We start from the raw sequence: 113,634 nt of genomic DNA, 5'->3' as shown, positions 1-113,634 counted from the left end.
AGCTCAGAACAAGATTCAGCTTTATTTTTAAATAATAGATCTGATGACTCATCTGCTCAGAACAAGTTTCAGCTTTATTTCCATGAGAGATCTAGACAGAGTCTATAGAGTCTAGTCTAGACTCTATACTTTTTGACTACACAACTTACTCTTGATGGGGAATTGGGCCAGTCGGGTGCAATGTTAAACCCTCATTTCATTTGCTATTTCATTTCATTTTGTGTACAGTGTGCTTTACTGTGATTTGCATTCTGTGATTGCCAAAGGCAAATTTAAATATAAGTAGATTAGTTGTTTAAAATGAGTAACGATAACGATAATAATAACCATAACAATAGAACACGGGATTAAAAATTAAACAAAAGTAAAACAAAACAAACCAAAAAATAAGGTAGATCTATTACAGTTAGATTTCTAGTCTAGGCCAGGGCCCGCCCAGTCCCCAGTATCCGTTAAGTCGAGAATCACCTTTCTTGTACGTTACACAACTTCGGATTATCACTCATCGTGCTTATAACGTGTAGCAAGTGCCAAGTGTCCAATTAGACAATGATACCATCATCATCATCATCATCATCATCATCATCATGCCAGAAGTAAGAATCTTCAAGGAACAAGGTTGAATGAAGGAAGCAGACAGACTGACAATTACGGACACTTACCAACCATGCCGCGCACCGACTTCCACCTCCAAACAAACCAAGGGAAAGACTTCCTTTTGAGACAGCCACCCCAATCACACTAGCAGTAGCACTAAATACAATGTAAGTGCAGATGCCGACTATACAACTCTACCTAGCCTAACCTTGCTTGCGATACACATGGATGCATGCACTCACTCTTGGGTGGCTGTCTCAAAAGGAACTCTTGCCAAACCAAGTCCAAAAAGAAGATGAAAAACACTACATCACTACAAATTGTTGACCGAAAGATCGGTCTGTATCTGTCCGTCGGGGAATGTTCCGCAGAGACCATGTCTGGCTTCACGGATCCCCTCCGTATACAGCGTCAATGGCAAAATATAAAAGAGTCCTCCGGACAGACGGATCTTTCTGTCTATACAAATTGTAGCTCCACTACTACTAGTACGTAAGAGTATGGATAGGTTTAGTATTGCAATGAATGGCCAGTGCAGGTTTGTTTACATTAAACCAATTCTGTTTAGTTTCTACTTCTAACCGTTTAAAGCTCTAGAGCTAGGTCTAGATTCTAATGTTAGATCTAGGACCTAACCCATTAAATCTAACGACGGTTAGACCGACCGGTCGTCGACTTTATTAATATGGCCAGGAATACTAGATTATAGGGCCTATTTAAAATTGTTGTTCCTATTTAAAACTGTTGTTCCTATTTAAAATATGGATGAAATAAATCTATGTACACATAAAAATGTCCAATGTCGGTATTATTTACCTGACGAGTTTAATTCAGAATTTTCTAGCGATGAACATTTTCTCAGTATATTACACGTTAATGCTCGCAGTCTTCAAAGAAATTTCGAAAATATGCAATTATTGTTGTCTGCGATAAATATGAAATTTTCAGTTATCGGTGTCACAGAAACATGGCTTAACGACAAATCTCCCCCTTTATATAACATTGATGGATATTCTGTTGTCCGGTCTGATAGAAAATGCGGACGAGGGGGCGGAGTTGCTTTGTTCTTATCACACTCGTTATCGTTTAAAGTAAGACCTGATTTGATATATAACGGAAATGAATTTGATTGCATGTGTGTTGAAATCAATATATGTAATAGAAGAAATATAATACTTTGTGTTGTATACAGGCCCCCTCATACAGACAGTAATTTATTTTTGGAAAATTTGGATGTTTTATTAGAGCTGATCAATCAAGAAAACAAAGATGTTTACTTGATGGGTGATTTCAATATTGATCTTTTGAATCAAGGAAGTAATGCTAAGAATAAGTTTTGCAATATTTTGCAAGCAAATTTCTGTAATGTCACTATAGATAAGCCCTCGAGAATGACGGTTAAGTCATCAACATTGATTGATAATATTGTCACTAATATTGACACAGATCATTCGAAATCTGGTCTTTTGTATAGTGATATATCTGATCATTTACCTATATTTTTTATCTGTGACGAGATACAACATTCCCATGTCAAGCAAACAGAAAGTAAGAAGAAGCGCAAATTCACATCAGAAAATATATCATTACTCAACGACGATTTAATCTCGGAGACATGGGATGATGTATTGCTTTGCGCAGACCCAAATATTGCCTATGATACGTTTTGGAATATATTTCTTTCTTACTTTAACAAACATATCCCCGCAATTGAAAGGAAAAGAAATAGAAAAATTAAAAATCCATGGATAACAAAAGGAATTTTCCGATCAATAAAGAAAAGAAATATGTTATATAAATGCAGTTTACGGTATCCTAATAATGATAACGTTAATCGATATAAATTATATAGAAATAAATTGACACAAATTATAAGGCTTTCCCGTAGGATGTTTTATACAGAAGCCTTTCAAAATGCTACTGGAAATATGTCAGCCACTTGGAAAGTTATTAATGATGTGATTGGTAAGCAAAAGAATATGTCAACATTTCAAATTATGCGTGACGGTCAAACACTCTGTAACCCAAGGGATGTAGCATGTTGTTTCAATGAGTATTTTGTTGCTATAGGTCCTAGTCAAGCTTCAAAAATAGATCCCACACAAACTGATTTTTCGCAGTATTTAGGTGCGTCAAATGATAAATCATTATTTTTTAAACCAACAGATTATGGTGAGATTCTTGACATTGTTCACTCATTAAAATCAAGTTATGCAACTGGTCATGATGAAATGAGTACGTATTTTTTAAAACAGATTATTGGTAGTATACTGACACCCTTAGTGTACATTTGTAATTTGTCACTCTCAACTGGTATATTTCCGAATGCATGTAAAATTGCTAAAGTTATTCCAGTATATAAAAAAGATGACTCTTCTTTTGTATCAAATTACCGTCCTATTTCTATTCTTCCTAGTATTTCTAAGGTAATAGAAAGGCTTGTATATAACAGATTGTATGATTTTTTGACACAATATGATATATTTAACCAAAACCAGTATGGCTTCAGGAAATTTCATTCAACAGATATGGCACTAGCCCAATTATACGATAGAGTGTCGACTGCCTTAGCTGAACAAAAACATGTCATCGGTGTTTTCATGGACCTAAGCAAGGCATTCGACACTCTTGACCACACTATCCTCATACGTAAATTGCAGTCCTATGGTGTTCGTGGTATTCCACTTGAATGGTTTAAAGATTACTTGTTAAATAGAAAGCAATATGTGTACTATGAATCTGTTAACTCTGAAGTATTACCTATACAATGTGGAGTCCCACAAGGATCCATATTGGGACCGTTATTGTTTCTAGTGTATGTAAATGATATTTCAAACTCATCTAAGTCACTGCAATATATTATGTTTGCTGATGACACCAATGTATTTTGTTCCAATTCTGATTTTTATTCGCTCCTAAGAACTCTTAACACTGAATTACCGAAATTATCTATGTGGTTTAAGAGTAATAGATTATCACTTAATCTGAAAAAGACAAATTTTATGTATTTCTATAACAAGAAGCACAACATTGAAATGCAACATTTAAATATTATGGTGGATGGTGTATTATTGGAACAAAAAGAGAGTATTAAATTCCTCGGAATATATATAAATGAAAATATGAAATGGAATGTTCATGTACAATATATTTCTGATAAAGTATCTCGTAATGTTGGTATACTTCAAAAGTTAAAGTATTATGTCCCTCAGAATATCTTATTTATGTTATATAATTCATTGATATTATCGCACATTTCTTATTGCAACATTGTATGGGCAACATCAAAGAGCCACATTGATAGTATATTACTTTTGCAAAAGAAAGCAATACGTATATGCACCAACTCAGGTTATCGAGACCATTCAGATCCTTTATTCGCAGAATTAAGAACACTTAAGGTAAATGACATTAATATTTTGCAAAACTCACTCTTTATGTTTCGCTTACATAATGGTCAGTTGCCATCTTCTTTTTACTCATTATGTCAATTAAATAAGGAAATACATTCTTATCCAACAAGACAATCTGATAAGTTTCACTTGTATAATCCCAAAACAGTGATGGCTCTGAAATCTGTCAGACACACCGGACCTGATGTTTGGAATTCTCTTCCTTCTGAAATTCGAAGTTTAAAGTCCACGTATTCTTTAAGGAAGGCTGTAAAAACGATGTTGTTATCTGAATATCAGTAATTCCATTGTCATTGTTATATACACGAAATTCTTTTGTACAAATATCGACACAATTAGTCTATTATGTAATAATGATTATGTAACCGACCATGACCTGTATCAACTGTCCACCTGTACCTCGTTGAAGAAATATTTTGTCATGTCTTGCTAATCAGTGATACAGGTGATTTTATTTTGTATAAACCTTTAGTGAAAGCAGACAAACCTCTCCCTTCCCCTTCTCCTTTCAACTATCCTATCTCTATGCAAGTCATCCCTCCCTCCTATTCTCCTTCCGATGTACATTATAATACTATGTTATGCTACGGGGGCTGCACGCAAATCAAGCTACGCTTATGCTGTAGCCCCTCTGTATTATTCATTGTAGTATGTTTTGTTGTACTTTTGCTGTACATTGTACACAGGCAATGAACAAGAAAATACTTATATATATTATCATATTTATGTTTGTACATGAATGTGTATATGTACAATGATGATACAGAAACCAATAAATCAAATCAAATCAAATTAACCGCAGAGCGCCCCGCGCCGGGGTTAGGGCCTAATTAATTAGAAACAAAATCAAATCTGAGTATTGTCATGATTGTAACAATGTTAATCAATTCAGATTAGGCCTAGATCTACCTAAGTCAAGTATATTGCCTTAGCTCTAGGCCTATATAAATTAGATACACATAGCAACATAGCAGTGACTGTACAATTGATACATATTTCTATTTTCATATTAGGGGCCGTACTTGATAAAATAAGCTCATTCGGAGTGAGTGCGATGTCTAACGTTAAATTGGTCATGTCACACACACGTAATCAAACGTCAGGGACTATTATGTTAGACTAGGACAGTGCAGAAGTGATGAGTACAATACCGGTACCACATCCCTGCATGTGTCTGCAGCCCACTTTGTAAATCATACGAATTCGACTAACCTTGTTATTGTGAGAGCTTGCATTAACCCTTTTATTTGCATCATCTGGTTGTAACTCCCTCAAAATGCTTGCCATTGCGTTGAAAGATCTTCTACAAAACACATAGAGATGGTAGGCCTACGTGGATAAATCCTTGATTGTAAACGAGTTTGAATTTCGCTCTTTGATCCGTGACGTTTCTTTTCATTCGGCGAAACGAGATCGATCGATCGTCAATATACTGTACTGAGTAATGCCCACAGAGGGCGCCACAGCTACTAGAAACACAGAACTCTTACACAAGAGTTCTGTGACTAGAAACCGTACCGTCGCTGGGGCGACAAGACCTCGTATCTCAAAAATGTCAAATGTTCAGGATAGCCAAAAAACATGGCGGCCAAAGCACTATACTGAATGGGATAGCCGTTCCTTTGACATGCCGTGGTGGCTTCATTTTTGGGGTAAGACAGCTGGGATTTGGACAGGACATCACTTAACCGATTATTTGACCACTAATGCAAAAAAGTCATTTTCACCAAAATTTGAGATACAAGGTCTTGTCACCCCAGCGACGCGTACAGAGTAACCGCAGAGCCGTTTGTACTACTAGTACTAGTAGTGTTGGAAAAACATTTTACCCATTTTAACTATAGTAGGCACCTACAGAGATAACACTGTTATTGATATGAGCACCGCCGGCGGAACGTTTTCAGAAGTGGGGGGGGGGGGGGGGGCGATGACAAGCAAAAAAAAAAAAAAAGAAAGAAACAGAAAAAAGTGGGGACCCAAAATGGTTCCGCCGGCAATTATGAGTAATAGCTGAATACTTTTCAATTTAATTTGATTTAATTGGAGATGATTTGAATATGAAAGCATGAATCATTTTCATTAAATCCATGATTGTTCCTGATTTTGGTCAAATTTGAACCCTCTGTACAAAATTGAACTTTACACAGGAACCAATGATGTTTATGTGAGTGTGTGCTACAATGACCCAGAAGAATAGACATGAATACCACGAATACCACCTTTTCATATAGCTCTGCTGACTACTGTATATAGGCTTCTGGTCTCTTGCTCCAAGGCACATGAATGCTTTATTAATAATTCGTGATGGACTGCCCTGGGCACTGCTAGTCTGAATTCATGGTAAAGGGTAAAATGCATGCACATAAAAAGAAGATAAGCACCTGGCGTTTTTCGTGCTTGCATACACTACATTTTAGGATGAATAAAGACTTGCTGGGATAGTAGCATTTCTCATGAATATACAATAGAGCATTAAAACCCTGGCCATTGTTCAGGACTATATATAGGCCTATAGTTGTCTGGGTGTTTCTAACCACACACTCCCATCATGGATCTAATATACATGGACTGTTGAAGGAGGTTTGAGAAATGGAGTTCCCAACTAGCTGTAAACATTCAAACAGCTGTTTTGACGTACAAAAGAATTCCACAGGTGCATTTGTGACTTTGATGATCGGGGTTCGATGCCGCCGTCTTTCAGAGCAAAGAGACGATTCATTTGGAACACTAACATCATGAACATAAAGTCGGCTATATTTTGTTTGATTTTGCATTTAAGGATATTAAATTCTGATGGTAAGGCATACATAAAAGAAAGTACGCAGTAACCCCTGTCTAGGATTATGTCAAAAAGTGTAAATCCGAGACGTACATTGTGAAAATATTTGAACTGCACCCTATACTGGAAAATCGATTATCATCTTTCCGATCATTTCGACAAATGAAACTGATATGGTATAATCTTCAAGTGTAGTTCTTTATTCATTTATATGTTAGATTAGTGTAAAAACATGTAAAGTTGGGTAATTTCAATTCTTATTTCATCAATTTTTGTGGATTTTTTATTCGCACATCCCTGTGTCTGTACCTTTACGTACCGCTCATGTTTCATAAGCAAGGGACAGCGAAAAGTAATTACCATCATAAAGACATATCTTCCATTGAGAGTGATGAGTCATGATGCAATGCCACATGAATCAATTGTCTTCCTATATCTGTGAGGCAGCTCTAGTTTAGCACATACTTCAAATATTTCTTAGTGGCGGCATCAAACATGGGATCAAAGATAGTGACACTGTTGTCACTCCATCTCTTGAATCTCCTTGGACTGTTCACGGCAGTCTTTCTTTGATGTAATCGTCGTCGCCGACACAATGTAGTGCATCTTAATGAGTACAGTCAGGTGTCTGGACAATAACGACTGTGTGATCATATCGTCACTAACAAAAAAAAAAATCGTTTCCCTCATTTCAGTCTTGTTTCGCTGATGTGCCTTTTTTTTTTAGACGGAATAATACAGATGATGAGGAGCAGCAAAACCTGATATCATGACAAATATTGTGTCAAAAGATGGGTAATTGCTGATTCGCACATTTTCGCACACGCATAAGACCTTGTCTAATGGCAAGACATGTCCTGTTCTCTACCATTATCGTCCCTTTTTGCTCTGGAATAAGCAGCGGAAAAGTGAAATATTGAGATCACAAATGACAATCACTCTGCCAAAATGTTAGCTTTCTTTTAAAATCTGCCTGCTTCTCCCAAGCAAATTTTTTTGACATTGTTTGAGGCATGATTTCCTAACATACACCACAACTGCACATTCACTTTACTTGATTTTTGTGAGTTATTTTCTTCTGCGCATTATACTTTAGATTATTTTCTCGAATCTCCGTCTTGTTCTTCTCCCAGCTTGCTGGCGGCGGTAACGATCATGGGATCAAAGCAGTGAAGCATGCTATGTCTTTGTGGCGCTTTTGAGATGTAAAGGTGCATGAATTAATTAACGATACGATGAATGTCCTTGTATTGTATACATCAGGTACATGATCCCATACACATCAATTGACCCCTGTGAAAAGTTAAAGTTTTGTACAGAGAGGGTTGAAAATGGAGCAAAATCTGAACCCTAACTTCAAAATATACCTTGAATCTAATGAAACTGGATTAAGCTTTTATTTTGAAATTACCTTCAACAAAATTGTACACTATTCGGCTATTGCTCACACTATTGCTCACATCAATTTCAGAGTTGTCTGATATATAGCTTTTTAAGGATCAAAAGTGGGAAATGTTTTTTGTAACACTTGCTCGACGTGAAAAAAAAAAAAAGCTGAAGCCTGACGCTGGAGGGGGGGGGGGCCTCGGGGGGATCTTATTAACTTCTTCTGGTGGAATCGAGGGAAACCCCTTCTCTCTTTAACAATATTATGCCAAAGAATAACGGGTTTTATGAGTTTACATTCTTTGAATACATCATAATTATTGTAGGTAATGTGGGTGTTTTGTTTTGTTTTGTTCTCTCTTTGTCAACTCTTTTTTTTTCACTAGAGTAGCATCTTTATAGGCCTATCAATTAAAGTTACAATAACCTTAAAAGTAATGATATATTCTTCTTTCTCAAGGGAATAGTCTCTTCAGTGTTGTCACATGCAGTTCAACCAGTGCACAGTATATGGCGGATACAGCTACTTAATTAATCTGTCTCTTACGCACATTTTGACAGTGACTTTTATTAACTATAGCTCCAATAATTCTAGTTGGTGTATTGGGCGTAAAACGGCCATGACGACAAAAGTCAGTCGTTAGAATCATGATACATTTTCTTTTGATCTCTTGTCAATTTCCACCAAAAAAAAAAAAAAAAAAAAAAAAAAAATATATATATATATATATATATATATATATATTTAACGAAGTGATTTCATGGATCAGTTACCATCACAGTGTAATTCTTTGTTAGTACCCAATCACTCATAACGAGTATAGGCCTAGTATGTCTGTCCCTGGCTATAGAATCGGGACATGCGGACGCCACGTAATATGCTGACGTCACCTGGCAACCCATCTCATTCTCCCCTCATCAGACAGAGCGTCTGCCAACTTCTGCACAGCAGTATAAGGAGGAATGACAATTTCACACTGGGATGGCTCGTCCTGAGGCATCCATAATGGGTGATAATAATCGTATAGTTCATGTATCAAGCCTGCAGAGGCTGGTCATGGCAACTGTTTCATCACACCATAGTCTGAAGAAGTTTTGTTTAGAACTAAAGGTTTGCGACTGTGAGATATTCTCTTGTTCAAAGGTCTCTCTCCCGCCCCTCGTAAGTCTGTGGTGAATGGCGTCGCTTTTCATGAAAGTCATTGTCAAGTGTTCAGTATCGTTAATGTTCTTATCTTTCATCACTACGAGCATGTCGCTTCAATTCCTGGACGTAGATATTGCTTGTTGTCGTGCATACTGTCTTTCGTGTGACAGAAGGACCTATACATGGGTGTTTTTGTTCATCATTATAAAGGGGGAGAAAAAAAAAGAAAAATTACAGACAAGAAAATGAATTAATACAAGGAAACGTGTAATCAGTATGCGGTTTGCTTTTAAATCAGCACTAAACATGTATTAATTGCCATCACAATTTAAATCATGCTGTCCTCTGATAGCTGAACATTGACACCACTCATCATTAGAGAAAAGCGCCTTAGCAAGCACATCACACTGCGCCAGCCGAGTGGCTTGGAGACAAGCGTCTACTACAAATAGCGTAGACAAGTAGAAAGCAAAAAATAAAAAATAAAATAAAAAATGAAATATATATATATATACATTATGATATGTAATATATATATATATATAATATATATAATAAAAACAAAAATGATGATTATATACCTCTTAATACTGCAATTAGGAAAAACGACGCGAAATTACGACACAAAAATAATCTGAATATATTACACTAGAACGACTGTATTTCAACATGAAGAGGGAAATGTTGAAGTAATACCAAAAAAAGAGGGTCTGAACCAAAAAGATAATACAGATAAAAGATAGAAATTAAATGACAAGCATGTAACAAACGGTACAGCGCGATTGAAGCCCTAACACACATAAAAGCACATGGGAAAATCATTCACACGCACATCGTGACACGAGATTTCATAGAACATGCGGGCAAAAATTCACCTCTAACCTGCAGAAAAATGACGTAATCACCCCCCCCCCCCAAAAAAAAAAAAAAAAAAATATGAGTAAACAAAGTGATATACATTTCGGTTCATTTCTGAACTTCTCATTATGAAAAGTCATGTGTAACCGAACGCCGTGATTGATGGATAGAGATCGGTGAATGTGATGGCTGATACCAGTGACATCCCCCATCAAATAATGTTATTGAAATCATGGACCCTAATGTTGAAATCAACAACTTGCCAAAAATATTGTATCTATAGTAGCTATATACTCATTGTTCCACTCTCTTGTCGACATGGAAAGTGTCGTCTTCAACAGATTAAGTTGCGCAGGCTACGAATGTTCTTTTCCCTACCGTCTATAATCCTTGTCAAACAAAAATAATGTCACCTCAGGGACGTTTTCTACGCGGATTCTCTGCGTCATTACACTGTTCGCACGGTCGATTGCGCTGGTCTATCGCCGCCTTGTATTATGCGTCCAAAAAGTAGATGAAGAACGAATTACCTATCTTAGGTTTTCTCAAAATCTCCCGGTCTCCCGTTTGACTTTGATTTTCCCCTCTCCAACTACGTGTTTCCGGCTTATATGCTCTTTTGATATCCCACAATAACATTAGGGGAAAATTCCAGATTGTAGGGGCATAGTCATGTTGATCGCCACGATCGTTCAAATTGAACATAACCTAGATTGGGAAGGCGAAGTATGATATGAAAAGCAAAAATGTCAGTCTCGAACGGTCGGAATTTGATACTTTGTACCCGCCGCCGTACACTCATGAACTCTCATGAACACACAGGGGACCTCGTACCAAGGAGGTACTAGGCTCGCCTAGTACCTCCTTGCTCGTACAATGTGTGGGCACGAGTTGCACCCACATTTATACACATAAGAATTTTAACCTGACGCCACTGGCACTCACGCAGCTGCGCATACGGCTCGTAGTACACAGGTTGACAAGTGCTCTGAAGCTGAAAGGAAAGAATTGGGGTAAGAGAGATAAGGGTTTCTTGTCCGTGAGTAGACCGTCTCTGACTGAATTTGTAACCTATAGACGCCAAACAATATAGACCTACTCGTTAATTCACATTCAAAGTTATAATGATCTATGGGTTATTCCGACTTGAAGTAGCTATAGTGCTGAGATTATGTGTGACTGGCTGGATTCTTGTACATCTTTTCCCTGAGGCATGTATATTCAACTGCTTAATTTTACTTCTAGGTCCATACACAGGAGAAATTACTGTTAACCAAGTAAATAAGGGTATACACAAGAGTGGATTGATGCACTGCTCAGTTCGAGGAATGGGGGAGGGGAGGCGTTATGTCAACAAAATGTTGATTGCAGTGTAGATGTTTCTGAAGCAGCTATCTTACTGATACCTGGCCACTCTGTTTATTCTCTTTCCTACGTTCAATTGATGATACATGGTGTTCAGCCAGAGATTCCATAGCATTTCTAGAAGGCCTTCCGCTATTGATGGCTGGCGTCGACAATCGTTTTGATTGTACATAGCACAATGGTGGTTATCATGATTATGTCCCACTGTGACCGTTATAGATAAACAACATAACAATCAAAGTGAAAATAGCTCTCATCTTTGCCAACTGGCAACACCATTATAAACCCAGATTGGCTGCCATTCGTTAATGTTCGACATTTTAGATATCGTTGTAATCTTACGCTTAGTAATTTTGTTTATGTTGTCATTTTTCATTTTGATATATTATAGACATGAAGATACATTGGATTTGGTACTTATCTGTAAGAGGAAGCAACTTAGATATTCTTTATAGTGTGTATACATTTGTACTTTACTTTGTGCTTGAATACCTTGTACTTTGATTGCCTTTTCTTTGATGATGGGAATAAAGAATTTGAATTTGAAGAATATGAATTCTTAATAATAATGGTAAAGTAAATTGGTTTAGAAGGGGCTGCAGGTTTCCAGCTGTAAGTGTGTGTGTGTGCGTGTGTGTGTGTGTGTGTGTTTGTGTGTGTGTGTGTAAGTGTGTGTGTGTGTGTGTGTGTGTGTGTGTTTGTGAGTGATATATTGCTATATGCTTTGAATATTGGTAGATGCTGTGAATGAGGCTTTTGATATATTATGGGAGAGTTATCAAGTTCACAGAAGCAAGGGGTAATAACACTTATGAAAAGGAAGGTAAAGATAATTTTCAGATAAAGAATTATAGACCAATAATACTTTTAAATGTAGATTATAAGATTTTGTCTAAAGTGTTAGGTATGAGGATTAAAGAAGTTCTCGAAAAAAAAAATGATCAAGTAGGATATATTCAAAATATAAATATTTAGGAGGCAGTACGCCTGAAATGAATAAATGTAGACATTTTGAAGATAATAAAAATAGCAATATTCTTTTTAATAGTAGACATATTTGTATTAGAAATAGAATGATAATTTGATTTGGATTTATTAAAGAAGGGGGTTGTTCAAATAGGGCTACATTTATTGCAATGGGAAGAGTTAAATATTTAGGGATTTATTTGTAGTACTTTGTTTTTATTGAACTTTTTTATTATTCTGTCAGGCAGGCTGTAGGATGTAGTTGTTTGGGTTTTTGTTGTTGTTTGTATGGTTTTTTTTTCTACTTTCTTACACCCATAGTTAATGCTTCCCTGGCAGTATCAGCACTGTAATTTTGTAATTTAAGCATTTGAGTATAAGTAAGATTGTGAACGGGTTCACCTTATATGAGGTTGGGTGTGTGTGTGGGGGGATGTCTTGCTCCCTTCTGTTTCATGTGGTTGTTTCTTTTCCTTTTTACATGCGAAATTCTTTCTTTTTCATTCGTAATACTGACAATGTGGAATTTATGTAATAACAATGAAATTTGTGTTATCCTGTCCAGAATTTATTTGTATATTGTTTATATGAAAAAAGGAAAATAAAAAAAATGACAAAAACAAAATCAAAAATCTTATGAAATATGAAAGAACATGTAATTCTTCGAGGAATTCAATTTATTTGATGAAAATTGGAAAATTTTACTCCTTTTATTGGATATCTCAGTCATTTCAAAACCAATTTTCATCAAATGAACTTTAAATTCCCATTAGAATTGTATGCTCTTTAACTGCATTTCACAGAGTGGCTTCTAGATATCTCGCAAAACGTTAAAGCTGATTCCTCACCTCAACCAATACTATACCATCCCTTCAATCGGCCCCTCCCCTTTCGGCTAAACTCCCTTGATTCTTTCCTCCCATGCTGTCGATAGGTGATGCTCATCACTGAAAGGGGACAGCTAATGACGCATTATACAGCGTCTATGGCACTCCGTCAACCCAAGGGGGTGGAGGAGCCCTTCCACCGGCCTGGTTGAATAATATTATAAAAAGGCCTTTGCCAACAACGATGAATTGAGAATGTTTCCATCGTTGTAGAATTCCTGAAGTACAATTACTGTAGAATTTGGGGAAAATCAACAATGACGAAGAAGACAGAAATGATAACAAGAAATACAGAAGCTAAAGGAGGGAGGGAATAAAAAGGAACACTAGATATAAACACGGATCGAGCTTAAATGTGTACACCATTCCAACAACATTCTTTGATAATCCCCAGTTTATCCTCAATGCCTTGTCCTTCTCACAGTCTCAGCTCCGTTTCATTCCTCCAAAATAAAGGTACATTGTATGTCTCCGAGAAAACACAAAAAGCTTTTGTGGCCTCCCTGCACATCATTCCACATCACAGTCCAATGCTCAGAAGCCATTCTGGGAACGGTACTTATGGCAGACAATCGCTCAGCAGGACAATGATGAAAGAATCAAAATAATGGCAAAATTGAGAATGATAATGGTGTGCTCAAGCAGGCGAGAATTTCGTGCAACACAGCGTGCCTCTTTTCAGCGAGACCTGCACCTCATTAAAGGCACACATTGGGTATGCGTAGCTTAAAATTCTGGTAATTCTTTAATAGACCACGTCCATGTTTACAAAGCTATAATGTTTCGGGAGTTGGTTTTTTTTTCTTAAGTACACTCAGCCATTAACTTCCTATTAAAAAAAAAAAATGACCAGTAACATTACAGCCCTTCTATGATAAAGGGCCCTGGCACATGATTATAGCGGGCAGTAAAAATCGAAATTTCAAGTTAAATTCAAACTTTCTTTTTCACTTCTTTCAACAGAATGTACCAAAAAATACGTAAATTTGGCATGCATTTTAAGGAATGATACACAGGTAGCAAGGAATAACATGTTCTTGTCTGTGGACATTACAAAATGAGGTATTATTTATACAAACATATTATACGTTCTGTGAAAAAAAAAATCGTCCAAGGGAAGATCTCTCGATCTCTTACTATATTTTTGAAATTCGCATTCTTATAATTTCTCTCTTTTCTCCTTTCTGTCTGTCTGTTTGTCTGTCTGTCTGTCTGTCTCTCTCTCTCTCTCTCTCTCTGTTTCAACATATCCCAAAATGGTCGTCTATCCCATGATATTTTACACCAGAACTTTTTTAAACTAATCTCAGAATTGTCCCATACATCAATCAGTTATATTGATAATAGTAAGCAAGAAGTCACAATGCGTCGTGACGGGTGCACGTCAAGAGACCGACACCTACGAGTCATACAGCTCACGAGTCATACAGCCCACGAGTCATACAGCTCTCAAGTCATACAGCCCATGAGTTATACAGCTCACGAGTCATACAGCCCATTAGTTCGACACTATAAGCTAACAATTAAGGCCCACAACCACTCGTGTTATATCTTTCGAACTCGTGGGCTCTTTGTATCTAGTGTCGAACTCATGGGCTTCATTTGCCTAGTGTGGAACTCATGGGCTCTATGACTCGTGAGCTGTATGACTCGTGGACCTGTTTTCAATGTCGAACTCGTGGGCTGTATGACTCATGGGTGTATGACTCATGGGTGTCGGTCTAATGGGATGACCCCGTCGTGATTTGTGAAAAGAAAATGAAATAACGACTTTAAAAAAAAATGTGATATGAAATCATAATATACCATTAGACGAGATACTAATGAAGTATTTAATGATTCAGATAAATGAATGAATCTGTATCTTCTCCAAAGAGGTTCTATATGTAGAGTAAGCGCTCACCATTCAGTGCGTACAAATGAAAACGGGGGCAATTGAACAGTGGCGCGCGCGCACGAAAGAGGTCGACTACCAGAAGCCCGAACCCGGAAGTGCCTACAGTAATACACGTAAAGTACAGCTTCGAAGATGGGGTTGGGTTGGAAAAATCATTCTAATTTTAAAGGCATAATTTACCATTTGCAGATGAAAGCATTAATGCTTTAAAATAGTTCTAAAATGTGAGTTAGGGATAGAAACAACCACTGTCAAAATTTGAATCCGTATAATCGATGTTAAGTCTTGTTAAATACACAAAATGTGAACAATAGTTATAATAAAAATGTTTCCAGACTATACCGTATACAGTTACGGTTTACTGAGAAAAACCCTGATATCTCCTTACATTTTAGGTTTTATTGCAAATATTTCATATGGTAGGATGTTTTATGATACAACAGACCTACACATATGCATCAAATGTGATATCTTGAACATTTTTGAAATCACTGCTCCCAAAGGTAAACTGGACCTTTAAGGACAATTAATATTTGTCCATATGCCTCCGGATTTTATAAGTGAGTTACATTCTCAACACAGTATACGTGTTTTGATGAAAAAAGGACTTGCTCTAATGTGTCAAATATGTGCCTTAACATGAAGCCAAAATTGCCAAACAGGCATTCATGCATTCACACCATTATAACGACTGCAGAAAGGTACAGTGTATACTCTTTGGTATGGGAGTACTGATTTCACATAATATACGTCACTTAGAAACATCAGACACACATACAACACACACTCCCACACGCATACAGCACACACTCCCACACACACACACACCCACAACAAACACACACACACTCACAACAAACACACACATACGCACACACACGTACACACCAAACCACATTTTTTTTCAAATTCCAACACACACACACACACACAACACACAGTGTGTTTTGTGTGTGTGTGTGTAGAAATTTGAAAAAAAAATGTGGTTTGGTGTGTACATGTGTGTGCGTATGTGTGTGGGTGTGTGAGTATGTGTTTGCTGTGGGTGTGTGGGTGTGTGTGGAAATGTGTGTTGTATGTGTGTGGGAGTGTGTGTTGTATGTGTGTCTGATGTTTCTAAGTGACATATATTATGTGAAATCAGTACTCCCATACCAAAGAGCATACACTGTACCTTTCTGCAATCTTTATGTAGTATGAATGCATGAATGCCTGTTCGGCAATTTTGGCTTCATGTTAAGGCACATGTTTGACACATTAGAGCAAGTCCTTTTTTCATCAAAACACGTATACTGTGTTGAGAATATATCTCTCTTTTAAAATCCGGAGGCATATGGACAAATATTGATTTTCCTTAAAATTATAATGATTTTTCCAACTCAACCCCATCTTCGAAACTGTACTTTACGTGTACAGTCAAACCTGCCTTAGCGGCCACCTCTCTATAGCGGCCACCTGTCTATAGCGGCCACTGAAAAATCCCCCCGAGAGAAAAACCATGTTAAAGACCCTGTGTATAGCGGCCACCTGTCTAACGCGGCCAGCGGCCACAAATTTTGTTTCCCGCGGTAGATTTTAACCTGTCTATAGCGGCCAAAAACCCGATGGAGCCGTAGCCGAGCCGATAATTCAGCGTGTTTTTCTGCTTTTTAGCCGTGCCAGTCATTCCTGAGCAACGTTCAGTGATCGCCACCGCTGCATTCATCACTACTGCATTCAGTCACAATAATGCATTAGTGTTAAGCTTTCTTTATGACTGTGCCCATGCTACATGGACTGTGCAACAATTTCATAAACACCGGCATTGTGTTATGCATGATACACACGTGTGCATACGTACACACATAATACATGTAAGTATTGTATACAATGATGATACATGTATACATGTAGGCAATGCACACAAAGTTGGATTACCTGTCTATAGCGGCCACCTGTCTATAACGGCCACTTTTTACGTATCCCTTGGGTGGCCGCTATAGACAGGTTTGACTGTATTACTATAGGCACTTCCGGGTTCAGTCTTCTGGTAGTCGACCTCTTTGAAAATGGCGGCGGGTCGTTCAATTGGCCCCGCTTCTGTATGCGAGCGCGCGCTCTATTACATATATAGAACCTCTTTGATCTCCTCATTGATGATTTTATAGTCGCAATGACCTCATAATCATCGTCATGATAGGGAGATGGCGCGAAGACGCGGGATCTCACAACACGAATTCTGTATAACAGGGTTAGATACACAAATACACTAAAAACAAACCTTATGCCTAATCGTTAAATTAACAAAATTGTATTTCACGCCATGCACAGCAATAGCACATCACAGTATTATATAAAGAAAGCTATTTAAACATATATAAAATAGAACGATAACTATGTTTCAGTTTTCCCCTTTATTATTTCTTATCTTACAAATTACAACGATATTTTGGAGTTGATTACTGATTTTATTTTGTAGACACGGCCGCTATACACTTATGTAAGTCGAATTTAAGTTTCAAATTTTGCCCCGAGGCCTCGATCCATGTCAGGCTGCTGCTTATTATCGCTGTCCCCTGCTTTTCTGATATCACAACGTCTAGAAATGCACAATTCTAGAATCAATTCCTTTAAATCCCCTTTTTTTTCTTTTTTCTAAATTTCGCTAATCGTAACGACATGACATATTCTGAATGAACAATCAATCATCATTTAGATAATTTGCAACTGTTATTTTCACGATTTCCTTCTGAACCTTATTGTTTTTATATTATGCTATACGTCTTATACATCGAATACTGTAATGTCTGAATGTATGTACTTTGAATCAATTTGTAAGACACACAGTATGCTTAGCTTATGCGTCGTGTAATGTTATTTTAATGTATGCATTATTTTGTTATGTGTGATTTGAAAAATGATAGAAATAAAACCAACCCCCCCCCCCCCCAAAAAAAAAAAAAAGATGCGTTTTCTTCCACGATAAGGGAAAGCCTTATCAGCTGCTTATAGTGATGTTAAAATATTCTTCGTTTCTCGGTTATACTCGTTTCATCTGTGCCGATTTATGCTGTGATTTTAAGTAGCTAAATCTGCTAAGAAACTTCAGGCTGCTTTATCAGTTGTTTATCAATATTTTGATACATGTATGTGGAAACTCTTTGTTAATACAAACAAAACCTAAGTGGTTTCTAGTGGTCGATTTCGCAAAGGTACCTTTAGGTTTTTTGGTGGTTTTTTTTTTTTTATTTCGATGGTCTTTTTTTTTTTTAGATTTGAGCAAAGAGATTTATCAAGCCGGCGGAGTTTCGAGTTCGCAGGTAGGGCCTACCCAATAGAGTTATTTATGATTACAGTTACCTTGGAGTATTTGCTTTTATTCTTATGTTCTTTTCGTTTTCAAAGTTTTTGAGAGAAGAAATTAATCAATCCCACTGAGTTGTGATATTATAATTATGTTTAACTTGAAGAGCAAAGCTCGTAAGTTAACTTTACAAGTTGATGAGCAGTGTGAACTGTTAAATGTCCTTGTGGTTCCGATTGTGTTCAATGGTTGTGTGTATTGGGGCTACGAGAATTTACCTCACATTGAAATGTTTCATAAGTAAAAATTAAAGAGATCATTAGATTGAAAAGTTTATTAGCATTAAAAGATTACCTGCAGACTAGCAATAATTTTTCATTTTTGTGTATTCAAAATATGCCTTAAATGTCTCTTGTCGTGAACATCATTGGGCCTAAGCATGTATTACTAACCTTTGCGCATTTATTTGAAATAACTTCGTGTGTATCAATATTTCTTATTTCGCTAACAGTAGATGTTGAAATCAGGTTAAATGGATTGCCTTATGATATAAGTTTTGGTTGATATGGGGCTTCAGGTTTCCAACTTTTCTGTGAGATAATGAGAAACCTCTTGGGAAATAGTTATGAAAGAGCATGTAATTCTAAGAAGGATTCAATGTGTATTTGATAAGAATTGGCTTTGAAATGGCTGAGATATCCAAAACAAAGGATCCTATAATAAAAGGCGGAACCTAGCTTTTATAAGATCGATTTGTTTTACTTTCTGTGTTTTTTTTTACATCTCAGCCATTTCAAATCCGATATTCATCAAATGAACTTTGAAATCCTATTAGAATTGTATGCTCTGTAACATTTCATAATGACTTTTCAGTATCTTGCAAAAAGTTTCAAGGCTCAATCCTCATCTCAACCAATACTATACAATCCCTTTAATCTTAGAAATTAGAAACGTCGTATAACATGAACATATTTTTGTTGATAACACATCACTATTATACGTTTTGACATCAGAATCAGGGAAACATCGAGTCAAGCTAGTCTCCTCTTCAGACCGCACAACTGCATGGTCAGCATGATGAATGAGACGAAGGATAACCTTGTCTTCTTCTGCAACGGAAAGCGGGTAGGAATATACATTCATCGTATTACCATGATTACAGTGGTTGATCGCAGCTTACAGATCAATATCTTATCTTTTAAGTGCATGATAGCATGCCAATCGCAAACTATCTGAACTTCATTTTGAGATACTCTGGCGACTGATTGTTGCTGCCTAACACCCGTGCCGGCCCTACCCATTAATTTTGTCAATGCCTGTTGTAATTGAATCATTTAAATAATATCTCCCCACTTGTTTACAGTTCGCTTGGTAGATGTGTGCTTGCAAATGTACCAGATTTGAGACTAACTATTCTCTTTCCCCACAGTGTGATTTTTAACAAAAGGTTCTGTCTGTCTGTTTGTCTGTCTCTCTGTCTCTGTCTCTCTCTCTCTCTCTCTCCCTCTCTCTTCCTCTCTCTCTCTCTCGGTATGTCTGTCTCATATTACAATAGGTCTTTTTCGTGATGAACTCGCCAACCTTTCGAATAGTGTCTCGGTTATGGCTTTGATAAGTCTTTGTCAAAGGCATCTGACTGTTTTGCACAGAGAAATGAAAAAGATTGCTACTTAATATTCGTTTGATTATTGGTATTCTCTTTGTCAAAGGCATCTGACTGTTTTGCACAGAGAAATGAAAATGATTGATACCTAATATTCGTTTGGTCATTGATACTCTCCCATTAATTAGCCCTGCTGATGAAGCCACTTTAGGTCGTAGTTTACATGACAATTATACATAACATGAGGATGTAAATCTGATTATCCTGTGATGTTCTCCACAGCTAACACAGTAATATTTTAGTAGACCTGTGTAAAACGACGTTGTGTCTGTCTTAACGTGTTTCATCGGCAGCTACTAAAAACTGACTAAAGGGTTAATTACGAAATCGAAGCACGTTACAACTCTTCCTCCTATACAGGTGGTTGAAAGTGATCCGGATCCAGAAATGAACCTCCTTTACTACCTGCGGAAACACTGTATCCTTTTCCATGTTCTCAAGATTCCATTTACAACAGCACTAAAACTAAATGGGAAAAAAAAACCGTTTAAAATAAACCGTGATGATAAATTGTCTTTATATTCAAATTGGGGAAAACAATGGAGACGTTAACACGAAATTCATGTCTATAAAAGATATATCAATGTCCAGCACTGCATGCATGTTTTAATTTACAGGGTCTATATAGGTACAATGAGTATACAGTTATTGAGAGAAAACAGAAGTAACAAAGTACTAACGAACCATCGGAATAACTGTAAATAACTATAACCATCTATAGATCACCACTCAAGAAAAGAGTAGCAGAGAAGATTAAAACTCTCGATCCTTGACGGCGATATGTATATACCATCAGTACGACTGACGGGAAGCAAGCTGAGCTGTTCCGAGGGAGGCTGCGGGGCGTGTACTGTGATGGTCTCCTCTTCTTCCACCACTGGACATGTCACGTAGGAAAAATTAAAGACCCTATAATTCTATATTCATCTCTAGCAGCTATAGGCCACGCGCTGCTAGTTGAAACAAGGAGGTATTCCAATAAACACTAACACACACTCAAAATTATACTCCATCCGAACCCTCTCCCCCGTCTCCCTCACTCCCTTGCTCTCTCCATCTCTCTCTCTCTCTCTCTCCTTCCCTTCAGTTTTGTTGTCAACAGCGTAAGACGCCAATCCATAATATGAAGTGAAAACTTGTTATTTAATTCAATTAAATTCCAAAGTCTATTAATTTTTCAACAAAACATAAAATCATAAAATTCACCGTGTTTTTTTGTAAGAAAGTACAATGTAATGATTTAGACGATGCATTTTTGAATTGCAGAGAGTAATCAACAATAGTGAGAAAAAATACTATTATAGAAACAGTGTAATGAAATCAAATCGGACGCTTGTGTAACATAATCACCATGTCCTTATAGTCCAACTGTGGATAAGCAATCTATGTAATTCAAATATAGATAGAAAGATAGATAGAGAAAGAGATATGATATGAGTTGTGATGTAAAAGCTTGTTGCATTTACATGCAGTCATCGAGCGGTGAACGCCTGTCTTGTCCCCGTCTGTTCGGTTCACGGGGCTGCCGTCACGACGGTGGAAGGTGTAGGGAGCGTCACAACGAAGCTACATCCTGTGCAGGTTAGCAAGAAAATATGACACCAGTAAATATTATAGCAATGGAGTCTTTTAATGCGCCAATGTCTGTCACACAGTGACACTATACTGGCGCAGAAAGGTGAGACCTCCTCTCACATTGCTCCATTCAGGAAAAGGCTAGAATATCGAAAGAAAGCACACAGTTACTGGAACAAAACAAAAAAAAAGTTTTGAGTTCTTTCTTGAACAGAGGGAAAGAGGTCTCCATTCTGAGTTTCAAAGGCGATGAGTTCCAGAGAGAAGAGCCAGACTGGGTGAAAGCTCTGTTACCCCATGAATGATGGATGGGGGAACTCGAAGAGAAAAGAGAGTTAAGAGAACAGAAATAAAGTTCTTGGTATTATGATCGTTGATGCTTATTCTGATTCGTTGTTATGTTAAGTTATCAACGTTTTGTTGTATTTTACTCCATTTTTTCATCTTTACGTGGAGTCCGACACCTGAAACAGAGCCCTGAAGGAAAAATGCTTGCCCACATTTTACTGAATCATATTGTGTTTTCTACCTACTAGCATTATGTTTGGTGGTTTTTTTAACGTTAGACTCTATGGCCCGAATTCACGAAGGTGGTACAAATGAAACCATGGTTTAAACCATGGACAAAAACCATGGAGCGCCAAGTGTCGCATGGAATATTTCATTACGAAATCAGTAATTTCGTCAATAAAATGTTTATTTTGTACAAAATGACAACATTTTGTAATTAAATGAACATTTCGTTCACGAAATGATAATTTCGTTAACGAAACGGTCATTTTGTCGACGAAATGACCAATTTCGTAACGAAATATTCCGTGCGACACTTGGCGCTCCATGGTTTTTGTCCATGGTTTAAACCATGGTTTCATTTGTACCACCTTCGTGAATTCGGGCCTGTAAGATGCATCTTCTTCATAGTCATTCATGACATAATCATGTTGAGATGTGCACCTCCTTTATGAACTTTGACCCTTTGATACCCAGGAGCGCATCGCCAAGGCGCACGGATCCCAGTGTGGCTTCTGCACCCCTGGTATGGTGATGTCCATGTACGCCCTTCTGAGAAACAACCACCAGCCGACGATGGAAGACATAAGCAGCGCATTGGAGGGAAACCTGTGCCGCTGCACGGGTTACCGACCCATACTGCAGGGTTTCAAAACATTCACTAGGGTAGGGAATTCCGTGATGGTGGTGATTGTATCTCAAGAATACCAACGTACACTGTATTACAATGGAAACACAAAGCAGACATTATAGTATACAAGTTGACGATACATTAAACCTGATACAAGGTACACATACAGTATGCTGTCAGAATCATTTTCTTTTAATGATTAAATTGTTCAAATTATGCACTCATGCTAAGGTAGATAAAACCAGAAGCAAGGAACACTTTGTAATAGCAGTTACTTTTAATAGTCTGTATAGGTTGTGGAGATACAAGAATTCTTGCAGAAATATCGGTGGTGATTGACTTATAAAGTGGTTATCCTGTCAACGTTTATATATGAAGTTGGCACAATTCAACTTAGCAGTAAATCTCAACTTGTCAGTACTCGGATACATCGTTTTCAACAGGGTTTGAATAACCTTCTTCATGAACAAAAAGAGATTATGGTTACTTTTGAGATTTACGAAAGATATGGCTACTTCCTTTGATACAAATCAGTGAAATACAAGAATAGCTGACAAGTTTTAGAATTGCATGAGTTATATTGAATATTACAGAGACCAGAATCAAATCAGAAGGTAACCTAAAAGACACAATGTTACAAGATCACGTAACGCGTAGTCACCACATACGGGTATTTATATGACTGCATAGCATCATGTACTGATATTTTGGAAAATTGCTCACATCATCAGACAAAATTTCATTTTGTTCAATATTGGTCAATAATTCTTGTGTTGTTTGCTGTTTTCGTGTTATCGTTTCAAAGGATGGCTGCTGCGGAGGAAAGTGTATGACAGATAGCAATATCCTAAACGGAGACCAGGCCAGAGAGGATGAAAATACGGTATGTCGACATAAATTCAGTGCACAAGTAAAATGAGTGTGCAAGATATGAGTCATGTTCGAGTGTAATGAGAAATGCTGCTTTTCAATGAAATATCACTGCGTTGAAGTAGACATACACTCTCATACGAGAACATACATGAAGGAAGACATGTTTCACATGTTTTTTTTTCTTCAACTGTATAATGATTAGAGTGAGTGTAAATAATCAAGATACTTTCCATACTACTCAGCGAATTCAGTGATTTATTCTGAATATCAAGACTAAAATACATTGCGTACTATAGACGTACTAAAGGCCTTAAAGTTCAGTTAACATGGTTTACATGAAAAGAATAAGCGATATCATTCTTCACTGAAGATTTCAAGGTAAAATTGAATCACTTTCACAATGACTATACCCATACCATAAAGCACGAAGATACGTTCACGCGCATTATACACCCACACACGTCATGTAGGCCTGTAGACCACAGGCACAGGGGAGTTTAACCTTTCTTAAAATTCTGGCGAGTTTGTCAATGTGCAAAGAGAGAAAAAAGTGCAAAATATTTACAGATACCTGTTAAATAATCTAAGGGTCTAGTTTTTCATTTAATTTAAGGTAATTTCTCAGGGTCGGCAGAGTGTTCTACGGCCGTGAACTATCTGGCACCACTCAGTTCACAGGAACATGGCTACCAGGAACTTGAAACTTGTTATTCTAACAGTAGACGTACTGTTTCAACTACCGCCTTTGTATGCTGACAAACTATAAAGTACCAGTTTTTGCATTTTCTGCCGCAGAAAGAACTAACATACGGATCTCCTCTACACGAAACAAACATTTTGCTTTTGGTATGGGATATAACCATTGTCCCTATCTTGAAGGTCTCCGAGGCGTCAAAACATTATAATGTGGATTATGAATAGGACATACATAGTGAGATGAATAATTGATTGCATCTGAACTCTTGCAGGGATCACATACTCTATACTAGCAACGTTTGATAACTCATCGCCATTGATAACACAGAGTGGTGGAGTCGTATTGAAATCACGCTATCCGCTAGAGGACATGAAAATAATGACCTACCTTATACGCAACGTTTCTTTGGGAATTGTATGTGTTTATTCAGTGTAAAGAGACTCTGAATGAACTTTGAGCAACCATGTTTGCCGGTTGGCGCAGTCGTTTACCCGAGACAACACACAAAACAACAACAACAATAAGCAGTAGATAAAGCTGAATAAAAATATTTGGCAAAAGAATATACACAACAAGAAGAAAAAAGAAAGAAACAACTATGAAAGCCCGTTACTTTCGTGGGTTCGGGGGGGGGGGGGGGGATTCTGCCTCCATATCTTTCAGTGTGCGTGTTTGCTAGTCTATTATTCAGACAGTCGTGGCATATCATAGATTGTATATCAATGTTGCTGTAGATATCTTTCTGGTCAGAACATGGAGCCACTACGAAATATCTCTATGATCTACAAGGTCCAGGGCCCTGTTTCACAAGGCTGTTCATAAAGTTATGCTTGACTTTACGAACGACTGGAATATAAGGTGCCAATTTGTGTCCCATTTTCTTTTCCTTACGTTTTTAGCAAAGTACGACTGTATGTCAATTTTCGTCCACATTGTGGCAAAAATACACTTTCAACTGAAAATGTGTGTTAACATGTAAAAATAATCATTATAAATTATGTACAAATTTCAACTTCAGCTATCGAAATTAACAATGACTAGGAAACCCACTTGGCTTGCCATATCTATAAGTCGTTCGTAAGGTCGTGCGTAACTTTACTAACAGCTTCATGAAACAGGGCTCGTAAGTGGGCCCTGTATACCAGTGCAAGTGTAGTGGTCTAAAAAGAATTCGTTAAAACACGATTCACCAAATCCATTCATTTATGGGTGTTACTAGAGATACACTAATTATACTATTCATCGTTCGTCTATCGTTTTATAACATGACTATCGTTGATTGTTGCTATCAATACACATGCAAACGGCCGCGATAAGAAAAGACATGATTTGGGGTCACCGTTGCGGTAAGATCATAAAAAAATAATCTCCCAGAGTTAGGAATTTCAACTGTAACCCTTGAGGCATCAAATCCTTTATGGGTGCAAAGCATGAATCCAGAGCATTTTTTTTTTTAACATGGTGGCAAAGAGTCACAAGTATAAAGGCTGTTTCAAGTGAAATGTAGATATAAGTGCACACAAAATGTTCGTTATGGAACTGCCCAGTGCTATATAGAAGGAGCTGCAATAGCTTTGAAAGTATATTTAACCCGCGACTGTAAAAACAAAATGAAACCTGTACCGGGGTAGCTTTTTTCATCCCTTTTTCATCCTATTTTTCGGGGGGGGGGGGGGGGACAAGAGACAACTGAGCAATTACTGTACGAAGAATTCAGTGATATCTGATAGGCGTTTGTCTTTTTTATGCCATCCTTCTGAACAGGCAGCTGTGCTCTTTGATGCGAGTGAGTTTGTGGAGTATGAACCAACCCAAGATATCATCTTCCCGCCAGAACTAATGGTAAGGACCGTTCTATGGCGATAAAGATATATATATATATATATATATATATATATATATATATATATATATATATATATAATATTTTTTATGTTACAGTTCGTTATGGCGATAAAGATATATATATATATATATATATATATATATATATATATATATATATATATATATAATATTTTTTATGTTACAGTTCGTTATTTCGAAGTTTGCTATTCCAAAGGTGCCTACTTCCTAAAATGAAAAAAGGTTTGTTAATCCGAAAAGAAAATAAGGTTCGTAATTCTGAAGGTTCATTAGAACGCAACTTCTCTTCATTTTCGGATTAAAGAATCTGATTTATTTTTCGGATTTACAAACCTTCGGAATAATGAACCCTCGGTATAACAAACCTGTCTTCATTTCCGGATTAACGAAACTTCGGAATAACGAACTTTATATCGTTTTCGGAATTGCGAGCCTTGGAAATAATGCCACAAATCCGTTGACAATTGTTTGGATTAACGTACCCCTTTTCAATTTCGAATTAACGAAAATCTATGGGTGTTATACGGAATTTGTGTGTTCCTGATTTCATTTCGGGTTAATGAACCTTCGGAATAACGAACATAACCCCTTTTGTAATCGCTATGCTATCATGGAACCCAGCATGCCGTCACTTGGATGGGAAGCTGAATCACTATCTCTTTGTAGAAATACTCTATTCCATATAATTATGTAGACATTAAACTGAACCACATCAGCAAGAATGTTTTTGGGGTTTGTATTAAAATCGTTTAAGCTTGAATTCCCACAGCTCTTGTAAAAAAAAAAAAAAGAAGTAATGTAAAAAATGTTACATGGCAATATCATTTTTTCCTGACGTACGACCAAGATGATTTTACATACGAAAGCTGATAAGTGAACACTATAATGACACCTTAAGTTGCATCACTGTAGCTCAACATCGAAGGGAACATCGGAAGCCTCTATATACTTAAGAGCATGAATCAGTTGATACGAAATTATTCCCATTGAAGAGGTTAGATTGTGTTGCAGAAGATACATCGGAGTGCCCTAGTATATTCATTACATAATCTTGATAGTGTGGACCCCTGTCGTGCCTGTCGCGCTTTGAATTGTTGTTCGGAAACGATGAAGTTAGTGTTTTGGCTGGCATATTTGAATTGAGTATTTTGAATCCATCAATTTTAACAGAAGGGAACACGTTTAAGGGAAAGCTGTGGTACTGTTGACATGATTACCCATTGAATATTACTAGGTGCTTCCCAAATTTAGTATAATCAATATTGGTCCGGGATGATTTTGTCTTTTCAGCTCGCTTCGAGCCAACCTCCGCAATCTCTGACGTTCCGGGGTGAGCGCGTCACGTGGTACCGACCAACCAGCCTCGCCGAAGTACTAGCCTTGAAGGCCAGGTTCCCATATGCTCGTCTTGTGGCGGGAAACACTGAGATTGGTACCCCTTCACTTTGATATAGTTACACAATTTGCATAGACCATGTTGGTAGCCTAACTACGAATACTACTGGATTAGGGCATATTCACGATTTTTACAGGCCATGTTCGTAGCAGAATTACTAAGACTACTGGATTGGAGTTACATCGTATTTGCAGAAAAAGAGATGAAGAGAAAATGCACATAGATCTGTTACATCCATCATGGAGAAACCTGGGGGGGGGGGGGGGTTCTCACTCATTTCATATCAATATGTATTTATTATGGTATGCATATATAACAGCGATTACATCTTACATTCGTGAGCACAAAACAATCTACCCATGAATCTATCAGTTTTCTGGCAGCAGACGCACATAGTGTTGCTACTGAAATCTCCTTCGACAGGTATTGAGATGAGGTTCGGCAATCAACTGTACCCAGTCCTAATCTGCGTGACCCACGTACCGGAGCTGACTGCTATGGAGGTCACCGATGACGGGATCGTGGTGGGGTCGTCGGTCATCCTTTCTAGGCTGGAGCAATTCCTCAAGACCCTCACCTCAGACCTTCCAGGTTCTTTATGCGATATAGTCATTCTCCCTACAAACAAAATGGGATTTTTTGAAAGAAAGATATTATTCAGAGGGGTGAAGGTTCAGGTGCGAGTTTCTTCACTTTGTCTCCCTCTACAAATTAAACTTGTTAAGATCGCAACTGCTGATCTGTAAATTAACAAATTTGATTTGTAGAGGGAGACAAAGTGAAGAAACTCGCACCTGAAAATGGGATTTTGTTTCGTTTTGTTTTGTTTTTTGATTTGTTTTTGTTTTGATTTGTCTTGTTTTGTTTTTTGTTTTGTTTTGTTTGTAGGGTGCAATTTTTTTCCCACTGGGATATTTATTATTCTACATCAAACATAATATGTTCACATGATACATCATAATGTTTCAAACAAAGTATTTTGAAAAACAGGAAATGAAATATCGTGATTCAGACCATCATATCACACGTATCAAGAGAAGAGGTGTCTGAACAGACATCATTGTTCAGACACCATTTTTCTGAAACACTTGCAGTTTGTAGTTCTTGCAATAAATCTGGGGGTGAATTCCTCATAGGCAAAGGTCTCCTTCACCTACACTTTCTTGCCCTTGTTCTACTTGTACGTTTCTTTATATAATCGCATCGGGAGTCTAAGGATAGGATCAGTGTGAATTCAAATGTATGATTGCATCGCAACATAAACTCGCTTTGCCTTCAATACAGCTTACACGTCATCTGCTGACAAAGAGTGGCAGAAGAAACTAAACAGCTTTACAAGTGCATAAAAAACAACTGGTACTAGTAGTTCTACTCAAAGAGGAGACAGAAAAAGGTATGAATATATAGAATACAATGTACATAAACTGTAATAGGCCCTAAGAAAGTAAGCACGGTAATGGTGTTCAAATAGCGATAGTGCATGTAGTAATGATGATAGTAGTAGTTCCTGAGAGGAGTAGTTATACAGACAGGTATTTTGTGGCGACGTGAATTGCCTAGATATGAGGGTTGGGTGAATGCAGCAATATTAGTAGAACACATCAGTGAGAGTTTGAGGAAAATCGGACAATCCGTTCAAAAGTTATGAATTTTTGAAGTTTCTGCTCACTCAAGGCTGGATGAGAAGACTACTATAGCTTGTGATGTCACATGATTGTGTGCAACGATATAAAGAAAGAATGAAGAAAATTCAACATATTTTCACTTTTCTCGCATAACAAAAGAACACTTGACTTCTCTCTTTCAGAAGGCAGGGGGAAGAATATTACCCTTAACATATGTCAGTAACAAGTCGAAGAAATGTGCACTTTATTCAAAAAGTGAAGTTTTGTGAAATTCTCTTTTTTTATTTTCTTTATATCGTTGTACGCATATAACATCATGCACTATGTAGTCTTCTCATACAGCAGTGACTGCTCAGATACTTTAAAAATTTATAACTTTTGAACGGATTGTCCGATTTTTCCCAAACTTTCACTGATGTTTTCTGCTAATATCGTTGCATTCACTCAGTCCACATGTATATGAAGGTAGACTTGTTCTTTAAAGACCCACGGACAGACGGACCCGGAATTCAATATGCGCTGTTGGATGGCGTGATAATGTCTAACATCATCAGTACGAAAATAAGACAATGTGAATCTGGTTAATTATGAATCAAATATGGGTCGCAGGCGCGTATTGCGTGAACATTCTGTTGTAAAGATTGCATATGTGCTATACGCTGTTCAAACCAGACAGAAACAACGGCCGAATCAAGAGAAGAACTGATATTGAGGTTATTGTGATCAATTTCGAATATTCAGCGTACAAAACGATTTTCTTCGGACGTTTGGAATATAGCAGATGCCTAATGCGTCCTTCAATAACGCCCTCTTGAATTCCTGGTCCCGATACCCTAAATATTTGTTACTTCAGCAATTTGAAAGTAAAGTTCTTTGCGTAGAACACAAAACCCGGGTTTTCTCAGCTATCGTGGAAATGCTCCGATGGTTTGCTGGTGCCCAGATCAGAAACATGGCGGTGAGTTTGAGTTTCATCTCGCAGTCATTATATTGACATTTTATTTCTACAGAGGATATTTTACACGTGAATACTTAATGTCATTAAAATAATTTGTCCTTGAATATTAGTGATAAAGACGCTAAATGCTGTCAGATGTCATAATCACGTTGCAGCTGATTTCGACATGAATACTATATTATTACGTGTTGTTAGTGGGGCCAACCGGTTTTTGTTTTGTTTTTTTTTTGTTTTTTTTTTTTTGGGGGGGGGTTGTTTGTTTTATGTTGTTGCTGCTGTTGCTTATGATGATGTCATTTCATGATAGTCATGTTTTGTAAATTTAGGTGCTATGGTTAATTTTAGATTAAATTGCCCTTTGATTATTCCTTCTAGACAATGACGTGTTTTCGAGGAGGAAAACAGTTCAGAATTGGACCCAAACCTGCTACAGTTTTATATCCCAATATGCTAAAAGGGATAGGTCAATGTTGAGTCAGCTCTTTCACCTATGCACGTGCCTGATACTTGCTATAGCTCTTGAAGACGCCACTTTTTTAAATTGCTCCAAAATATAATGTTGTCAGCATTTCAAAGGTTGTCACGTTCTCTATCGAAATGTTTTACTGTGTGAAAGGCTGTCGGTGGGAATATTGTGACTGGGAGTCCAGTGTCCGACCTCAATCCAATCTTCATGGCTGCAAAGTGCACTGTGGAGCTGGTATCACAGTCCAACGGTGAGAAAGATCATGTGACGTAAGAAAGATGTGAGAAAGATGTGACATGCATCGGGAGAGAAGCCAGAAAGACACGTGATGAATGAAAAAGTTCTGTTGCGTGCTTCATTCATGTAAATTATGTATTACTTGCTTTGCAAAACATTGAAAACATGAATTTATTAGCCAATAGTCACGCTCACACGTGTCTGCGCCACTCTTGTCAAGTATAAAGATAAGCGAGATACAGTAATAAACATTGTTTGCAATTTTATATACTGAGGGAAACATTCTACGAAATAACAAGTTTATTAAGTTTATTGTGTTTATGTTTTATGATGAATTACATCATGCATTTTTTTTTGGGTTGTTGTTGTTGGTAAGTACAAGTCTTATCTGTGTGTTTAAAAGGGCCCAATCCCAGGGAACCCCACATGGAATAATATAAAGGATGATGTTACATGTCAAGCTAAATTGAATCAATGGATTTTTTAAGCAACCAAATGAAACACGCGCTCCCACGACGGCGCAGACTAAACAATACAAAGAAACAAATAACTGAGCGAGAATATGTCAGACATTTAGTCGGACGAGTTTTAAGGCATATATTCTCCCAATTGCTGGTTTGAAGAGTATAGCACCTGCAATATGTGTATAGTGTGTGATGTAAGACTGCCAGATTGACGAAATGATATGGCTGTAAACGTTCTGTGTTGAAACATGAAAATGTGAGGATTGTTGAGTTATCCAGCCAAACTGCTAACCTGAAGAATTGCACAAGGAACTATCAACGGCTCTATACAGGGTGATTGTCCGTCGTCCGGACAGGTCACGTCCATGAGTTGTTAGCTCCGTTCATGTCAGGGACTTATCAAGAAAGGAATAAATACGATATTTTACTTCTTCTGACAGGTTCTCGTTTTGTGACGATGGACGAGGATTTCTTCACGGGCTACCGCAAGAACATCTTGATGCCGGACGAGATTCTCCGGAGCATTACCATCCCCTTCACTCGCCAGGTGTGACTTGGTCTCAGGTCACTTAAAACACACACACACAACAACAACTTTATTTCCACAAAATCCTGCAGCATTATAAAGCCTTTACTAACTTGGTCTATGCCCTATGCTCGAAATATGATTGTGGTTTCCTGTCAGTTTAGGAGGGGGATTCACAAATTAGATCCGAGAAAATTTTCAGAAATGTAGATAATTAGAATGTGGGGATTTCTGCCACATCATTTGGGAGTTTGGTCATCTAACATTGATATGAAAGTGTTGAAGATATGGGTAGTACAAGTGTAATATTTTCCCATCCCGACAATATTTCCAGCTTCTTGTGCCTTCTGCTGCGTCACATGGTCAGAGGTGTTTTCAAATGATGTTAATTTTGATGTGAATATTGAACATTAAATCTTATGTTCTCGCAGGTGGTGTGACTGCAAAATAGATCATACTTTAGGATCTAACGAGTGAAGTGCCCCTTCCTTCTTTCCTTCCTTCCTTCCTTCATTCATTTCTTTATTCTTTCCTTCCTCCCTTCCATTCTCAGAACGAGTACGTCTTCGCCTTCAAGCAGTCGCCTCGTCGAGAGGACGACATCGCAGTGGTCAATGCCGGGATGAGGGTTCTCTTCGGAGTGGAGGCTGACACCCCAGTCATCGAAGACGTCACCTTAGCGTTCGGTGGAATGGCCGCTACCACAGTGATGGCTCTCCAGACTATGGCTAACTTGAAAGGAAAGTGAGTTAATTCCTCGTATAGACATTCATTCCTCTTGGTCTATGACCGATGCTTCCACCCATTGTTATGGTCAAACCATGTCGAAATAGGGCGAAGCAAACGAACAAGTGACCACTTATTCTTATATTTCAGGTTTTTATATTTGAGCCCTCTTGTATACATTTAAGAACAGAAATCGTATAAGTGAGACTTTATTGTCACATTTTTTGACGTAAGTGAAGTTTAACAGAATAAAGTGTGTTAGATAAAGTCCTGTAAAATTCTTAATGTTCCAGCTGATACATTCTTCTTGTCATATCTATGGTTCTATGACATTTTGCTCTTGCGACGATTGCTCCCATGCCTCACATCTAACCCCAGGTCCTAGGAGAAAATAAGACCGGAGCAAATGTCAGGTCGTCATATAGGTATTCATTTTTTTTTTTCAGATCATGGGACAGTAGCACGCTAGAGAGCGCTCTGTCAGCTCTAGAGAGAGATCTACCTCTCCCAGCGGGCGCCCCAGGGGGAATGGAGACGTACAGAAAGTCCCTGACTCTGAGCTTTTTCTTCAAGTTTTACCTCATGGTCTTGGACCAGCTTAGCATGCGTCAGGTGGGCCCGATTGATACACAGTGAACAGCCGCTATCGCTCAGTAGGGACATCGGATTGCTTTGTCATTTGATTATTGCGTGATATGGATATAATATATTTGTATGTATAATTCAGTGTATCTTTAAAAAAATACAATTGTGTTTTCTTCATTTTGTTAGTCATTACCACATTTTTTTTGGGGGGGGGGTTAATATACGTTTTTGCAGTATGCTCTTCTTATACATTGTATATAATTCTCACTGTTTATTTGATGGAAATCAAAATAAATTTGAACTTTGAACTTTGATATCCATAGAGTGAAATATGGCGCAACGTTTCTATCTATTACTGCTAATACCATGGGGATACTATAGGCACCTAGTAGGCTACTGTAGTACCGCTTTGCTTATACTAATACACTTTTTTTTGTCACAACAGCCTGACCTCAACATTTCTGTGTCATCTCGCGAAAAGAGTGCCGCTTCCTTGTATCAACTTCTGCCTGTCCGCGGTGCCCAAGTGTATGAGGTATATTTTATATTATTGTAATAACACGACCTTAATTACCAATGGTAGCACTGTTCCTGCTTTCAGGGCTCTGCCACTTTTATCAATGTCAGCATTGCAAGTAAGATATGTTTAAATCTGAGTCGAGAGGGAGGGAGGATAAAAACTTCTGTCCCAATTTGAAGGATGAAGCGCTTGGCAGGATTCGAATTAGAGACATCCTTTTCAAAATCAAGAGTCTTATCCACTGCACCACAATCATGAAGAGTATACTATTGGCAATATAAATTATATACAACATTTCGTAGCTATACACGATTTTGCTACATGATGTTGTAAAGTGCGCATTGCCCAGATTTTGTAAATGCCGCCTCGGGCAAAAACTTTACAAACCTACATTCCGCACACAAAGTAAACAACTTGCAAAAACTGTTTCAAATGTCCATGCCTTCTGCTCATTGGACTACCTGAATTTCATATGCCTACACCTTTTTAAGTGAAAATAATCCTACTCACGTCATACATATTCGCACAAACACACACATACACAAATACAAACACATTCACACACTATCAGGCATTGAATTCCTTTATTCTTCATCGTCCTTTTTTTTTTCGTGCACGATTTCATGATCACATAACCTTGCATGATACCGAAAGCATCTAAGAAAGTATGTCTTAAAGCCTTGAAAGTCCCGATCGACCATCTCTACACTGTAAAAACGTGGGTGTTAGATTTAACACCACGGGTGTTAAATCTAACACCGATCAAACTTCAATAAAGGACCACACCCACAGGTGTTAAAAATGCACTGTGATGGTGTTGAAAAGTGTTCACCTGACACTTCGTGGTGTTAATTTGACACTGTACCTGGTGTTATTTTGACACTGTACTGGTGTTAATTAAAAAATGACACCACATGGTGTTGATTTGATACTTGTTGGTGTTAATATCAATGGTTTAACACCCGTCCAGCTTCAATAAGGGACCACACCAGCTGGTGTTACTTTGGTGTAAAATTATTTTCACATTTTTTCAAAAATCTAGTATTTTAACGTAAAATTCTTGATCGTCTTGTTTAAATTAAAAATCAACAAGAAGTGCAGTTACTAAGAAACTCTTCAAAAAACAGTTTAAAATTTGGAAATGACACCCGGGGGTGTTAATTTAACACCATAAATGAGCACCGAAAATTTAACACCAGCTCGGTGTTCACTATTTAACACCGGACTTTTTGCAGTGTACCAATATTTCAATGTTGATTTTGACCATGCCTGTTGACTGAAATGTCTTGACAGTGTTGTGTCCCATGATTCTCACACCCAGAGAGTTCCTTCCGGTCAACCGAGCCGAGACCCAGTAGGCCGACCCATACCTCACAAGGCCTCTCTCCAACACGCCACGGGAGAAGCCGTCTATGTCGACGACATGCCAAGCGTGGTCGGTAGGCTAAACAATGCGACTGACTCCATCAATAAACAAGGAAATTTCGTCTGAAATTCAAGTGCTCTTACGTTATTGAATTACATTATCTCTACGAAAGTATCATGGATACATCTGCTGAAATTGCAATGACAGAAAGACTGATGCTTAAATTGATATCAACCAGCTGCAAGGCTACTGAAGTCAGGTTGAATACGGTGGTATGACGCCTGTAGCCAATGAACTTTGTGGCCCAAACCAAGGCATGTGTATTTGCCGTACTGTACCGGAAGTCCTATTGTCGACACTGGTCTTTCTGATTAAGTTCTCAACCTGCAACTCACTTATAACATTCTCGATAACGATATTTTCTTTTACTCTTTTACCCTTTTTAGGGGAACTCTACATGTCCTTTGTCTTGAGTCAGCGAGCCCATGCGAAAATAATGTAAGTACCTATAGGTTCTTTCATTCTGATAAAGACGATATACAAATTACGGGGAGGAGCATAAAGCTAAAGCTACTTTATTTACAGAAAATCAGTTAGAAAAAAAAAAAGTATTCCTTGATTTGTTCCTGTTATTTGCCCTCTTTCATAATCTTCGTTTGGTGCTTTCCAACATAGTGGCCACCTACCCTCACCGACATGCTCTCGACTGCAGTTTGGAGCATTTTCAATGTAACACAGTGATTTTAATCTAAATACATAAACTCCACCGATGCTAGATCGTCTTTGGAAAGGTACTCTTCATTTTCGAAGGGGTAAATACGACGGGTAAAGGGACTTTAAAAACCAAGGGTAGGCCAGTCTGAACTATCTCTAAGATTTAGTCATCGTCAATAGTTCAAACGCCTTCTTAAGTGTCTGTACAAACTAAAAACAAATAACTCAATAGGTATTGTTGCGCTTTTTGTATCAATCTTATTGCTGAGAATAAAGATAACACACTAATGGAAGCTAGCGTTGTTTACTACTCAATTCATTGTCATGACAACAATTTAGAGTTTTTGAGGAATATGAGGCATACTGTTGATTCTCTCTTTGTGCACGTTTGAATGTGAATTTATAACATTCAATGTGATAATCTTTGGGTGTCATACCCACTTTATACTGATTGGGGATTTCAGGGATAGATTATCCATTATGATAATTTTGAGTTTAAATGCGCGTGACAGTACCGCGACGCCAACTGATATCCAATGACGATAGCACGCTGAGGCACGCATTGTGCAAGGTACCAGGTACGTCTTTATCGCATTCGGGATTTTGCTTGTAGTGTTCGTGTCATGATGGTTTCCTGTGCATGGAAGTATGTTAGGAGATAATGTATTCTCGTTCTCATGGGTTTGTCGTTTCAACAGCTCTGTAGATGCTTCGCCGGCCTTGGCGCTAGATGGCGTCCTTGATTTTGTGTCAGCCAATGACATTCCGGGTATCAAGAAAGTGGGCGGGCCGATAGTAGCTGATGAGGAGCTGTTTGCCACTGAAGAGGTGAAAATGCTCTATCAGATGCAAATTGCATCAGTGCATTGAGAGTCTTGCTTCGTGATGATTAATAATGCATACCATTAATTTTGAGGTTTTAATTTTAGAATGTCTGTACTCTTCTGACTGCTTCTATGGGAAATCTTTCTTATCAGTCGCAAAGTTTATGTGCGTTTTGCAGACAATCTTTAGCCACGTGTACCCTTCGACAATATCTTTGTCCAATTTCAAAGTATCTTGGTTTGCCTGGGAATAAATGATTGTTGAATTCGCTCTGAAAACTAAAAGAGACGGTTACATTTAATGCAATCTATCTTGGAACGACTGCTAGGTTTTTCACGTTGGACAGCGGATTGGAGTTGTTCTGGCTGAGACTCAGGTTCTTGCACAAAGAGCCGCTACACTTGTCAATGTGGAGTACGAAGACCTCGAATCCATCATCACAATTCAGGTAAACAGTAAACCCATTCCCTACGGGAACCTGGCGGCCTGTATATTAACTCTATGGGAATTTCAGAATTCGGCATAAAAAGAGTTAACATGTCCTCTTGAAGAATCCATTACTTATTTCAAGCACATGAAATAGACGAATTTAGTGTGATTTTGCCCCATTTGTTAGTTTTATTCTTATTTGTTTGTTTCGGTTTGATGATTATCTACTTATGCTTTCTATACACGTGACATTATGATATCACTACTCGCTATGCTTTTAATAGCCTCTTAAACACACGTTTCTTGCTTGTTTTCTTTCTTTCTGAAGTCCCCCCCCCCCCGACTCATTTCTAAATTCTTGCTCAAGTCCAACTCTCCTTCTACAAAATCTTTGGGAGATAAAGAAACAAGATTTAAGACAGAAAATTTACATTGTACACAACATCCATTCATTCATTCATTTCTCTCTATTTTTTGATTTTCATTTCCAAACAATCATACTACAGTGCACTCCCGTTATAACGAACACGGTTACGACGAAATTCCGGTAACAACAAAGTAAAAATTCAGGCCACAACACTATCCGCTCTTTGTTTTGTTTTGTTTTTATTATTGTTTATTTGTTCGGTTATAACGACATTTCGATATAACGAAAGAAAACTGCCGGTACCGAGGACTTCGTTATAAAGAGAGTCCACCGTACATCACACGATTCCATCATTACTTCATGTTTCAGGAAGCCATCGAGAAGCAGTCCTTCTTCGGCGATGCAGCCGTCCTCCAGCGGGGCGATCCTGATGAGATCCTCAGCACCTGCGATCACGTGATCGAGGGTGAACTCAGCATCGGTGGTCAAGAGCATTTCTATCTGGAGACACAGTGTGCCCTCGTCGTCCCTAAAGGGGAGGATAGCGAGCTGGAGGTCTTCGCGGCAGCCCAAGATCCCACCGCAGTGCAGGTAAATGGCCATACCCTGCTGGAAAGAACACAGTGTCGCACAGTGTGAAGCATAACATAGAACACAGTGTGAATCTCTTCGAGCGTTTTGATTATGTGAACACATTGTAAATCATAAATTCACAGTGTAAAAGTAAAACAGGACATTATACTGTGTTAACTCTCTGTTAAAAACCACACCACAGTGTGAAAACATCTTCACACTGTTAGATTCGAGCGTTTACACACAGTCGACTGTGTGAACACATTGTGAGCACACCGTGAGACACTGTGTTCTTTCCAGCAGGGTAACTACTTGATAAAATGCAACATTCCTAAATTCACCCAAGTTTTAAGGTAATCTGTGTGTTAACATCTTGTACAGATGACAGCCTGATTATATTTCTCCCTGGAAAAAAAAAACAAAACAAAACAAACAAACCATAAACACACTCGAGAACAGCAGAGAAGGTCTTTTTGCGTATCTATTGAGAGCTGGCACAGAATTTCATGATAGCAACTGAAACTTATTCAAGCAGCCAATCCTTTTTTGAGACAAAGTTACAAGGTACGTGTTATCATTTAAGCTCAAATGTTTAGTTTAAGTAGGCTGCTTTGAAAGTATGACTATGAGTATAATGAATGTGGCACAGATCGGTAAACTGTGTCACTCATCTACATACTGTATTTGATCTGGAACATACAAACACCAGTCAATATGTACATGGTTATGGGTCAGGTTCGAAAAAAAAAAATACCGTACCTGACATTTTCGCAGTCATGACAGTAGAAGATGTCTAATCAACAAATGAAAAAAGAAAAAGAGCATGACGTGAACGTATAGTGGCAGAATATGACAAGCCCTGGGTTTTGACGTCATTATGATTTGCGTTGTCTCTTCAGAAAATGGTGGCTGGTGTTCTGGACGTGCCGAGAAATCGCATCACTTGTCGAGTGAAGCGACTAGGAGGAGGCTTCGGGGGCAAAGAAATCAAGGCGTCTATCGCCGCGTCAGCCTGTGCCGTGGCAGCTAACAAGTATGGGACAGGTCCAGCTCCGTGTTTGTGAAAGTGGTTTGGCGGCACCCAGTTTATATTTATTCTGATGCCACTTCCGGGTTTCATCACCTCACAAGCAGAAAAAAAGGCCTCACCCGCATTTAGCAAAGACAAAGACAAAAACAAAAACAAAAGACGGACCTTCAGCGGAATTTTTATGGTACAACTTCCGGGGTTAGTTAAAAAAAAAAATAAATAAATAAATAAACCACATTTCTCTGGTGCCACTTCCGAGGTAAAAAAGAAAGGGGGGTTAGACCCTGTGCAGTCCTATATATTTTACAAAAAAAGTGCCCCTCCCCAGTGCGCCGGTCCTGTAGGAGAGAAGACGATAGCTGTATTCTATCGTTGATAATGTATAATCATCATCATGATAGCACTGATGCCTACAATGACTACATACATCGACATCTCGTTTTTTGTATCATCATAGCTATCATTCCATCATAAATAATGCAGTGATCATGATGATGATAGAACTTATACTTCCAATTACAGTGATTATTACAATGTCGATATCGGGTAGTAGAAACATAATCTTGGAACGTACAGTAAGGATAATGCCGTCACTGTCATCATTGACTGATACTAAAAAGTACAGTCAAAACATTTGTTATAGAAAGAGATATATAGAAGCGCCCTACACTCAAGTAAGGAAAGCCATGGAGGAAAAACTATATTAGATTCAACTTTACTGCTTTTAGCCAAATAGTGTGTCCAGTGTTTGCTTTCATAACTCTCGCCATTCAACTTGGAAAACATAGTGCCTTTTTTTCTAATTTTTACTCAAATTGACAATAAACGGCATTGAATTCTAAAGTCTCCTTATGACCTAATATGCCTACTGATTGAGTAAAGACTATTATCATCCAATCTGACGGTTACTTTATTCGTCATTTTGTTTGACTATCCAGACTGCAGAGACCAGTTCGATTCATGCTGGAGCGAGAAGACGACATTCAGACTACGGGAACTAGGCATCCTTTCCTCGGTCGCTATCGGGCTGGCTTCACCGGGGATGGCAAGCTGCAGGCTGTCGACCTCCAACTCTACCTGAATGCAGGCTTTAGCGTCGACATGTCCCCAGTGGTACATTCTTGTCTGCCATTATTTACCTTTTCCTTTTATACTCTCGCAGAGCTGAACATGACGTGAAATTTGGAGGTTCCAATCAATGTACATAATATACAACAACTACTCACTCACAGCATGGAGGTGGGCCACCTCCCTGCTCACAGTCACTCCATTTTCGTAAATTGTGTAAGCGAGTGTAATCACGTAAATAAAAGAAATAGTCACGGTAGCACAGATTGAGAGGATATCAGGATATTCCAGGACGCAATGGACAAAGTTTTATTTTTATGAACACATACACACACAAACACACGCGCGCACACGCACACACACACACACACACGCCCCCATACACGCACACATACACAAGGTTTTCTGGTCATGAGAGCTGGGAACGCTCACACGAGGGAGCTTTCAAAGAAATTTTAAAATCTCTTTGGAAGCTTTAGATTTTCGCGACGGGGACGTTCAGAGGGAAAAAAAAAAACCAATTCTGAGCATGCGCAAAAGCGCGCATAAAGTCGATCTATTTTTAGCTCGCGTCGTCTAAGTTTTTCACTACGCCTGAAGGGAGGGTGAGGGGGAGATGGGGGGGTCAGTTTATCCCAGTACTGGGCCCCGTTGCTAGAAACTTTGCGTTTAAACGCAACTTGCAACTGATTGTCACTGGCCAATCAAAATCATTGTTGCATGCATGTCTTCTTAATAGGGCAGACCCTGAGCCAATCAGAATGGTTGTTTCAAAATTAGCAATTATTTGCAATTGATTGCAACTTTCTTGCAACGGGGCCCTGGACTATTTTCACTTCCGCTCAATTCACGACGTAGAGAGCTACTTCATGCACCGATCATTTTTTTATAGGTTGCGTCCCAGCGTAATATATGGCTACTTTTCCGCACGTCGCAGAGAAGAGGAGAACCGTCCAGCTCAAGCGTCGTCTCAGAGGTCCGCGCTGCACTGAAATCTAAAGCTCCCTAATATTTCCACAAAGGAAACGGACAGGCTCATAAAGATACGTGGCTGCAGAAATTTGATCTGTCCCCAGATATCTTTGTACTCCATGTATAATGCTAATCAGTTTCTGCTTTCACACAATTGACCTACCATAACATTTTCAGGTTAAAGTAAGTTAAACACACACACACACACACACACACACACAAACTGACTGCATGAAAATGTTTACGCTATTGGATGTTGCTGTGACGAAGTCTTTAAAATTTTGGTTATCCCAGTGATCAATTTGTGATTTGTTGCAAAATAATACAATTTCTAGCGTTAAACTACCCTGAATATTTGCAATCCTTCTGAACCGAAATTTCTTTTATGTCAGGTTTGTCACATGGCGATGCACTTGTTCGACAATTGCTACTTCATGCCCGTGGTTCGCGTGGAGGGGCATGTCTGTCGCACCAACCTCGTTTCGAGCACAGCCTTCCGGGGCGTCGGGGGTCCGCAGGCCATGCTGATAACGGAGTCCATGATAACCCATGTGGCGTACACGTGCGGAATCTCGCAGGAAAAGGTTTGTCCCACGGGGGGATTTCCCACCCACACCCACACCCATACCCACCAGGGGACTACACCCCAACCGCCATCCCACGCACACCCATACACACACTTTCGTCTCTTTGGATAAGAAAAAGCAATAGGAAAACAAAAAGACAACCTTCCCCCACTCCAACGAAAATGATGACTATTTCCCGGGCGGAACTCTCTGGCCCCTCCCATTGGCGGACTCTCTGCTCCCCCACCCCCTCCCACGTGACCATTCCCCATTTGACCCAACCTTTAGGTTCCCTTTTATTTTCTCTGACAGCCTCCCCCTGCCCACCCACCCACGCATATGATATGCTCAAACATGGTAAAAACGTTTCGCAATCCCTGGCAAATATGTATTTATCGTTACACCAAATGAAAAACTATTCATAGCAAAGGTTATAATGCACATCGAACAGTGTATAATCTTGCCTGTTTGATAACCGCGGCTAATATTTCCACTGTTATTCTCTCGTTTACCGATGTTTTCAGCATGTGCAGTGTAGTTGGTGAAGTGCTATAAGAGAAGCAGATAGAGAGAAAGATTACAAGTGTATTGTGATTTTAATTGCCCTATGATGCTCTTGACATTGCTTGAAGAAAGGGTCAACGTATAGACTAAACTGTGATTACGTCTTGGCATTCAAATCGTTCCAGGTGCGCGAGTTGAACTTCTACCAAGATGGCGACATGACGCCAGCGAACCAGAAAATCGAGAAGTGCACCGTCAGACAGTGTTGGGAGCAGTGTCTTGAGAACAGCGACTTTTACGTACGGAGAGCTAATGTGGATTTATTCAACAGGTGAGATTTATGCAGTGGTCTTGTTTTCCCTTTCATGTAGACTAAATTATCATTTTCAAAGTGATTCAAAGTTCCTTTTGATGTTATGTACTCATGTAAGCGTTATGTATATTACTTTGTATTACTTTATGTGGAAATAAAATCATTTTGAATTGAATTGAATTGAATTTTGAGTATGTAATCGATGATACTGACGATTAAAGTTGAGGCATTCATGTGGTATGCCTTAATTTGCGTTGGTGTTTTATCGTCACTGATACTAAATACATAAATTATGAAGTATTGATGTTGTTTCACTCTATTCTGACTACTTTATCACCATTAATCTTATTTTACAGTAGTGAACTGCTTTTGTCATAATCATTTTATATCATTTTCGGTAGGGCTATATGAAATACAATAATATGGAGTAGAAGTGACGAATTTCATTCGGTCATTTCACGTGCAATATAATTATGCTGACATTGCTCAGTGACGATCAGCAAGGACTTGCTTGTTTATCTTTGCAAAAAAATATTTCCGATCGTTTGTCACTGCATTGCGACTGAATATTAACTGCTGTGACAAAGCACTTCGGTTTCTCACACTGTGTTGATATTACCATCGAGTGTGTCTCCTCTTCTTCTCAATAAACACAGAGAAAATCGATGGAAGAAGCGAGGATTAGCAATCATCCCAGTAAAGTTCGGTGTGGGATTCCCCCTACTACACATGAATCAGGTACGAGTAGGATATTGTGCTCTGTTTTGGAAGACCTGGGTTATTGTTCGTCTACGGTATTTTACGTTTTAGGGTATAGTTTATTTTCAAATTATGAAATGATGTGAGTGAATGTATATCTCGATAGAAATGAATGTTCCGAGCTGAAGAACGCAGATGAAAGCGTCATTGTGTAACGTTTGGCTTGTACTGTGGTCTCCTTTAAGAGCAAATATGTAAAATCTGTATTTTACAAGACATAAACAAGTCTCGAACATTAAAGATGAAGATTCATTCACTCATTTATTTATTTCATTCTCATTTTCATTTTCATTTTCTTTTCAACAAAACATAACACAAAGTAAATCACAAATTCAATCATAAGCATATATACATTACAAAGTATGACAATCAATGGTAATCAACAAACTTACAAAGATATGCACACATACTGGAATGACAAAGTTATGTTTGAAGGATAAAAAAAAAAGAGAACTGAGAGGTCCACTAAAAAGCATTGCTTGTAGATTGTGGACCACTCTAAAATATTTTCAAAAATACTTATTATAATTACAAGTACATGTACATAATACATAAAACAGAAAATAAGACAAAATGAACCAAACAAGAGAGACACAACCACATGACATGACAAAACTGAGGGGGATACGAGTGAAAGGAATAGAGCAAAAAACAAATTTAAGGGAAGAAGGGAAAGAAAGAAAGAGATAGAGAGAGTGCCTACACGCTGGACAGAGAAACGGAAAAGAGGATTGTGGAAGTATTTCGGACAGCTGGTGACTGCACGCAGCTGTGGAAAAATTGAGGATATAAAATACCGAATTTCATTACTTTGTAATGCCGTTTTTCATTGTGAAAAGATGAATTCAATAACTGATGATGAACATTACGTTTGCTGTAATCTATATAGGTAATGAACATAAATATCTCAGCCAGAATTTAACAAAAAAATATTTCAGTTTACGCTTAAAAGAATATAACGATGGCGAATTTTTCATTTCAAACTTATTGAATTCCAAAATTTTGGGCCGGTGTATATAAATGTATTCTGAGCTAATAAGGTTCTGAAAAGGGGTAGATGAAACTCATTAGACCGCCTAGTAGGATAATCATGAAAACATTGATTTCGTGGAAACATTGAATTAAATTAAAAAAAAAAAAGATCTGTAGTAAAAAACAATCTAACACAAACAAACAAAAAAAGAAAAAAGAAAACCACTTCGTTAAAACAACTTCGTTTTTCTTCAACTTTATCAGCAGTTGATCCACAGATTGAACAAGGATTGCCTGGAAAAAAAAAACTGATTTGGTGATTGATTTGTCTGGTCATGTCTTTGTTGTGTCTTGATTGTATCTTTGTTTTTCTATCTGCACGCAGATTCATCATTATTTTCATCTATGCATATGTTTAAGTCAACCGCCAAAGGAAATGATAATTTATGTAATGATAAAAAATCATAAGCCTGTTCTACAGCCATCATAACAGATTCCAACTGTGTAGTAGTAGAATCACAGAAAATATAAAATCTACCGGCGCTGAATAATTTATGAAGTATACTGTACACTACGATGACCCACATTTTGTTTGAAGGGAGCAGCCCTGGTGCATATCTACACGGACGGGTCAGTGTTGGTGACCCATGGTGGGGTGGAGATGGGACAGGGCCTGCACACCAAGATGGTCCAGGTTGCTGCCAGAACTCTGGGCGTTCCCGAGAACCGGATCCACCTGTCGGAGACCAGTACAGGGACCACACCCAATACCCTAGCGACCGCGGGCAGCTTGGGCTCCGATCTCAATGGTGGCGCCATACAGGTGAGTGTTGATAATCGGTTCTAGGGCAATTATCCCCTGGTCCTAACCCTAATCCTAATCGTGAAGCTAATCCTAACCCTAACCCAAACTCTGTAACCCTGAACTTAGCCAAAACCCTAATCTTTACTCCAAACTTTTCACTAACCAGTATTTAGCCGGGGTTATTTTCGGGGGGGGGGGGGGGGTAATTGCCCTAAGACATGGATAATCATGTAACAGCATATAAATCTATATAGAAATGCGAACTCTAACAAACATAATATAGATATATAAATATTCAAGTTGACAAACGACCAAATAAATTGAAACCGCTGATACACACAAGCCCAATCGGAACTAGAGATTGTAATTTGTCATCACTGACAAATTAAGGTGAGCCGATTTTTTTTTTAATCAATGATTCAAGTCCTGATCGCAATAGGCATGGCCATGCAGGTTTCATCTGTGTTCAGAGACATTGGCCGTGTGATGTTTGGATTCTCATTTAGAAAAGGGAGTCATATCTGCCATCTTTGGTACCAAATCTGTATACACTATAACGAAGATACAGCAACAAGTACATATGACCTTTGACCCCACTTTGCACAACCTAGATGGCATCTGAGCAAAAAGTGGTTATTTTGTGAAATGAGTCTTGTAACATGATCTTGCGTGTGCAAAATATGGGAAAGATAAGACATGTATTCACCAAGATACAGGATGAAACATTTGTGACCTTTGACCCTAATTTACATACCCAAGATGTTGTCCGATCAAGTAGTTGTTATTTTATGAAATAATGTACGTGACATGAACTAAACATGTGCAAAATATGGGGGTGATAGGGGCTGTTGTTCCTTTGTTATTGCAAAGAAAGTTGCAGAAACATAGAAATAGTTCAATACATCGAAGATAAGCTTTAATTTCAACCAAGTATTGTAACATGATCCCGACATCATATGAAAAAACAAAGGGCACATAACGATAGCGCAAAGTCTCAGTTACAACATATTAAAATCTGAGAAAAATTCACCGAAGGGTAAGTGAGCTAGTGCTCGATAAAGACAATCATGTCAATTTTCACATCTAGAAAAATTCCCTCCCATAGAGATAACACGTCATAACGAAGAAACAGAAAGAAGTACATATGACCTTTTGACCCCACTTTGCACAGACAAGATGGCATCTGAGCAAAAAGTGGTTATTTTGTGAAATGATTGTTGTAACATGATCTTTGCGTGTGCAAAATATGGGAAAGATAAGACATGTATTCACCAAGATACAGGATGAAACATTTGTGACCTTTGACCCTAATTTACATACCCAAGATGTTGTCCGATCAAGTAGTTGTTATTTTATGAAATAATGTACGTGACATGAACTAAACATGTGCAAAATATGGTGGTGATAGGGTATGTTTTTCTTGAGTTATTGCACATAAAGTTGTAAAAAGAAAGAAATATTACAATACATCGAAGATAAGCTTTAATTTCAACCAAGTTTTTTCACGTGATCCCGACAACGTATGAAAAAACGAATGGCACACTTACGATAGCCCTACGTCTCAGCTAAAACATATTAAAATCTTAGAGAAATTCACCGAAGCATAAGTGAGCTAGTGCTCGATAAAGATAGTCATGTCAATTTTCATTTCCATAAAAATTGCACTCCCATAGAGATTACACGTAAACTGGTCAAATTTGACAAGGTTACCTTCAATCCATTTTTTCGAGGTGATGTCGTCATCTAATCAAAATTGTGTAATTACATTTATGAAAGAGCATTTCATAAGCTACAACATATTGAAATCTAGGTGAAAATTGGCAAAGGATAAGTGAGATACGCTCGAGCAAACTTGAAATTTGATGACGTCATTTTGAAAATTTACTTTTTTTACTTTATTAAGAAATTTGATATCATTTAATCATTTTGTCAGCATAGCCAGCCCATGAAATGACATGTACAACTCATCAGCTTTCAGAATATGTCAAGAAAATGGGGGGTCACCGTCCATCCTGACGAGTAAAATCCGATTTAAAATTGGCGGTTTTTTGGCATAGTTGCACTGTGTATCCCCATTGACGCACGCGCGGAATTTTGAATTTGACGGGCCCGTATGACGTCATATTGAATCGGATCGACTTGAAACTTGGTATAAATATTCCTTGACATTTCGGACATCCGATCCGTGTGAAAAAATTGAAAATTTCTATTTCATATGAGCTGTGCGTGCGAATATGTGCGCGCGCGTACGCGCCCGTCCAATTTTTTCAATTTTTCAAAAAATGCTCCAAATGGTCTGAAACGTGTGCAAAAAAATTTTGAGCTCGATTTGAGCATGCAAATATTTCAACGCGCGCGTACGCGCGCGTTTTGTGATAAAAATGAATTTTGAGAATATGAGTAGAATTCGCATGACTTGAAATATATGTGACGTAAATTTCATTGAAATATTCTATTCCATTAATGAGATATGCATGAAAATGTGTTTTCATATAATGACGTCATAGTGACGTCACGGTCGACTGATCACTATGATTTTACTTGCGCTGTCGTCTTTGCGACATGATACATATATGGTATAAGTTTGACATTGAGAGGCAATGCACTTTCTGAGCTAACCTCTGCACAACTTTTGAGGAGAAATAAAGAAAGAAACAAAGAAAGAAGAAAGATTCAGTACAGATACAGAAGGTGATCCGAGAGGATACTCGGATCACCTAATAACTGACACCTGTGCGGTGATTATACACTTTGACAGGTTGCAGTGTTTTGACATAGAACTTTATGATGATGTCGCAAGTGAAACTGAAAAGTGGTGGAAGTACGAAGAGAGCGGGACAACTTTCTTACATCTGACGAAAATCCCATCCCTGGTTGATACCCTTTATCTCATCATTATCATTCTCACACAGCGTGATATATATTTCGAAATAATGTATGTTGATGCGCTTTATCAAAATGAAAAGAATAATCATCATTTGACCCATTCAACGTGTCTGAAATGTTTTCGCCCTGCGGGACATAGTAACGTGTGATGGGGTGTCAAGTTGTCTTATTGGCACTTAGTTAAACATTCCTCTCCTAACAAACTGCCTAACTTGGATGAAATACCTATCGTCACGATCGTGTTAAAACGATCGGACAGTCCATAGAGTAGTATCGTGTGATATAATATGTGTGTGCCTACATCGTCTGAAGACGGTACAATAATGATCGGGCAGTTAATTTCAGATCTTTATTTCGCTATTTTTTCAGAATGCCTGTCAGATTCTTCGACAGAGGTTGGAACCTTTCATGTATTCTAACCCAAAAGGAACATGGGACGAATGGGTGAGCGTATCATACGAGTCTTAGTCTGGGTGCGACTATAATCTCGCGAATATTCTATGAGCATACAAGCAAAATGTTTCCATATGTTCAGTTTAAACTCACTTGAAGTATAATTCTGGTGTTACCGTTAAAATATATAATAACTATTTCTCACATTGTATATGTCTTTTCTTCATTATTGCATGCAAAACGAAACGATCCTCTGGGCCACAGCTTTGAGCAATGTGTAAAACATTTAGCCCATCAAATCCCAAGACTTGGAGAATGGTCAAAATGTATCTCTGTCAATCTGGTGCGGTGCTGTTGATGATTTTGGTAATTGATCTTCATCGATGGTGTTTTATAGAATCCATGTTCATTCGAGCCCTTACGTGTTCAAATATAATTTTTGTTTATGTTCCCACGGCAAATTTGTCAATACACTCTCGATCGCTTGCTAAATTTGTTATTGGAAGATATAAGAGTCATGTTTCTCTCGTAAATGTTATGCTAGTTTGTTCTTTGTACAGATTTAGTGACCGTCACTCAAGCATCGAAGCTGTCTCCAGTATTTGAAAAAAAATGCAAAGAAATCCAAAGGTGCCAATATATTGATGACAAGAGGACAATGATAGCAGAAGAAAATTCTTCAAGACTTGATAGTTAAGCAAATGACTGTTGAGATAAGAACGCAAAGGCTGTATTGTCTATATAATCCTCAATTGCCATGATTGCTACAAGTCTTTTGTTTGTCATTAAAGGTTGCTGAGGCTTACACTAACAGAGTCAGTCTTTCTTCGACTGGCTATTACAAGTGAGTGGAACCATGCTTGATCTGAACGTTATAAACATAAAACCGTAAAGACTGTTACAGCAGTAAGCATAGACTATGATAGATATTAGACATTAATTTCATTCCATTGCAGCATGTTCCTGCCGTTTTCAAGAAGACATGCTTGTCGAAACGTCGGAACTGGGTAGGCCCTTTTTAGTGCCACATAAATACCCAAGAAAGAATACGTGGTGTATCAGTAAGCCTTCTACCACCCAACGTTCTACCGCCACGGAAGCCTTAAAAGATTTCTTCGCAATTTTCCTTGTCTAAAGCTCCTTGTCTAGTCATTGTATTGATTATTGATTATTGATGACTCTTGACTGAAGTATTGATTATCTTGTTTATCTTTGGATGGCGTCTCATTGCTTTATTTTGAACACAATGGTCATCATGATGATCATTACAGTATTTGTCTGGTTTCCGTTTTCACGGGGACATTTAGGAGACCTGATCCTCGATTCGTTTTTTTGTAGGACATTCAGGATATAATCAGGCCATTCTGATGTGTATACCAGTTTCATCTTAGTCACTTTGACCAGAGAGGTGGTGGAGAGTGACTCTCCTACCTCCCCGCTAATTGTGGAATGAAGTTTTTGATGATTATATTATTCGCTATGTATGGCAACCCTTTCTGCTTTAATTGGTCTTATCTTTGTTTGGCTCTGTCTTCTTCTTATACCATTATTGTGTGGACGATAATTGAAGTGATAATGTTTTATGAGCCTTTACTGAATATAAGAAACGGGGCAATATAAATGGATTCAGAGGCTCATTGCTTTCCTTTACCAGGACCCCCGAGGTTTCATACGACCTGTCGACACAGAAAGGAAAGAAGTGGCTCTACGTCTGCTACGGTGCCGGCGTGTCGGAAGTCGAGATCGACTGCCTGACAGGAGACCATCGCGTGCTGAAGACCGACATCGTTTTCGACGTTGGACAGAGCATCAACCCTGCCGTCGACATCGGTCAGGTAATGAAATATAAATGTTGTTTGTTATTTCCCCTGTCTTTGTAAATTGACGAATCTATTCATGTGTTTCGCATTTGTTCTCATTCAGCTTTCACTTCAAGAATCAATTCGAGAATTTATATTAGTATGAATATTCTCCTAAGCATGCCTTCATGCCTTGTTCAGGTCTGTATGTTGCAGAAAAGTATGTAAATTATTTTGGTATATTTTCTCAGATTGAAGGTGGCTTTATGCAAGGTTACGGTCTCTTCGTACTGGAGGATCTCCGCTGGACGCCTCAGGGGAAGCTGCTGACCACTGGACCTGGTTATTACAAGATTCCGGGTTTTGGGAGTATTCCTGCCGAGTTCAACGTGACACTCCTCAAGGGCGTGCCGAATCCGGCAAATATTTGCTCCTCCAAAGTAAGCATAATAATGACGTCGAACTTATAACTCCTACACTCTTGAGTTCAACCGGTCTCTCAGTTCTAATGTACATTCATAATTTGAAACTTGCCGAATATTCAGGGGCATTTAATGAAGTTACTGAAATCCTTGCATCTGATTGGCTGAGAGCAAACAATGCTTCATGAAGTGCCCCCCAGATCTGCATTTCGAACAAGCGTCAAATTAAAATGAAACTGGTCATTCAAGCGAATTTCTTACAATTCGTCTCTGACAATCCAGGGTGTGGAATCGTTAATTCCAAAAGCCATTATAGGAAATCTGCGACGGCACGATTTCGCATCAAACATTGTCAAATGACCTAATGGAAAGAGAATGTGATATGCATTTAGCATGAATCGTAGACTGATGCCTGCATGTTTCAATCTCTACATGGCATTATCATGTGGAAACTGTAAGGGTGCCCTCAGGGCATGGCTTGCAAACTTACTGTAGCATTGCTGACATTGTTTGCACATAAACTTGGTAATAAGCGAAAATCCTGAACGCTGATTTGCTGTTTTCATTGCAGTTACGTGCTTTGTTTTGGTTGTAATTTTGCAAGTCTTGTATTAATTCAATGTACCACAGAAAAGGCTGTAACTCTGGAATTTGGCGATTTTACCATAATATTCTGAAAGAATTTTTTTTTAAATGTGTTCTCTCTCAATAATTATTGAAAACATGGCGGAATATTATGTTATGTGCACGCTTCCTTTACTTCTTTATTGCATCACTATCTTGACACGTGCATACGTGAAAGAGGTAAGTAGAGAATGAGACGAGAACTGAAAATAGCCTGACAATCATTCGATTACAAGAATCATTGGATAAATCAAAAATTATCACGTAGGAACACTAAACTTTTTACCTACGCCTTCAATATAGAGAATGTAGCATAAGAAAATACCTCATTAGTCAATAAAATCTGAATTTGTACAAAATTGACATCGTAAAAAAGAGAGAAGTGGCAATTGATTGAACTAACGCGTCTTTTCTGGAAATACAAAATGAACATACAATCATGTTATTGTGATGTTATACAAACCGAATACATGTTAAATTTCTTCCAAACATTAGACATCACCAAAAAAAAAAAAGATGTTCTTGATATTGGTGCTTCTTAAAATCAAAGGAACACAGATAAACAATCAAGCTAAATTAAGTACCTGAACTCCGGCGGCCCTGTGACCTATTGTTTGGATTAAAATGATACAGACATATTTCAAAATATCGTTTGATGTTACGATTGAAAATCTCACCCAAGGCCATTGGGGAGCCGCCTCTCTTCCTGGGATCCACGGTGTTTTTCGCCATCAAAGACGCCATCAAGGCAGCCAGAGCAGAGGAAGGGCTGACGGGGAATTTCCGGCTCGACTCACCAGCCGTAGCGGAACGAATCAGGCTAGCGTGCGAGGACAAGTTCACCAAGAGGGTGAGTCCATACATGACTGTGCTTTATCCTTATTTGCATCCGCTACTCATTTGTAGAGATGACGTGAGGTATTCTTATCACATAGCAACTGATGTAAACAAACTTGTTAGATTACTGTATCGTGATTAATGAAATATGTGTTTGTGTGATGAAGAAGCAGTCTTTGCCCCTTGAATTACAGTAGCAGTATCATGAATTAACATTGTGGAAACTACATCAGCCATCAATCCACATTATGTCTCAGAACTTCAGATAAACCCTTTCCTTTCAAGAAGGTCGTCTGTATCCTTATATAATAGCAGAGAGGTGAGTCTCACCTCCCTGTTTAATAGCCTGTAGACCTACATATAGCTTTTAGGCGTCTATCAACTACTGAAAACGATTAACAATGCGCTTATGTTCTTTTATCTTCTACTTCACTAAAATTATCTCGTCGAATGCGACAAAAGATGCAAATCTGTGAGAATCCTTTAGTTATACATTTTGTACATGCTTTGCAGGACCAAAAATGTGACTGGTGTTGTCTCGTATTTCCCCATAGTTTCCTGAACCTGAACCTGCCACTTTTCAACCATTCTTTGTCCGGCCCTAAACTGGGAGGTCCATGCATCGTGGAAAGTGTTATCATTCAGCGTGTTATTAATTCGTCGTTTTGTGTTTGTCGGATTTTAGGGAAGTTTGTTGTTGGTAGTGGTGTTTCGGTTTTCTTCTTTCTTTGTCTGACCCCAAGGCGGGCGTTCTGGCCTTTAGTAGCGTGCCTTGGTGTCGGCACATTCTATTAAGTTCATGTGAAAATTAATCATCTACTACAGTATTCTGTGCACTTCTCCGCATTCGCATCAACGCTTTTCCCCCACATGGAAAAGTCCTCTGATGCGCGGAGGAAAAAAGACATCTGCGGTGATTGTGGGAAACTACACGTGGATATCACAAAGTGAATCAATCGCAAGGTGTTTGCTGCATTCAAGTATAACGAATTTGAAAGGATGTTGAATAGTTGTGCTGCAATTCTCCACCTGCTTTGTGATTTTTTTGCATTTATAAGTATTTCATTAAAAAAAACATGAATAATAGAAATTGTAAAGGATGATTTCCGAAATACAGTTGTTCGATATGACGTCATCAATATAACTTGACATGCTTGGAATTTTAGTATTCACAGGAAAGAAACGCAAGATTGTGCACCGTAAATTTCCTCCATATAGACATGACAGAAAGCTAGGCAACGGTATAAATCTTTTTTATAATTCTAATTTCGGCTTTCGCGGATGTATTATTCTTCATTTTCCTATACTGGTAGTTTGGTGTTATAAAGATATACTGTTTTCAAAAAAAAAAAAAATCTTTTGAATTATGCACAGCAGGTGTTACGTTATAATATAACAATCTTCGGCCTCGTTGAAAATTTCGACTTTATTTGAACTAACATATTAACATATTAAGTGTCGTGTTCTGAATTGAGTTTATATGACTGGAAAGATATAATAGAAATATATCACAAAGTCGATTTTTAAGGGACCAGTACTGTTATAGGAACACAAGAAGAGGAAAACATTGCTAAGTTTGTTTGTTTGTTCCATATTCCACATTTCAACAAATACATAAACCATAAACATAACAATACAAAAGCATGGATGAATTGTCAAATACAGCTTATAAGACAATTTAACATGTGAAATATGAGGAATCTACATAGAAGCATTGCTTGTAGGGTGTAGATTCCCAGATGCGGATGTGAGATCAATTCTTACTTGACATATACAATTGAAGGAATGACAATTAGTGAATTGGGGAAATAAAACGTCGAAGAATAAAAAAGACAAAAGAAAAGACAAAGAAAACAATGTCCGCGGCACAAGACTTCTTGTGAGTTGCGTGATAAGTAATATGGTCTCTAACAATTGTAAAGGCGGTTAAAGCTAGCTAGGTGGTAAGATGGTATACGAGAAAGCCTGAATAGTGTATGATGTCAAGATCTTTTGATCTCATACTTATTCACAAAATTAATGCAAAGTAGTTAATGATTTGTGTATAATCTTATTTCATCTTGACGCTTGTTATCGCTATAATTACGTAGCTGCAGTTTTCTAATCAGTAGCCCCTATTACTTTTCTCGTTTGTGTTCATTGATGCATTTAAACTCTGGCAAGTCTAGCATACTAGTCATTCGAAAATACTTTCTTTCTTCCAATACCAACATATGAAATCGAAAAAAAAAACCGCTATTCAAATAGCTGTTATTCAGTATTTTCCATCACTTTATCTATCATTCCTGCAAATGAAATCATTTTGAATGTATTATGTTTTATGAATATACTAGTATTTGATACAGGTGCACTTTCAATAAGCGTGTACAAAATAATGAAGAAATATAAGATATCGTTTTGAATTGTTTGTGTAATTCCTATCATCTAAAGTGAATAGAATTCAATACTGTTACTGCTGGGAAGAACTGAAATATTACACGAACAGATCAATCATGAAATATACATAGGAAATGTAGTCATTTAGTATGTTACTAATTTTGTTATAGTGGTATTGTAAAATGTTCCTGGGTGATTCTAGACATGCACAGTGTACTACAGTGCCGTCATTTCATGTATAGATTCCATCATCAATATTCATCTTCCATTTTTTTTCATAGATTCATATAAATATATATATATATATATATATATATATATATATATATAGATATATAATTGTTCATGTCGACCCTGAGGGAGACGTATGTATGCGTCGAAAATTTGGTCTGAATAAATAGCACTGTTGGACTGAAATGCATTACTACCCTACTTCGTCATCTTTTCTGTACTGGTACCAACACGCGGACTACAAACATCATTATAATTATATGTATGTATATATATATATATATGTATCTGATCTGGTACGTCACTGCCTGGATACTTATATCTGCATGATATATGTTGCATTAACCCTAATCAGGCTGGGGGGGGGGGGCGGAATCCGCCCCCCCCCCCCTCGACGTTTCGCGCAATATCTTCGCAACGCGATAAGCTCCCACCGCGATGTTTCATGACTTTTTTCTTTCAAGTATCGCGCAACTTTTGAGACCAAAATTGTTGCGCCCGCGTGTACCGTTTTGACGCGACGCCCGTTCGAAAAAAATTTGTCAACCCCAAAAGTGCTCCAAAACGTGATTTTGTGTACAAATCCAATGCAAATTGTGTTTTTTCAATTAATTCACATAAAAATTCATATCTTCACTTAGAATGGCTTAAATTAATTCATTTTAGCATAATAATGCTTCGAAAAATGTCTGTGACAAATTTTGGCCAAAAAACAAACAAAAACAAAACGTCAAAAAACAAAGAAATACATAAGAAATTCAAAAAACAATAAAATACATAAGAAATTAATTTCGATACAGATTCTTTTTTATCCTATGTCTCAGAAGAATGATACAAGAAACATTTTAAAAAAGAAATTAGCTTAATTGGAGCATGAATAAGTGATTTAGAGCCCCAAACTGATTTTATGCATAAATTACAATAATTAATAAATATAAAATACAAGAACAATTTTTCGGAGAAAGCAACCATACATTTTGATAGAATACGTCGCGGGCGTCGCGTGTGCCGATTTTCGGCGCAATCGCGCATTCCATAGGCGAGATCTGAAGGGGGGGGGGGGGCGGAATCCGCCCCCCCCCCCCCCCCCCCCCCCAGATATAGCATAGCCAAAAAAGCCCAGCCTGATTAGGGTTAACAGTTTAAATATTTTGAAAGAAGATATGACAATCATTAAGTATGCGGTATATAATCATGTATGCTTTACACAACCATGAACATAATTGCTACCTTTACATCCTTTCATCTTGTAAACACTTCTAAAGACTTGGGAATATACGCGTGGATCATAAAAACACGTTTGCAGTGTGTTTACAATTTATTTGCCATAGGCTTTTATTTCATTTGTATAGTTATCAAATAATCTTACCATTTACTACTGTAGATAAATCTTGCATGTATATGGTATTGCCAAGTATGCATTGTTTCTCTCATTAGAGTTATATATAACTAACTTTAACTATAACCATATTAATATCTTGTATAGTACTTTATAAATTGTGCTTCTTAAAAATATTGTTAAACAATATGAATTGTTATGTGTACTCACTTTGTATCATGTAATCCCATGTACCTTTTGTTGGATGGTAATAAAGTAGAATTGAATTTAATCGCATTGAATGCGTTTACATATCAACGCATACACGGTACGTGCACGAAAACATACATTCATTGTAACTGATATAGGCCTACACACAGTCATGTATGATAATGTAGTCGACTGCGAGCAAAATAAAATGTGTAAACGGTATTTCAATAAGCGGTATTTTCATATCAATTAGACTATACAAAGTGCGATCATGTCTTGTTGTCACCCCTTTTTGACAAACGATATAAATATATGTGTGTACGTCTGTGTGTGCGCGCTATCATATCGAAGAAAAATGGCGATTTGTATACAAATACCCCAAAAAGAAAAGTTGCAGCGAACCCTAAAAGCCAATTTACAATTAGTTCAGGTGAACGTTAGTATAAATGTCGCTTTGAAAACGAGTAAAGTGTTTAACCAACTGAGAACAAAAAGAAAGGCCATTAACTTCTACCACTGAGCACGTGAGTAGCTTAAAGGCAATTCTGAAACTTTTATTTTCGGGTGTTTGCATATGAATCTACATTACTGTATGTTCACATTCTTTATTCGATTTCAATAAATAAGTGTTAAAATGTTTGAAATTAAATTTTCTTCCAAACTCTGTTCAAAGTTTTCAATACAACATCCCATATTTCAGCTATGATCAAAAGACAATGTGGTTAATTACTTTTTGTGAGGTGTGTAAACAAGATCGTATATATAGATAGTTGAATAAATAGATAGATGTATTCATTCATAATATAGACCGTTTTAACTGTCAAACAACAACGATGGCCTAACAGTCAGTGACAGTAACCGATGTTTCTTCTCTGACACTGCGCGTATCAATACGAGGATAGTTTTTGCGACTCAAATTCGAATCTTGTGATTATATGGTTTTTCCCAGTGTTTATTTTTTTAGTTTACGAAGAATGTAAAGGGAGATTCCGGCTGTGACAAGAAAGATTGATACACCTTACTGAACTACTTCCCAGATAGATTTAAAAAGGAAACCCTCAGCCGGCCTTGTGTATCAGTTATGTATGTACACGTACGTTTTCGGACTCTTTTCTGCCATGTACATTAGGAAGTTGGACATTAAGACTTGTTAACGTGATTCACTACATGAGACTTTTATGACCATACTAATGCACTACTGTCACGTGACTTGTACTGTACACTTGTGGGCATTACATTCCCTTTTCAGCCAATCAATCAATAATTCATTGTTAACAATCACGTCAGTCGATCAGCCAAATAAGAAACGAAACCTGAATATGGGATAACGCAATTAAAGAACAACACATTTTCTTTGCAGAATATCATATAAAGGGTATATCTTCAAAACTGTTGTATAACGCATGATGACGGATTGAATTGAAACATCAGCATTTAAAAAAAAAAAAACAGTTTTTTTTTTTAATATAACTTAAAGGAAATAGACATAAGATTGATTTTTCTTAGGCCGCGGAAGTCTACTGTCGATTGCAAGTTACGTCACGAATTTCAATATAAAATATTTTATGATTTAATATACACAAAAGATAAGTTATTTCTCTTTGGTTTACAGGAGACAATCAATGTAAGTTTTGTCACTACGTTTTAGAGGTGTAAACTTATGAACATTTTTTTCTTGCGAAAAAGTTAATAATCTTTGGAATTTGCCCTGTCAAGTTTTTGTTTAACTTCAAATGCACAATTATTAAGATTGGCAATCTGTTCACATATATCAAAATACAGGATATTGGAAAAGAACAACTAATAAACCATTGGGTAATATTGATCAAATGAACGATATTTGTATTTTTGAAGAAAAAAGAACATGCCCACATACGATTGATAAGGGAAATAAAGGAAAAAATGTTGAAAAGTCGAGGAGAGGAAAGGAAATTAGCAATGAAACGACGTAGGCTGGTTTTGCTTTATATTTTTCATTGAAAGATGTGTATTACCACTGAACTATTGCTTTTTTTCTAAAGCACGGCTTTTGAGTGTGTATTTACGTTGGCAATACTTCGTTGCATCATCTTATCATCAGATAGGGCCTATCCAGTCATGATACAAATGAATATCTATGTGTGTGTGTTCACGTGTGTGTGCGTTTGTGGTGGAGGGTGAGTGAAAATCATGAACATGCGTAAAGTGATGATTGCATTCATCTTTTTATGCCTCCGCCACGAAGTGGTGCCGGAGGCATTATGTTTTCGGGTTGTCCGTCCTTCCGTCCGTCCGTCCGTCCGTCCGTCCGTCCGTCCTTCCGTCCGTCCTTCCGTCCGTAATGAATTTTGTGGACAGCGTAACTAAAAAACCTTTGGAGGTATCCTCATGAAACTGGGCATGTATATGTATGAGGGGGTGAAGTTGTGCCTATCAACTTTTGGGTGCACATGCTCAAGGTCAAAGGTCAAAAGGTCAAGGTCAAATGCTCAAAATTTCACTATTTCCCCTATATCTATGCAATGCCTGAAGATATTTTCTTGAAACTTCGTGTATACATGTATTACCCAATTAAGATTCTCTGGTGAAAGTTTAGGGTCCTGAAGTCAAAGGTGAAAGGTCAAAAGGTCAAGTAAAAATGTTAAAATTTTACTTTTTTCTCCATATCTTGGAAATGGTTCAAGGTATCTTCATGGAACATACTACATATGCATGTACTGACTGGCAGTGATTATCTAGGAAATTTTGGGTTCATGGGGTCAAAGGTCAGGGGTCAAAGGTCAAGGGAAACACTTTAAAATTTTACTATTTCTCTCATATTTATGCACTGCCTGCAGGATTATTATTTTTTTTTTTAACTTGGTGTATGCATGTATAACCCAACAGAGATTCTCTGGGATGGTGTTTTTTGTTTTTTTGTTTTGTTTTTGGTTTTTTGCCAAAAAGGTCGAAGGTCAAAGATCAAGTGAAAGTGCTGAACTTTACTTCTTCCTCCTTATCTCGGAAGTGGCTCAAGTTATCTTGAAACTTAGTACATATTAATGCATGTTCTGCCTGACAGTGATTCTCTTAAGAATTTTAGGCTCAAAGGATGAAAATAGTAACAATTTACCATTTCAATACAGAAATTGCACTTTTTCTCCGTACCTTGAAAATTGCTCAATGCATAAACTTATGAAAGGGTCAAAGTCAAGTAAAAGTCCTAAAGTCCCCAAATACATGCTCTCCCATTCATCCAATTAAGCCGAGGTCAAGGAAGGTGAACATTCAACACATTTGTGACAGACATGTCATTTTGATATTTTGCCAATTTTGTGAAAATGTAATCACACATTGTCCACATGTACTGCAGACCTATTAGGAGAATCATGCATTATGGCGGAGGCATACCAGTCGCCATAGCGACATTTCTAGTTTAAACGTTATGGTAACCTTTGTGTAAATTGCATTAAAAAAAAATTTTATTCAAATCCACATTACACCCGCCTTATTGATGCTCACTCACTTTCATATTACCCACAACGTTATAGATTATATACCTGACTAACATCTACCATAACGTCTCAACTCTGATAACTTCGGTAATATCAAAAGCCAGTGGAACAAAATCACGTACGACAATCGAGTGCGCACATGACATTGTGCAAATTTATTTCAAGGTGTTATCTTGTTTTCCTTTTACACATAGCGTAGTAGAGATTTTTTTTTTCTTCTTAAACTTTATCTGCATCACGCCGCTTAAAGGCACTATTTACCATTTGCAGATGAAACAAAAACCCAGCTTTAGTGCTTCAAAATAGTTCTAAAATATGGGTTAGGGGTAGAAACAACCAATGTAAAAATAGTAATCAGAATAATGAAAGTTAAGTATCGCCAAATATACAAAATGTGAACTATTATTGTTGAAAAAAAAAAACAGTTTTTCTAGACTGAACCGTCTACAGTTATGGTTTAGTGAGAAAAATAGTAATATCTCCTTATATTTTAGGTTTTATTGCGAAATTTTTATATGGTATGATGTTTTGTGATACAACTGACCTACACATAATCATGCATCAAATGTGATAACTTGATCATTTTTAAAATCACTGCTCCCAATGGTAAACTGTTCCTTTAAGGTTTTGTACAAATTGTTTCCGGTGATTCTTCTCAGAACAATACTCCCAGATTTGATGGACAGTAATGCTTTTCAGACCCCAGGCTTTATGGATGGTCACAGCAGGATAGGCCCTATTTTTGGAAATGTACGTTAATGAGTCCGTGTTGCATAATATTACATCACTCTTACTTTCGTATAGACAAGAGGCAATTTCGCTAAAGAAAGACTAGCCTTTGGAGTAATTATCTCCTGGCCATCATCTGTGTTGCGGATTGCAGAATATAGTCAAAGACATGGGGGGGGGGGGGGTAATTAATAGCGCTACATATGAAATGGTAAGCTTCATGTGAACAATGATGTACACCCACATCAAACGCAAAAGGTTCAGGACATACAGAATGGACACTGAGACAGAAGTTGCATTTACCACAAAAACCACAAATTATACACAATATGTATATTATAACAGCAACATTAACATTTTATTTTTATTTCTTAGCGTAAGTATCACCCGTTCCAAGTGTCTTACCTGTTGTTTTTTACATCGTTATCACTACTTTCCGAAAATCATCAGGTATCTAGTCAAAATAATTAATTGCAACAGAATGTGTAAAAAAGCTCGTTTAAGTTGATCTCGCTGATATTTTGAACAGATCTACAGGTTAACCTGTCCAAAGCGCTTTAGATCTTTTTTTCTTCTTTTTTCAATTAAATGTGCTAATTTCAAACGACCTTGCTGCATTACTTTGTTTTGCCATTTCCTGTGCAGGAATCATATCGAATTACATCTTGCTGCAGAGTTCACAATCGGTGAATTTATGTGTCACTATATATTCAGGTCTGCCAACATTCCAACATCCAAATCAGGGAGATTCCACACGGCAATCAGGGAGATATCTGTGTGTTACACGTATTACAATGGGTGAAAATAATTCCAAAGTCAGGGAGATTTTAATATTCTCTTATTTAGACATGAACAGATTTTGACATTTTCATGGAGACTCCTGCAGAATCAGGGAGACTTGGTAGCTCTGGTATATACGATCAACTGAAGAGCAGTAAAAATCAATATCCTGTTTAGAACTCAAACTTGTCCAACTAGCGATCATGAATGTCCGTGTCACATGTCGTGGTTTATACGTTAAGATAATATCCATATATTCTTCTCTCATATAGCATCATTATAAAGAACTGAACAGCTCAAGACATCTTCTTTTGATTATCCGTTTTCCTAACATTTTAATATCAGTGCCAAGGTCATAGTTTCACAATCGGTGAATTCATAGGTCACTTTATACAAATTAAATCGGATCAGTTGGGGATCAGCAAATTAAAAAAAACACGACAACAATACATGTATTAAGATTCAAACTTGTCCAAATATAGCGATCGATGAATATCCGAGTCACATATTGTGTTACATACTTGATATCCAGATATTCTTATCTCATACAACATAATGATACAGATCTGAACAGCCTAAGACATTAATCATTTGATTACCCGTTTTCTAGCATTTTGATACCAGTGCTAAAATCGTAGTCCATTATCGTTTCAGATTATTAAAAAGGTGATCAAAATGAAAGAAAACGAATATCTCATGTTTGTGCAAACTAAAAGTATGCGATTACGACAGTGGTATGATCAAAGATATAATCATAAGGTGTAAATAGAAAGAAAAGACATAACAGTATTTAGCCACAAAACTATAAATGAAATAATAAAGCTCTTATGGAATACTTTCTTTTTCTTTTTAAAAAGGTAAGCTACAGAACAGAGACAGATACAAACTAACAAATAAAGTGAAATTATCAACCTAATTAGACACTGGAAAAAGCAACTTGCAAAAAACAACCAAAAAAAATACACACACATAATATGTATATAGAAATATATATATATATATATGTATATATATATATATATATATATATATATATATATATATATCATCTTGCCAACACGTGGACAACCTACTCAATATATATAATACACATGTGTATATGTACAAATATTTGCCAGTGGTCTTACTTTCTAAATTAGATTATGTAACAATAATTGTTTGCCTGATTTAACGAGTACATGTGTGGAATTGATCATTTCATAATTGCAATACTAAAAATGCCCTTTATATCCATCCGCCACATTCAATCGTATTAAAATGTCCCAATTTTCTATTCTTATGGTCCATTCCTTTGTAATAATGTGTAGTAAGTCTTTAAATCAATTCAAGAGACTTTATTTAAAAAAAAACACAATTTTTTGATGAAATTGAAACTTAGTTTAATCTATGAAATTGATGTTAGATATTTCCTTCCTTTCCTTTTACTGCACTCTTCATATCTTGTATGTTTTTATTTGAATTTCATTGACTATTGTGTGCTTTCTGTGATTTGCCTCCACTATCATTACATTTGTGTGTTCGGCATTTCCTTTTTTATGAATAATGCTGTTGTTTCAATGCTTCATGTGGAAATAAACTCAATTCAATTCAATTCAATTTAACTCAAATAAGTTTAGTCATGACGCCATATTCATGTACATGTATGCAAATTCCAAGGGAAATAACATGAAGCTAAATTACAATGCCACACAAAAACAGACAAAAAGTCAACACCACGAATTACGCGAGGGTTCTCGGGTATATTATATATATTTCATATAAAGGGTTCATAATGATCAAAAGGTAAATTAAAGTAAGACTATGTAGCCAAATAACGTGCATTTCAAATAGAATAATATTAATAGAAACATTTCAGAGTCTGAATACCAATCATTTCCCGGACATAAAATTCTATCATTAAATGTTTCTTTTTGTACGAATGATTATTTTTACATTTATGACACACGTTTGGATGTAAAGTCTTGCAATGACATGAAATTTGAATTATTGTGGGGCCATACTTTACGAAAAGATATCTGAGGTGACTTTGCGCATGATCAAAATAATGTTTGCAATCCGAAAAAAAAAAAAAACATTTAGAACGCCAAATAAATTCAATTCGAGCAGGAGTTCGCATTGCGGAATCCTTTTCTTGATCTATATGCCAAAATTCATCATTTCCTTCACCAAATCGTAAACGTCGATCTTCCCTTCTAGCTTCAAGCGGAAGAACTGCTCTACGGATCTGGCGCTAACCCTACGGAGACTTGGGAGGCGCATGAGCAGCTTGCCGTACCTCGTGTTATCCCCGGGGAAGGCACATTGCTCATGCTTATGAAGGCATTCCAAGTAAAATTTCTGCAGCGCCCTCACGCGATCTACCTCCTTTAGGCCGTTGGCATCTGAATGAAAGAGAGATGAAAATAATAATTACATGAATAAAGAAACAAATAAGAGAATTCATAAACTTATGACAAATGAACATCAGTGTGTTGATATTCATCATTCATGAACATGTTTTTCCAAGCTTACACGGCAACGCGTTGTTGCAATTTTCAAGCGTATTTCTATAATTAAACACACACACACAATTCATTACAGTGGGAACCAAGTATTGAATCGAGGTCCCTGAAAGTGCTGCTCCTCTGGATTGTTTATGCCATCAGTTTGGACTTGCAACCCGCATGATTCGACACTGCTTTTATATGGCCCGAATTCACGAAGGTGGTACAAAATGAAACCATGGTTTAAACCAAGGACAAAAACCATGGAGCGCCAAGTATCGCATGAAATATTTCGTTACGAAATCAGTCATTTCGTCGATGAAATGATTATTTTGTAACGAAATGACAACATTTTGTAACTAAATGAACATTTCGTCCACGAAATGATAATTTCGTTGAGGAAACGGTCATTTTGTCGACGAAAATGACCAATTTCGTAACGAAATATTCCGTGCAACACTTGGCGCTCCATGGTTTTTGTCCATGGTTTAAACCATGGTTTCATTTGTACCACCTTCGTGAATTCAGGCCTATGAGTCGAGACAAGGCGAGGTCAACCAAGAATCGTGCGAACGGGGGAAGGATCATTCTACGGTTTGTGTATGGTAAGCAGCCATGGTTACATGTGAAGCTTATCTGCGGGCATCATATTTTTGACAAGGATCCGAGGCTAACATAAGCATGCCATGAAGCAAGAAGAGATCTGGACCAGTGGTAACTGAGGTTCTTGATTAATGTCATTTTCAAAGCTCACAGTATAACTTGCTTGCCTGTATTTTGCCGTTTCTCTGCATTCGCAACCTTCCATCCCTGTGAATAAACTTCTTAAATATCACATTTTTGTAGTCGAAATATTTACGTTATGAGTAGAATCATTATCTACGTTTCCCTGCCTCAAAACAGATATAATTACAGACCTGCATGTTTCTCGGTTGTCGCTGCCAAATATCATCAATAGGTAGGCCTCTTCAAGAGACACTTTGTGGCTCTGAAGTCCCTAACGGTTGCAATGCTCTAGGGTAGGTATATCACCAAACACATATACACAAACATATAATAATAATAATAATAATGGAAGTCTGTCGGGTTTGACAATGACGTCAGTGACGCCGGAGGTGGGAACGGAGCCCAAAGGCGGACGCGCAGACGCGGCCACATGTTGGGCAAGCCACGGCAGAAGTAGGGTCCGGGATCCTCTCTTTACGGGCTTTTCGCTTCTGGTCCAGGCCCTTGAGGCGCTTTTTCTCGAACAGGCTAACACCCTTTTGGACAGCTGGACGCCAGGCAGTGCGGTCGGAAGCAAGCGATTGCCAGCCACGGGCGGAGATGCCGCAGGCATCAAGGGAAGTTTTCAGGCTGTCCTTGTACCGCTTCAGAGGCCTCTCAAGGTTTCTTACTCCAGAAGCCAGCTCGGAGAAGAAGATCGTCTTTGGTAGGCGCGTATCATCCATTCGGACTACATGTCCGACCACCGGAGTTGGGTCTTCATGATGACGGCTTCGATCCCAGGCGTTTTTGGCTCTGCGAAGCACCTCGGTTTTGGAGACTCTGTCCTGCCAGGAAATTCCCATGATTCGTCGGAGGCAGCGGAGGTAGAACTGGTCAAGTGCACGGATTTGCCTCCTGTACAGCGTCCACGTCTCACAGCCACAGAGCAGAGAGGTAACGACGACTACCTTGTAGACTGCCAGCTTGGTAGAGAGTCTGATGCCTAGTTCGATCACCCCACACACGTGTCCAAAGTCTGCCAAACGAAGCTCCTGCTTTGCAAGCCTGTTGGAGACTTCCTTTTCCACGCTACAGTTTGAAGACAGGCAGCTTCCCAGGTATGTGAAGCTCTCCACGTCGTTCAGTGTTGTGCCCTCAATCTCGATCTGAGGCTCAGGAGGTGTCAGGCCAGGTACAGGCTGAAGCATCACATCTGATTTTCGCAGGCTAATGGTCAGTCCGAAGGCTTTTGCTGCTTCTGCAAAACAAGTGGCAAGTTCTTGCAGGTCTGGTTCATTCAGTGCTGCAAGCGCACAATCATCTGCAAACAGGAAGTGTCTCACAAGGGCCTTCAGGACTTTCGTTTTTGCCTTCAGACGTCGAAGGTCAAAGAATCGGCAATCTGTAGCGAATAGTGACACTAGCGTCACACCTGCACAGGGCGCAGAAGAGCATGGTAGCAAACATAAGGCTGAAGAGTGTGGGAGCCATCACACAACCGTGCTTCACGCCATTAGAGACCGGGAATGGGTCAGAGAGATCTCCGTTTTCCACAATGCGAGCCATCATGCCATCATGAAAGGATATCATGAAATGACTGGATGATCCTGACGAGCTTTGGTGGGCAGCCTACCTTGGCCAAGATAGCCCACAGGCCCTCTCGGCTGACAGTGTTAAAAAGCCTTCGTCAGATCCAAGAAGAGGATGTAGAGGCTCTGGTTTTGTTCTTGGCACTTCTCTTGTAGCTGCCATACTGCGAAGACCATCTCTATTGTCCCCTGTTGCTCCTAAATCCACATTGGCTCTCAGAGACCACGTCATCCAGCAGTTGGTGTGTAATGCGATTCAGAACAACACGGGCCATGATATTTCCTGCGATGCTCAGCAGTGAGATGCCTCTGACTGTGGTTGTCACATAAAGCTCTGTCCCCTTTGTTCTGGTACAGATGCACAATGTTGACATTCTTGAAGTGATGCGGCACTGACCCTTCTTCCCAGAACTGCTGTACCAGCTCAGTCAGCTTGATGGCAATAGCTTCACCTCTCTCTTTATTATTATTATTATTATTATTATTATTATTATTATCATTATTATCGTTATTATTATTATCATTATTATTATTATTATTATTACCAAACGCACATACACAAACAGAAATGCGAAAGAGCATACAAACAATATTGTTGCACATAGTTGATGATGAGCTGTCGCCATAGCTTTGACCTGAGCTTACGCTAAAGACGTTAGTAAAGGACCAGTAGCTACTAAACGTTGAAAAAATGCCAAGCACTGCATGAAACACTCGCATACTTTGCAAAGCCCCACACACCGGTCGACATAACATTATTAGGGAGCTTTAGATTTACGACGCGGACGTTTAAGACGTATGCCATTGCGCTGGACGTTCTCCTTTTTCCCTGGGTCGAGCTGAAAAAGTAGCTTTAGATTACGCGAGGACGCAACATTTAAAAAAATAAAATGGCGCCCTCAAATGATAAGTGCATTAATAGTAAGTAGCTCTCTGCGTCGTGATTTATGAGCGGACGTAAAAATAGCCAGACTTTTTTCTCCTCCTCCTCACGGCTCTTTGAAAAATAGCCCAAAACGCGTAGTGAAACTCAGACGACGAGAGATATAAATAGATCACTTTTGATAAGCAAATTTGCTCATGCTCAGATCAGGGGTTTGTTTATTTGCTTATTTGTTTCCTCTGAACGTCCCAGTCGCAGAAATCTTTAGCTCCATATGATGTTTTGATAATATATCTAGCTTACAACATACTAATACAAGGAATCCATCACTGTCCACACATTTCAAGAATGCCCACTTAATCTGTAATGTTGACGTACCAAACACAACCAAATCATAGTGTATCAATACTTATAATTATTTTAGAACACTGCCAATGTCGTCGCTTTCGATATGTGACGGATCGATATTGTAGGCACAAGAGACTTTATAGTATAGTTCTGATCTGTGTATATATATATATATATATATATATGTATATACACATATTCATATATATACATATTCATATATATACATATTCATATATATATATACACACACATATTCATACATATATATATATATATATATTCACATATATATATATATATATACAGTTGAACCTCTCATATCGGATGATCATGGATGATAGAGATACTTAAATCCATTTACCAGGAAAGCAGAGAACCAATGCCTGCAAAATGCTGAATTCAACAAGATCCAATTTCAGTTCCACGAGGGTGCTGCAGAATCTGATGGTTTCCTCGCAAGCCTCGCCCCACCCCAGCTCCTTGCTTTCAGCCTCTGACAGCGTGTACTTCTCAGTGTAGTGGATGAGCGGGTATGTGTCTATTGACCTTTACGAGAAATTTAGAGGGAAGGAGGCTTTTTGCGACTATGATAGCAATGTTTTATTTTCATTTTCAGGTGTTACGTAGAAAAGATATTGAAATTATCATCAGTGTTCTGATATCATATCTCGAATATCTAGTGTGCTTATTTTTCCTCTTCAAGTTTAAACTTACGTTCCATGCAATGACAGTACCGTATGTCCCCCCCCCCCCCAGAAAAAAAAAATTACAACGGTACCCTCCTCAACGATAACTTTATATATAGTGAATCAATCCAAATACAATTTCAGGGTATGAAACTATAAATCATTGCCCACATCTTACAAAAAACCCCATTCGATTTGCTTCAGTAGTCAAAGAGAAATGAGGAATTTTCTAGAGCATGTCAAGAATCTCTTCTCTCCAAGTTCTCTCTATTGTGTTCACACATTAATATGCACTTCCAAGAGCATCCAAGTGCTAAACTTGAAAGAATCAGACTTATGACATGCTTTACAACAATTCACATTACTCTGTGTCCGCTTAACCAAATTGGATAGGGTTTTCTGCAAAATAGAGCTAAGACGTTATATTTCAAGACCCTGAAGTAGCGTTTAGACAGCGTAATCATATTGGGTGTTAGCAATGTGAAAATCAGATTGTAATTTTTTTTTTTTTTTTTTTTTTGGGGGGGGGAACATACTGTAGAGTGGATCATGTGTTTACATAAGTACAGCATAATATAGAATAAGCAATATTCCCAAAAACGCATTCGAGTAAACATTCTAAGCTTGTAGTTGTCTTTTTTTCCATGAGATAATCATTGCTCAGTAATGTATAGGTGCATATGTTCACTGTTTTCTGTAGGTGCAGTAAGAAAAAAACAAACGACAAGTGCATGGCAATGCAAAGTGTGGAAACACGTAGACCTTGATCAATCAGTAATCCATACATAGTGTAGTCTTTTCCGCAACATCGTCACCATTACATTTTGCAGTCATAAGTAAAGGGATAGAGAGGCATTGATTTGGATGATTCCCCTCCAAAAAAAAAATGATGATAACAAAACAAAGAGAATAAGAAGAGGGGTGAAGATTGAGGTTTGAATTTTCTTTAATTTTCCTCCGTCTTTGGAGCGTAGTTACATGTTCCAAGTTCATCGAGTCACTGCCGGCAACCAGGGATATAGCCAGGTGGTAGTGTCGCTGCCCGGAAAGCAGTAGATGACAGGTTCGAGTTTCGTGGTTCCTTTTTTATTTCGACATGTTTGTTAAATTACAAATCAGCAGTTGCGATCTTACAAATTTCATTTGTTAGCGGGAGACAAATTAAACAAAATTCAAACCACAGCAACGATGTTATTACTAATAAGCATATGTGTACAAAACTATAACATACACATGTTCTCAAATGGTGAGTATTTGAATAATATGATATTGTAATGTTCTGCCAATGTGAATGCACAGTGTTTCAGATTGTGGTTAAGAAGAATTCGGCGTGGCATTATACGCCTGCGAATATGCATTTGTATACATGTTAAACAGTCAAAATTAGGTTAATTCAAACTGCCCATGCGTTCAATAATTTAGCTTTGACACAAGACAATGAGAAAGGATTTCATGATATAGGCTATATAATGTATTGCATTAAATGCCACTTCGTAAGTAACGTGAGTTTCAAGAATACATCAGTAAAGAAAATCGAACATATTATATCTTCACTTTTGTTGTATAATAAAAGAACATTCAACTTACCTCTTTCAGAAAGCAGAGAACGAAAATACTATGCTATTTTCTTACACTAGCAATATACTGTGTGTCAGTAAGAAGTCGAGGAAACAAAGTCATGTACTTCCCCTTTAAAAAAAAAATGAAATTTTGTTGACCTGTCCTTATAATTTATTATTTTCTTGTGCCGTTTTCCATGTGTCGTTACAAAGTGAAGTTATCTTCTCATCAAGCGATGGTGGCACCAAAACCGGAAAAAAAAAAATCCAAAAACAAACCAGAAAAAAAAACACCACCAAATCAACTGATTGTCCATTATAAAAAAACAAAAAACCAAAGCAAAACAAAGAACACACTTTTCACTAAATGTGCTCTACTTTGATTTGCTTTTATTCCATTGTGACGTAACGACCCCGGTAGTACCTGTATGCCACCCTCATGACCTGGAGGTCCATGAAGGAGGACTTTAGTAGACACATTTGGTCTTCCAGAAGGAGGCTGCGGAACCTCCCGATGCCCTTAGCCCACTCGATGATCAGTATCAGCTCATTGTATCCAACCTGAATCACGTCCTGCTGACTTAAACCGCGGATGGACTTCATCGGGCTGCCGGCGCGTTCCGTCGATGGGCCCAAGAAGTCTTCCTCCGCTCCAGCTACGGACGACGTACGGGATATCAACGCTTCGGGGTCATCTAAAGAGGTCAATTACGTGTTCACAAGCAAGCAAGTGAATAGCATAGTGCCAGCAAGTTATATCATCGTTTTAAGTTGTGTCATCGTTTGCATCCTACCTCTTTCACTGGAAGTGCGTTTTGTCACAACCAAAAATTTCCCAAACAAACATTATGACTAATGTGTAATCACGAGTTTCACGCAGGACCAACTGAAACATACAACTGTTTGTACTATGAAACATCAGAGTGACAGCCATGTATACGAATGCTGATTTTGATACTCACACAATCACATTACTATACACAGGAATCACAATTATGTAATGATAAAGAAAAAACTCAAGACACATGAAAAACAACACAAAGCAAAAGAATTCGTTCGGTTTGAAGTGTTCGGTTGGAAATAAGAGTGAGGAAAAGCGCAGTTGTAATTAGCATGACTGCTTACCTCTCGATTCTCGCTTTCAAAAAGATCTATGTAATGCTATGATGACCTCTCCTCGCTTTCCACACATCTATGTAACTAAATCTTACGTCACAATGGTTCGTATACAAATCTCCCTGTTCGTACGAATTCAGGAGTTCATAGAAGTCCGTACTAACACCACTTAATTCGTAAGAACAACTTACCTTCTTGAGAAACGAAGTGATTTTGGTTATTCATAAGGCTTAGAGTTCGTACGGGTTTTTTTTTTTCACAAGAATACCTCGAATTGTCATAACGTCAAGCTTGCGGCCATCTTACGATTTTGTCGTTGTTGTTGTTGTTGTCGCAAGATTGCGTGCTGCTCACGGCTTTCTCAGGTCATTAGAGGGAAGATCCTACGACTTTTTTTGTATATTTTCTTCGATTGAAAAAAAAGCACTGCCTTGTACTGTCGACAGTTGTATGACTGTTGAAAGTCCCATATTTCTTTCGTCCTATAACACTATGAACAGAATGAGGATTAGAAATTTGCGCGTTTGGCTTCATGCTCCCTATCTTAATAGCCAACAATTGCAATAATTGTATACGTACTCCTTACGACCAGATTACGAATCTCTTAATGAAGGCTATGAGTCCTTCGTATGAACGTCGACCAGGCTAAAAACTTACGAACGGTTTAAGAAAGGTCTACGAACGCTGGTCTCCTACAGACCCTTATTCGGAAGATCTGACGAAATAGTCTAAAAATCGTTCTCACGGCGTTCTTAGCAGTTCGGAAAGGTGTTTGTGACGGAGCCTTAAAGGTAGGGAATCCCATTTGCACGCCTTAAATGAAGAGTTGTATAAATACAGTGGTATGTTGAAGAGAGTATCATTTTAGAAACTCCCATAAAGTATTGAAAGTGGAAGGTAACATTTAGTACATTTTTTTGACCGTTAGATTTTGAATTGAATTGTTTTCGGGGCTCACCGTAAATTCCAATACATTACTAGGCTACCTTTGCAGACCCTTGTACTGCATGTGTGTCCATCATGTATATTTTGTGAAGAAAGTTCATCAACACTTACAAACATTTCTATATACATTCTTGCCACACACTCTATATGTTATTACATCAGCTCTTGTACTTTTAGATTTGTGTTTATAGATCACAAATACAGAAGAATGCAACAAAAAGGCTTAAGTGTGGCTGACACACAGAACTACTGAGTAGTTGAGTTTTGTGCATTATTCAAATTTTTGATAACTGTTGACTTCCAAATTTCTAAGCAGTGGCCTAAGCAAGTCCCCTGAGGTTCATATTTAATGTTTTGCTGCATTTTGGGAGGTCTGTAAAAGGTATCCCCTACCTTTAAGGCAAGTCACACTGAAAATGTCATAGGCCTACTTACTTTTTGAAAGTATGTGCAATATCTAAGTGAGAAATATGATCGAGTAAAGGATCAACAACAAAGAAAAAATCAACGAATGTGCCACTTGAGGATCTAGCTGTGCGTGCATGCCAGATCACAGTGGCGGATCGGGGGCGCACCGGGTGCGCCCACCTTTAAGTTTTCTGAGAAATAAAAGAAACAACAAGAAAAAAAAATGAAAGGACGCGCGTGCGCCCCTTCCTCTATAATTTAAGATTGTAGTGACACCAGAAAATATTTTGCTTGTCAGCCGATGAAACCCGAAAATGGCACGAAAAACGAAAAAAAAAAATGATAAGAATGGGAGCCTTTTTATTTATTTTTTTTTTTAATTTTGGGGTTGTCAGCTGATTAATCCCGGAAGTGGCACCAGAAATATTTCTTTTTGTGCCCCCTCCCTTTATACGGAATTCCTGAATCCGCCCCTGAGATCATAACCCTGGTCCATTCACATAAAAATATCATTGCATAAATAATTGTGCTGGTTATCAACACTGCCAGCATACTTTACCGGCAAGCAAAAAGAAGGCGTAGGGAATTTTTCGACCACTTTATGACGCCGACAGGAAAGCGAAGGTTTTGCATCAAGCCGTTTCTATTTTTAGTTCTCAGACGCTGTACAAAACATATTGCGCCATATAAAGAAGAAAATAGTGGATAACAATGCACATTGTCGACCTATGTTACATCCCCTCCACTTGTAAATCACATAAAATGCATTTACAAAAGAGCGAATGAATAGAACCTATAACACGTATAACGTGCAATACGTGTCTGATGTTCACATCAAGTGTAGTGCCTTGTCATACGCTTGCAACATTACTCTCTTTTCATCCGACATTTAAGAATTAATTATATGCGCCTAATTAGGTTCGATCATGGCGAATTGCAATTTATAAATGGCTTATTCTAACAAATATGTCATTTTGGTGACACGACATTTGCTCCTGCGACAATTGCTCCGGTCTTATTTTCTCCAAGGACTTAGGGTTAGGGTTAGGGTTGTGATAGGGTTTCCGGTTTATTTTGATGTGAGGATTAGGATTAGGGCGAGGGTTATGTGTTTGAGTAGGTTGTATGTTGGGCTTAGCCTACAGATATTTCATGGGAGCAATTGTCGCAGGAGCAAATGTCATGGAACCGTAATTTTACACGCTTGCTTCTAGTAACGAGCTTAACGTTTTTCCCGTATTTTGTTCGCCGATTGGCACACATGCTATTTTTCCCCACGTTGATTGGCACAGATTCCTGGGCCCTGTTTCATAAAGCCGTTGCGCACGACTTTACGACTTTATTAACGACTTGAATATGGCAGGCCAAGTGGGTGTACTAATTATTGTTAATTTCAATAGCTAAAGTTGAAATTTGCAGATGGTAATGATCATTCTTTACATGTTAACACACATTTTTAGTTGAAAGTGTATTTGCGCCCCAATGTAGATGAAATAATGACATACAGTCATACTTTGTTAAAACGTAAGGAAAAACGAAATGTGCACACATACTGGCACTTCATATTCCAGTTGTTCGTAAAGTCATGTGTAACTTTACGTACAGCTGTATGAAACAGGGCCCTGGACACTAGTTATCAATGAATAGAGATTACCCAGTCTCGCTAATCCATATCATTGCCTATCGTGACACCACAACTTTTTTTTTTTTTTTTTTACTGAGGTACATTGCTAACCCTGATTGGTCTTGCTAATGTACAACTGGGTCAAGTTTGGGTGGAAATATCTCGTTAAGCTGAGTAAAGCTAAAAGTTAAGCTCCATTAGCCACTGAGAGATCTAAGAGAAAACGTAATGGGCACATCACGTCTATAATGAAGAACTGAATTCCTCACAAAAGCATGTGTTTTAAGATTTCAAGAACCACCCCGAGCTTTGATGTAAATCACAAAGCAAAGTACAATGTACTACATGTTCTTTTCTTTAATATGAGAAATGAAAACAAAAACAAAAACAAAAGTCAGATGGGGCAGACAAAGACTTGTCCATGATGACAAACATATTGGAAAACAATGGAAGACATGGAGAGAAATAGAATTTATTCATAATTATAACTTGCAGTTGTAAGGAGGTCTTCATGTTTCGCTTCTCAGCTAATTAGTTTGCGATGTGTTCTGACATCGAATCACGTAGCATTATGATCATGCATATGCCAATCTTGGGGGGATTTGTTTTAGTTTAAGGGAATCCGTTTTCGATTCTTGTTTCTTCTTTCAAAGCAAATCATGAGAAAATAAAGAAACAAACAACAAACAACAGCACATACAATTAGGAAGTCTTGTGTTTTGATTTCTCTGAAAAACGAGGGATTTGTTTTATAATCGTTTGCCATTAATTCTCCCCACGCTATGCACAAGCCGTCATTAAACGTCTGTATAAAATCCCTAAAGCTCCGCTGCAAAAGAATCGAGCGAAACCATCCTGTGTATCAAAACATACCTTTACCAACTTGTGGAATGGAATCGGGTCTCGTTTGGATGAGTTCGCGGATGGCAAGCTTCCAGGGCTCGGCCGCGTCTGCATCCAGGGACTGGTAGTAAAGAACGCCCTTGGAGCCAGTATCGACTTCTGGCTGCTCCACGTCCGGTCGGGGCTGGCGCCAAGAGGAGCTTGCGGAGGGTTTTTCGGGACATGGTGTCTCCACGTGAAGCTCCTTGGTCTTTCTCTGGCCTCCGGGCCTTCTGTCTGGCCTTACAACTGTATTAAGATATATCGTAATAAGGTCAAATCCGTCTATAGCGGCCACCCCAAGAGAGGCGGGAAAAAGCGGCCATTATAGACAAGTGGCCGCTATAGACAGTTTTTGAACATGCTTTTTCTCTCGGAGGGAATTGTTTTTAGTGGTCGTATACGACAAGTGGTCGCTATAGACAGGTAGTCGCTAAGACAGGTTTGACTTTAGTTATTACATGATTATGAACTGCCCACAGGGAGAGCACATGCATTTCATACTAGAATGAGTGAGTTCTTTACCCAAGGATTTGGATCTTATAACAACATGCGAAGTCCCCATGATGTTATTTCCGATCTCAATAATAGTTGCTGGTTTCGAGAGAACTGATTTAGGTAGGCAAGTACTCCTTGCGTGTACAAAACTTACAGCATTGTCAACGAACAGTCGAAAAAAAATTTTCCTCTGTGATATTCTAGTCATACCTCGAATTGCGATTCAGACCTGGTCATCTTAATTGTCAATAATATGTTAATATTATTTAGTTTTCAACACAGAACCTACATGCAACGGAAAAAAAAAACTGTTCGAAAGTTATCTTTGATATTCCTTTCATTTTTGTCCATGATCGGGATTATCATTTTTTTTTAGAGGGAAGCATTGTGACGGTTTTTGAAAGAAGAATAATGCTGTATACGATTATGTTGTGTACCACTATTCACCTAGAATATTTCGTCATGTATATTTACGAACCCTGTTTGACCTCTTCGATGTGATTGTTAAATGCTGGCACCATCATGTTTCGAACTGTTACAGTTTCATCTAATAATGCATCCCTGATCTGATTCTCTATCCATAGAACTAGTTCGGCCCGATACCAAATAGCTGGTCCAGTTGCATACTCACTAGATCGGTCCGCCTTGATTCTAAAATTGCCCTCCTTTTACCAAGCTTGAATGTAGACCAGGCCGACTTGATCTCAGAAAGATGTCGGTCATGACCCAGTTATACATCCACGCGCCTCTGCCTTCTTTGAGAAACTGGATGACCCAGTTACACATCGTTCGCATGATAACTGGATCGCCCAGCTTTATGGCACGCGACATCCCAGATCGTATAATAAACGTCTGTTTTTGGTAATTACGAGAGGAGAAAAAGGATTCCCTTTATACGCTCTGCTTATACGAGACTGGATTAGGAGCTAGTAGATCGAGACCGCATGATAAATGTTTCGCAGTTATGTGTGATGTTGTATTGACGCTCGTCTTATCAGTACGTGATGTCTTCTTTTAATAAAATACGAATAAAGTGAACTCGATTCTTCTCTTGTAATTGATTTTCTCTCCTCTACGACGAATTCTATTAGATATGCGTGTGCGTGAAAACATAATGTGAACTCTCGCCATCCATGACATGCATCCACAACTCTCATCACGAACGCACCCAGAAAATTCGTCGCAATGGTGTCAGGAGTCAGAAAATTCGTCGCAATACGACTTCTCGGAAATACGTCGTCTACTTGGTACCTATAATAATTATTATGCAATGGCTATGTATAAGAGGCTGTCATTATGGCTTATGAGAAATTGATTGCAACTATATTCCGGAATGATTATCAGCTCACTTTCAAATTGACTTACTCCAATCCGCTTGCATACTGTTTCTTTGTGTATTTGGTGTTCGTCCCAAAATTCGTAGCTTTCATGTTCAAAGCAGATATCTTTCTAAATAACACTGCTACCACGCTTACATTACTGATATAATTATAAATAATATGCAGGCGCACTAGTATTTTGGTATATTATACAGAAGTCGAGTGCGCCTACACTGTTAACATGTTATTTCAAATCATGTATGGGTTTTAATTTTCTTCTTATCATCAACTACGTCTGGACAACATCTCAACTTCCCGACACGGGCTTTTTAAACTTTGTACTCTTGTCGCAGAGGCAAATTACTCATGACGTAGAATACATTCTTTTGAGATTTTGAGCCCATGCTCCCGCGCGCGCGCGCGTGCGTGTGTGTTTGTGTGTGTGTGTGTTGGATATGTTGGGTGTTTTGTCTTTGTCACAAATATCCTTAAACATGTTCTATGAAATTCATTAAAATCTTTGGTCCATCGGACCTTGCTCTATAGGGATTCCTCTTGAATCTGTTGTCTGTTTTGTTGAAGTGAATGCAGTATTTTGTCACCATGCTGTATGGTTTCGCTCGTTCTTCTTGTGTCCAAGGACAATATTATCTATTTGTCTATTTTTTTTTTTTTTTTGATGCGTAACTTAAGATCACGTCTCTTCGATATTGTGGGTAGCAATCAAATGGGAAATCAACACAACTCTTGAGGAGACAACCCTGATTACCTTAGCAACGTGTGTGCGTGTTATACTATAGATACTGCATATAATTATGTCAGGCCAGTCTGTATTCTACGAAGCTTTCTGAGGGCCATTTTGACAACCTAAAAAAAAAAATACTACGTTACGTACGTAAAAATACTGCGTACGTACGTAGTATTATTGCGTACGTACGCAGTATTATTGTGTACGTACGCAGTATTATTGCGTACGTACGCAGTATTATTACGTACGTACGTATTATTACGTACGTACCTAGTATTTATTGCGTACGTACGCAGTATTATTACGTACGTACGTATTATTATTATTACGTACGTACGTAGTATTTATTGCGTACGTACGCAGTATTATTACGTACGTACGTAGTACTTATTACGTACGTACGCAGTATTTATTACGTACGTACGTATTGCTCATTACGTACGTACCTATTGTTTATTACGTACGTACGCAGTATTTAAGTAATGGCGGCAGACAGAGCAGAGAGAGACAGACTCGTACGTTTGTACTTCGATATAGGTTTCAGCCAAAATGAAATATTATACAGTGAAACACCGTTATAACGAGGTCCGTGGGACCGGCGATATTACCTCGTTATAACCGGTATCTCGTTATAACCGTACGCATAAAAAACAAAGGAAAACATAAGCACGACGTCATACCCGTCAATCAAACTCAAGAACATCCTTTGCGTTGTTATGTTTATGGATCGTTATTATTGAGACAATAAAGGGAAATTGTTTGTGAATTGATATATAAAAAAGACGGAAAAAAGTAGGTGTTGAAATGCTTTAATTCTTTATTTTTCTTCCAAAAATCTCTTCGCATAATACTAGTTGCACATTATGTTCCTGAGAAGAAGGTCTACTCGGCAGGATCATATTCGTGATTCTTTCTACACCTATCTCTTCCTCTTGTATCGAACCATTCCACAAGATGAATGCTTTTTCGTTTGTGAAATACAGTGTACAGTGTAAACTGACAATGAACAAAATCAGATTGTATAATTAAAAATGCGCTTGTTAAGTTTTTCTAAACACCAGCGCAAATAGAGTAACATACATGCGTTGTTTATCGTAACTTGCGAGGTATGTTACGCTGTTGGTGCCCAGCGGGAATAGGATGATTTCATGAATCATTTCGGCTGTAATCCTATTAATACAATGTATGATCGTTGCTCCCGAAGGGATTACAAAATGCGTTCTTTATTTTCTTCCGAAAATCTCTTCGCGTTTTGTACACCCGTTCTTGAAAAATATGCGACAATGTTGAATTTGGAAGGTTGTGATCCTTTTTACGCAAGTCTGTACCTCGTGGACCATTCTGAAAGAAAGAAAAATCTTCATTGTGAAATGCAGTGGTAAATGATAATGAATAAACCCAGATCTATTCAAACTGTTAAATGCGTTTATTTCTTTCTCTGAACACCAACTCATTTAAGTCGATTAACATGCGCTAGTCAACTATTTTTATACGCTACTGTCACCCGGCGGGATCGCGATGATTTCATTAATTATTTCGGCATTAATCATGCACACTCATATTTATATTATGTTTTGTTACAATGATAATGAACAATCCCAGATCTATTCAAAGTGTTAAATGCGTTTGTTTCTTTTTCTATACACCGATTCAAGTAGATTAACATGCGTTATTCAACTATTTTTACGCTACTGTAACCGGGGAGATCGTTATGATTTCATTACTAATTTCGGCTTTAATCTTCAACACTCATAGTTACTAGCCAGCAAAGCAACTGGAAGTCGGAACTAAATATGGAAAGGATAATTATAATGATGATTTGCACACGCATTCCAATATCATTTTCCATTTTGGCCACGAGTGTCGCTACATGAAAAGTTCTTGAATGCGTTATATTTTTTTTCTCTCGTTGCACTGTGGTCTGACCTTATATCACGCACGCGTATCTCGCGAAAAACAAAATCAAATGATTTTATTCAATAACTAAATAGGAACATCGGATGGTATAGGGCCTATTTCTGTGTCTTATCGCGTGATTTAGAAGAAAACATGAACTTCTCTGCAAAACGGGAGGGACATGGATAGCGTTAATTTGGTTTTCAATGTTCCGTTTGTCGCGTGTTTGAAAGCGCCAAGTCAAATGGAACTTCGCGAAGTGATGGAATGATTATGATTATGTTATGTGGTTTAGAAGAAACATGGAAGGAACGGTACTCCCGCTATTCGTCACTGATAATGGCCGGTAAAGAAGGATAACGGAGGGACTGAAACACGTTTGTTTCCAAGTCTTCCCGCTTCAGATGGTACGATGTACATGATTATGTAGAGATCGAGACAGGACGGGCACTTGTGCAGTGTGTTACTGCGTTCTATACACAGACTAAAACGGGGATAGCGTGAATTCACTTTTCAATGTTTCGTTCGTCGCGTGTTTGAAAGCGGCAGGTCAAGAAATGGCATCTCGTTGTATCCGATCAAATTGCTTATGTTTTTCTTTATCTTGATGCATCGAAAATGTCCTCGTTATAACCGGAATCTCGTTATAACCGAACTCGTTATAACCGATTCGTTTTGCCATATATAGGTTTACACTTGTATGACTCTTTTTACACTTCAGCTATTCCTAAATAAATACAGTTTTCGCTAAAACATCGATCATTTTTTTTATATATTGTCGCCCCGAAACGGCAAAATATTTTCCATTGTATTTTCAAATTGTGAAGGGATGCATGATGATTGTGATCCCCCCTCCCAGTCATCATCTTGGGATCTAGAAACCAATGCATATTCCGGGAAACACTACCAAATACAATAATTGATAATGAGATTACTACTTACATCTTCGTAGCAGAAAATACAGGAAAGAAACTATGCAACACTTTCGCACCTAAAATAGATCTGTTACATTACAAAATGGGCATATTTATAATCATAATGAGGTGACGATTTATTCAAATAGGAACGAGAATAATAAGGAATAACAATTACAGGAACAATTAAAAATGAATTCAAATACATTATGATCAAATATAACAATTATTATTCCAACTATCGTGAGACCCTGGAGGATGATTGTACACACCACCCCCCCCCCCCCTTACACCTGAAATTCTTGGGGGATGCACCCCCTCCCCCCATCCCCCCGCTGTCTACGCCCCTGGATACCGTAATATTTTGAGAGCAGTCTCAACTTGTGATGACTTCATGAAATATGCTCTGGTGTATACATTTCATGTAATTATGAATACCCCCCCCCCCTCCCCCGGGGGTGGGAAGGAGTATGTCTCACTGAGGCCTGTATCGATAGGGCATCCGCGTTCATGAAGACGAGTAACAGGATTGTTCTAACCCGGGAATCTTGTTTATCGGGGTGTGGCTATAGAGGGGGTACCACCACCTAGCTCCCCCTCAAAATTGTCGGCAAATGCTTCAACCTCTACTCCCCCCCCCCCCCCCAAAAAAAAAAGGGGGGGGGGAAGGGATAAGAAAAAGAAAAAAAAAGGAAGGGAAGGAAAACAAAAATAGAAAAGGAAAGAAATGCATTTTGGGGGGGCGGGGGCTCACTCGCTTGGCTAGTTCACATTGAAAAGTAACTACAAATGTATTCTGGTTTAAAAAAAAAAAAAAACACAAAAACACAAAAACGCCGAATGTGAGTGTATCCATTGGGTCTTCTCCAGGAAAATAAATACTATGTACGTACGTGATAATACTGCGTACGTAGGTAATAAATACTACGTACGTACGTAATAAGTACCACGTACGTACGTAATAATACTGCGTACGTACGTAATAAATACTACGTACGTACGCAGTATTATTACGTACGTACGTGGATTTTTTTTTTTCTTTTTTAGGTTGTCAAAAATGGCCCTTAGAAAGCTTCGTAGGTATTCCTAAGATCCTAATGCATGCAGACTGCTACCGTAATGCCGTAGACGTGTACAGCCAGCGACGTGCACACAGAAGTACATACTAGTCTGCAGTGCAAATGCTCTGCAGGACAACGGGTGTCAGACGACTGTGTCAGATGACAAAGTCAATCCTTCTGCAGACTGCTTTATAGACCACAGGCTATTGCTGTGTAAATGCAGTATAGTGATTAAGTCAAGGAAGAAATATGCAAGACCCTCCTGCAAACCTGATACCCAGCTAAATAACAAAAAGAAATCTATGTTAGAAAGCTTCTTAGAGGAAAAAAATCCCTGACTGTGAATCATCCTGGAATGATTTGAAAGAATTACTACTTCAGAATGCTGCAGATAGCATCTTTGAAAAGAAAAAGAGGAAGAGTGAATACTGGTTTGATGATCAAGAGCAAGAGAATCAGAAACTCTTAAAGGAAAACGGAAAACTGGTGACATAAAAGGACTAAGAGAAGAAATTCGAAAAATGAAAAATAAGTGGTTTCAACAGAAAGCAGAGGAGCCTGAGAGATATGTTCAGGAAAAGAATCACAGAGAGTTTCACGCAACTCTTAATGCTGTGTATGGTCCCAAATCGAAGAATGTTCATCCGGTCAAGTCAAAGCAGGGTGAGCTACTGTCTGCACCTGAAGACATCAAAGATAGATGGGTTGAACACTTTGACGAGCTTCTTAATCAACCGACAAATGTCGACTGGGAGATTCTCAGTGAAGTTAGATCAACTTCCAACCATTGATGAGTTTGATGGTCCTATTTCAATGGATGAACTTGAAACAGCACTCAAGAACACAAAACTGAGAAAGAGTCCGGGCCCAGATGGAATTATTCCAGAGGTCATAGTCCATGGTAGTATACAATTTTTGTGAACTTTTTTGCCGACTCTATTCAATTTGTTCTGGCTTGTTGATGAAGAACTCAAAGCACACATTCAAGCCGCATCATGTGCAATGGGAAGATTAAGGCAGAGAGTATTTCAGTGCCGGGATTTGACTTCCGAAACAAAACTTAAAGTGTATAACCAGTGTGTGACCCCTTTACTGCTATACGGGAGTGAAACATGGACACTTTATCGGCGTCATATAAAGCAACTCAGGACCATTCAACAACGTCACATTAGGTCTATTCTCCACATCAAGTGGGATCACTTTGTCACAAAAAGTAATGATGAAGTATTGGAACAGGCAAAACACTAGACATTGAAACCACCCTCGTTAAAAATCGACTACGATGGGTTAGTCATGTTGTGCGAATGGAAGCTGCCAGACCTGTCAAGGAACTCTTTTTTGGAGAGCTTGAAGGTGGCACACGCAGTACAGGACGCCCTCATCTGAGATACTAAGATACAATCAAAGACATTCTGAGGAGAGCTGATGTCCTTCACAACTAGAGAGACCATGTTGATGACAGACATGAATGGCGGAAATTCACTCATGATGTTAGCATGAAAATTTAACATCAGAGGACGGAGGTCAATAAATTAAGGAGAGAAAAGCGTCATCAACAACTGTCAAGATAAAAAAAAAATTTAAAAAAATAAAATGGATATTTGTTTTGACGTTACTTTTTGAATTTTTGGTAATCTCATCTTGTAAATTGTTCTTTGCCCGTGTCGGGATTTAGGCATAAAATAATTAACGGCTATGCTACAAATGACCAGGATTCCGCTCCACACACATCACCAGAGAGAACCAAAGCTTGCAATCTCATAGCTACACCATGACTTAGTTGAAATATCTCATTTCCTTTCATGTGCACATCTGATTTTAAAAAAAATATATCATAATAAAACACAGAATTTCAGAACTATAAAGCAGGTATAAAACATAGGATCAATAGAGACAAAAGTACTATAACATTTTGAAAAGCGACAAAACACATCATGACAATAATAATTTTAGTATGTGGTATGTGCATGGAAGATTATCTGTTCGTCTTTCTTGAGCCGATCCCAACTTTACAACTAAAAATTTACATTACATTTTACATTAATAGAATACAAATGATAGAAAACTGCAAAATGAACAAAAGACTTATAAGAAGGGAGGAGGGTTGTCGAAGTAAGGTACATATCAGGCCTACATTGAATGGAGCTGAAAATTTATGATATACATTTCTTATGGACAAGAAAGAAGCTATAGTTCCTTTTGTATATATTGAGAGTCTTCTAGGCAATATTGTATCTAATTCAGCATGTCATTCCATAACACTGATGAGATTTAAAGTTAGGAAACATACAATTTATACATCTGTTTTGTATTGTATCATTCTTATTTTGAAAGTAGGGCATATCATGAAACTTTGGCAAAATATTATTTATATATAAATATATAAAACTAGCGAGGGAAAAAAAAAAGTGTGTCCACATCATCAAAATTAGTCAAAACGTATACGTTTGGACTTGTATGTCTGAAAGATACGTCTATTACTAATCAAACGAATTGCACGGTTTTGCAAAAGAAAAGAAAATCGATCTAAAAGAGACTTTGAACACCTCCCCCCCCCCCCCCCGATATCAAAGTAACAACATTAGTCGAATACGATACAGTATGAACATATCTGTCGAGAAAATGTATTGATTATTCAGCTGGAAACATGAAACGGTAATTTCTACCGCGATTTGGCATATAAATAAAAAAGGAAACTGTATCCTTTTCTGAACAAAGTAACGCTCTTTCGTAAGTATAACTGAGCAATGCCGACTAAATGAGGAAAACACATATAAAAGATCACTGAACATGGTCTATATCTATATTGGGATTTCAAATAGGATGAAGTTGGTGGACCACATTTTGCTCAAAATATCGACAATGTAAAAGCTTCTGAAAATCCCATTGGCTCTTAAAATTTCCCTCCTCGTTGCTAAAAGTTATTTTTTCGAGGTCAGATGCAATCACAGTATTTTCTTTCACGTCCATGTCATTCATTGGATACCTGTAAATAAGGTATATTTCAAATGCGAAGACTTTCCACATTGACCTTTGAGCTCTGTGTCATATCAAGGTTTTCCTTTCCAAATGTTTTAGCCCTCCATGGAATATTATATTTATTGTCTCAATGTTAACATAGTACAACTCAGAATTAGATCCTTCTGCACGACAAAACAGGGGCATGGCATAAAATACATCTTTCAGTTTCAGTTCCAGTAAGCTTTATTTCTCCGCTTGTACATAACAGAAAATAAGTATAACAATATCAAACATATTTTTGACTAGTCATGAAAATATAAACAAGATTTAACATTACAAGTATATTATCGTGTGAAATAATACATGAATCTCATTATACTAATCTTTAAGTGTAGAAGTGGGGGGCGAGCGTTATCTATAAGCAAATCGCTTGACTTGGACAACGGCCTCGGGACATACATGCCTTGTAGCAATTTTTTTTTTTTTTTTAATCTAAAGGAAAGGAATACACACACGCAGAACAATAGATCTTCTGACCAAAAAGGACAACACAAGGTGGAATGTATAAAGACGAAAAAAAAAAAAAAACGAGAATAAGAGACCCGAACAGGAAGAGTAGAGAGAAAAGAGAAGAGAGGAGAAGAGAAGAAAACGATGAGATACAATGTTCAGTAGTTGGGAGCTAACAAAAGCGTAATTTCTAATTCGAGTGGTACATTGCGAGAAGAACACTTTCAGCCAAGGATGGTTTAAAGCGTTGTAAAGAAGAACTGAGTTTAAGGTGATCATTCAATGAGTTCCATACATCTGGACCATGATGTCTTATGGAATTTTGAGCTATAATGAGTTTATGATTTTCCAAATGATAATCTTTTGCATGACGGGTAGGATATGAATGAATACTATAATTTGAAATATACATGTCTTTAAACAATTCAGGGAGCTGATTATTAATATATCTATACATAAATATTGCTGTTAAACATGTATGTATATCAGAAATTCTAAAAGTCTGTAAATCATATAAAACAAAGTTTCTGTGTGTGCTAAGTAGTGTGAACCGGTAATTAGTCTTACAGTACGTTTCTGTAATAACAATATCGATTTTATTTTGTTAACACCGCAATTTCCCCCCACAATATTACAGTAGGTGCAATCTTGGGGTAATATGAGTGCATTATAAAGAATTTGCAGGGTATGTTTGGTAAGATATTTTCTTACTTTCCAGAGGATCCCGATATTTGTTGATATTGTTGGATGAACTCGGTGTATATGATCGGACCATGGTAGGTGAGAATCGATAGTTACCCAAAAAAAAATTTACACAAGACTTTTGATCCAATCCACATTGCTCATCATCAATGTGTAACATATCCATTGGTGTATGGCTATTTCTAAAGAAAACAGAATTCGTTTTTTCAATATTCAGTGATAATTTGTTTGAAACATTTAATAATTCTGAATTGACAAAGTAGTCAGTGTGTGTAGGTTTTTATGAGAAAAGAAGATGCTCGTGTCATCTGCGAACAAAATAAAGTTAAAAAAAACGAAGATGAATGCACTAAATAATTTATATATACCAAAAACAACAAAGGTCCTAAAATCGATCCTTGTGGGACACCACAGAGGACGTTTTGTTTATTGGATTCAGTCGATTGATAAAACACATATTGCTGTCTTGTGTAAATAATCTTTAAACCAGTTTAGAGCTTGGCCACCTATACCGTATTTCTGCATTTTGTACAATAAAAATTAATATTATGATCTATATGGTATCAAATACCTTGCTCAGATCCATGAAAATCCCGATAGCATGCTCTTTTTTCATAAAACGATTCAATAATTTGATCATGTAATTGAATAATTGCATAATCAGTAGAATGTCTTTTTCTAAAACCAAAGTGATTAGGAACTAATAATGCATTATCATTCAGAAACCCATAAAGTCTTTATGTACAATTTTTTCTAAAACTTTTGATAGGGAAGGAAGCAAAGAATTCTTCATTTGAGATGAGTCATCTTTCTTATGAATTGGTATAACCTTGACTTAATGCCATAACCTTAATGAGTTTGGGAATTGACCAGAAGAAAGCGATGAATTAAAGATATGAGATTATGGGTCGGCTATGTGGTTTATTATCCGCTTAACATGGTTAACACTAAACCCATCATAGCCTTTAGAATGGTTAGTCTTAAGTTCCTTGATTGTTTTGGTAATTTCATAACGATTTGTAGGCGTAAGAAAGAGAGAATTTGACGGTAAGTATCGAATAAAAAGATAATTTCCCGAATCTGTGGTAGAGGCAAGAGGAGGACCCATCTCAACAAAATACGTGTTAAATTCTTCTGCGATTTTCAGTGGATCGTTTACCAGCTCATCATCAACATATAAATTACTTTTATCGTTATGATAATTTTCCCTAATAAAATATTTACTGCATTCCGAAGCGCATTTATATCAATGTGGTTCAATTTTCCGTGAGTAATAAGATTTCTGGAAAATCGTATCACTGAGGTAAGCTTATTTCAATAAAAACGATATTTTGAATATTGAGATTCTGATTTACTCTTCAAAGCTAATTTATATAATCTATTACAAGTTTTTATGGATTGTGTTATACCTTTGGTTACCCAAGGTTTTCTATTTTTCCTATTTGTTTTTGTGAGGGCTAACGGTATATTTTTCTCATATAAATCCGTTAACCTAGATATGAATATATCATAGGCCCAGTCAGAATTGGACTTCAAAAATGGATTTACAATTTCATGGGACGAAGTTGAAAAATATTAACCCCTTATTCAAATACTCAACATCTGGCATCCTAAGACCCCCCCCCCCCCCCTCGCGTGTACTAACCGGCTTGTTTCTACTAATTTTATCTGGCTTATTCTCCCATATAAACTGGAAAGAAAAACTTAGTTTATAGGATTTTCTTTACCTTAGCTGAAGAAGCTAGTATTGCTATAAAAATATGATTGAACTGTGGCAACAGTAATGATTTTACAGCTGTTACTCTTTCAAAAACCGTAATATTTCGTTTAGTCCAAGAAATCATCTGGCGTTTTTCTTTTAATATCAAAAATTCTGTCATAATCACAATCCTGTGTTTTGTCATTTACAAGATGGAAATTTGTACCAAGATAACGGAAAAAGTCATCTCGCTAAAAAAATGCACTAACATTTCTACCATCTAAAATAGTCCTTTGTCAAGGTTGTTTTCAGTTCATGTTTGGCGCCTGCATTTATCTCGATCATCTTTTTGTCGATATCTTAGTTTGTAATGCCTTTTATAATCTACTGATGAAACACTTGAGCGTTTGAGTAATCGTTGCATGATTTTCATCAGGCTCAGACCACGGACAACCTCGACGATTTATGCAATGCATTGAACTAACATTTTTGGGCAACTAAAATTTTCGTTATGTAAGCTTTATAACAGTATCCTGAGTTTGATTTTTTTTCTTATTTTAGTCTACAATATAAAAAAGTGACAATGCCCTTACCATCTGTTCTCATGCCCACGGACAGGCACTTCTGGAATCGGCAGAATTGACAGTTGTTTCTGTTCGCTTTATTGACCAGACAGGATTCGCCAGAACTTGGCGATCCTTTGCAAGTGTACGTGAGACTCTTTTGCACGGTTCTCTTGAAGAAACCTTTGCAAGCCTCGCAGGAAAATGCTTTGTAGTGAAATCCCGTGCCGTGATCGCCGCATACGAGACACGGCTGGCAATGCTGACCGCCATCAGCGGCTTGGGCTGAACTACCTGCGGATGAAACGACATTCGGCACTGGCGGCAGTGCAGCGCCAGAAAGGATCGAGACATCCTCATGATCCTTGCCTAAAATCGAGCAACCGCCAGCATCTTCATTGACTTCCCTTCCTCTCAAATCCTCATTAACATTGCCATTTCCCGATGCTTCCATTTCACCGCGACTGATGGACAGCGTAAAACTCGTAAACTTCACCGCACGGAGTCTCGAATTAAAATAAAGTACTCAGAGACGTCTAATATTCTTATTTGGCACTCACAAACCCGCATCTCCCGACAATCCTTGTAAACGCGCATGCGTCCAGCACAGGTTTATATGTAATGAGGAAACATTATAACCTTATGATATTATTAATACTAGGTCTATATTGTCGATATAACTATAATGAATAAACAAAGATAGAAACATGAATTGATATGTATACTTACAAGGCATATATATATTTAATGTATATATATATATATATATATATATATATACAATCTGTATATATTGATATATATATATATATATATATATATATATATATATATATATATGTACATAAATAATATCTTTTCTTTGCTCAAAGTTGTCAATCATGAATCATTCTTTTCTAGTCACTTTTCCCTTTTCAAAGTATATATATATATATTCATTTAAGTACATTTTCTCAATGAGAGTATACGCAAATACCCACACACACACACACACACACACACACACACACACGTTATATCTATATATATTACTAACTGTAATTATCGAATAGATTGTGTATTCTTTATTGTTACAGTAATAAAGAATAAATTATCTATTCGATGATTACAGTTAGTACTGGAGTATGGTCAGATAGTTTGTGTATGTGTGTGTGCATGTGAACGTTTAGAACGCAGGAGTTCGTGAGTATGTGTGCACAGTTATACGCGTCAGTGAAAAAAAAAAATGAGGGCTTTGCTTGTTGTTTGTTACTTTTTATACTTATTTCGTGTAATATGCAGAATTCTGGTTGACGGAGGTCAGTCTGGACTCAGGATTTTAAGGCTTTGAATGTAACTGGCATGCCAGCAGAAACGTATTATCTCCCCCTATTTGATACTAAATGCAGGTAGAAATAATGAAAAATGCTACTTTGTCCGAATTCTCTTCTTCTATAATCATGTTTGATACCTTAACGCAGTTTTCATTCTTCAATTTCAAGAAAATACTTTTTGTCACGCACTCTATATTTCAGTTCAATTAGATCCAAATCAAATTTTATTTCATCGTTCGAAAAGAACATAGACATTTCACTTTCTTTGGTAACAGAAAATAAGGTTTCATAAGTAAAACAATGTAAACTGAGAGGAGTGTAAAACAACTGTGGAATCTTGCTGTAATTATGCGTTACCACGAAAACTGAAGCAATAAAAATGAAATAACAACACGCTAATAACTTCGAAAAATGGAGGGAACCACTATCAAAAAGGCAAGGCTTGTAGAATGTGCGCCGCTCAGGTACAGAATGTTAATAGTGAAATATGTTAATGCACAAAAAAAAAAAAAAAATCTGAAGAAAAAAAAAGGTCTGAAAGCCCACTAAGACAGAGTGACAAACAGACAAACACGCACGCGCAAATGATCACTAAACGAGACTGGAACAAAAATGAAACTAATAAAGGAAAACTAAGAGACAAGACAGATTGAAACAAGACTCACATGACAGGAAGACAGCACAACGGACAAAAAGGCACAGCAGATCTAGCGATCTTCGACAGAAGTATCTCGAAAAAAATAATGGGACGCGTTTAAAGGACACGGGAATAAGAGAAACAGATGCAGAATGATATAAATAAAGTCGGTCCTAGCCCTGTAAGTGTTTTAGGACAACAGAAATGAGAAAATACGTGACAGTATATATTCCGATTCTGTAACGCATGTTCTTCGAAAGGGTAACAAAATAAGCAAAGAGGAATCATAAAATTGCAATAGAAATTAGGACTTTGATATCAGTTTAAATCATATTCTATATCATAATTCAAAGAATTCCAACAAGTTGGGCCAGTATGAATGTGTTCTTCGCAAAAATCGTTCGTAAAAGAGGAAAATGAAATCTTTTGGGAGATGAAAAATCGATAAATAGTAATAATGATAACACTAAATAAAAACGAAAACAAAAAAAGAAAATTAATAATGATGTTTTGATGAAAAAATGTATCGAATCAGACATTGTTGTGTATCTGTGCTTGAGTGAGGTCAAGGAGGTTCAAGAGAATGGAGTCACAACCGTCTTATTTCCTTTGCTAGATGATCGAACCCGCCGCTCAGGATTTGAAGCATGTGCCAAACAGGATTGGGTGGGGGGGGGGGGGTAATGTTCTATAGGTATGGCTTATGTACAGACATTGATTATGTCTAATAGACTGTATGTAAGTACTAGTATATTTTTTCTTTGTTCCGCATTCTTTGTATTTTGTATCCATGGGTATACAAAATATAATGTATTTTGCTTGACCCTTTACCAATAATTCAGTAATAATTAATTCCATTATTGAATAATATTGTTGTGACGAGTGTTGGAATGCAATTACGTGAATCATAAGTAAGTAGAAACTCGACGCAATGATAGTCTCATTATTTTTCATTTTGTAACATATTGTATCGGTATGTTATATGTTATTATAATGCTCTTTTTTACAATATTTGAAATGCCACGGATAGCAATAACTATTGCTGCGACGAGTGTATAAATGCATATCAAAGTATTATATTTTAGGGCGGAGGAGAGTTGGAAAGAAGAAAAAAGAAGATGATGATGATGATGATGGTGGTGATGATGATGATGATGATGATGATGTCTGATCAGTAAGAATGATGACATTTTTCACATGTAGAGTAAACTGCTGCAGGGCCGGGGCACACGGGGGGCCCGCCCCTCCCCCACCCCCTTCTGTAGAAAATATAGGGTCTTCCTTTTTGGGCTTCGCCCTCATTTTTTTGCAGAAAATGACTTATTTGTTTGTTTGTTTGTGTGTTTAATTTGTAATCCGATTTGGTAGAGAAGTGTATGGAACCCAAAACTGTGAAGACCCTGGTATTGCTTGTTTGTTTGGGGGCGGGGGGAGGTTGTGTGTTTTTGTATTATTGTTGTGTTGCGCCTTTTTGTTTGCTTGTTTGTTTGTCTGTTTGATTTCGTTTTTTTTTTTTTTTTTTTTTTTTTTTTTTTTTTTTGCTTGTCAGGCGAATTTGGGAGCGAAGTGGCAGCCAAAACTGTCAAGAATGTGAAGACTTTTTTGTTTTTGTTTTTTGTTTGATTGTTTTTTGCTTTTAAGCCCATTTTGGTAGAGAAATGGCAATAAAAGCCCCCCCCCCCCCCCCCCCCCCACCCATCCTGAAAATGAACCAACGTCATTGTTCCCATCACGGCGTCGGGCCTCATTTTAGAAAAAACACACACACACACATACACACAAAAACTGCAACCATTTGAGGTACATACCTGGTACACGAGGTACCAGGTACATACGTTTTCATTTGCATTGATCTCAAGACAATACATGCAGGGCAGAGCCGTAAGTAAACGGCCAGTGCCGTATATAAAGAGAGTCTGGCCAACTCGGTTTTCGGCTTATGCGTTTTGAAGCCTGTGATTGGTCAAAAGTGGTCCCGTGATCTTTGCGGAGCCATGTCGTTACCAAAGTGCGCTCATACCATAGAGCGATATGTAAATACAGCTCTATGGCTCATACGCAGTGCCCATTGTTGACTACCCCTTATTTGGTAGGGTTTCATTATTACGTATGAGCGTACACGCTAACCCTTTAACGCGTAATACGCTGGGCAACGACATGGCGTCCAATTTACGAGTTGTTGTTGTTGTTGTGGTTGTTGTTGTTGTTGTTGTTGTTGTTGTTGTTGTTGTTGTTGTTGTTGTTTTGGGTTTAATGGCAATCAGTCATAATTTTTGACTATTTTTGCCAGACTATATGATCTCTATTTTTTCCCTATGATTTAATTATCAATATTTATTAACAATTTCAAATTTTATTATAATATGTATACTTTTTATTTCCAACCATATACAAATCTTATGATTACACAAATTAATTGTTATTAATAACATTAACATAGCTCTTTCTATTATATATTTTGGGCATTCTGTTAGAAAATGTTAAACTGTTTCAGAAGTGGGGCAATAGGGGCAATTTCCTGTGGGGTGTTTTTCTATTTTCCCTAAATCCGAGTTCAGACCGAGACAGCCCATTCTCAGCCTATGTATAATTATTTCATGTTGTCTAGGCCTGAGATGGCATTATTGTGAATGGCTGAAAGTTTACGGATGGTTAGATGGTTTTTAAAAGGGAGGCTGAGTTATTCTATTTACTTTGCCATTCTGTTTTATACTTAGTTGCAATAACTGACTTTATCTCAGAAAAACTAAGATCATTGTAAATTTCTATAGATTTCTTCAAGGCTTCTTTAGCTCGGGAATCAGCGACTTCATTGCCGTGAATTCCACAGTGTGACGGAATCCATTCGAGTGAGATGTCCTTGCCTTTATATTCTAGAAGAGTGGCAATTGTCATGATTTCGGTGATGAAGTTGTCGTCGTATGATTGTGATTTGATGGCTTTAAGTGAGCTCAGCTAATCGCTGAATATGACAGCACCTGTGTGAAGGTCCAATTGCTCAAGCCAGGTTAGGGCGAGGATGATAGCAGATAGTTCTGCTCGCCATGATGATGTGTGATCATGTAATCTTTTGCATTGGGAATAGCGAAGTGATGGTACGTAGAAGGCGGCAGCTGAATTGCCTTTATTTGGCAATTTGAATCCGTCAGTAAATATGTGAAGTTGCCGTTTCCATTTGGTATTGATCAGTTCTAGGCTTCGTTGTTTTTGAGTTAAGGGGTTGTCGTCTTTATCGAGCCACTCAGTGAGCTCTAAGGAGATTTTGATTTCGCTTTTAAAGTGCCAGAAAGGGATTTCTGGGAGAGTGAGGAGTTCGAGTTTTGTTGTGATATTTGCGTTTTGAAGTCTAAGTCCAAAAGGTTTACATGATTTTTTTCTCTATCATATACTCGTATTGCCAGCAGTTCTGTGTGCTTTGGGATATCGGATGGTTTGCGATTCTCGTAAAAGACGCATTGTATTTTGTAGTCAGCATCTTTCTTCTGATGCATAAGGGGGGTTCTCCCATTTCCACTTGGAGGGATTCTAGAGATGTGGCGGGAGCTGCACCAGCACATACTCGAAGAGCCTGATATTGGATGGAATCCAATGTGTGTGTGTTTTTTGTTTGTTTTGTTTTTTGAGCTTTCTGAGGCGGACTCATAGGCTTCACAGCCATAGTCGAGAAGAGACCTAATCAGTGCTCTATACACCGTAAGACGGGTCTTAGAGGCGTTACCCCATGTTGTAGTTCATTTTCCATCTGTGAAGATGGCTGGATAGCCCATATTCAGCTGCACTAAACTGGTCTTCCATGGGGTCCAGTTGGATGTGTAGTTCCCGCCAGGCTCTTTAGGATATTCATTTGGGGTTTGCAACGGTCAACAACATCGTTTATGTGTGTGTTCCATGTTAATTTTTGATCAAATGTGAGACCTAAAAATTTACGAATTGTCCAGACTCTTTCTATACAGCACTGTAAACGGCTCTGTAAAACCGCCCTCAACGTCTCCAAACAGTTGATGGTGTGGGGATTCCCCGCTCCCAGTCGAGGGAAGTTTCCTGCATTTCAATACTGTACTAGTATGTGTCGCGCCGTGCTTCGCACGGCGTCTGGTCGGGCTTTAGCGGAGGAATATCTAATAAGCAGATCAGAGTTGAGTCTCGGTGCGGTCGCTTCGTGAGTTACAGTCTGACGTATGACATACGTGACATAGAGAATTGTCTTGGGATTCCCCATTCTCTAATCAGAGCTGCCAATAAACATGTTTTTGTGATTTAATGCACCTTTGTCTCATATAGATTATTTATTTGTATATTTTTATCAACTTAAATTTATTTTTCAGAAACATAATTTATCATGTTTGGTATAGATAGGCAATTTTCCCATTTTTGAACCAAAATGTGATTGTTGTCATAACAACATGTTTGTTGATGTGCATGCAGGGATATGTTTTTCTTCTTTGAAGTTGTTTTTCTTTGAGAAGGTTTGCAACCCCGCCAGAAGCTGAAGCTTTTTCTGTTAACGTTACTTAGAATGGTTGTGCAAATTGCGTGTGGAGAAGTGAAAATGGATCCAACTAGGAGGGGGAACTTGCATCATCATGATGGTGCGGGACGTTACGGTGCAGCAAATGAAGATGATGACTTTCACTATGGTAACTGCTCAAATATGATTTCACCTGGATGCGAAGAGGGCAACGGACCACAGCATCAAGATCCACAGACAGTACAGGACTGGATGAATAATTTGTCACAGCCAGAATCCCTGATGGATGTAGATAATGAAGAGGATCTGTGCTACAACCCAGATAACTTCACATGTAATGGACCGTCATATAATGAGGAGGTAAAACTAGAATACTCTCCGCTCTTTGAGGCATCAGACTCCCAAGAAAGGCTGGACATCTGCCACGCAGGAGCTTCAACATCACATGCTGAGGATAAGAGTAAGACTTTGCATGATTATCATGATTGTATAGCATTGCCAAGTCTGGCTCCACAGAGTAATGATTTCCCCGAGCCAGAATGTATTGTAATATCAGACAGCAGTGAGGAAGACACTTCTGTTGGAGATGCTGATAGCCCAAGCAGTAGTCATGGAGATGGCAGTTACGAATACCAGGAAATATCGGCTGACCATAATGTGCAAGATGGAGGAGTCTCAACAGTGCAAGATTGGTTAGATAACCGGCCAGATACTCAAGAAGAAAGCCAGGAAATGGGTAGCCAGCACAATAGGTACATAGAGGAATCATTCGCCATGTCCCTTCCGGATGACCAAGCTGTTCAGGATGACCAAGATGTCCAGGATGACCAAGGTGTCTGGGATGACCAAGATGTCCAGGATGACCAAGATGTCTGGGATGACCAAGATGTGCAGGATGACCAAGGTGTCTGGTATGACCAAGATGTCCTGGATGACCAAGGTGTCTGGGTTGTCCAAGATGTCCAGGATGACCAAGGTGTCTGGGATGTCCAAGATGTCCAGGATGACCAAGATGTCCAGGATGACCAGGATGACCAAGATGTCGAGGATAACCAAGATGTCCAGGATGACCACATGACCCCAGACAGGCTGGAGGAAGAGAATGTATCATTTCCACCAGATTGCTCCAACCAATCATCATCTGATTCAGCCCATGATGTGCATGGTAAGTCTTTTCAACTTGCTCTTGAATTACGGTATATTTTGTTCATCTTCAGACTAGAATACACATCTTGCTCTGTTGAAACTAAACTGGTTTAACTTAAGTTGTAAGGGCAAGTCCAAGATAACGCGCGCGTTACGTATGGGACATTCAGAGACTTTTATGACCTGAAAAATAGTGTTAATGGCCTTTGATCACATTGAACTTTATCATGGTGATTGATATCTACGAGAAGTATAATCATGTAAAAAATTGAGAAAAATGACCTTCACAATTATATTCTAGAAGAGAAAATGTGTGCCGTTATGTATGGGACCAGAAAAATTTTGTTTTTTTGAACATTTTTTTCAACCTCAAAACTCTCTGAAAGTATTTCATTCTACAACTTGTAACTCACTGTGATGAAAGTCAAAACACTCAAGATTATCAGAGGTAAGTTTCATGTCATGAGGCAAAAAGCTCTAATTACAGGTTCTAATTAAAGACAGACATGACGTGTTACGTATGGGACAGTTACGTATGGGACACTTTGTCCCCCATTCGTTTAGTGTGTGGAGAACCATGTTCATGGGTATTTTGCATAATTATTGAAGTAAAATCAGTTGAAACTACTCAATACTGATCCAGATTGTCAAGGAAACAATATTCCCCAAATATTTACCATCATAATCATATTCAATCATATCTTTATATTTTTATGACCAACCTGAGTATGCATGCCCTTTGTCCCCTTTCGTTTAGTGTGTGGAGAACCATGTTTATGGGTATTTTGCAAAGTAATTTTGCAAAATACCCATAAACAAATTTTTGCATGATTATTGAGGTAGAATCAGTTGAAATTATGCAAATACTGATCCAGATTGTCAAGGGAACAATATTCCCCAAATATTTACATTGTACCATCATAATCTTTAATCATATTCTATATTTTTATGACCAACCTGAGTATGTATGCCCTGTATTTTTATCAGGATAGTTACTACTAAAAAATATAATGGCAAAGTGTTTGCTTCCATTGATGAAGTTTGCCATTCAGTTTCAATAAAAAGACAACTTGACACAAGAAATATTAATTTTAATAAATATGTAATACCTGCTGCGTGGAACCCCAGTAATCGAGTAGATATATGATGTCTGTTGAGCAATCAGGTCATTGATTCGAGTCACACCTCGGTACGTATACCCATGATTTTTGTCATAGCTACTACTGAAAACTTAGTAAAGACAATTTGTTTATCACTTGCAATAAAAAAAAAAAATTGATACAAAAAACACTAATTTGAAGTAGTTTAACATCTTCATTATCATCACATACATGTGTTATACAATGCAGCTGGGCAATTCCATGGAAATGTGGACATGGCACTAAAATTTCAAGTTTATCTTATTGCAAAAGAATTACTCATAATGTATTACCCATATATTGAAGTTAAAGAAACTCAAAGAATTATATCAATCAGTCAAATATTTCCCGAGAAACAGCTGCAAATGTAGAAGACAATTTTTCAGTCATCCAAATTGCTAAAATGCATGCTTAACTTAATATACATTTTTTTAATAGAAAAATTCTGCTAGCACTTCAATTAATTTATTTGACAGAAGCAAATTGGTTCTACTTAATTATCCCATGAGGAAATTTTTATGCCACCTTCAAAAATTTTTCATCACCACATGAAAGTTCAGCCCTTGAGAAGTGTAACGCGAGTTACCGAAACAAGAAATATTTTTCATTCTGAAGGAAGCAGTGGAGGTAATTTGTTGGGAATCATAATTTTCTAAATTCATCACACCCTGATATTGTGCACAGGATGTTGACTTGAATAAACCCTGTTATCACATTAAAAAATGTCAATGAAAAGTGTAACGCGAGTTACCATGTAACGCGAGTTACCGGCATGTAACGCGAGTTACCGACTATAAACGCAAGTTTTCCCCAACATAAGCAAATTTTAGCACTTAATTGAGCTAGATTGTGGTAAAAACTATCAAATGCAGTGTTATACCATACTGCTGGACTGAAACAAAGGAGGGCAGCCTAATAAACTGTGATTGTATAATACTACATGCCTGTAGAATCAAGGCCACTGATCACATGCCACATTGAAGAGTCTAGCCTGGCTTTCACTGCATGTGTACATGTACATCCAGCAGTGAATGAGAACATGAAATTTATCTTCTTTAATTTCCTGCATCAGTATTACAGAATTTTTATTATAGAAAGCTATAAAGCAGCAATTAAGTGTTGGTTCTAATCCTTATTTGGTGGTTTACTGAAGATGACGCCTGTTCGGAGATCAGGAGGTTGTGGGTTCGAATCCTGCTCGAGTATGTACAATGTATGACCATGATTTTTTATCATGGCTACTACTAAAACACTGATCAATTCAGTGCTTATTTACGTTTATGTAGGGCAATTTGTCAATCAGTTGCAATGAAAACATCTCAACAGAAGAATTTCATGAATTTGAATAACTACGCAGTACCCGCTGCATGCTATACAGATTAGAACCAACACTTGCTGTCCGGCGAAAGCTCGGTGGTCTAGTGGAGATGATGCCTGCCCGGTGATCAAGAGGTCTTAGGTTTGAATACTGCTCGAGTATGTGCGCCCATTACTTTTTTATCATAGCTACTACTAAAACACTGATCAATTCAGTGTTATTTACGTCGATGCAGGGTAATAAGCCAGTTCGTAATTACACAGTAGCTCATGTACACATTGGTACAAATGACCTTTCTGTTTTTCTCAGTTGGTTCGGCACATCACTTGTTTTCAAAGCGGCATAATGCATAAGCTTGCCCGACAACAATTGATGGAATTCATGTTCAAAAAGAAATTAACTTGCATTTAGATCAGGGGATCAGAATACTCCCATCAGTTTATAATTCAGCAGGCATCCATTTCATTGTTTTGGGTTGAATGTGGTAATAGCTAATATTTCCTTTTATATTGCAAAATACCATTCTTGCTGTCGGGTGGATGTGCTGGCAAGCATCATTTAGATAAGGATCGCATGAATAATCATTGCATCACAGATGCTTAAAATCTCAATGAATTTACAAACCAAAATGCCTGTTGGTACATATGACCTTTTTCTGCTCGTGCGCAAAGTGGAATTATGAACTGGTCTATTTGTCAATCAGTTGCAAAGAAATGTACTAGTTTTCACTCCTCACAAAGACAGGATTTGAATTTTTGAAAGATTGTAGGCTTTTTTGTAAACTTGTAGATAGGTTTTGATACTTTTATGTTTTGTTTTAAAAAGACTTTCAACATTTTTCATCTTTACACTCTGAAAACTACAATGCACTTATACACCTAAACCACCTGGGTATATATTCAAACGTATTCAAGGTCTCTATGAGGAGTGAAGCTCTCATTAGTCTTAAACGCTTTCTTCTATTGGGTTTTATTAGTAAAATATTTGTTTAACATTTATTCATTTTACTATCTACAAAAATAAGCATCTTTCAAAACATTCAACACAAGATTCAGTGCCATCAGAACAGTTGTATGTCATCAATTTGTGTCACCCTGTGTTAGTGGACATAATGTAACGCGAGTTACCGTAACGCGAGTTACCGACATAAAGGCTCCCTACATTTTACCAGGTCATTGTAACTCAACTTTGATAGTGTTGATTTATGAGTCCTAACCCACTATCAATTCAAGGTAGGAAAACTTTTATCAAGATTGTCTAGTATGAGGAGACTTTCCAAAAAGAGGTCTTTATAGAATTGACCATGTCCTTTTTGCGTAACGCGAGTTACCAAAGTTTAATGATTCAAGAATCCCAACATGTTTGTCCTCTATTTTTCTTCTTAGATTCATTTATTTGGTATATGTCTACTTAACCCATGATGAAAAGAGTAACTTGTAGATCCTACCAATTACAAAGATATTGGCACATTATCCCATAAATGTACCCATTATTTGTAACGCGAGTTACCGTGGAATTGCCCAGCTACAATGTAGCTAGAGCTCTACATTGTGTGATGAACACCCAATTTACTCTTAGTTGAACTGCAATTTTTCAATCTGCTTGTGTATTCGGTTTCAGTACCCTTTAAATCAGAGGTCTCTACTTAAAGGGACTGTACAGTTCTGGTTCAGATGGGAATTCTGATTTTAACTTTTACAAGATAATTAGCACTTCTTTTATGACATATTTAAATAGCATACAATTCTAAGAGGAATTCAAAGTTAACATGACAAAAATCTGTTTTGAAATGGCTGAGATATCCAGAAACATGGTGTCATAACAAAAGGTGGGTCACATTTTTTATTAGGACCACTTCATTTTACTTTATTTGTTTGTTTGTTTTTTTGATATCTCAGCCATTTCAAATTGGATCTCCATCAAATAGACTTTGAATTCCTCTAGTCTTAGAATTGTATGCTCTTTAATGATTCATTATAATTGGTTTCCAATCATCTCGTAAAATGTTGAAAACTGAATCCCCATTTCTACAAAAACTATACCATCCCTTTAATGCTGATTTTCATTGTGTATTTTGCCATCTCCTCCTCCCCCTTTCTAAAAATTGTTCAGTCAAGTACATGTATTGTTTCAAGTGTCTATAACTCAAAAGTAGCTGCAAAGTTGGGATGCTTTCTTCAGGATGATTGACCATTTGTGTACTGAGAGACCCTCCCAGCTAGCTTCATGCATTCACATGCATTATGTATGAGGATGTCCCATACATAACGCATTTGTCCCATACGTAACATTATTCAATTGCCTCATAAAAAATATTTCTTTTACTGTTTTTTCTTTTTTCTATGGTATCTAACTTCTCTAAACAATAAAATAGAACTTTCCAAAAGGGCATTCAAATAACCTTAGGAATTTCAGAGAAAACCTAAAAAAATGACCTCAATTTGTTACATATGGGACATCCCTCATGATAGGACATGAGCTAATTTGCATAATCATTTGCATAATCCCTAAATTTTCATACCAAGTTAAACTATTTGATGAACTTCTTATGTCCACATATTAGTCAAATATCATTTGCTTTCCTTTGAATAAATACAAATTTTTATAAGTGTCCCATACGTAACGCTGTATTTTACATTTATGCAAATGAAGCCCTTGAAATTTGCATAAATTTACATAATGTTATTTTTTCCTCCATGGAAATCAAAACTTCAACTCCTAAGCTTCAAAATGATACCAAACTTGTCAATATTGAGCAAAGATGAAATTTTGCCTTCTGAGGGGACCTTATCTTGGACTTGCCCGTAACCGAAAATGAATTTTAAATGAATGGATAAAAAGATGAATAATAATTCAGCATTTTTAACATAGGCCTCAGAAGAGTTTCTCTTTTTTAATTGGGACTCTGGCTAAAGGTTGGGTGGGTCACTTGAGGGTTAACTTGCACTGCCCTTTTGGAACTTTGTGTGACAGGAAAAGATGAAGCATAATTCATCAACTAAACATGATGAATACAAATTGTATTTCAATAAGTAACTTAAATGTCAGGTGTGCTTGCCAGGGCTGGCGAAGCATTTTCAAAAGTGTGGGGGGGGGGGGGGGGGGTCACTTCCGGGGATCCCTTCCACTTCCAGGTTTCTTTGGCTGACAAGCAAAAAAAAAAAAAAAAAAAAAAAAAAAAATTGGTCCTCAGCTCATCTTTCTCCTCCCACTTCTGGGTTTCTTCAGCTGACAAGCAAAAAAAAAAAAAAAAAAAAAAGAAAGAAAAAAAAGGGGTCTTCAGCGCAAAAACATAACCTTACCGCGCTCACACTTCAAGATCTCTATTTCTTTTTAGTGCCACTTACGTACTTGCGGGTTAAAAAAAGTGTGGAGACCCAAAGTAATGACACCTTATAGATGTATTCCTTTGTATGGTGCACAAAAAAAGTATGGGGGTCCAAGCCCCTACGCCTCCCCACCCCGGTTCCACCGGCCATGTTGCTGTCCACTGTATCTGTAACAATTACTCACTACACAATTAAAGGTTTAGAAAGTAAAAAAAAAAAAAATAAAGGATTTTTTTTATCATGCTGTATCTAATCTAGTCTTATGTATTTTTTTTCCCCTGTACAATGTTTGCTTTTATTCATGTTTGAGGAAATTTCTGATGTCTGGCACATGGCTATAATAATGACATTACAAGGCCTTCAGGGTAAAGACCAAACTGAAATTGCAGCAGTATTTCCAGTGTTTCAACCGTCATGTGTTGCTCTGCATGTTTTGGATGATTACTCTTAATTAATTAAATGATTCATTTCAGTGAATCCCGCACAAGAAATGGTTACTCCACGCTCAGAGAATGATGGTCCAAGCAGAGGAATGACCTACAGTAACCCTGAAGGGGGAGGAGTCAAGAGAAAGGCATGCCCTAACCCTTGTCAGCTGACAAGAATTCTTCCCGCCTCAAAGAAAAGAAAGGTTTGCTGTGTATGATCAAACTGTACATAATAAACAAGACTGTGAGTTCTCCCCCCCCCCCCTTCCTCCCCATACATGCACATACATTATAAATGTTTCACTCTTTGACACATCTGAATTTTACCTCATCTATCTTCCAAACTAGAGGAAGATAACAAGGGACTAATCAAAATTCAGAAAAGGATTAACAAAGATGTGCCATTTTCAATTAATTGAAAGAAAAACAAGAACTTTATTTCTTTTAAAAGGGTGGCTCATTTAAAATTCAGTTAGAAATTTGTGAGTTAGGAGGCATTTTAAAATCCTGAAATCAAAACAAGCAATCATGAATATGAGCACAAGCAGTGTCTAACTAAATGAAATGAATTCAATATTATTTCTTACAAGCTCATGAAACGGTACAAATAAGTGGTAAAATCATCATAATGGTATGTTGTACAGAAGTTTGGTTCCTTGGACCTGAAGGATTAAACAGTTTTCCCCATTTCTTTTGTAATGATGATGTCTTTTTTCATTGATAGTGTTCGCGGACTGACCCTCAAGTCTTCCCGAGGCCGTATCACTCCAACCTCCACAACTTTGTGGAAGGCGTGTTGGAGGAAAGTCAGTGGCAGGATGCCCTGTCCTGCATTGCCTCCACCATCTCCACTGAGTTTTACCCTCCTCCAGAGATTCTCCACCACATCATGATGAAGGTTCTCCAGGTATGAACTCTGTGACTGTCTCTTCCCAGCCTGTACCTTGTTTTCCAGACCCTTCACCACTTAAGCTCCTTTAACAAAATACGCCCCATGCTGTGCAAAGGTGCTTGATGGGTCATGTTCTTTGCTGGAAGTGTATGCAGGACCATCCAGCTCAGAATACTATTTCTTATGTAGATAGAATTGAGGTGTTAATATTCTGGGAAGCAATTTGTACAGGCAGATGGTCTGGAAACCAGACAATTTCTTCCACAGTACAGAATGATAGATGCAGTGAAATGTGTCGGCATAGATAAGAGAGAAATGAATTCAAGCATGAGCTCAAAGGGAGTTAAGGAGTATTTTTATGCCTCCGCCACGAAGTGGTGCCGGAGGCATTATGTTTTCGGGTTGTCCGTCCGCATTCATTTACGCGATAACTTGAGAAATATTGACTGGAATTTTACCAAACTTGGTCCAAGTATAAAGTATGATGGGGCAATTATTTGTCTGTTTATGTGATAACTCAAAACTGGATGAAGCAGCTTTCACCAAACTTGGTCCAAGGTTAGGTGAAAATGTTGCAATTTCACTTTTCTCACAAATGGTTCAATGTATCTTGATGGAACTTGGTACATATGCATGTACTGACTGGCAGGGATTATCTAGGGAATTTAGGGGTCATGGGTCAATAGCAAGGGGTCAAAGGTCAAGGTCAACTCCTCAAAATTTTACTGTTTCCCTCATATAATTTATATGCAATGTTTGCATTATTAGTTTTAAAACTTAATAAATACATGTATTACCTAATGAAGATTATCTGGGAAATTTCCAGCCAGAAGGTCAAAGGTCAAAGGTTAAGGGTCTAAGGTCAGGTTTAGATTTTTTTTTAAATCTATTTTGTACTGTAATTACACTCTTTCTTCATACCTTGAAAATTACTTAATGCATAAACTTATAACAGGTCGGTCAGAAGTCAAGTAAAAATCCTCATTTCCCCAAATATGTGTACCTGCACTCTTAGACAATTAGCCAACCCAGTTTGAGGAAAGTGAACATTCAAGACATTTCTGACAAACCTGTCATATCAATATTTTGCCAGTTATGTGAAACTGTCATCACACATTGTGAAGACATTGTACTATACACCTATTGGGAGAATCATGCATTATGGCGGAGGCATCAGTCACCATAGCGACATTTCTAGTTTTCTTTTTTTTTTTCTTTTTTTTTTTTTGAAGAGTGCTGCTTTTGGTTGTTGAGAATAGTTACCTTGTCATCACATTATGTGAAGCATTTTCCCTGTGAAACAAGGAGAGGACATGTTTTTACCTTATTCCGTCAGAGGTAATGGCAATTTCTGTGAACTATTTTCATTCTAGACTGTATTTTTTGAAAGTGATCTGTTTCATGAAATGACTTTGCTGGGTGCCTGACATGAGAAATGACTGTAGGCATCTAGGTTTAATTATCATAAACACTCCTCAACCAATACTGCATCATTTTCCTATAACTTCTAATAATTCAGTGCAGTCACACTGTCACTGAAGAGTGCAGCATAGTCAGTATATGACATGGATACGCAGGTAGGCCTACAGGTGAGGTTTGAAAAAAAAAATACTTTGTAGCCAAGGATGAACCTCCATAATGAGTCTGAAGTAGAAATCTGTCAAGAGAGACAGAGCAACAGACTATCTGTTCAAAGCAGTGTGTAACTGCATGAGCTTTAGTTAACCCATTAGTAACTGAACCGCCCGAATCCACCTGTCTTATTATTCCCTAAAATGCCCAAAACCACCTGGTTGCTTTTTTTTAAATAGTTTTATGCTTTGTCATTTTTATTGTTTTCATATTGAATATATAATGACATAAGTAGAAAGATGTCAAAAGTCAACGAAAGTGTGTAAGACTAACTTCTTTGACACGTCATTCTCTTGGTATACTGAGTAGTCTTAATAGGCTTTCAGATAAGCATAACTTATAATCGACAAAAATAAACATGCATTGAGCTAATTTACATAATTTAGAAAGTTGTCAAAATAAGAGTAATGTTGCTGTACCTTTTAATGAACAATAGGCCATCACATATAGATCAAATCTTCAGTTGCTAAAGGGTTAATATCCCAAATATTTTATGTTCCTCCTCCTTCCACCCAGAGTAATGATCAAACCATCGCTGGCATGGCTGTACACACCTTGAATCAGGTCTTGTGTCTGCACAGACCTGCTAGCGACGCATCGCTGCAACAACTGTATCTCAATGCTATGGCGCCCTCTGGTGAGGGTAAACGTGGCAACCAGCCTTGGGAATTCTTGGCCAGTGTAATAAGGTGAGAGAATTAAAGAACAAGTTCACTTTGATATATTTGTGGATTGAGTGAATGCAGCAATATTAGTAGAACACATATCAGTGAAAGTTTGAGGAAAATCGGACAATCCGTTCAAAATTTTTATGAATAATTCATGTTTTCAGACCCATCATTGCTAGATTAGAAGCCTGAGGTGTGATGTCACATGCATAGAATGATTGAAAGAAAATATAAAGAAAATTATACATAATATTTTAAGTTCTTTTTCATAGTAAAAGAATACTTGACTTGCCTCTTTCAGAAGGCAGGGGGAATACTGTAACCCTTTTAATACAGGTAAAATACATATAGTAACAAGTCCAGGGAATGTGTATTTTTCAACAACAAAAAAAAAGAAGAAGAAAACTTGTGGAATTCTTTTTATAGTTGTGGATATTCTAAGATGCATCTGGCTCACAATTATAGCCCCTTTATTTTTGCTTTACCAGGAAAGCACTCGAAGGGAGCCAAATCACAGAGGAAGCCCCTGGAAACCAGAATGAAAAGTCTGTCATGGTTGCCAAGAGTACGGCCGAGCAGCTTCTCCACTTTCTGGTTGCTGTAATGGAGGACAATTTCTTGGCAATCGGCTCTAGTAGGTATGTTATGTAAGACACAGTGTGTGTGTGTGAAATATAGATTGTTGTGACTTCAAGATTGAACTATGCATATGTCTGTCCTAGCATTCTCATTCATATCAAGAAATGTTGATAATTATCGTAACATTCAGATCTAGATATACTATATACAGATGTATTTGATGGAGTTATTGCTATGAGATGTTAAATCCTGGAAATGGGTGATCCTAAAGTAAGATTGCAAGTTCAGGGCCACTAATTTGCAAAGAACAGGGGGGGGGGGAATAATGGGAAAGGTTGAAATTTGCCAAAAAGGTTAGCACATGATTTCTGTCAAACAGAAATCATGTCACAAGAGAGATAGTGCAAAAAAAAAAAAAAAAATGAAAAGAAGTCTACAACTTCTTGAGCCTTACAGAAGAATGCTCTAAAAAATGTATTAAAGATTGCAAGTGGTTAATGCGCAAAGCATATTGTGATATGTTAATCACACTCTGTGTTGCTTGAAATCTGAATCCTTCTTAGGGCTGAGAATAATGATACAGCTTGTCCAGCACCCACTGATGATCCCTGCATAAGTATCCTGACCCAGGTCCTGTGGACATCTTGTGGTTTAGAGAGGTTTTCCTCCAATGTTCCAAGCAACCTGACACAGCTTCTATGTTTCTTTGTGGATGCAGTTCAAATGGCCGCCGTGTGTCAGGACTGGGTAAGCACTAATCTTTCTTTTTTTTTGTATGTAAATTGCAATTGGCTTCTTGATTACCCCAAAACTGCCTTTATTACCTTGTCACTCTTCTAAATACCCTTTATTAGTGCATTGTACTCATCCGTGTCACAGTAAAATGTGCAGTTTGTACTTTCCTAGATGTACGAGACACAATTTAGCAGCTGCCTTGTCTAATCGCAGATCTGTTCAATGTGTAACAAAAGTACACATGTTGACTTCAAGAGTTAAATTCATTCTAGTTTAATTTCTTATTAAAAAAAGAATGTGAAAGTGTGAAATTCACATGAAATTTGAATATATTGATATAATAGATGGTTGTATTTCATTTTGCTTTGCAGAACACAATTATGAACATTTGAACAACTCTGATCTATTTCAGAGTGTCCACTGAAAGAAAATTGCCCAAAGTATCTTGCTTTCAAGTAATATTCATATATGTGAGTGGTTACCTGAACAGTCAGCACCTTAGAAGTAGTGTGATACAGTCGCCCAAGTATACTACTAAATGTGTTATTCCTCTGGATACCCATAAGTTGAATATTGCCTCAGTCAATACATTTTCCTCACTCCCGTCAAAATCCACTTATACAGAGTTGACTGTGTGCAATACTGGAAACTAGAGTTAAACACCTGAAGTATGTGAAAATGCTCAAAATGTTGCTTGTTTCTCTGTCCTGAAGCAGATGTCTGTAGCTGATTTGATAGGCACACTTGTCCAGAGGGCTGCCAAGATATTCTCGAGACTTGGAGAAATGAGATCTGCCAGTAATCCAACCAAGACGAGAGATGAAAATCAAAGGGCTTTCGTTGAGAAATTGGCATCAATTGCCAAACAGAGTGAGTTGCTGTTCATGATGTATCCTTAAAAAACAGAGGGTGTAGATTTTCTTTTCAAGTTCGAGCTCTGATAGTCACTGGTTCATTAAGAAAAGTACTGAGATCCATCAGATATACCAGTACTGTAACAGTATTCGCGTTGAAGAGCATCCTGTCTTGTGAAAAAAAAAAAGTAAACAATTAACAACAGTTGCATTTATATAAATGGTGGTTCCAGGTATCGGCTAGATGGTACCAGTCTTAACACAAGACACTATAATGAAACTCCCGATCTTTTCTTCACCACTCAGCACATCCATGTGGATGAATTCTTCACCAGTTGATAGGCTTATACTGTACATATGGCCTGAAACTACAGTCAGTGAAACAGGATCAGCCCCATGAGTAGGTGTGTGTATGATTTATAAAAGTAAATTTGTTCTTAACCTTTGTCTTGTCATCTCAAAACTGCATATAAAATGATGTTGTTGTTTTAGTGTAAAGATTTTTCATTCAAGAAAAATTAGTATGCCATGTTCAAGGCCAGTGAGTGATTTGAAGATATTTAGGGCCTATTGTATTTTGTTACACGAACATTCAGTGATTACTGAATTACTCTTTTTGCTCTTTTAAGTTTTATTTTCATATACTATATTTTCCCTTCCTTTCCTCACCTTTGTTCTCATTCCTTTCTCTTCTTATTGTATTTATCTCTATAGGATTTCAACCTACCACAAACATGTAACATATAAGTTCTCACATTAGCCTTTGGTCAAGACCTTGTGATTGATATAAAGTTTACTCTCTTTCTATGTTTTCAGATGATATTCCTAAGAGCAAGGCGTGCCTGGAGACATTCCTGTCCTTGCTGAAGCCCAGCTGGGTGTGCCAAGGTGTGGCCGAAAGTTTCCTCCAGACCTACAGTGACCAGCTGGTGGCAGAGTCAAGTGCCTTCTGGGCTGACCAGCCCCTCACCTTGAAGAAGATTGTGAGTCCTGCAGATACTTGATATAACATGACATGAAAATGCAAGACATTGATACACTTTGCTCTTAAAGACCCAAGCATGTTTTCTTTTGTTGTGTGTGTTTGTGTGTGTGTGTGTGTGTGTGTGTGTGTGTGTGTTCTGGAATATCTGTAATGTGATAATATTATGCAAAATACAGTAGATTGTGAGAACATTTGGAAATAAATTGTCTTTATTTCTTATTATTCTGAAGTTCTGAGTTTTCTCCCAATTTGCATTTTTTGAAGAATTCACACCAAAGCAATGGGTATCTTGTTTGATTTTCTACTGCTTCTTTTCAAGTGTATTCAAGCACCATATCAACAAATATCTATGCAAAATGAATCATTGAAAAGCATAAATGTCTGAATATAAATTCATAACTGACATGAAGTCCTGTGTTTAATATAGTTAAATAATTATAATTAAAGTTTGTCTTGATCATGTGAGTTTGACTCCTTATGTATAGATTTGGTTTACTCTCTACTCAGAATGTAGGTTTTGGTTTTTTTTTTTTCTTCTTCAGATTAAGAAATTCAGCTGTTACTCTTTAGATGGATGACATGGTGGCCTGCCCTCTTTCTTTGACTTGAGCTTAACAACTAAGAGTTGGACATATCTTTTATCATGCCATATTTGGGGTTTGTTTGTTTGTTGTTGTTGTTGTTTTTGATTAATATGAATTATGATATTGAATACATACTTCATACAAGTACCTGAATTAATAATCATGCCTTTTCACAGTTAACATGTCTTATTTCCAGACCCTGTTCTTTTTTTATTCAACCCTACATTGTTAACCCATATCGGGCCAACGCACCTGTGTATTCAAACACCCAAGTGGCCCAGCGCCATTCGCGCACACACACCAACAAACAGACAACTCTGCAAACAATCGCTCTTTATTAGCAAGCAGTGAAAAAAACATAGACAAGTTATTATCATCTGAAAGAAGAAAAAAAATCTCTTTAATATGGTATATAACATGCTGCCATTCAATGCATAGTACAGTCATAGTACTCAGCAGAAGTGAATGACGTCATTCATATGTCATTTTATTCACTACGGGATATTCCGTATGTGGCCCCTTCGGCGTTCAGACGAACTACGGAATATCCCGTAGTTGGCCCGATATGGGTTGAAAAAAATATTACCCCAGTTGAAAAAATGATAATAAAAGAAAGGGATTTATCATCATTAGAACAATTAAATTGTCATAGAAATAACATTGCCTTTTAAAAGTAGGACAGAGGAGGCAGTTCAAAAGAAAAAAAATAACCAATGCATTTTTTTCTGTATTCCATTCTGCACAACCCCAGGTGTCCTACTACTTCTACTTTGCACCACACCCTATTCAGTCCATCAGTGAACAGGAAATGACAGGTGCAAGTTTGGCAACCAAGGCCATCAGGTATTAATTCTTCCTCTTCCACAGCATCCATTCATTCCTTCAACTAAAAATCTTTAAAGAAGAAATCCATCTAAAAAAAATAAACTTCAAAAGAAAATGAAATGAAATGAAATGAATAGGAAATTGTGAGGGCATGACATCATCAACTTGCTGATTTGATTATTTATAAGGACGGTGTTGGTCAAGAAATGTTTTGTGAAAAAAAAAAAAATTGAAATTTTAAAATGTCGTATCTTTTTTGCTGATTTTTGTCATTTTTGTATTGTTATGTAGGGAATGTTTTTCTCTTTCATAAGGTTTATTCATTTTTGGGGTGGATTTAATATTAGAGCCAAGTTAGCCTTCACCAGGAGACCCCTGAATGCATGCTGTTGTCTGTTGAAAGACTGTTTTGTTTGCTGGAACTAGTCATCCAAACTTTTGCTCATGCTTTACTTTTCTTATGTGGATTGCATTGGCACTCAAAAGAAAAGTGTACAAAGTGGAGCACATATGGATGTAGTTGTAGCTCCAGCACTCTTCACATTTTCAACAACATCTTACCAAGTCCTGACTACTTACATTCATCTATCTTCATATCAAAGGAAACCAAAATCCAAAGAGAAATGTGGATTGAGTGAAAGCAGTAACATTTATAGTAGAACACATCAGTGAAAGTTTGAGGAAAATCGGACAGTCGATGCAAAAGTTATGCATTTTTAAAGTTTTGTTATTGGAACCACTGGATGAGGAGACTACTTAAGTTTATGGCATCATGTGTGGACAATGAAGAAAATATAAAGAAAAGATTAAACATGATTTCACTTTTTTAGCATAATGAAAGAGCACTTGACTAACCGCTTTCAGAAATCAGGGGAAATAATACTACATTTAACATAACGTCTGTGGAACTCGCTACAAGTTCAGCTTCGGAATTGCAGCAGCCTCAATACATTCAAGTCTGCACTGAAGACTCATCTTTTCCGGCAACTTTGTGGATGATGTGTGACACTTTTTGGGAGCTGGGGGCCTTTGAATGTTTCTAACAGATAAATGGCGCCATACAAATGCTGTTTCATCATCATCATCATCATATATCAGTATCAAGTTAATGGAATGTGTAATTTTCATGAAAAATTGATTTTTGTGGAATTTTCTTTATATTGTCCACACATGACGTCATGAACTCTAGTAGTCTCCTGATCCAGCGGTTCCAACACCAAAACTTTAAAAATTCATAACTTTTGCATCAATTGTCCAATTTTCCTCAAGCTTTCACTGATGTGTTCTACTAATGTTGCTGCTTTCTCTCAATCCACATTTTAACTTGGGAATGATTATTCATCACCTATTTTACACAGCACAAAGATATGGATATACAGATATAGTCTAACTTAGCCTTATCATGTAGAAATTAGTAACATATCCTTAAAAAAAAAGTCAATGGAAATGACAGCAATTGACATCATACAAAATCTAGTGGTAAATGACTTTATTGAATGCCAAAAGATCTGAATATTCTAATTCATCTTATATTCTAATGAGCTCAAAACTTGAAAGAGCATATTTCCAAATTACTCAGATGTGATAAATGAATCAGATTTTCATATCACATGCTATTCCAAAGAGGAACATGAAAGTCAAGCTTCAAATCTTCCCTTGAAATTTAGTGATTTCCCAAAAAATAGTTCATCTTCAATATCTGATGCACTATATTATCTGTTTCTGCAAAGAGCAGGAAAAAAAATATTTTCCTAAATACTCAAAATCATAATCTTGGACACATTTTCATCATCCATGAACCTATAAGCCAGAACTAAGCAACAAACTAGAAAATATTTCTCTGTAAATATTTTGAATCAGCTGTCATGGAATTACAATTTGAGCACAGCCTGAAATTGCTAAATTCTTTGGATATTTCAACAAAACAAAACTGTGATGAGAGAGAGCATAGACCTTATTATACCAATGCAGTTTCCTTGTTTTACTGTAGAGATTGGTACCAAATTTGAGACTAAATATCCAATATCCGGACAAATATTTGAGTGATATGATTTTATTTTTGTCACTGTAAGCAGCAAGCAACCAGAAAGATCCCAGACTACACCAAAGAAGAACTTGAATGTCAGCTGCAAGAATAGGAAAGGTAAGGAACTTTTCAATATAATGAAAGTCAAGGTTCTGAGCTATGAAGTAATTAACCTGCTCTCTTCAACTAACATTATAATATCTCTTCCTTAGCATTATAGGTATTTGATATATAGAGGAACTCTGTATTCCGTCATGCTTCAAGAATGGATGATATACCAATATATTACAGAACGCAGCATTTTCCTTGTTTGAGCTGACATGTATTCACCAAAGTCCATTGACTGTGTAGAACAATCAGCAAAATTCACAGATTCTGTAACAAGTCTCATGGATTCATGAAATTCTTTCGTCATAGGGAAGTTTAGCAATCAGTTGCAAAGTCTCATGGATTCTTTGAAAGGTGTGAGAAACCATTCTTTTTTTTTTTTCATATAGTAAAAGTGTATGATATGATTGATCTGACCAATGATTACTTTTGATTCTCTAACTCTTACCTTATGAGATCTCTATCCCAAAGTACTTTTCTCATTTGCAATAATCATGTATGAAAAGGTTTTATTTAACATTCTCAAGAAATTTCATATTATTCTACTGTTTCAAAAACTGGGGGTTAATTATTGCCCTTCCTAAATTATGTTTTTAAAAAAATCTTGTTCCCTAATCATCACCAAGACTTGCTGAACTTTCTATTCCATCAGGTGAAACTCCTCTACATGTAGCCTGTATCAACAATGATGTGGCCAAAGTATGTCAGCTCCTGACATCTCCAAACATCGATGTCAATGCCCGGGACTATGCTGGATGGACGCCACTTCATAAAGCATGTAACTATGGCAACATTGAATGTGTGCAGGAGCTGCTGAATTTCCGTCCTGATACGTTGGCATCAGGTGAGAGAAGAAAAGATTTTCTTTTCTTTAGAGTCACGATCTTATAGCTCACATGATCATCTATGTTTGTCCTGCATTGATAATCAATACTTTCTTGACATCTTTTCAATGTGGGTGGGAATTGCTCATAATCATGATGAAAGTCCACATATGGAATGTTTCAGTTTTACAATTTATAAAGATTGGCTGTATCCCAGCAATTTTACTTCAAAATTCAAAAACTGTTTATATGAGAGTTAAATTGTTGCTGTAATGTAATTTCTGGCAAAAAAGAGAGAATATCTCACTGTACATGAACATAATTTTGCTTGATATTGACAGATATATACAAGTAGATTTAGTTCATAAGCTGTACAATAGCTGATTTTTTTTAAATGACAGGAATTTATGATCATGATTTTTTTTTTTCAAGTGGAGAGTTCTAGTGAAGCTCTTTGAAAGTGTTAAAAGAAAGAAATTGAAAGGAAATATAATTTCTGTTTCAGGATCAAAAACCAGTGTCCCAAAGTTAGATCTCTATCTCAGTCCAAAATGTGGTACCACTGTCCTCCATGATGCTGTTGCCAACAACCATGTTGATGTTGTCAAGTTGCTGGTTGCTGTAGGAGGTGAGTGAAAGTTTGATTCAAAAATCTCATCTTGATTTCAGGCCATGTCATACTGATACAAAATACTCTCTATTTCAATCTTCTGTATGGCACCTTAATTCTGAGGTCCTTAAGTAAAAGTAGTTCCTCATTTGAACTTATCACTATATAGTCATTCATGTATCTTTCAAAGTGTGACAGATGTTAATAAATTGCAGTGAAAATAGGATATCGATTTCCTTTAAGTGCTGTGAGGCTACGCTGGAAAACTTTGGGGATTTCAGCAAGTGTTTTACTGATGACTGAATGGAATCAATGCAAATCTGGGTCTCACTTTACTTGCTCTAAGCAATATGAAATAGACCCACATGAACTGTTTCTTTGTGGGGATCATTACGTGTACTCTGCAGTGTTACCATTTTGTATTCAAATTCAACCTGCACAGAAGGGAGAGTATTTCAATTTGGATCTAATTTCTGTCCTGTACATCCATAGGTCAGAGGTTAGTGTCAATGAAAAACAGCAAGGGAGAGACTGTCTGGGACTTCTTCTTGAGAGCTGACATGAGGTCTGCTTTAGAGGGAACTGGACCATCTTTCTGTAACCAAGAAAATGAAGCAGGTAAAGCTTTGAAAAACTTTGTGTAAAGAAATGTCTCTTCTTCTGTGAAGCAGCTGAAGGCACTCCTCATCTGACTGTTTTCCTCGACTGTAGGCCTTCTTTGTTTGGGCTGGAAGATTGTATTAAAGCGGGAACTAAATGTGTGTAATCTGAAAACTTTACTGATATTACTCTAGATTGCGAAAGTGCATTTAGAATGATCCTTATGTAGTCTGGAGAAAAATTAAGTTGATATTCTGTCCTCTTGATTTAGCAAATTACAGGTCAGTAATGAATTAAAGGGTGTTAATTTGATTAGTTCATTTTCTTAATATTGAAAGTAATTCCTGTCATGATTCTTTTTTTGTCAAAGCTTGTGAATTGACTTCAGATGAAATAATACCTTTCGAATCGCAATAAAGGACCCTATCTGGAATCGTTCCTCCTTGTTGTTATAGTTGTTGAGGTTTTTTAGATCTTAAAACTCCATTATTTTTAGATCATCTTTACTCTCACATTGAATCCAAACTGATAATGATGTTGTATACTCCAAACATCACTTAAAGGGGAATGAAACCCAAATATACATGTTGAT

At 37.6% G+C, this 113,634-nt stretch overlaps 2 protein-coding genes across 2 annotated transcripts; one reads left to right on the top strand and one right to left on the bottom strand.

The window, feature by feature from the left end:
* Nucleotides 1-19,652: 19,652 nt before the first annotated feature.
* On the top strand, nt 19,653-52,933 carry LOC140227699 (xanthine dehydrogenase/oxidase-like). Its single transcript, XM_072308113.1, has 32 exons — nt 19,653-19,703; nt 20,602-20,659; nt 21,038-21,131; nt 21,714-21,822; nt 22,804-22,992; nt 23,763-23,796; nt 26,296-26,369; nt 27,684-27,825; nt 28,213-28,380; nt 30,296-30,372; nt 30,989-31,088; nt 31,980-32,086; nt 32,619-32,809; nt 33,238-33,403; nt 33,822-33,911; nt 35,218-35,335; nt 35,709-35,760; nt 36,675-36,804; nt 37,130-37,249; nt 37,967-38,188; nt 39,070-39,203; nt 40,139-40,313; nt 41,633-41,824; nt 42,496-42,641; nt 43,280-43,361; nt 44,953-45,177; nt 48,415-48,489; nt 49,230-49,282; nt 50,093-50,273; nt 50,489-50,677; nt 51,966-52,133; nt 52,675-52,933. Exons 1-32 carry the CDS (start codon nt 19,653-19,655, stop codon nt 52,723-52,725), a joined length of 3,963 nt encoding a protein of 1,320 aa, XP_072164214.1. The 3' UTR covers nt 52,726-52,933.
* Nucleotides 52,934-63,373: 10,440 nt separating this feature from the next.
* On the bottom strand, nt 63,374-87,796 carry LOC140227698 (estrogen-related receptor gamma-like). The gene is made up of 5 exons (XM_072308112.1): nt 87,373-87,796; nt 74,463-74,720; nt 69,921-70,191; nt 67,613-67,797; nt 63,374-63,618 (listed from the first exon to the last, which is right to left on the bottom strand). The coding sequence occupies exons 1-5, from the start codon at nt 87,794-87,796 to the stop codon at nt 63,374-63,376; spliced, it is 1,383 nt and encodes a 460-aa protein (XP_072164213.1).
* Nucleotides 87,797-113,634: the final 25,838 nt, after the last annotated feature.

The sequence above is a fragment of the Diadema setosum genome, chromosome 4 (assembly GCF_964275005.1).
Source record: "Diadema setosum chromosome 4, eeDiaSeto1, whole genome shotgun sequence".
Classification (NCBI taxonomy): domain Eukaryota; kingdom Metazoa; phylum Echinodermata; class Echinoidea; order Diadematoida; family Diadematidae; genus Diadema; species Diadema setosum.
The sequence above is the reverse complement of the archived record's forward strand: the minus strand, read 5'-3'. Positions and strand labels throughout refer to the sequence as shown.

Bases quoted from the DNA above. Each gene is read 5' to 3' on its own strand.
- LOC140227699 (XM_072308113.1), top strand. From the start codon at position 19,653: ATGATGAATGAGACGAAGGATAACCTTGTCTTCTTCTGCAACGGAAAG. The intron at 19,704-20,601 runs GTAGGAATATAC...CCTCCTATACAG, and splicing joins TCTTCTGCAACGGAAAGCGG to GTGGTTGAAAGTGATCCGGA. The intron at 22,993-23,762 runs GTAGGGAATTCC...ATCGTTTCAAAG, and splicing joins GTTTCAAAACATTCACTAGG to GATGGCTGCTGCGGAGGAAA.
- LOC140227698 (XM_072308112.1), bottom strand. From the start codon at position 87,796: ATGGAAGCATCGGGAAATGGCAATGTTAATGAGGATTTGAGAGGAAGG. The intron at 74,721-87,372 runs GTAAGGGCATTG...ATCTTAATACAG, and splicing joins CGTGGGCATGAGAACAGATG to TTGTAAGGCCAGACAGAAGG. The intron at 70,192-74,462 runs GTATGTTTTGAT...TGACCTCTTTAG, and splicing joins CATTCCACAAGTTGGTAAAG to ATGACCCCGAAGCGTTGATA.